This window comes from Schistocerca gregaria, chromosome 7, assembly GCF_023897955.1.
Source record: "Schistocerca gregaria isolate iqSchGreg1 chromosome 7, iqSchGreg1.2, whole genome shotgun sequence".
In the NCBI taxonomy this organism is placed as follows: Eukaryota; Metazoa; Arthropoda; class Insecta; order Orthoptera; family Acrididae; genus Schistocerca; species Schistocerca gregaria.
This window is the reverse complement of record NC_064926.1, coordinates 244078203-244222381: the sequence shown is the minus strand read 5'-3', so window position 1 is coordinate 244222381 and position 144179 is coordinate 244078203.

Sequence of the window (144179 nt, the reverse complement as noted above, 5' to 3'; positions counted from 1 at the left end):
GGCACTATCAGCAGCTGACTGGCCTCCACGGGTACACTTCTGCGAATGGTTCACCCAACAATGTGTCAATCCTCATTTCAGTGCAAATGTTCTCTTTACGGATGAGGCTTCATTCCAACGTGATCAAATTGTAAATTTTCACAATCAACATGTGTGCGCTGACGAGAATCCGCACGCAATTGTGCAATCACGCAATCAACACATATTTTCTGTGAACATCTGGGCAGGCATTGTTCTTGATGTCTTGACTGGGCCCCATGTTCTTCCACCTACGCTCAATGGGGCACGTTATCATGATTTCATACGGGTAACTCTACCTGTGCTGTTAGAACATGTGCCTTTACAAGTACGACACAACATGTGGTTCATTCACGTTGGAGCTCCTTCACATTTCAGTCGAAGTGTTCGTACGCTTCTCAACAACAGATTTGGTGACCGATGGATTTGTAGAGGCGGACTAATTTCATGGCCTCCATGCTCTCCTGACCTCAACCCTCTTGACTTTCATTTATTGGGGCATTTGAAAGCTCTTATCTACGCAACCCCGGTATCAAATGTAGATACTCTTCGTGCTCATATTGTGGACGGCTGTGACACAATACGCCATTCTCCAGGGCTGCATCAGCGCATCAGGGACTCCATGCGACGGAGGCTGGATGCATGTATCCTCGCTAACGGAGGACATTTTGAACATTTCCTGTAACAAAGTGTTTGAAGTCACGCTGGTACGTTCTGTTGCTGTGTGTTTCCATTCCATGATTAATGTGATTTGAAGAGAAGTAATAAAATGAGCTCTAACATGGAAAGTAAGCGTATCCGGAAACATGTCCACATAACATATTTTCTTTCTTTGTGTGTGAGGAATGTTTCCTGAAAGTTTGGCCGTACCTTTTTGTAACACTCTAAATATACTATAGCCTCTTATCACGCAAGATGGCGCTTCCGCGCGTAGAGACATAGCGTAAGGCAAGTACGGAGGGAATGAGATCTGCTCGTGCGCGACAGCAGTAAGAGGGCAAACAAACGACACGTTGCCGAAATATGCTGCAGTCAGGTTACTTTGCCCTAGGTATTATGCATTCAAATCTATGAGGGTAACAATAAATTTTAGAACTATTTCAGTCAATCGTCATGAGGGAAATATTACTTCATGTCTTTAAGACGTTGCGTCCACTGCTACACAGCCATAGTCAGAGTGACGTCAGAAGGCGTGTGCTGCTGACACAGCTTTGTGAAGATGTCAAGTACTATTTATCTCAAAATCACAATTTTCTAACGACAGGGTCATTGAAACTGCTTGCAGTAATGGTCATGTATTGATATTGGCACTGTATTATAAGTAAAAATTAATAAACAACAAAAACATCTTTAGGTGCAAACCGCGAACATTGCATTTGCTTAATGACTGCTTCCGCTCCATAGAGCTTTTAAAAATGAGTATAAGGCGTGTATTTTGGCAACGTTGCCTGTAGTTAAGTGTAGTTACTTTACTTAAAAAACAGTTACTGGTAGGAAAGGGTAATGCAAAAGACTATCGTAAAAATTGACAGTTTGTTATATTTTTCGCTGTCAAAGGACATTACGAGTGTCAACAAACTCGTTCCACAATACAGTCAGAGACCGCATTTACAATCCATTTAACAAGCAAACAATTAATCATCTGTTTGGAATAACTCGAGAGAGACCGCCGATATCTCAGCAGGTAATCGTCCCTGTCAAGGAATTTTCTAATTCCACACCTGAAAATAATGGGGTTTACAAGTGCAAAAATCGGAGTTTTTGAGGAATTTATCTGTCCGCATTCTCGAGAGTTATTAGTTCATGTAACACGCTGGGAAAAACTTAACTTCTCCTTGGGTAATATATTAGACGTAGGATACAAAATCCTAGTTAATCAATGTAGGCTAGGAAGTTCTCATGCAGTATGCATGCAATTGAAAGGTTGAAAAACGCATTTTTAAGCCACGAGTCCTTGAAACTGAGAAATATTATTACTCTACTTTGTTTCGAAATCTGAATTGTAATACAATCGTCACTGTTATCTAATTCTGTGTCCGATTCTAAATTTACGACGGAAGATTAAAGGCTTATATCCATCTTCACCTCCCTATCAAAGTCTTATTCCTACAGTTTATCAGCACGGCGCACGGACTGTGCCAATGCTGAAAAGGGGGGTGGGGGTGGGAGGGAGTGAGGGTGTTGTTTGTTTGTTACCTAATTAAGTGTGTGTTATCGTGAATGACTTTTTATTATTTTTTTCTTCACCTTTGGCCAAATAAATGCTATAGGATTGCACTGACAATGGTATGCGGGTAAAAGCAAAATGGTGTGACCACATTCACGTGCACGAAAGTCAACCTTGTATTTCTGTCACGAGACTTGTATAAATTAACAAGCTGCAGGATTTAGGCACGAGACTGGCTTATAATTGTGTGGAATATTTTTATTTTTAAGCCAGGGCAAAATACCCGCTTTCCTGGTGTTTATACTGAATGATAATTGGTATGGTAATTACAATGGGCTATTTCGAAGTAACGTATGGCAGGAATTGTTCAGTGAACCACGTCATGAAACTGACAACATTCTTCTCGCAATGGTGGTCGCCGCTGTTTCATTCACCTAAATACAACTTTACTCTAAGAATCAAAACCAGAATAACATACAGCATGCAGAATAATTATCAAGGAAACTATTCCTATAGGAACTTTAAACCCGCCAGTACCATAATTCATTTTCCGTCAGGCATTCCTGGAATAACTCCATTCACCCCTGTTTTATCAAGGTACCACACTCTTGAACTACACCCTTTCCTTGCCTCGTTCATCATTAAAATGAATGTGGTTCGTGCTGCAACTGTGTCACTTCTTTCAACTATAAACTCTTTTCTTAACATATCTGAAACGAATGTCTTTAAAAAGTCATTGCTTTGACGACGCCTGACCTGTGGAATCATGTGAAATTTATTAAGTTTTTCTGGTGTACTCACCATTCACACAAATCGCTTATCGTTGTCAAAACCATCCATTTATGTTCAGCTTGCTTTCGATTCCAGTGCTTTTCAGCTGATAAAAAATCAACTTTCCTAAGGTTCCTACAATTCTGATTCTTCCGCTTACAAATCTCTTTATATCTCTCTTGATGGCACCACGATTTTGCTGTGCGTTCGTGTGTCTTCAAATGTCAACAGTAGGAAAACAGCTTCAAAAATCACTTTCGGAAAAGCTACAAATGCGGTATACAACCCCTCCTCAACTGCTTGTGAAAGACTTCAACTGACATTTTTTAATCATGCCAAATGATTTACAAATGAGATACACATTCACAGCCAAATTCTTCTTCTTCTTTTGTTTCACCCTCTTTGGGGTGCGCTGGATCAATCGTTTCTATGTGCGTTGTTCTTTTCTTAGGGCCCAGTATTTCTTCATTCTTTCTGATCTTCTTTTACTCCCTTCTTCCGAGATGAAGGGTTTGGACTTTTGTGTAGATCTGTCTTGGAACATTACGTTTCCATCTTTAGTAATTACTTTAGGTGTTCGACGGATATGTGGGTTTTCTGAAATCTTTAATTCTACTAGGTCTTTCTCAGTTTTTATAAACCAGTTGGGTTTCGTTTTGAGATTACAGAAAAAGTCAATCTCTTGGAATTCATTCTGAGAATATGACCATAAATTTTATCCTCCTTTTTCGTACTGTATCTGAATTTTTTTTCGATTTTCTTGTATAGAGTTTCATTTTTGATGTAAATAATCTTATTGTCTCTGATTTTCCTTAAAATTTTCCTTTCCTTTAGCTTAAGTTTCTCCGTTTGGCCTTTGAAATTCATGTTTCTACTGCATTCAGTGATTATTGCTTAACCAGTTTCTGGTAATGTATAATTTTGGACCCCATGAAAGGGATTTTTTATTTTATGGATTTTTCGGTAGTTGGAAAGTCAATGCAAGTTTATTTTTTCTTGATTCCACTGCTTTGCTCTCCTCAGTATTCCAACCAATCCATTCTCCGAGATATTTGAATTCCTATACTATTTCAATCTTTTTTGTTCAAGTTTGAGGTATTTACATGAGTGCTTTGTGTTTGTCAATATCTTAGCTTATTCAAAGGAAATGTGAAGACCTATTTTGGCTGCTTGTTTCTTTCGTCCAATGATTTTCTCCCGTGCTTCTTCCATTGTTTCAACAGACAGGACCATATCATCTCCAAAAAACAATGCAGAGAACTTTAAGGTTCTTGTTTTTGTAACCCAGTCTTATACCACTCTTAATATGTATGTTCCATTTTCTGACTACTTTCTCAAGCGCACAATTAAAAAGCAAAGCTGAGAGCCCATCCCCCTGTCGCACTCCCATTTCTATTTCAAAGGGTTCCGATAACACCGCCGTAAATTTAACTTTCGAAAACGTATTTGCAAGGGTCGCTTTTATAATATTAGTTGTTTTCTTATCCAAACCCATTTATTCCAAGACTGATAGTAGAAATTTGCTATCAATCGAATAATATGCTTTTTGAAATCAATGAAGGAGATTACATATGTCTTTGACCTTGATTTTTGGCATGCCATGATGTTTTTGAGGTTCAATATTGGTTCCGATCATGATTTACCCTTTTTAAAACCTCCCTAGTAATCCCAGATTTGCGGGACCAAATGCGGTTCTGTCCTGTTGAAAAGGACCTTAGAAATAATCTTGTATATTATATCTAGCAGTGATATTCCTCTGTAATTGTTGGGGGTCTGTCTTCAAAACTTTCTTGTGGATAGGGTGGATGAGAGTTGTTCTCTTTTCCAGATTTTATCGAAAACACACTGAAGGGATATAATTGCATTTTTGTCAGCTTTTTTCCATAGTTCGACCACTATTTAGCTTTCTCCGAACCCTTTGTTGTTTGTAAGTTCTGAAATGACCTTCTGTAATTCTTCAGGTGTCGGTGGGTCTGAATCCGGCTACCAAGGTTATATCGAATGGAATGAAATTTTTCAAGCATGGGTATACAATTCAAGAGTTTCTCAAAGTAGCCTGCTAGTATTTTAAAGTTTTCCGCGTTATTGTGAGGATGGTCCCATTTACATCTCGAAATTGGAGGGTGGGTGTTTTGTATTTTGGTAACCCTTGCTTGAACGTTCTGTAAAAGATTTTTGTGTGGTTCTTAGTAAATGTTTCATCGATTTCGAGGAGAGTTTTGTTTTCATGTGTCTTCTTAACACTTTTCATATTTTTAACCACCAGTTTTCTAACTCTAATGAAATTCAGTCTGCTTTCTTCTGTTTTCTGTGATTGTCAGTTTTGCCATGCCTATTTTCTTGTTTCAATAAGGGCATTCCATTCCAGCGAACACCAGGCATGTGTTTTACTTTTTATGATAGGTGCTATCCGTTCGGCTGTAGTAATGAGGTTTTCCTTGATAGCGTCCCAGCTTTGTGTCTGAATTGTTTCTGTTGCTTTTGTGAACTCACCTGATTTAAGTATCTATTCCGTGCTGTACTTCCGACCGTTAATTTGTTTTATGCTGTGTTTCCTGTTTGGGACGACTTTGAACTTAATTTTAGAAAGCTAGTGGTCTGAAGCCAAGTTTGCACCCCTGAGTACCCTAACGTTGATGATTTCTTTGTGAGAAATCTTCTTGATTGCCACATGGTAAAGTTGAAATTTCCCAAGCCTAGGATTAGGGGACATCTATATCTTTTGTCTTCGTGGTAGTTTCTTGAAAGCTGAGGATTTAAGAATTACGCTGTTTGCTTGGTAAAGTTCTGTTAGCCTAACACCGTTTTTGTTTGTTCTCTTGTGTGCGGGATAGTCGCCAACTATATATATTAATACAAGGAAAAAAAAAAAAAAAAAACCACCCCAGGACATGGCGGGCTTGCTGCTGTCGCCTTTAGAATCCCTGGCGCCACTAGCTCGATCTGTCGTGTGACGAGCCTCTGGTTTGAGGCCATTAAGTTCTTTGCTCGAGGTTGTTGATGAGGACAGGATGTGTTGTGGCGTGGCGAGTTCGGAAGTTCGGGAGTAATAACAGAGGTAGGAGGATGGTATGAGAGGTCCGCCCCATGTGAAAGACGCATCCGCGCCAGCGTCCCGGTCACAGAGTAGGCCAAATGGTTGCTGGCATCATTTTTGGGTCGATTATTCATCCGTGGCTGACTTCCAGTGGATTTATCGTGCGTACACTGGCGTGCCGGGTCTGCGACGTGGCACACAGACGATACAGTTGGAACCAGTTGCGATGTGCTGGGTCCCTTCTGGAACCGGCAGGCTTCAGCTTCGATTCGGTAACTACAGTTAAGTGTTAGATTTTCAGGTCCTAACTGTTATTTCCTTATTGATACCTATTGGCGTGCTGCAATCAATGCAGTATCTGGTATTTGCTGAGCTCGAGCAATATCGTATTTCTTACATGCTTTGCCCTTCCTCCCGCCCTCGTCAACCCCCCCCCCCCCCCCCCCCGCCCCACTTCCAGCAGCCACGGTTGTCACGCAGTACCTATATAGTTGGGTTTTAGCCGACCACCCTGCCAAGCGTCTTCGAACACAACAGGACCATTCTGTTGTAATACGGTCGGATGCCGGTTTCGAGATACCTTCACGCACTGCACACGTCATCGCTGTGTTAATTGCATTGACTCAGTAGGTAGTTGAGTCTCAAAATTTGTAATTTTTGGCGCTTTGTAGTGGTGTTTGGCAGCCTAGTTTGCTTTTGGGCGCTTCGCCGTCGTTGTAAAGACGATATCTTGTAGTGACGCGGGTATATCGTTTGGCTAATTATTCTTGCTTTCACCTAACTAACCTTGCTGTGTTAATATTTCTTTCACTGGTGTCTACCCAACGAAAAGGGCCTTGGGAGGCCAGTCTTCCCGTTGTAACCTTTCTTGGACTTACCACGATTTGGTGCAGTCTTAGGCTACTTGCGTACAAGCCTTCTGGTGCGCCCCTCATAAGGAGGCAATTGAAACTCTTGTTTACTTAATTGAAGCTGTTATTACTGAAGGCCTGATCTTTCCTATTTGATAATTTTACTTAACTGAAGCTGTTATTAAAAAAAGTCAGCCTGTTTTGTATATTGTAATTTTACTGAAGTGAAGCTGTTATGAAAGAAAGACTGCCTGTTTTCCGTTTAGTAAATTTACTTAACTGTAGCTGTTATTTTTTAAGGCCTGCCTGTTGGCATTTGGTAATTTCGCTTAACAGAAGTTATTATCATTGCAGACCTGTCAGTTTTCTATATGGTAAATTTAGCCAAGTGAACCTGTTGTTAAAGAAACCTGCATGTTTCCTATTTGGTAATTTTACTTAACAGAAGCTGTCATTATTGAAGGCATGCCTGTTTTCTACTTGGTAATTTTACTTCACTGTACTGCAGCGAGGCGGGGTTGAAAATTATAATTCATCGTTTTTTTTTTTTCAACAGTTCTTCCTACCTCAGTACGGCGTCATCCGATTTCTCTGCAAACGTAGGTACGATTAGTACCTCGAAAAAGCAGCATTGATAATACGACACGTATACTTACGTTGCAAAGTCCGCGTCAGTGTAGTAGCCAGCTATTCTGTAAATATCTTCTAATAATTTTCGGGTGGAAGGAGGTTGATTCATTCCCTTAGTAACATATCCAGATTGTAATACAAGTCTTCTCTTTCCTTTACCTCAAATAAAAATAACCTGCCACCAAGTCCAAATGGACTTACCTAACAAGACCACTGTTCTCAGTTAACGGTTCACGCAATCTAGATCACACGCAGAACAGTCAGAAATATACGTAAGTCCAACCGGAATAATTACGCGATTTCACAGTTACAGTTCCGCTACTAATAGTGAGTTTCACCCTCGATCCTTTTCGGTTGATTTCTTAAACAGAAACTCTCACCAAATATGTCATATATGAATACGAAACATGCCACGTGGAATTTACACAAAGGCGGAAAGTTCACACGTGGCTAACTTTCCAACAAAACAATTTAAAAATTTTAACTTCCAAAACACTGTTAGAAAATGCAACTGCTCTCATGGCAATATAGTCTAGACGCGAGAAACCAATTACTTCTTCATTTTATACATAATGGAGACTGAAACGTTCAACATGACCTGCACGTCCAACAGCTCACTAGCGACTCCCTGGATGTTGCTTCTAACACAGCATATCTATCTAGCATTCGGCGGGAACTGCTTAATTCCGATTGGTCGATTATTTTGTCTCGCCAGTCAGAATGATCCTTCTAGATCATTCTCTCGCCAAAACAGGCCTTCGCCAATCATTATTCATAGACGACTTTATGTCACTGGAACACGCAAACACTAACATAAGAATAAATAAAACCAAATGACAAAAACATTAATCTTGGAATAAATTTAGGATATTATTCTACTTTCAACTGGCTGCCTCCTTACAAAAGTAAGTACACTTAGACATACTTCATCATCAAAGTGGGCTGAAACACCTTTCCCACGCCGTAATTACATAACGTATTACACAAATTTAATCCTGAAAATTAACGTATGTCCCACAAACACACTCTCACTCACTTTTGTCTACTCCCACAACAATATTAGAAAAAAATAATAATTTTGTCAGATTTTTATATTACGAAAATGTAAAGTAGTTAAAGCTTTTTAATTTAAATTCGCCCAATGAGAGTTCTGGTTATGTTTTCCTAATGATGCCAAAAGATAAACTGCCATAGATACTGACTGAATTTAATCTTAGAAGCGTCGGTTTTTGACTTTTTAAGTAAATGTCTGTAACTCTGAAACTTAAACAGGTAGAAAGCTGACGATTAATACAGTGTTCTCCAGATTAACAGAAACTAGTGTACCGATTTTGAGACTGATTGATTAATATTTAATATAGTTTATTCAGTTTCATAGGTGGCATGAATATAAGGTCCTGTTTAGTGACACGCTAGCGTGTACACATGCTGCAATAGCAACAGGTGCACTTGACTTATAGCTAGAACACAACTTGCTGTTTCCTTTAAAGCCTCCGCCTCCAATACAGCGTGCTGTACTGTGATGTAGCTTAGTGCAATAAGTGTCATCGCACATTAACTCGCTACATCACACACCCCACAAGAATCTAAAATTTCTCCAGAGCATATTTCATGGTTCTTATTGCAGATGAGTATTTTTAGTAATGATTTCGTTAACTACACCAACACTGTCAATTCTAAATTGTTCCTACTAAAATCTATTTTTAACTGAAGTCTTCCTGAATTAAACAAATATATAGAATTTTTATATATAATTTCATAAAATGTCAAACCGTAGGATTGGATGGCGTACATTCAAATTAATTTACTAAAAATTTCCATCTTTTTTAAAAATCACATTTATTTCACAAAATTATATTCTTGAATATTTTTCGCAAAACTGAATTACAAAAATATTTACATTGAACTCTTCTTGAAATTACAATTTTCTTAGCACAGAAACCTCTCTTCCTTTCACATTGACTTTAATCAAAAATTGTAATTTGATTACTTCGCTTTATCAGCGTCCAAAAAATTTATTAAAGTATAATTGAGGCACTATGTGTGGTGTCTCTTCCTGAAGCTTACACTGTTATGTAGAGGTCGTCTCTTAATTTAACACTTTTCTGCAACATGGGAATTTGGACAATTTTCACTGATGAAGCAATTGGGTACAGAGCCCTTCTATTTATCACTTACATGTGGGTCACGTCATGGCTCGTCATTGGGATACAGCATCCACCTCTGTCTCATCATTGGGTTCTCTCTCAGCACCGTGTCTGATTCTGTCATTTTTTTTTTGTACCTGCAATGTACAGTACATCTAAGTGTCCACCCTTAGGATTTTCATCCTAATCTAACATACATATACATATTAATGTTACAAATATCTCAGATTCAAAAGTAAAACATTACTACAAACATTTCTTTAACTTAATTGTAGTTACGTCTTCCTTCTAATCTTCTCAGTAAAAAGTGAATTAACTATATAAAAAAAAGGAAGTCAACATTACCCAAACTTAGTACTACGACTGAAGCCTTTTATCCAAAATTCATCTTTGATCTTAAGCAAGTTCCTGTTACAAATATTACTGATTAAAAAAAATTCACAAATATTTTTCTCTAGGGATTTTCTTTTAGGAAAATTATTTTCCTTTATGGTTGCTATTTCAGCTCCATAACTTAATAAAAAACAACTATTATTACTTAATAAAAACACAAGATCATTAATGCAATGATAATTATTTCTGCCACCATCTGCAAATCTGAGAAACATCATTATACATTACATAAAACATACAATATTATTGAACACATTGAAAATCATTCATGCCACCACCTACTACACTGCAACACCTCCTATATACATTATATAAAAAGAGAAAACAATTATATACAATTACCGTAAATTATTCGCATGAAATACACACTTTATAGAAAACATTGAAGTGACTCCTTCCAGCTCCTGGGGCTCTCCATTGCACATTAGATACACGCTTATAGACAGAGAATACCGAAAGTCTATATAGAAAATTACTGAACCTAACTCTAGCCAACTTCTGTGGCTCGGCAGATACACCTTCTGCACTAACCAACTACTGTGGCTCCTCATTATTTCATATACCAAAATTCAAAAAGAATACACATTATTGAATTTACCAGAACATACTTAAGCCAACCTCTGTGGCTTTCAAAACACATCAAATACAATTTCATTTACTTCCTTAGTTGGCAATTCTCTCTTGCCTTAAACACATTTCTTATAACCGCATCTTTACACGTTACAGAAAAACTTCATAAAACTCTTCACATTACTGTATTGCCTTTCATATCTCTTTCATACCACTCTCTTTATAGTTAGTATTCTAGTTTCTGATTGGAACCACTAGCTTTATAATGCCTCTGGAACTCTATTACTCTCCTGGAAATTCAAATAAGAACACCGTGAATTCATTGTCCCAGGAAGGGGAAACTTTATTGACACATTCCTGGGGTCAGATACATCACATGATCACACTGACAGAACCACAGGCACATAGACACAGGCAACAGAGCATGCACAATGTCGGCACTAGTACAGTGTATATCCACCTTTCGCAGCAATGCAGGCTGCTATTCTCCCATGGAGACGATCGTAGAGATGCTGGATGTAGTCCTGTGGAACGGCTTGCCATGCCATTTCCACCTGGCGCCTCAGTTGGACCAGCGTTCGTGCTGGATGTGCAGACCGCGTGAGAGGACGCTTCATCCAGTCCCAAACATGATCAATGGGGGACAGATCCGGTGATCTTGCTGGCCAGGGTAGTTGACTTACACCTTCTAGAGCACGTTGGGTGGCACGGGATACATGCGGACGTGCATTGTCCTGTTGGAACAGCAAGTTCCCTTGGCGGTCTAGGAATGGTAGAACGATGGGTTCGATGACGGTTTGGATGTACCGTTCACTATTCAGTGTATCCTCGACGATCACCAGAGGTGAACGGCCAGTGTAGGAGATCGCTCCCCACACCATGATGCCGGGTGTTGGCCCTGTGTGCCTCTGTCGTACGCAGTCCTGATTGTGGCGCTCACCTGCACGGCGCCAAACACGCATACGACCATCATTGGCACAAAGGCAGAAGCGACTCTCATCGCTGAAGACGACACGTCTCCATTCGTCCCTCCATTCACGCCTGTCGCGACACCACTGGAGGCGGGCTGCACGATGTTGGGGCGTGAGCGGAAGACGGCCTAACGGCGTCCGGGACCGTAGCCCAGCTTCATGGAGACGGTTGCGAATGGTCCTCGCCGATACCCCAGGAGCAACAGTGTCCCTAATTTGCTGGGAAGTGGCGGTGCGGTCCCCTACGGCACTGCGTAGGATCCTACGGTGTTGGCGTGCATCCGTGGGTCGCTGCCGTCCGGTCCCAGGTCGACGGGCACGTGCACCTTCCGCCCACCACTGGCGACAACATCGATGTACTGTGGAGACCTCACGCCCCACGTGTTGAGCAATTCGGCGGTACGTCCACCCGGCCTCCCGCATGCCCACTATACGCCCTCGCCCAAAGTCCGTCAACTGCACATACGGTTCACGTCCACGCTGTCGCGGCATGCTACCAGTGTTAAAGACTGCGATGGAGCTCCGTATGCCACGGCAAACTGGCTGACACTGACGGCGGCGGTGCACAAATGCTGCGCAGCTAGCGCCTTTCGACGGCCAACACCGCGGTTCCTGGTGTGTCCGCTGTGCCGTGCGTGTGATCATTGCTTGTACAGCCCTCTTGCAGTGTCTGGAGCAAGTATGGTGGGTCTGACACACCGGTGTCAATGTGTTCTTTTTTCCATTTCTAGGAGTGTATTTTACATCATTACATTTACAATAGGCAAGAAGTTCTGGACAATGAACAGTGAGGTTGCAATACAAAATGAAACAGAGGTAATATTGCCAACAGCTTGGGACGCCCGGTGTTCGTAAACCACCTAGCAACGCAAAGAATGCGTGTCCCCTGAGGTTTCCTAGTTACAGTTGTCTCCATTATCCATCAATATATTTTTCATTCTCAAATCATTGGCATTGCACCTTCCCCTTCTCTTAGAATGACATACTTCCTTACTTTTACTGTATTTATTATAGCCCTTTCTCAACTCTGTCGTCCTACAGTATCGAATTAGAATATCATTTTGTTCATTGTCTTCATAACGTCTTTTGCCAATGAAAAGCATACTTACCAGTTTTCCATTTATTCTAATAACTGCATCATTAGTTCCAAAATTAACTCACCATTATTATTAATCCAAGAAATCGGCCCCTGCTAACATTTCCACACTTAGTCCATTATTAATGAAAAAGTTTTGCTCTATTTGTACGCCACATAATGTGATTAGTAACATAATCTCTTGTCTAACAACCTTTTTTCTTTTCTCCATAACCACAATAACTTTTAATCCAGTCATCGGCATTCTTTACTTTCAGGTAGAGCATTTACAAAATTTTGTGACACAGCATACACCTCAGAACCACTATCTATTAAACAAGGGACCTTTTCTTTAAACACTATCCCTTCAACAATATGTTGGCCAACGCATTCATTTCTGACTACTGACTCAGGTTGATCTAGTAAATCCTGCACTACTTCACACCTATCAAAACGTACCCCTTCTCTGGGAAGTACACATACCTTAACCACTTTATTAGTAGTAGCAGCTTTAACTATCCTGTCCACTACTGATAAATCAAAACATTTCTCTACCTTCTTACCTCTTTAATAACCTCTAGTTTGACAGCCCAATCCAAGATGTCATCAGAATTTTCAAAATCATTAACTTCTTCCTCTTCTTCTGACGCAGCTTCCTCACTCCCAGAAATTACTCGATTCAGCCTACTCACCATTTCCTCTGCTCCACTATACTCTTCCTTGTGTACTTCCATAAATGTATCCTCAATAATAATGATACTTACTTCGTGTTTGGAAGGCCTCTCATCTGTTTTGCAGTGCTAATTCACTCCCACATCCTGATTTAAGTCTTCACTTTCTATGCCTTGTTCCTCACTACCATGTTTCCTACAATCTTAATTTTGATTTTCTTTCACTAGATGCTACATTATTTCGTAGATAAAGGAACTTTGTTACAGTGTCACTCTCCTCTGCCCTACTGTTTTTTATCATGCTACTCCCATGCTGTTTATTAGGTGCCTTCTTCACAAAGGGTGTTACTAACGGATTTAATTTTTACTGTTTCAGCCTGTAAACGTTAGCATCATTACGAAATGCTACTCATTTCCCTCCTAAATGCTGTCGTTGCATCTGGCATTCCTGTCAGCGAGCAGGCTGCACCTATGCGTTATGTCATCAGACTGCATCTGACGGCAGTCAAAGTACTTACTTCGATTGTTGAACCAGCTTAAAACAGCACCTCCTTCACTTCGACCTCTACCTCTACAATTATTCGCTCGCTGCACGCAGATCTTGTTTACATTACCTTCAGCTCTGATGTCATTGTGTCTAGTGAGTGGTCTTTAATCTTTCCTAACTCTCTCTCCCTCTTTCAAAAGATTCTCAGTTCTTTCCAAAGAGTGAAGAAACTGCCCAGTGTCATCCCTTGGTGATGAAATTATTTTGTTCCTCTAATACAGCGGCAATTTGTTTTTTAGATTCCCATAACTATTTGCTCCGTTTCCACTTTAGAATTCAAGTTTGACAAAGTCATAACACACTTTATTACAAATCTATTAACACTTTTCTTCTTAGTATCATACTTGTCTCCTAACCAGAATTTACACAAAATCTCCATTTGTTTTCTTTTTCTCCAATACTCATAGAAAAAAGCCTGTTTGAACTCCACTAATCGGTCTTGTTTATCTGAGGCCAAGTTTCCCTAAATTCCTGCCTATCGCATGTGTGTGTGTGTGTGTGTGTGTGTGTGTGTGTGTGTGTGTGTGTGTCTGTGTGTGTATATGTAATTGTATATGTGTGTGTGTCTGTATCTCTGTGTGTGTATATGTATTTGTATATGCATTTTGTTGATACTGATGAACACATATTACTGGTATTGCAAATCACTAATATTTATTGTTCTTATTTGTGGTGTTTTTGCAGGTTGAATGCTAAACTCATTTTCTTCAAGTAATGTAATATGTATATGAAATGAAATGTTCATGCAGCACTGCTGGCTGGGAGTCCTCTCCTTTAGAAGTTTAGCCACCAAATTGGAAGACGTTGCAGGTGATTGCACAGTAGGTGGTTTGCATGCTGATGATGATGAGGACAATACAACACCAGGTTCCCGAGCAGAGAAATAATATTACCTAACTGTGGTGAGGAATGTGGTGTCACCGCCAGACAACACACTTGCTAGGTGGTAGCCTTTAAATCGGCCGAGGTCCGGTAGTATACGTCGGACCCGCGTGTCGCCACTATCAGTGATTGCAGACCGAGCGCCGCCACACGGGAGGTCTAGAGAGACTTCGTAGCACTCGCCACAGCTGTACAGCCGACTTTGCTAGCGATGGTTCACTGACTTCTACGCTCTCATTTGCCGAGAAGATAGTTTAGCATAGCTTTCAGCTACGTTATTTGCTACGACCTAGCAAGGCGCCATTACCAGTTATTATTGATATTGTCAATCATGTACCGTCAATAGCGACGATCGTCATTAATGGATTAAAGTTAAGTATTCCACCAGCTACGTCCGTTGTTTCAAAATTCTAATTTCCTTGTCCTGTTCCAGACCTCACGCCAGCCTGCGTGAGCTAAATCGCGTGGCTTTCGGCCTCCTCTAGTAACACGGTGTTGGCTCTCCTGCCAACCACAACACTAACCCAGCTGGAAATCTAAACGGGCGACTTGCTTGGCAGTCAGACGTGTATTTAATATATATGTTACAAGGGTGATTTTACTACACCATGTACAACTGATCGATGAGAGGATTCGAAGCAAAACAGGACAAATGAACGTATGTTCCCAAATGCAAGTTTCCCATGCTAGAGACCATTTATTCAATCACACTTTCTTACAGGGACTGTAGTTCAAAACATGCTGTACAATGCAGCCACATTTACAGTATGCATGGTTTCCTCACACAGCTTACTGCTGTTCCACATACATCAGGCCATTTCGCCCCCCTCCCGCCCTGGATAGTAATTGGTAATGTTCTGTTCAATCCCGTTCTCTTGCTGACTTAGCATGTAGAGGATGTCATACAGCATTGTTTACAATGGTTCCAAATTCGAATAGAGACCTCACCGATTTCGCGTTTGGTTACAGAAAGGCAAATAGCAATGGGCAGCAGTCAGCAAGGAGACCTATTCGCACCGGCAACAACTACAGCATTCCTTGTCTCCAACGGTGTATCGACGTTTGTCTAAGACGGGGTCTTTTAAAGAATTAGGATATCATGAAGGGAGTATCCTAAATGTTCTGATACCGGACACTGTGATTAACACAGTGGCACCTAGGCATCAAAATAGCCAATGACATACAAAGCAAGGACAACATATATATAAGCAGACTAGCACTCGCAAAAAGGGCATACCTTTATCACACATAGGCCTTAATGTGATGAAAAAATTTCTGATAATGTACGTTTGGAGGATAGCATTGTATGGCAGTGAAACATGGAGTACAGGAAAACTGAAACAGAAGATAGTCGAAGCATTTGAGGAGTGGTGCTATAGGAAAGTGCTGATAATTAGGTAGACTGATAAGGTAAGGAGTGACGAGGTTCTGTGCAGGATCGGAGAGGAAATTAATGTGTGGAAACAATGACGAAGAGAAGGGACAGGTTAACAGAACATCTGTTAATACATAAGGGAATGACTTCCATACCTTGTGGGATTAGCTAAGCGGTCTCTGGCGCTGCAGTCATGGACTGTGCGGCTGATCCCGGTGGGGGTTCGAGTCCTCCCTCTGGCATGGGTGTGTGTGTTTGTCCTTAGGATAATTTAGGTTAAGAAGTGTGTAAGCTTATGATGACCTTAGCAGTTAAGTCCCATAAGATTTCACACATTTGAACATTTCTGAATGACTTCCATGGGACTAGAGGAAGTTATAGAGGGCTAAAAACGTAGAAGAAGACAGGTATACATAGTGTCTAATTTATGTTGCTCACAGAAAATACCGTTTTTCCTGATGCGTTAAATGAAAAATTGTTAAATTGTTTCAACCAATGTTTTTGAACATAATTAGGTAGTTCTTGTTGAGGGTATACGTTTTGTGTACCCCACAGATGTAGGAGAGAAAATGTGGAGGTAAACTCTTTTAAATGAAACCACGTACATTTTATTCGCGAATACACTCACAAGCTGCACATGCTATTAAAAAATTCATCTAACTGTATCCACGAAACTAGCAGCCATCGAAGTGATACATAATACATAACTCCTCTTACTTCAATATTACTTTAGAGAATTTCATTAATTAAGTTATTTAACATCTTCAAGATGATTTTGAACATTTTACAAATTACTAATAAACAATGAACGGAACAGTACTGCCCTGTAATGTAATTGGATCTTGATATTGTACAGTACTGTATTACAGCACGTATAACAAGGAGAAGTAACATGCTATATTAGTAGTAATTTGTGATACTACCGCTACATGAAAAACAGAACGTTTAAAATGCTCAGAATAGTAACCATTGGAATTCATACGTAGGATCACTCTGTGGACGAAGGGTCCCGTACATCGTGCTACTACTTCCTATGTGAAGGCAGTACAAGCACGAAAATGTGTTGCTGAATGTACGCTGGTGTCGCTAGAACATTTTGCTGACATTCTAGGTAACCGTTGTCCGCGGGTATCATCTTCGATTATTCATCAAAACATTCCCAGTCCCCAGTTCGAAATCCACCCATGTTTAAATTTTGATTAGCAATCAGCATTGCCGACCGAAGACTTCCGGCCTTGTCAATGAGGGTGGAGGAGCGGACAGGTTAACTGTTGTCCTTGGGGTGGGAATTTACCCTTAATGGCGGAAGAATCGGCACTCATCACGTCATGAAGGCACAGAAGGCAACGGAAACCACTGCATTAAAGACACCTAACATGTATCCACTGGACATGTCACCTGTGATTGGGAAAATGTCATGATGATCTCTCCGTTGGCAAACATTTCAGAACACTCAACCTTTCGTTTCTCTGGGAGGAGACTAGCAATGGTGAGATGACCATGAGAAAAAAACTGAATAACCAACAGAAACGATAATGTTGTACTAGTCGTGGCTTGGAATGTCAGAACCTTGAACGTGGTAGGAAAGCTCGAAAATCTGAAACTTAAAAGCAAAGGCCTAACCTAGATATAGTAGGGGTCAGTGAAGTGAAATGGAACCATGACAAGGATATCTGGTTAGAGGATTATAGAGTAATATCAACAGCGGCAGAAAGTGGTATAACAGGAATAGGACTTCTTTTCAGTAGGAAAATAGGACAAAGAGTGTGCCACTGTACGCGTTTCAGTGCTGGGGTTATTCTCATCAGAATCAACACGAAACCAACACCGACAGCGATAATTAAGGTATATATTCTGACGTCGGAAGCTGGAGATGAAGAGTTAGAGAAAGTATTTCAGGATACTGAAATGATGTTACAGTATGTAAAGGGAGATGACAATAGCATAGTCGTGGGGGACTGAAATGTGGTTGTAATGGAAGGAGTAGAAGAAAAAGTTACAGCAGAATATGGGTTTGAGACAAGAAATAAGAGGGGAGAAAGACTAATAGATTTCTATAAAAGATTACAGCTAGTAATTGTGAAAACTTCGTCATGAATCACCAGAGGAGGAGGTATATTTGGAAAAGGCCGGGTGATGCAGCAAGATTTCACTTAGATTACATCCTGGTCAGACAGAGATTCCGAAATCAGATTCGGTATTTTAAGACATACGGAGGAGCAGATATAAACTCAGATGACAATGGAATAGTGATGAAGAGTAGGGTGAAGTTTAAGAAATTACTCAAGAAGAATCAATACCCATAGAAGTAGGGTATGGAAGTACTAAGGATGACTACATACGCATGAATTTGTCTTAGGCTAGACATACAGCAATAAGGAGTATCTCAGTAGGCAGTACAATTGAGGAGGAATGTAAAAGTCTAAGAAGGGCAATCACGGAAATTGGAAAGAAAAACATAGCTTCATAGAAGGTAACTCCGAAGAAACTATGAGTAACAGAAGAAATACTTCAACTGATAGATGAAAGATAGTAGTACAAAAATGTTCAGCGAAACTCAAGAATACAGAAACAGAATTCGCTGAGAAATGAAATAAATAGGATGTGCAGGGAAGCTATGAAATACTCGCAGCGTGAAAAGTGCGAACAAATAAAAAAAAATGATTGTTGGGAGGAGTAACTCAGCATATACGAAAGTCAAAACAACTTTCCGTGAATCTAAAAACAAGGGTGGTAACATTAAGAGTGCAATGGGATTTCCACCGTTAAATGTTTAGCAGAGAGCGGATGGGTGGAAAGAGTCCACTGGACGCCCCTGTGAGAGAGATGTGACAGAGGACAGAAGAAGGAGCCGAAGTCGATTTAAAAGAGATAAGGATCCAATATTAGAAATTAAGAGATCTTCGATGGACTTATGATCAAATTAGGCAGAAGCGAGAGGTACCTTTCCACCAGAATCTCCAAAATTATTTGGGGACGTGGCAAAAAAAACGACTACTCACTTGTTGCGTAGAATGTGTGAGTATGGCGACAAACCATATGACTTTATGAAAAATATCATCCACACAATGCCAAGGACTGCAAGAGCTGATAATCGCGAGAATTATCGCACAACCAGTCCAACATCTCATGCATCCAAGTTGCTGACAAGAATAATATACAGAAGAATGGAAAAGAAAACTGACGATGTGTTAGATAATGCTGAGTTTGAATTTAGGAAAGGAAAGGCACCAGAGTGGAAATCATGATGTTGTTAACGATAGAAGCAATACTAAAGAAAAACGAAAACCCGTTCATAAAGTTTGTCGACCAGAAAAACCATTCTACAATGGAAAATGGAGCAAGATGTTCGAAATCCTGAGAAAAACAAGAGTAAGCAGTAGAGAAAGGTGTATAATATAAAACATGTTCACAACCCAAGTGGGAATAATAAGATCGTACGACCAAGAACGAAGTTCTCGGATGAAAAGTGTGGAAGACATGGATGTAGTCTTTCACCCCTACTATTAAATTTGTACTTCTAAGAAGCAATGACGGAAATAAAAGAAAGGATCTGGAGTGGAATTAAAATTTAAGGTGAAAGGATATCAGTGATATGATTCGTTGATGACACAGCTATACTGAGAGAAGATGATGAATAATTACGTGATCTGCTGAATGAAATGGACTGTCAAATAGTGGACAATACGGAATGAGTATAAATCGAGGAAAGACGAAAGTACTGAGGTTTAGCAGAAAAGAGAACAGCGGGAAGCATAATATCAGGATTGATGTTCACGAAATAGACGAAATTAAGCAATCATACTACCTAGGCAGCAAGATAACCAGTGAAGGACAAAGCAAGGACGACATCAAAAGCAGACTAGCACTCGTAATAAGAGAATTCCTGGCCAGGAGGAGCGTACTAGTATCAAACATGGGCTTTAATTTGAGGAAGAATTTTCTAACTGTATACGTTCCGAGCGCAGCATTGTACGGTAGTGAAACATGGACTGTGGGGAAATCGGAACAGAACTGAATCGAAGCATCTGAGAAGTGATGCTACAGGCAAGTGTTTAAACTTGGGTGGACTGGTAACGTGAGGAATGAGGAGCTTCTGCACAGGATCGGAGAGGAGAGTAATCTGTGGAAAACACTGACAAGGAAAAGGGACAGGATGCCAGGACATCTGTTATGACATGAGGGAGTTACTTCCATTGTTCTAGAGGAAACTGTAGAGGGAAAATACTGTAGAAGAAGACAGAGAGAGGATTACATCCAGCAAATAATTGAGGACGTACGTTGCAAGTGCTACAAGTGGTATTCTGAGTTGAAGTGGTTGACACAGCAGAGGAATGTGTGGTGGGCCACGTCAAGCTAATCAGAAAACTGATGAGTCGAAAGAAAGAACGAAAGAAAGAAAGAAAAGGTGTGGAATCTGGCAGACCAAATAAGTAGCCCACCATGTCGAGTCCACCTACCACGATATATACGTTCCAGAATTCGTCGTGCTAGTAAGGTGTCCTGTGAAGGGCATCCATCAGGCTGATACTACATGACCATCCTCTTATTTAACGGTATGTCGTCCAAGAGAATAGGCAGAGTGTGTCATAAAAATATTTTGGTTGCTATTTATAAACAGAGGTCCGATAACTGTATCTCCAATAATTCTACATCAAATATTAACGTTCTATGGAAGTTGATGCTCTACCTGTTCGAGCCATGATGGATTGTTGATAGAACGATAACTCATACCTCTCATGTTGACAGTTCGTCAGTGAAAAGAATATCTGAGAAGAAATTAGTATTAGTCAGAAGCTGTTGCTGGGATCACTTTCATAATTAAACGTTATTGTTGAAATGATTTCCATAAAGTTCTGGTTGTAAATAAGCATGGTGAGGATGGAATTTATGACGTTGCAGAATGCTGTGAGAACTTGTTTACGAGACACGAAGCTCATGTTGAATTCGTCAGGGAATCATCTGCTGTACAGTAATTGGCCCTGAAAAGAATTGCGCCCACCTACAGAAAATTACAGTACAGATATGTACAGTAGAATACAAGACAGACATAATAATGTAATAATCAGAAGACATAATAAAATAATAAACAGGAAACATAATAATTATAAAAATGCAAGATACTAAGTTATTTCCAGTCGACGGACTTTCTTCATAGATCAGTAGCATTTCAGCCTTATCGTTACTAAGTTATTCTGATGCGCGACTACACTGGTGAGCACCGCAATCTGCGCTAAAGCAACAACAAATTAGGTGAGTGGGGAGAGGGCGTTAATGGAGTACCTGTGTTTACACGAATCCGAAATCGTAAACAAAACCCACACTTATGGGTACGTAATGTGTGCAATCAAGACAGTGAACAGATCGCTTTCTTTACAACCTGTATACTGTTTATAATTTGCACATCTAAGTTTTATTTGGAAAAATGGTACAGTGTGATACAATTTTGAATAGCTCTAGGAGAGGGCAAGTGTATTCTTGAATAAAACGTACATGGTCAACCTCTAATCTGTATCTTCAGCATCTGTGGCAATACATACACTGACATGGAGAAAGGACAAAATAATAGGAAATCGGTTAAGACATCAGGGAATGACTCCATGGTAGTAGATGGAGCTGTAGAGGAGAAAAACCGTAGAGGAAGAACTACCCAATGATGTTATAAACCTTTGGTTGATATAATTTCATTTAATGCATCGGTAAAAGTTATTTTGGGTGAGAAAGATAAATAGGACAGTCTGTTTGTGCTGTTTCATAAAATTAAATTGTGACAGAAAGTTAGTATCCCATTCACAATTTCTCCGTAACATAGAGTTTAAAGAGATAATTGAATTTTCTCTACTGTTGGCAGAGTAACCTCTGCACTTTCCTTTCGTTTTGGCAAAGGATGATGACAAGTTCAATAAGAACTGCTTTCATTAATGTAGAGTGTAGCTTGTGCCTCAATTTGTTAATAGCGATTAGTGTACATATATTGTCTTTTTTTTTCCTTTCCCTTCTGGGAAAGTGGGGTGTACAAGCTTTTATTTTCTTGTGTGCCTTTTATATGCTTTGCTTAGCTTCTCATTTTTTCTTTAAATATATATGAGTTTGTGTGACTGGTAGCATGTTTGTGATTTGGAGCACGTTCCCCATGAAGTCACAAGTCATACAAGTGTAGGCTTGGTGTAGGCCTGTGGTACTAACTTCACATTCTACCCACAATGGACCAGAAACATAACACTGGGAAGTGGAAGCTATGCTCCAGAGTGCCAGTACAAGTTTACTAGGATTGCGAACCAGTCACCTCCCTTTCCCCCCCCCCCCCTTCCCACAGCATTTCTCTCCCTGTCCAAATATTCGCATGAATCAACGGTGCGCTGTAGGAACAAAGCTGTAGGCGTGTGTAGTGAGGTCTGATAAATTTCGCATGTGTTTGGCATGGTCTGCCCAAATGTCACAGACAAAGCATTCTTTTAAATTTGTTTTGATTATTCTACATAATTTACGAAAATTTACGTTTCTGACGAAACTTCGGGGACTCGCTTCGTTCTGGGAAACTACCACTAAACTTCTAGTTTTGTAATAATATTTGTACCATAAATATGAGCGATGTTACTAGTGTATTGTTTCCATGTTCCTTCTACTTGCGAAGTACATTCCATGTACTCGCTGTATCCAATTTTTAGAGCTGTTTTCTTTGAATTAACTGACTGATTTTGTAGGTATCAGCCAGCTTGTTTCTTCCAGTTGTAAACTAGCTCCCTGTAGCTATGCTGAAAAATCAGATCTTTTTCCCTTCACTAAATGAATTCCTGCTTGCCAAATTTTTTCTGAGTTATTTCGTGATTACTGAATTTTAAATAACTGTTTGATTTTGTGGCTATCAGCCAGAAAATGTCCAGTTGTTGGCTAGCTCCTGGCCACTATGATTAATGAGTTGGTGTTTTCTCTGTAAGTTAAATTAGTACCTAATCGCCAGCGTTTTTCCTGGGTTAGTTCGTGATTCTTGATTTTAAAGTGTGGCTGATTTTGTGACTATTAGCCCTGTAAGGTGGTGCGAATACCTACTCTTTCGGAGTCCTTATTAAGTAGCGTATCCAGTATTTCACGATAATGTAAATTGTGAAATATTGTTGTGGGAAGTTTCTACCAGTCAGTGATTTTTATATTTTTATGCTTCGTTATGTGCTGGTGATCAATTCGTGGGCCTTACTTAAGAGCACATCTTTAGTGCTCCCAGTGTTCTCTAGGCTCTAGCGAGCACCAGCCCAGTTGGTCAAGGAAGAAGAATTGATGCATGCTGCTATACGAAATTTTCGGGCTTGTGGCTGATTCCGATACCCAGTTCTGATTCATACGTCCACATGAAACAGGTTGCAGCTATGTAAATCTCACTAGTTGTAATTTAGTTTATTCGTTTGCGTTTATATGAAATAGTGGATCAATTTTCTAGCGTGAAAAGTTAGATTTTTTATTTTGTGCGATATGGTGGGTTGTCAGAATGTTTATTAGTTGTAATGTTACGTAATTGTAATCTGTTAACTTAGCACTCAGCATCTGATCAGGTCCCCTCTTCCCTCCACTCTTTCGGACCCGGAAAACAGAACAGTGTAAACATTAGTTCTTAAAACATCTAAGTAAGATTGTTGTTGTTGTGGTCTTCAGTCCAGAGATTGGTTTGATGCAGCTTTCCGTGCTACTCTATCCTGTACAAGCTTCTTACTCTCGCAGTACCTACTGCAACCTACATCCCTCTGAATCTGCTCAGTGTATTCATCTCTTGGTCTCCCTCTACGATTTTTACACTTCACGCTGCCCTCCAATACTGAATTGGTGATCCCTTGATGCCTCAGAACATGCCCTACCAACCGATCCCTTCTTCTAGTCAAGTTCTTCCACAAACTTATCTTATCCCCAATCCTATTCAATACTTCCGCATTAGTTATGTGATCTACCCATCTAATCTTCAGCATTCTTCTATAGCACCACATTTCGACAGCTTCCATTTTTTTCTTGTCCAAAGTATTTATCGTCCATGTTTCACTTCCGTACATGGCTACACTCCATACAAATACTTTCAGAAACGACTTCCGGACACTTAAATCTATACTCGATGTTAACAAATTTCTCTTCTTCAGAAATGCTTTCTTTTCCATTGCCAGTCTACATTTTATATCCCCTCTACTTCGACCATCATCAGTTATTTTGCTCCCCAAATAGCAAAACTCCTTTACTACTTCAAGTGTTTCATTTCCTATTCTAATTCCCTCAGCATCACCAGACTTAAAATTCGACTACATTACATTATCCTTCTTTTGCTTTTGTTGATGTTCATCTTATCTCGTCCTTTCAAGACACTATCCATTCCGTTCAACTGCTCTTCCTAGTCCTTTGCTGTCTCTGACGGAATTACAATGTCTCACTCCCTTCCCAACCACTGCTTCCCTTTCATACCCCTCAGATCTTATAACTGCCATCTGGTTTCTGTACAAATTGTAAATAGCTTTTCGCTCCCTGTATTTTACCCCTGCCACCTTCAGAATTTGAAAAAGAGTACTCCAGTCAAAATTGTCTAAAGCTTTCTAAGCTTTCTCTAAGTCTACAAAAGCTAGAAACGTTGGTTTCCCTTTGCTTAATCTAGCTTCTAAGATAAGTCGTAAGTTCAGTATTGCCTCATGTGTTCCAACATTTCTACGGAATCCAAACTGATCTTCCCTGAAGTTGGCTACTAGTAGTTCATCCATCCGTCTGTAAAGAATTCGCGTTAGTATTTTGCATCCGTGACTTATTAAATTGATTGTTCGGTAATTTTCACATCTGTCAAAACCTGCTTTCTTTTGGATTGGAATTATTATATTGTTCTAGAAGTCTGAGTGTATTTCGCCTGTTTCATACATCTTGCTCACCAGATGGTAGAGTTTTGTCAGGACTGTCTCTCCCAAGGCTGTCAGTAGTTCTGGTGGAATGTTGTCTACTCCCGGGGCCTTGTTCCGATTCAGGTCTTTCAGTGCTCTGTCAAACTCTTCATGCAGTATCGTATCTCCCCTTTCATCTTCGTCTAAATCCTCATCCATTTTCATAATATTGTCTTCAAGTACATCGCCCTTGTGTAGACCCTCTATATACTACTTCCACCTTTCTGCTTTCCCTTCTTTGCTTAGAACTGGGTTTACATCTGAGCTCTTGATATTCATACAAGTGGTTCTCTTTTCTCCAAAGGTCTCCTTAATTTTCCTGTAGGCCGTATCTATCTTACACCTAATGAGATAAGCCTCTACATCCTTACATTTGTCCTCTAGCCATCCCTGCTTAGCCATTTTGCACTTCCTGTCGATCTCATTTTTGAGACGTTTGTATTCCTTTTCGCCTGCATCATTTACTGCATTTTTATATTTTCTCCTTTTATCAATTAAATCCAATATTTCTTCTGTTACCCAAGGATTTCTACTAGCCCTCGTCTTTTACCTACTAGATCCTCTGCTGTCTTCACTACTTCATCCCTCAAAGCTACCCATTCTTCTTCTACTGTATTTCTTTCCCCCATTATTGTCAATTGTTCCCTTATGCTCTCTCTGAAACTCTGTAAAACCTCTGGTTTAGTCAGTGTATACAGGTCCCATCTCATTAACTCACACCTTTTTGCAGTTTCTTCAGTTTTAATCTACAGTTCATAACCAATAGATTGTGGTCAGAATCCACATCTGCCCCTGGAAATGTCTTACAGTTTAAAACCTGGTTCCTAAATCTCTGTGTTACCATTATATAATCTATCTGGAACCTGCCAGTATCTCCAGGCTTCTTCCATGTATACAATCTTCTTTTATAGTTCTTGAACAAAGTGTTAGCTATGATTAAGTTATGCTCTGTGCAAAATTCTACCAGGCGGCTTCCTCTTTCATTTCTTAGTCCTAACCCATATTCACCTACTACGTTTCCTTCTCTCCCTTTTCCTACTGACGGATTCCAGTCACCCATGACTATTAAATTTTCATCTCCCTTCACTATCTGGATAATTTCTTTTATTTCTCCATACGTTTCTTCAATTTCTTCGTAATCTTCAGAGCTAGTTGGCATATAATCTTTTACTATTGTGGTAGGCGTGGTATTCGTATGTATCTTGGCCACAATAATGCGTTCACTATGCTGATTCTAGTAGTTTACCCGCATTCCTATTTTCCTATTCATTATTAAACCTACTCCTGCATTGCCCCTATTTGATTTTGTGTTTATAACCCTGTAGTCACCTGACCAGAAGTCTTATTCCTCCTGCCACCGAACGTCACTAATTCCCACTATATCTAACTTTAACATATCCATTTCCCTTTTTACATTTTCTAACTTACCTGCCCGATTAAGGGATCTGATATTCCACGCTCTGATCCGTAGAACACCAGTTTTCTTTCTCCTGATAACGACATCATCTTGAGTACTCCCCGCCCGGAGATACGAATGGGGGACTATTTTACCTCCGGATTGCTTTACCCAAGAGGATACCATCATCATTTAACCATACAGTAAGCTTAGTTTACTCATATTCCAATCCACAATTAGAACTATCCTTGACCTCATTTTCCTCTTTTTCCGGAGTACGCAGTGGGTGTTCAACTGAGTCTTAAAGTCGTTTTCTGTAGTGCTGCAGAATTAAATCTATTCCTTTTATAAATTTTTTGGGCCATTTACGTCATTTGCTTAACTTAAAAGCCATACACTGTCGTGCAGAGGTAGTGAAAATTGTGCATGTGAGCTGGACGTAAGTGCTGACGCAGAGCACTGCGTGTCTGAATAAGTACCAAGAACCAATAAGATTAATCTAGAGTTGACGATCGGGCCCACAGCGAACGAGTGGGAGACGTTGACCTGGTGCATTCTAAGGGAGCAGCTAATTTACATGTAATTTGAGGACGTAAAACAAATGACAAAGAATAAAAGAAATCCCAATGAATGCATTCTCTAAGTCATACTACGATCTGGGACCTGGGAACAGAAATGTAAGGGAATCAGTAGCTAATAGTGAAGTTTTCATACTTTTATAGTGGCTGATTGTTCGTTAGGGTCTAGTTTCAGTTTACATCCGCGATATTTACTTGGTTTGTCTTTCGTGAGAAAACTGAAATGAATGTTCCTTGAGATATACCCCGTTTTACCCAACATTCGTGTTGTTATTTAGACTACACTGATGAGACAACATCTTAGGTAGCATGTTGCTCCACCTTTCGAGCGTAATACGGCACCGATTGTGAAAAGCTTGAAAGCTAAGAATCTGTGGTGCGTTTGCGGATGCACCAGAGGTGGTATACATAAGTCATGCAGCCCTTTTACCCCGTTCAGCACTAGTGGTTTCTACCGGAAACCAGCATTTTATTAACGTGTTTTGAAATACCGGTGCCTGTTGCATGGAACCACTGATGCTATTGTAAGACAAAGACATGTAATGGTAGATTGTCGTACTTCTGCGAATGTGATGCCTCCTAGCAATCACTTACAGCATTCAAAGTAACTATAGACACAGAGATTGCGGTACGTGATCGTAGGAAATCATAAGGAGTGTTTCTTATATAGTGTTCGTATTGAGGAAGTAACGGGCAGTGAAAGTAATAATATATAAAGTTGTAGGGCAAATTTGAGTATGTACTGCTGTTATTATGAGGGGTTCCGCAATCAAACCAGCGGAACTGTACAGACTTTTGATATAGGTATATTAAATTTCACATCCATTTTCGATTGTTAGTTGGGACTGTAAATTCTGTTAGTGATTATGAGTTCATGGAAGTTTCGAGATGTGGGATGGTGTTTAGGAGACATGGAAAACTGCTTTCAAGTGTAACTCCTGAAATGACAGGTATCTGTAAGCTTTGTGTTCCAGTGGTGCAAGAATGAAACCACAACATTGAATCAATTCACCGTTTACTTTGTACGAATTTATCCTTGTGTTGACAATTAATATAAATTTTGTGAAAAATTTTAAAAGTATAAAAAAAATGGTTCAAATGGCTCTGAGCACTATCGGACTTAATATCTGAGGTCATCAGTCGCGGTTCCAAACTGAAGCGCCTAGAACTGCACGGCCACTCCGGCCGGCTTAAAAGTATATTCCAGAGTGAAAGCACCTGCTTAAAATAATTGATTGTTTGCCTTTTGCCAATATCTTGTCGTATTCGTTGCAAATTATCATCGCAAATGTCAGTTTTGTAAAAATCTTTTTCTCATGTTCTTGAGATTCATAGGGTTAATTTACGGCCTTAAGTTTGTGAGAATGAAGCTGGCAGCCAGCAGTGCCACTGATGTGTCTCCATGCGATTCAGATAAGGTGTTTATTGCAGCCAAGATATTAACGTGACTGCATTATTACGCTTTTCAAGTCACTGGCCCGATTTTGGCCTTGTCACACATACATTTAATATCTACCTAGAAGATGCCATTACTTTTGCGGAAAACAATAATCATGAAACGATGTGGGTTGTCTATAACGATGGTAACGTATTGCTCAGCTGCTATGGTGCCTCGATTATTGCCACAAATAGCATGGAGACCTAGTTAAATATCACTCAAGATGCAACATGGCCCTCACCAGCCTGCATCCGTGGCGAGATGCAAGTTTCGAGGTGTAAATACTCCTGGATGATTCCGTAACCGGACGAGACCATCCACCTTGTGTAAAAAATTTCACGATTTATCTGACTAGGTTAAACATTTACATACACCCACTGCCCAATCCTGATGAAGCAGTGCCCGAGGGAATCTTAACTGACAGTGTGGTTGGGTAATCATGGGAACACGTATAAGATGTCTGTTGTGGGCCCCAAGTCCCACACTGTTGTCTGGATCGTGTGCTCCGAAACGTGTCTGTACCAGTAGAGAACTCTGTTGTCAGACTTTCAGGTGGTTGTTCCCAATGCTTCGGCAGCATTCCTCAGCCACTTTTCACTCCCACGACCGTAGCACGCCAACAGCCGAACAATTTCGCTGTTCCCGAGTTGGTCACTCCTCGAAGATAGTCGACAATAATCCGCCCTTGTCACACTCGGTAATGTCAATGCATTTCCTGAGTTGTGTGGTTAGAATGATTCCTCACTCGCCTCTGATCCACTTACATGCACTTATTACAGCGGCATGAAAATTTGCGGTTGTCAGCAGTCAAAGTGTTATCAGTCGACAGTGTATGTTAAAACTTTCGTAGCAATAAAATGGAATAATAACCAACAGCCCGACGGTTTTGTTTTCATTTTGGAAAGGAAAATTACTATTAACTAAATTATGTATATGGCCTACAACATACAGAGATTATATCACTTCATTTACGACTGTCCCAGACATAATGTATCAGGCTTCTTACCCCGTAAATGGTACGATATCAGTTAAAATGTATTTAACATTGATTTTACTCTCATGGCCTACATTCTTAAGGATGTTGGAGGAAGTTCCATCAAGATCTGAATTTCAAGTATGCTGGGACAGATTACCCGGCAGGAAATTCCTTGGGCCAGCAATAAATAACCAAGACATGTATTTTCATCTCTGGATTTGTTCCAGATGCTCCCGAATTTGGCATTCTACTACACCATCGTCAGACCGTCTGTGGTAACAAAGTCGCTGAGCTTGTATTGGCAGACAAAGTATTATACAACAGTGAATCAGTATCTTCACTAGCGTACGCAACATGGCTATAATCGCTATACACTTTGAATAATTGTTTACGAGTGCACATCCATTTCACATACGTTAGTGAAGATACTTACTCGCTGTTGCATGATTTTTTCTAGCAATATAAGCTCAGTCACTATGTTACCACAGAGTGGCTGATTATAGCGTAATGGAATGAAGAAACCGGTTGCCATTGCAGCAAATCAGAGATGGAAATAAAAGTATTAATATATTTATTCCTCGTTTATGCTCATATCTTCTGACGTCCTATCGATCCTCCTAGCAAGAATTACGTGAAATACCTTGGTGTCATTGAGATTATCGGTGTGTTTATAAAGCAACGAAAATGTTGTAATATATTCGAAACAATATGATGTGATTTCTATTATTTCCCTTGTTTGTTAGTCAGATAAATGACTATAAATCTTGCAATTAATTTTTCAGATAAAAGCAGTTCAGAACTCTATATAGGAGGGCTAACTGTGATTTATTTTCTGATATAAAATTGATAGAGTTCCCGCATTTTTCAGCACACATATGGCAGTGGGTGTTTCACTATTTGAATTGTGTATAATGGTTTACCTAATGTGCAATTTACGCAAAAAGGTGTAAGTGCTATGGCCAAATAAATCTTTTAAAGCGAGGCTTTTAATTTAAAAATCGGTCTGTGTGAGAGGCGACTGAGTTCTTTTGATTTCACGCTGTTATTTCGTTACCGAAGAAATTTAATTACACTCTTTTCTCACTCTACATTTTGATGAAAAATTTTTATTCAGCGTTCTGCTTTTCTTCCAATGTCTTAGCGTATTATGTATACCTCAAGCTTAGTCAAAATTAACAAAGTGACAAATCGTTATCGTAGGAATAAGGAAGGGGAAGTACAGTGATATTAACCTGTTGAAATGGTTCAAAAGGCTCTGAGCACTATGGATTTAACTGCTGAGGTCATCAGTCCCCTAGAACTTAGAACGATTTAAACCTAACTAACCTAATTACATCACACACATCCTTGCCAAAGGCAGGATTCGAACCTGCTATCGTAGCGGTCGCGCGGGTCCAAACTGAAGCGCATAGAACTGCTCGGCCACGCCGGCCGGCTTAATCTGTTCACCCTATCAGATTGTTACATATCTTAGTCCTGATACGGTGTTTCGTATTTACCAGATACTTTATGCATATGAATGTCCTTATTAATTGAAATATGAGCAAAATAACACTTTCATCCGGTGGTCGTCAGTGCTACTTCAGATATCAGCTACTTCCCTGCCTTCTGCCACTCTCTTCCTGTTACCTTCCTCCTTTCCACCCCACCCCCGTCATCCCCACCCCTACGCCCTTTCTCTCGGCGTTCTCTCCACAAGTGTGTGTGTGTGTTTGTGTGCGCGTGTATGTTTAAACTTGTGTCAATTAATTACAGCGAGTAAGACGTACCAATTCAATTATATCTGTCAAAGGACTTATAGGTGTAAGAGTTTCTTCAACCTGCTCATCCGTTTCCTCTCACTACATCTTAAAGGAAGTTGCGAACTGTCACGTAAATGTAGTTCACGTTTTTCGACATATTGACATATGTTTCTTCCAGACACAGATCGAATTACACTGATGTAGGACTCTACACTACAGACAAAGGAGGATAAATTCTCTGTCTTCTTTAATCAGATAACTGTGCCGTTGTTTGATTGACACAGATAAATGCAACTATTTCCTGTAGAGGAGATAGGTGGTAGCCTTAACGCGTTCTTAATTTTGACTTCTTGTGGACGGTCAGGATGAATTACGTCTGCAGTCTGCTACAACCATGTTTGCACAGTATATTCCACATATGTATACCGAAACTAAGACATTTCTTTAAGTACGTTAACACTGAACTGACTTTGTTTCTTACCAATTCTCTCGATGTAGACTCCGCATGTTTTGTACCCTGAAGTGATGATAATCGTTTAAGCGGGTGAAACTAGTAATCATTGGTATTCACATGGCGATATTGGCAAGTAAATGCATTACTGAAAAATCTACAGAACTCAAGTTATGACAATATTTGTGCAATACGTGTGGAAAATGAGTGACGACAAAAATCAAACACGGGGACTACTTCCTCAACAACGAGACAGAGTTTTCAGAAATTTAGTATATTCGTGGATTATCTTGAAAAATTTAAAACTGTAACTCAGGAATACAGTATCACATACAACTTCCGTTCTTAACACTATATATATATATATATATATATATATATATATATAGGGCGTCCCATTCATCTTGACCAGCCTAAATAACTGTTTGTCCGGATGCACACTACAAAATGTTTCAATCAAATGTTCTTCAGCCGTCAGGGGACATCAGTCAGCATGATTGCCTTCGTTGTAGCTTTGTTTTTTTCACAGATATCAACAGCGGTATGATTTTTTTAAATGTCACCATGTATTTCTTATTTGGTAACTGATTTCCTCTCATAAGACCTATCCAAAAATTTATCACTGTGTACCATTCACTGAAACACAACGTTATTAGTTACATAACACTGACGTTGACGCTTCCAGCGTGTAGTGTAGGTACTCGGGGTAATGGAACACTTCCACGTGCAGACGTTGACAGTGGACAGATGCAAACATAAGTAGAATGCACACCCATCATTCCGTCAACTATCGTCAGTTAAAGAGCTGCGTGAGTAGAATCAACACCAACGAAGAGAAGGTAGAAATGCTAGTCATCTACGGGAAATGTAAGTTAACAGAACAGTAATTACAATACTGTTTTCTTATGTCCGGGTACATTTAGTGTAGAAGTTTAGCCGTTTCAAATACTGTTATGTGGATTAGTAAAGGCTGTCGTTCCTACATACTGCGTCGACGTAACGTTCATTTTATTGATGTTGTTGAAGGTAGGCGGAATGCTACGCAGGCAGCGGAACTGTACAGAGAGCGATATCCTGGCAAGAACCGGCTTCCCGACGGATGTTTTCTTGTCTTGTTGCGACGCCTCAGGAAACGGGATATTTCTACCCACGACAACGCAATCGTCGTAGCACTCGCACAGACGAAGAAGCCGAAGTTACTGCTATCGCTTCCGTTGCTATGAATCCACATGTGACCACACGACAGCTTAAACACGAAATTGTCATTCATAAAATTTGTGTATAATGTATTCTTACATGTTGCCGGTTCCATCCTTACCCTGTTCACCTACATCAAGAATTGCATGGGAATAATTTCCAGACTCGTGTACAATTCTATCAGTGGGCGCAGCAGCAAATCCTCGACAAAACTAACTCATTCTCCAATGTTCTATTTACTGATGAATGTTCCTTCTCAAACGAAAGACAGGCAAATACAAGGAACATGAATTATTGGTCCAGGGAAAACTCACTATAGCTTACACACGTGGAACATCAGCGTGAGTGAAGATTTAACATCTGGTGTGGGATGCTTGGTACTACAATTATTGGCCCTCACTTCATCAATGGTAGTCCAAACGGCACAGCGTATGCCACCTCCCTCATACGAATGCTTCCTCCTATTCTGGATGAAGTGCTGCTAAGAACAAGCATGCTTATGTAGTATCAACACGATAGATATCCAGCACATAAAGCCTTGGGTGCACGTCGTGTTCTGACCCGAAGGTATCCTGCCAGGTGGATTGGTCGAGGACGAACAATTACTTGGCATGCTAAGTCTCCTGACTTAAATCCACTGGTGTTTTGCTTTGGGGATACATTAAAGACGTTGTCTATCGCAATATTCCAGCAACTCCAGAGGACATGCAGGGACGTATGGTGCTTTTTTGTAATTCTCTTCAGCAGGCACCACTGGAAGCAGTAAATAATACTTTCATTCAACGAGTTCACCAGTGTACCGGTGTCCAGGGTCACCACTTTGAACATCTTTGAATGTTCCACTCCTGGGAAATGGTACAGGAGAGCAAAGGTAATTTTGTGTTATGGTTTTACTTGGTTTGCATTTGTTTTCTGACAACTACACAACTACAGAAAGTGGGCGAGTTTATGGTCCCGGGCTCAAAGTAGTGTTGTCCTATGTAATTAATAACGTTGTGTTTCAGTGAATGCTACACTGTCATACATTTTTGAATAGGTCTTAAGCAGAGGAAATAAATTAGTGAATAAAAAATACAGTGTGCCATTCAAAAATGTCATACCGCTCTTCATATCTTTGTAAAAGAAAAAAAAAACAACGCTGCAACGAAGGCAATCCTGCTGATTGATGTCCCCATTACGGTTAAAGAAGATTTTCTTGAAACATTTTGTAATTGGCTTCTGGAAAAACAGTTATTTAGGATGGTCTAGAGAAATGGAACACCCTTATGTGATAAAAGATTGTTGCAGGGCCATGCCCATAACGCTCCTTACCCTCAATAGGGGAAAGATCCGGCGACCTTGCTGGCGAAGGTAGGGTTTGGCAAGCACGAAGGCTGGCAGTGGAAACTCTCGCCGTGTGAGTGCGCGTATTCTTTGCTGAAATATAATCACAGGCTGACATTCCGTGAGGCGCGAACAGAAGAGGGTTAGAATATCGTCGACGTACCGCTGTACTGTGTGTCTCGGATGACGACTAAAGGAGTCCTGCTAGGAAATGAAATGACACCCCAGACCATCATTCGTGGTTGTTGTGCCATATGGGGGGCAACAGGTTGGTCGACAGCTTCCTTCTTGACGTCCAGTAATCCAGCCGTCCTCTCTCTCACTGTCTTACATCTGCGTACATTGCTCACGCGCCTGCATACGAGGCAGAGTTACTGTCGAACTGAGTTCACGGAATGAAATTCGCAGAGAATTTAAGCCCTGGTGTCGTCTGCTGTTGAGTATCCCCTTACCAGCTTCTGTGTAAAATTGTGCTATAGCGTCACACATTCATCCACCGGCAGCCTAAGTTTACAGTTTTGAAGTCTCCATCGATACATGTGTGAATGTCAATTTCTACTGTATTTGCAAAGCTCCTTCCAGGTGTGTTGTTTTTCCAGTCTTAGAGTGTATCTATGGTCTGTGGGGCCTGAAAATGTACTTAAATATCTCATACACAGGATGCCGTTGCTGCCAATAATTTTAGAAATTCAGGAAGAAAATTTTCTTGCCATTCTCCTCCTCCTCCTCCTCCTCATCATCATCACCACCACCACCACCACCACCACCACTTCAAACATTAGGTCTTTAGGTCTTCCTTTTACCTGTTACATCTGCCAACGTTTCCTCGGTCTTCTTTGACTTCTGGTCGCAACTAGCTTAAATCTTATCTGGAGTGGTAATCTTTCTCATTCATTCCATCGATATTTTCATACCAGTGTCTCCTATTTTCTTGTATTTTATTGAGGATGTTAAATATACTCATGTTTTTCCTAATTTTCGAATTTCGAGATGTGTCGTCTCTTGTGCATCCCTATAATGCTCTTAGAGACCTCATCTTCGTTCACTCGTAACTCACGATTCACTTCGTAAACAAGCACTGGAACTGCCACTGTCATATAAAATTTTAAATGTGTTTCTTTTCTCGTTTTTCATTTTAAATGTCTGTTTGTTGTTCACATCTATTCTTAAACTTTGCTAATTTCTTCTCTATGTAGTATGTGACGACGCAGCCTAAATAGTTAGAATGTTTAATCGGTTATGTTGTTTTACTGTTGATCACTGTTTTCCTCCGTACGTAATATTTCCCTTTGAAAGTCATTAGTTGGTATTCTTTTGAAAACTTCAAATGGTCCTTTCTCAAACCTTAGCTAATAAATGTATCCCTCGTTGTATGTCATCGTTATTATTCGCCAGTAATGTGACGTAATCTGCATATAAAAGACAATTCGGGTGGGAATCATTGTTAATCTTAAATCCCGCTCTAAAGACCTCCTTCCATTTACGACGTACGCCATCTAATTAAATGTGAGAAAGTGTGGGAAAGTGTGGGTGAAATCCTGCACCCTCGTACAACTTCGTTTATGGCTACAGGCTGTGCTAGAATACGAACTATATCCAAAATTACAGTTTATGTTTGTATAGACTTTCTAAAACGTTTATTGGTTATTTACGTCATAATTCTCCAAAGTTTCCTTCTACACTGGCGAATACCTTACTAAAATCAATGAATGTTACAAAGTCTCTCCCGTTTTCGATTAATTGTTTATTATAAATACTGCATCTGTTGTCGTTTTGCTGCTCCGAAATCCCAGTTGTTCGTCGCCCAATAAACTCTCACGTATAACTTTTGACCTCTTGTTCACTATTCTTGCATCAACTTTGTATGCGGGATCCAGTAAGGTGATTCCTTTATTGTTTTCCCAAATGTGGCGATCTCCTTTCTTAAACAGTGATATTATTTTTTCCTTGTAAACAAGCTTCTGGAATAGCTCCTTATCTCCAGTAAATGTAGAAACCTGGCTTTTATACCATCCCTACCAGTCGTTTTTCTGTTTTTTTATTGTAGAAACCTTGTGATTATACCATCCATACCAGTCGTTTTCTTGTGGTTTTTTTTTTTTTTTTTTTTTTTTTTTTGTAGATTTGAGGGTTTCTCTTAATACTTGCATAAGTATGTCGTTAAAAAAATTTATTTCTATTTCAGCATTTATATTATCTGTTTATCATGTTTCTTCATAACACAAGCTCTTGTAATGTTCTATCCATTCTGCTTGTTTCATGTTATTTATTTAATCAACTTCTTTTTCTGTCTGATATAGTGTTTCCGTTACTTTACAAACTATCATTTCCCTTCCGTGAATGTCGGTATCTTTTACGCTTATAAACCTGTCCTAAGATTCTTGACGAGCTAGTTTCACTGCTCAATTTGTTGCATTCCTCCTTTGTATGTAAATTTGATGATTCTCCTCTGTTGGTTCATTTTATATTTAAGATAAACATTTCGTATTTTCCTCATAAGTTTATCCGATTCTCGTGTCGAAATTTTAACCTTTTCTTCCTTCTTATCTTTTCCTTTTTTCCCTATTGCTTCTTCAGCAGCTTTCTTGATTGCAGTTTCTGTATTTTTTCATTCGTTATCTATTTCTTCCGCTTCTCGTTTCTTCTCTAGTCACTGATTAAGTCTCTTCTATACATATCTCGTATGCTCATTTAGTAGAAAAACTATGTTTATTTCTTTCTTCAACTGTTGTTTTCTGAACTTATTGTTTCTTCTCCATTTCGTTTACGGGTCTATGTGAGATATCACACGGAAATGGTCAGAGTCTGTGTGATATCCTCTGTATATTATTGTGTTCCTTACTTAGCTTTTTGTGTTAATAACAATAAAATGAATGAAAATGCATCACATTCCTCATAGGTACACTTTCTACAAGTATATAAAGTGAGATGTCGGAATGTTTGCCTCAGTAAACGAGCACACTAATCCGGTGGGCACTCCCGCGACGAGAGGCGTCCACAGTCGGTGCGAGCCCGGCGAGGGAGGCGCCATCTTTTGTCCCCGGCCGTGATGAGGCAGCGGCGCAGTCTTCCAGAACACTGCCGCGCCCGCCGCGACACCCCGTCTGACAAAAGAGGTCCTGCCGCCTCCGTATCGCATTTCATTACGGCCGGCAGGGCCTTAATTAAATCTGCGACGCCCCCACCGTCCGCCCCCCGCCGCCCGGTGCCGTGGCCCGGCTGCACGCGCCGCCGCCTCCGGCCCGCGACTCTGGCGGCGCGTCAAGAACCCTGCTGCTTTACAAATGAAAAAGGTACCTATTTACAAACTGGAGCGGCGAAAATACAACATTGGCCGCGCGTACATAAAATCTCTCACCCAACGTAACAAACACATCTACGAAATGATCCTCTGCTGGTCGCGCAAAAAGGTGAGTGTACTCGGGAATCATTTGGCGTGGAACAGCACCTCGAATGGACGTGCCTGAGTACAGTGAGAAACTGTTTTATTCCTTGAAAAGAAACCTTCTTCACTGCAGGAACTCCATCTAATGTAATGAACCAGTGTGTTTTTTTTTTTTTTTTTTAATATTGTGTCGAACATATTCTTGTGAGTGGGGCTAACGATTCTTTAAGAAATACACAAGTATATCATAAGATACGTAGCTCAAAGGTATTCTCGGTGGTAATTGATGTTTGATACCGTGACTTGAAAGATTTAGAACACAATGTAAACAGTCTCCAGCAGACAACTCGATTCGATCTTCTGCTTTGTGCGAGAGCATAATCGGGACCGAAGAACCCCAATGTCTAGTGCAAACAATATGAATCTATGGTAATATTTCCGTGGAACCATATTGTATTAAGACGGGAACCATATGGCATTATAGGTTTATTAACCTACATACTGAATGTTCCTTTTGCTATTTTATTCTCCAGTACCCTGCTGATGGCTGCCGCTTTGCTTAATTTAGCAACTGATTATATGATTCGTCTATGTACTTGATGCAGACTGTATCTAGTAATCAAGAAGGAAAAACAAGAGTGAAAGCTGTGGAATTGTCCAGAGATCACGATGTAACATCAAAGAGAGCAATTCACGTCGACACTCTAGACGTTAGCGAGGTTTGCCGCAACCTGCAAAGACGAATGGGAGAGGCTAAACAAGAATGCCCTCACTCAACACGGCAGTGCACTCGCACAGAGGTCAAAAGTAGAACCGAGCGTGAAAGCACTGTCCGGCGATCGTGCCCTCAGCTGAAGGAATCAACATTATCGAGTAGGACTAAAGAGTTTTTCAATTCTCAGTTGGATGTGTACTTTTGCAAATATATGAGTGTTGTACTTAAAGAGGAGGGTTTGTTAATTCCAGTATCGAACGATGCTTTAATGGTCAATGGCAGTTTTAAGTTATCAAGCACATCTGATCAAAGTATTGTATCAAATTAATCTTTTTATTATTCATGGAATGAAGTGAACTTATATACCGTATGTTGTAACTGCGATGAAATATCTCGCACAGCAGTCAAAGAACCCATATTTTGACCAGACCACTGTAATTTCCCTGTGGTCACAACAACAAAAAGTGGCTCTGAGCACTATGCGACTTTACGTCTGAGGTCATAGGTCGCCATCACTTAGAACTAATTAAACCTCACTAACCTAAGGACATCACACACATCCATGTTCGAGGCAGGATTCGAACCTGCGACCGTAGCGGTCGCTCGGTCCAGACTGCAGCGCCTAGAACCGCACGGCTACTCCGGCCGGCTGTGGTCATAACAGAAGACAATGAACGAAAGGCTAGGGTTGAAAAAGTAATAAGACATTGTTGTTGTCTTTCGCCTTTACTGTTCAATCTATACGTTGTTGGAAGTTAAAGGAAGGCTCAGGGGTGGGATTAATACTCTGTGTGGAAGGTTCTCAGTGACGAACTATGTTGACGACATTGCTATCCACCATGAAAGTAAGGAAGCATTTTAGTACTTGATCAACCGCAGTAACAGTCTAATGACCACACATTATATACTGAAAGACGAAAGTAATGAAAAGTAGCACACCTGGAATTGAAGATACACTTAACATCTAAAGTGTGAACAACGTAGTAGACGAAGGAATTCTGCTTGCTTTGAACAGCAACAAAACATAACGGATGAAACGAGGAGGACATAACACGCGGACTAGTTAGTTAATGAGTTCATTTCTTGAAACACTCCGCTGCAGAGTGAAAATCTCATTCTGGAGTTCATTTCTTGTTAAAAGAAATCTGCTACATCAAACTCAGACTTCAGTTTATATGGTGAGTTAGACTGGTTAATGTTGTGTAACGTCCCGTCGACAACGACGTCATTAAGTACGATATGACATGTTTTAAGACGTTAAGCAATAACGTCAGTGGTACTACAGGGAGTGGCAGAGGGCAAAAACTGGAGTGCAAGACAGATATTAGACCATATCTAAAAATGATCGAGGACACGGTATGTGAGTGCTACACTAAGATGAAGAATTTGGTACAGGAGAGAAAGAAGCGATGGGCAGCGTCAGACCAACTAGGAAAATAATGACCAAATTATTTCCTTACATTCATATAAACTGTAGTAGTGAGCCAACCTCTTGCACACAATTAAAAATAACACATTAACTAGGTTTCGTTTGTTGTAAGATTATCTTCATCAGTATGCCGTTTAGTCTGATGCATCTTGCGCTATGTATGTGCCTGTTTTACCCTGACACAGCTGTTAACTTGTGCCGCCACTTGAAATGATGGTTTTATCATCCTATGATAACTGTCAGTATTTATTATGATTTTTATTCTTGAATCATGGAAAACAAATATGTCATTTGACGAAGAAGTTGCTGAAATTTTAAAGTTATTATCTATTTCATGTACCTTTACCCGTTCTGATGAAGATAGTCGTAGAACTATCGAATCCTGCTTAATATATTTTTAAAAGATTGTGTGCAAACAGTTGGCTGACTATTATTTTTGTATAATTGCAAATACGGTTATTTAGCTCACAGCTACAAAATGTTTAAAATATTCTTAGATTCAGTATTGTGGTTTTCAGACAATTCGGCAAACAAAATCAAGGCTGGTGTAGTGAACAATCGATACTTCATTGTTTACCCGGAAACAAACAACTAACATATAGCGTCGAGAATGTCACGATCAGATACATGTCCCTTCGAGTACCAGTGGTTTCTTTTTTTCAAACTAACAGTCGGGGCAGAGATTGGGCTACGTCATTGTAGAATAGTTTAAACTGTGATGCTGTTTTTAGAAGTGATTATGTTAGGAAAATTGCTCTGATGAGTGATTTCTAAAAGACGTCACTGGGACGATGTGTATTTTTGATATACACTCTTGGAAATGGAAAAAAGAACACATTGACACCGGTGTGTCAGACCCACCGTACTTGCTCCGGACACTGCGAGAGGGCTGTACAAGCAATGATCACACGCACGGCACAGCGGACACACCAGGAACCGCGGTGTTGGCCGTCGAATGGCGCTAGCTCCTCAGCATTTGTGCACAAACAGCCAGTTTGCCGTGGCAATTGGAGTTCCATCGCAGTCTTTAACACTGGTAGCATGCCGCGACAGCGTGGACGTGAACCGTATGTGCAGTTGACGGACTTTGAGCGAGGGCGTATAGTGGGCATGCGGGAGGCCGGGTGGACGTACCGCCGAATTGCTCAACACGTGGGGCGTGAGGTCTCCACAGTACATCGATGTTGTCGCCGGTGGTCGGCGGAAGGTGCACGTGCCCGTCGACCTGGGACCGGACCGCAGCGACGCACGGATGCACGCCAAGACCGTAGGATCTTACGCAGTGCCGTAGGGGACCGCACCGCCACTTGCCAGCAAATTAGGGACACTGTTGCTCCTGGGGTATCGACGAGGACCATTCGCAACCGTCTCCATGAAGCTGGGCTACGGTCCCGCACACCGTTAGGCCGTCTTCCGCTCACTCCCCAACATCGTGCAGCCCGCCTCCAGTGGTGTCGCGACAGGCGTGAATGGAGGGACGAATGGAGACGTGTCGTCTTCAGCGATGAGAGTCGCTTCTGCCTTGATTCCAATGATGGTCGTATGCGTGTTTGGCACCGTGCAGGTGAGTTCCACAATCAGGACTGCATACGACCGATTCAGACAGGGCCAACACCCGGCATCATGGTGTGGGGAGCGATCTCCTACACTGGCCGTACACCTCTGGTGATCGTCGAGGGGACACTGAATAGTGCACGGTACATCCAAACCGTCATCGAACCCATCGTTCTACCATTCCTAGACCGGCAAGGGAACTTGCTGTTCCAACAGGACAATGCACGTCCGCATGTATCCCGTGCGACCCAACGTGCTCTAGAAGGTGTAAGTCAACTACCCTGGCCAGCAAGATCTCCGGATCTGTCCCCCATTGAGCATGTTTGGGACTGGATGAAGCGTCGTCTCACGCGGTCTGCACGTCGAGGTTTATATACACTCTAAGAAAAAAAAAATTACGTACCATGAAGAAATTATCCGAATAAGGCGAAAATCTGTACATGTGACCTACGTAAACAGACAAACATATTATTACAGTTTCAGAAACATTGGATTATTGGTCTAAGGGAAGAGCTTCATGGATTCAGCAAGTCAATAAGTTGTTGCCGGCCGCGGTGTCTAGAGGTTCTAGGCGCTCAGTCCGGAACCGCGCGACTGCTACGGTCGCAGGTTCGAATCCTGCCTCGGGCATGGATGTGTATGATGTCCTTAGGTTAGTTAGGTTTAAGTAGTTCTAAGTTATAGGGGACTGATGACCACAGCAGTTGAGTCCGATAGTGATCAGAGCCTTTTGAACCATTTCTTGAATAACTTGTTGGTCCACTTGTGGCCACTATGCATGCAGTCATTCGGCATCGCATTGATTGAGAGTGTTGTTAGATGTCCTCCTGAGGGGTATCCTGCCAAATTGTCACCGGTTCGCGTGTTACACCGTCAACACTCCTAACTAGTTAGAGGACCCTGCCCATAATACTCCACAAGTTGTCAGTTGACGACAAATCAGGCTATCTTCCTGGCTAAGGTAGGGTTTGGCAAGCACGAATATGAACAGTAGCTAGTCTAGTGTTTGGACGGGCATTTTCGTGTTGAAATTTAAGAAGCCCAGGACTGCTTTCCGCGAAGGGCAATAAAACGGGGCGCAATACTGTATATCGTCGACGTACTGCTGTGCTGTGTGAGTGCAGCCTATGACTAAAGGGATCGTAACATTTCACATCATGTTACGGAGGCGGTTGTGTTCACTGCATAAGTTACTGGACTTTGACCTTGTAAGCGTCTCATCTCATGGGTATGCTTTTCTGGGCTACCCCGCTGAAGTGCTAACACGGGATCGTCGTTATGGACCAACCATCACGGGAGCATGTTATCGATACATCGTACTAAGGTTATGGGAGGTTGTCACCGAGCATCAGGGGATGCTCTCGAACAGTGTTCGTTTTCCCAACAACAACGACGTTGGTTAGTCTGCGTAGGACGAGTCACACATTCCGCTTCTTACGGCTGTCACATTTTGCTTCATCAGCCGTCTTCGAAGCAATAATCGAAGCGGTAAGTTTCCTGTTCTTCCACAACCAAGTTTTTGTATGTCCATCCATGTGATTGATGGTCCGTGGGACTTCGGAAGTACACTCAATGTATTGAAATGAAAGACATGCAGCTGTCCTTTAGATGTTATTATGTGGCAACTTCTTTCGGTGGCTCGTTATGCCACCTTCAGGCATTAACGCTGATGCTGAGGAATTGAACCCCCTATCGTATACTCGATCCCATCTGTGGCCTGCATCTGTTAACTGGCTTCCGTGGAATACTGTAACAGCGACGTTGTGTTTGCAACCATTGAGTACCAAGTAATTTGGTAGGCAAACATATCATTTATAAGGTTACTTTCCGAGCATATATATAGACGCGAGCCATTTGACTGGACTACATGTTGGGAAGAGTGGGCTACTGTGAACAGACCGGGATTGAATTTCTCTCATCAGATTCAGCATCAAACCAATGGTGGCAACGATATTTCAGGTATACACACTAATGTCGCAAGCACAAGATGAAAAGGAAAAAGTGTATTGGGTTACTAAATGGGTAATTCACTATGTAAAGGTAGCTAACACTAACAGTTGTGGAACTTATAATGCAGCTCTAGGGAAGAACTAGAAGAATGGGCTAGGGAGAGACATACCTTGGCACTGGGAACGCGGGTGAAGGAAGGTCAATACAGCTCTGCAAACATCGAGCTGATAATAGCGAACGCACTGTTCAAGAAACCTAAGACACTAAAATAAACTTTGAAAAGGGCAGAAAACACGGGAACATTCTAAATAGATCTCATAATGGCGTGACAGAAATTTCGAAGTCCGATACTGGCATGTAAGGGTACCCAGTTGCATACTCACATAATAATTTAGTGATAATGGAATGTAGACTCAGGACTGAGGAATCATCTAGAAGAATCAGTGAGGAAGGAAATGTGATACTGTAACGCTGAGGAATGATGAAACGTGTTTTAAGTTCACTAATGACGTGGATACTACGATAAGGATTAATAGTGGCGGAGAAATATGGTACATGGCTAGAGTCAGGGGTTGCTTGGGAAGTGGAAGGATTGGGCAATGGGAAATTGACCATCGTTCGTAGCACTGACGCAGTGCTGTGGTAAACTGACCACCAAGATAACTATGTTAACAAAGCAAAACGAACAACCGCTTCAACAGGGCACAGTTACCTTATTTGACAGTAACACGTCGAGAGACAGTATTCAAACCCCGACGTCACCACTAGCCTGGACACCCTGTGCCACGCCCTGGTCAGATCTAATATACAAACATATCACGAAACTCATAACAAATGTGAATACATGGACCGACTCACCCTGTTAACATAACAACCGATTTATAAAGGTAAATCAGTTGCCTGCAGATCAAATGGTACCCCTTTTAAATACCCAATATTAACATGACGACGGAGAATCAAACAGAAAACACCCACGTTGATGGAACCCTGTACAGCAAACTAAAATGATTAACGGGTGCCAAATTTGCAAGATAGTTCGCCACTCCAAATTTAAATGAATGGACCATATTGGTTCAGTGACGTTCTAGGCGGTTCCAAATATACAACTTCTTATGGCAGACACAATTTGCTAACCAATAATTTCATACCTGTTCACAGAAAGTAGCAGAGTAACCACAATTTAAATCAGTTCAGAATCAAGCGCACACAGTACAGACTTTTTCCAGAAGTCTTCCTGGGGCTAGCTGACTCAAATGTGTGTTGTGGCCATCCTCTTAAGGCTGACAGTTCCCACCATGAGCTGCTCCCTACATGACATTCTGTCTATGCTCGACTGATTTGAAACTATTGATGTGATGTATTCTTAGTATCTGTGTAAACAGCTGTGCTCAAATACCAACTCAGGCTGCTTGTCTATTCCCCAAGATGGGAAACCCCATTTCTCGGCTGCTAAAAGCGACCTCGTACTGCTCCATTCTGTCCACTACACTCTGCCCTTTCATTCCACACTCCCAATGTGCTCACACAATATGGATAGTGAATCAAAGACTCTGTCGGACAAAGTGGTATTGACGAGGCAGACCGCCCTCTTCAAGAGAGCTTGTCCTACCCAGGCTGCTCCCTTCCTCTTTCCCTCCCATGCTAAGAGACATCAGCGCGCGCCATGCTCAGTCTCGGTTGTAGAATCTGTAGAACCCAGGGGCATGCTGCGTCTTATCGATCAGTATGACACAGTTCAGCATTCTCTTCCTACCTCAAACCCACAGGGTGAGTTTCAGAAGTTACAATATAGGCCACTTCTAATTAGGACCACCGGACTTAAATTGATTCAGATAGCCTGTGAGATCAGGAAAGTAACTGGTGTCAGCACCTTGAGCACGTGGCATTACTCTGTAATGCGGGGCTACAATATCCTAGACACCTCCATATCGGGCTGAAAATGAACGCCTAAGTCCCTAATGAATACGATGTTCATAACTTTAAAATTCCCATGCACCCTGGCCTCGTACCATGCTGCTTTTTCACAGTGGGCACTCGTATTTTTAATTTGCTCCTTCACCATTGGTCCTGGGTAGTTTCTGGACTAGCCTTTTATGACAATAAATTATTTACCGACCACAGATCCGGCAGTGCCGATATTAATAAATAAGAAAACGTTAAGGGCACCTGGGGCTGTCTTATGAGCTTCGTGAGTAGCAGTGTAGAACGCTACATTCAACCAGGGCCAAGAGAGGTCCCGTTTCGTCTGGGTGTTGGTATGGAAAATGACCAGAGCTGTATCTGGGTTACGAGTAACCCTTTCAGTGGAGGACGATTGAGTATAATACTGTCACCGCGCGACTGCTACGATCGCAGGTTCGAATCCTGCCTGGGGCATGGATGTGTGTGATGTCCTTAGTTTAGTTAGGTTTAAGTAATTCTAAGTTCTAGGGGACTGATGACCACAGTTGTTAAGTCCCATAGTGCTTAGGGCCATTTGAACCACTTTTGTAATACTGTCTGGAGGTTGTATGAGCTACGCTGTGTTGGAAACATAATTTTCTGAACTCCCTTAACACAAGGGCTAAAGAATTATCAATCACTGCTACCTTGGCCGGCCGGAGTGGCCGAGCGGTTCTAGGCGCTACAGTCTGCAACCGCCCGACCGCTACGGTCGCAGGTTCGAATCCTGCCTCGAGCATGGATGTCCTTAGTGTAGTTAGGTTTAAGTAGCTCTAAGTTCTAGAGGACTGATGATCTCAAAAGTTAAGTCCCATAGTTCTCAGAGCCATTTGTACCATTTTTGAACTAACACCTTGCGAACAATAACTACTGCATTTATCTCACCACTGGGCATTAATCAGATACAACGCGAAAAGGTTCCCTGAGTATGTGGTAGTGGTCCGACATTATCAATGAATAGCATCTCTGTTAGATATTCAGCACAGGTGGACTTCAGAAGACTACTAGGATTGCGTTTGACGGGATTAGCCGAGCAGTCTAAGGTGCTGCAGTCATGGACTGTGTGGCTGGTCCCGGCGGAGGTTCGAGTACTCCCTCGAGCATGGGTTTGTGTGTTTGTCCTTAGGATAATTTAGGTTAAGTAGTGTGTAAGCTTTGGGACTGATAACGTTAGCAGTTAAGATCCATAAGATTTCACACACATTTGAACTTTTTGTTTTGTTTTTGTTTCTTTGATTGCATTTGAAAGCCTGACACTTGCCAAATAACCTCCAGACTTCCTTACATAAGCACGGGAACATAACAGCCTCTTTAATCTTATGCGAGGTTATATATGCCAGGTGTCCCCATACTACAATATCATGGTAGTATTTGAGCATCGTCGAAACAAACTGTAAGGGAAGACAAATGTTTTACAATACGCCCCTTCATGTACGATAACAGAGCAGACCCTTCTGCAACTTGTAGCTTGGTATTCCCTACTCTGCTAATACCCTCTGCATGATCGGACGCAAGTCAGTCTTCCTCCAGTCCTGCTTAAAAATCACGAATTTTCAGAATACGTGGGTTTTTCCCCTTCCTCTTCAAACGATCGACTAAAATATAGACAGTTACCTTTTTGTGATCCCAATGATTCCACCAGAAAAGCAGAACGCTGAGATTCACACTTCCCAGTGGACAATGTGTTTGGGTTAAAAGGACGCACTACTACCCAACTAAGAGCCTTCGTGTCCTTTCTGAGTGTAAACTTCCGGTATTCAAAATAGATTCTAATTTCTTTCCCACACAAGCGTTTTATGTAATTCAGCAAAGTTTCTTGGTCGTTGTTAGTGAAGTCAAAAAATCTTCTGTGTTGTTTGGGCGCATAAAATTTCCTCAAACAATCAACTGTAGATTGAGAATTTTGATAGACCAGTGTAGCCTTCTATTACGCTACTGGCTATTAAAATTGCTACACCAAGAAGAAATGAAGATGATAAACGGGTATTCGTTGGACAAATATATTATACTAGAACTAACATGTGATTACATTTTCACGCAATTGGTGTGCATAGATTCTGAGAAATCAGTACCCAGAACAATCACCTCTGGCCGTAATAACGGCCTTGATACGCATGGGCATTGAGTAAAACAGAGCTCGGATGCCGTGTACAGGTACAGCTGCCCATGCAGCTTCAACACGATACCACAGTTCATCAAGAGTAGTGACTGGCGTATTGTGACGAGCCAGTTGCTCGGCCACCATTGGCCAGAAGTTTCCAGTTGCTGAGAGATCGGTAGAATGTGCTGGCCAGGGTAGCAGTCGAACATTTTCTGTATCCAGAAAGACCCGTACAGGACCTGCAACATGCAGTCGTCCTTTATCCTGTTGAAATGTAGGGTTTCGCTAGGATAGAATGAAGGGTAGAGCCACGTGGTGTAACACCTCTGAAATGTAAAGTCCACTGTTCAAACTGCCGTCAGTGCGAACAAGAGGAGACCGAGACGTTTAACCAATGGTACCCCATACCATCACGCCGGGTGATACGCTAGTATGGCGATGACGAATACACGATTCCAATCAGCTTCCAATCAGCGATATCGCCAAACACGGATGCGACCATCATAATGCTGTAAACAGAACCTGGATTCATCCGAAATGATGACATTTTGCCATTCATGCACAAAGGTTCGTCGTTGAGTATACCATCGCAGGCACTCCAGTCTGTGATGCAGCGTCAAGGGTAACTGCAGCTATGGTCTCCGAGCTGATAGTCCATTCTTCTGTAAACGTCGTCGAACTGTTGGTGCAGAAGGTTGTCGTCTTGCAAACTTCCCCATCTGTTGACTCAGGGATCGAGACGTGGCTGCACCATCCATTACAGCCATGCGGATAAGATGCCTGTCATCTCGACTGCTAGTGATACGAGGCCATTGGGATCCAGCACGGCGTTCAATATTACCCTCTTGAACCTACCGAGTCCATATTCTGCTAACAGTCATTGGATCTCGACCAAAGCGTGCAGCATTTTCTCGATACGATAAACCGCAATGGCGATAGGCTACAATCCGATCTTTCTCAAAGTCGGAACCGTGATGGTAGGCATTTCTCCTCCTTACACGAGGCATCACAACAACGTTTCACCAAGCTACACCGGTCAACTGCTGTTTGTGTATGAGAAATCGGTTGGAAACTCTCCTCATGTCAGCACGTTGTAGGTGTCGCCACCGGCGCCAACCCTATGTGAAGGCTCTGAAAAGCTGATCATTAGCATATCACAGAATCGTCTTCCAGTCGGTTAAATTTCGCGTCTGTAGCACGTCATCTTCGTGGTGTAAGAATTTTAATGGCCAGTAGTGTATAAAAGGGATTTTCCACGCTTAAGCTGGAGAAGTGTGTTTATTGGGAAAAATCTTTGGCTACCATTGGACGGTCATCGTCATGAGATAGTAAGAGGTTTTCGTGTGCTAATACCGATAATGAGAGGTTAATGGCCACTTCCGAAGAAGGATGGATTATTGGCTACAACCGTAGCTACCACTGATCGTCAAACGACATTGGGTCGAGAGTGATTTATTCCCGCTCTTATGCTGGAGAATAATTATTGGTTACAATGTCCTCCTGCTAACACTGGTGGGGCCATATCATTGATTAGAAGCGAAACAGGCAGAACGTGAAAGGGAAGATGTTTATTCAAAATAGTCCGCAGAGGTGACTCCAGGAAATGAATACATGGCCGCAATACAAACCACTCCGTGGAAGCCACCTCTCCGATAGTAATACATATTTTGGATAAACATCCCTCCTCTTATGTTCTGCCCGTTCCTCTTCCAGGCAGAGGAATTTTTAAGATATAACTCCTCTCCAGCATAAGTGCGTGAAAAACACCTCCCCAATGACGTTGGCCCAGAGGAGCTTTAGCCGCTACTCCTGATTCTTCGGCATTATCACGGGGAAACCTCTTACTATCCAATGACGATGACGATGACACACCAGTGGTAGCACAAGATTTTTACTTAATAATCGTATATCTCGAGCAGAAGCGTGGAAGAATTCTCCTTTATAATAGAAGGCGACATTGGTCCTGGACAGTGCTCAATCATCAGTGGACACCAGACGATCCTGAACAGGGTTCCAGCAGAGGAGTCGGAACGTCTATTGACTGAAGAAATATGACGCTGCCAAACAACCCAGAAAATTTTTTCAGAATCTAAATACATAGAGCATAAAACGCACAGAGAGATTTCGACTCCTAGATCGAGGATGTAACTTCTGCTGGGGATAGAAACCCCAGTGAGTATGCTCCTACAGCAACATGGTTGCTACACTGTAAATCGAAGTGTGAATTTCAACAATTGTCCTCTCAAACTCTTGAAACCGCCAAGACTCGCTACTCAATTGTAACTTCGGAGTGTCAAAAGCACCTCTTTGGTTAATATAGATTGCTTGGCCTTCTTGCGCAACTGGATTAAGGGAGCAAAAAGGTCCACAAACATGAAGATGAACTTTCTAAAGAAATTAGTCTTACCAGCAAAGAGAGCTATGCCCTTTTCGGTGTTGGGTGGCTCGTGTGATTAATCGTAATACCAGCAGCAGAGATTAGGTGACAGGAGAAAGAATTCTACACTTGAGCCAAATTGGCTTTGAGACCTTGATCTTGAGTCAGATCTCATGTAACCTGCGTAATGTGTCCAAGCGCCCTGTTATAGATCACTACATCATCAAGATAGTTACAAACCGACTTAAACCTGACATTACCCAAAAAGAAACAACGAGCCTGGAGAAGTCAGTGGCTTTATATGATAATCCAAATGCCTCTCTGTTAAACTGGAACAAATTCGAGTCAGTAGAAAAAATCCGTCACTGCCTTTGAGTCCTCCGCAAGCAGGATCTGGTAATATACGTGACTCAAATGAGGTATAACGCTGTGTCTCCCTGAACAAGGTAGAACGTCGATTCAAATGAGGCAGGAAGGTTGAATTCAGAATGATTTTCAGTTTAAAGCACGGTATCAGGAGTAAGCTACAGGGAAAGACTGGTAATATTCAACCTATACAAAAACAGAGAAGAAACAACAAAACTGGAAGACCAAAACCGAAGAGCTCAGATTTTAAAGGACGTAAGGCAGAGATGTAGCCTTTCGTCCCTGATTTTCAGTCTATAAATCGAAGAAGCAATGACAGAAATAAAAGGGAGGTTCAAAAGGGTACTATATTCAAAGTGAAACGATGTCAATGATTAGAATCTCTGATGACATTGCTATATTACTATCCTCAGTGTAAGTGAAGGACAATTACAGGAGCTGTTGAATGGAATGGTCTAATGCTTAAAGGATTCGGACTGAAAATAAACCGGAAAAGACAAAAGTAATGAGAAGCAGCAGAAATCATAATACCGCGAAAGTAGATGAAGTTAACCAATTCTGATATCTAGGTAGCAGAATAACCAATGATGGATGGAACAAGGACATAAAAAGCATTCTAGCAATGGCGTTCCAAACCCAGCGAAATCTGCTTGTACTGAATATAGGCCTGAATTTGAGGAATAACTTTCTGAGGATGTTGTTTTTGGAGCACAGCATTGTATGATAGTGAAGATGGACCGTGAGAAAACTGGAACAGGAGATAACCGAAGCATTTAAGATGCGGTGGCACAAAACAGTGTCAAAAATTAGGTGGACTAATAAAATAAGGAATGACTGGGTTCTTTGCAGAATCGACGTGGAGAGGAATGTTTGGGAAACACTGAAAAAAGGAAGGACAGGATGATAGGACATTTACGAAGACATCAGTGAACAAAGTCAGTAGTATTAGAGGGAGCAGTAGAGAGTAAAAAATGCGCAGGAAGACAGAGATTAAATTACATCCATAAAATAATTGAGGCTGTCGGTTACAGTTGAAGCTCTGAGCTGAAAAGATCAGCAAAGTATATGTATTAGCGGGAGGCCGCAGCAAACATCTGACTGAAATAAAAAAAATAAAAAAAGGCCGTTCCTTCGCAGCCTGTAGCCTAACCTTTCATATTAGCCACTAAGATGACCGGAAAGGTGTGTGGTGAAGTGGATGGCTTCATCACTCCATTGCGTGTCATATTCTCTACACCCTGGTGTAGGATAGTCATTTTGGTGGGAGATAATCCGTAGCGTGACCGCCGAACGAGGATCTGTTCGGATAGACGAATGCAGTACTCACTCCGTTAGGAAATTCCTGAAAAATACGAAACAAACGTTGAGCCTCGCGGGCCGATAAATGGGTGTCATGCAAATATCGAGACTCACTAGCCACGCTACAGGCTACTGATAAATTACTTTGCGTGCACAAGCTAAATTCTTTCATCCGACGGAACTAAAAACGAAATTGCTAACCGGCGTAGTCTAAGACTAAGCCTTTACTGTGAACAAAATCACAGTAGATTACTGGTCAAAAATTTGGCTACAGTGAGATTCGGGGACCAAGAGAAATCACAGTTCTGCTATAGAACCTAATAAACCACCCATGGGTAACGGCCGACCACCAGCTGTCCTGCAAGCCTTAGTACCGGAACGCTAGACGGTGCCTTAAGTACCAGTCATAATGTAATAAACAGATACAGTCCACTGAATCTAGGAAAGCAGACACCAGTTCGTTGTTAACAGAAACGTGCACAAATGGAAGAGGTTATTTACTACCGCCCTCACTCTATTATATGTTCTGGGCGAGGAAAGAGAACAGTGCATGCAACCCTCTCATGGCGTCAGCTACTTAACAGTCTTAACACTGAGCACAGTGTCATCAGTCTACTGACTGGTTTGATGCGGCCCACCACGAATTCCTTTCCTGTGCTAACCTCTTCATCTCAGAGTAGCACTTGCAACCTACGTCCTCAATTATTTGCTTGACATATTCCAATTTCTGTCTTCCTCTACAGTTTTGGTCCTCTACAGCTCCCTCTAGTACCATGGAAGTCATTCCCTCATGTCTTAGCAGATGTCCTATCATCCTGTCCCTTCTCCTTATCAGTGTTTTCCACATATTCCTTTCCTCTCCGATTCTGCGTAGAACCTCCTCATTCCTTACCTTATCAGCCTACCTAAGTTTAAATATTCGTCTATAGCACCACATATCAAATGCTTCGATTCTCTTCTCTTCCGGTTTTCCCACAGTCCATGTTTCACTACCATACAATGCTGTACTCCAGACGTACATCCTCAGAAATTTCTTCCTCAAATTAAGGCCGGTATTTGATCTTAGTAGACTTCTCTTGGCCAGAAATGCCTTTTTTGCCATGGCGAGTCTGCTTTCGATGTCCTCCTTGCTCCGTCCGTCATTGGTTATTTTACTGCCTAGGTAGGAGAGTTCCTTAACTTCATTGACTTCGTGACCATCAATCCTGATGTTAAGTTTCTCGCTGTTCTCATTTCTACTACTTCTCATTACCTTCGTCTTTCTCTGATTTACTCTCTAACCATACTGTGTACTCATTAGACTGTTCAATCCGTTCAGCAGATCATTTAATTCTTCTTCACTTTCACTCAGGATAGCAATGTCATCAGCGAATCGTATCATTGATATCCTTTCACCTTGTATTTTAATTCCACTCCTGAACCTTTCTTTTATTTCCATTATTGCTTCCTCGATGTACAGATTGAAGAGTAGGGGCGAAATGCTACAGCCTTGTCTTACTCCCTTCTTAATACGAGCACTTCGTTGTTGATCGTCCACTCTTATTATTCCCTCTTGGTTGTTGTACATATTGTATATGACCCGTCTCTTCCTATAGCTTACCCCTACTTTTTTCAGAACCTTGAACAGCTTGCACCATTTTATATTGTCAAACGCTTTTTCCAGATCGACAAATCCTATGAACGTGTCTTGATTTTTCTTTAGCCTAGCTTCCATTATTAGCCGTAGCGTCAGAATTGCCTCTCTCGTGCCTTTACTTTTCCTAAAGCCAAACTGATCGTCACCTAGCGCATTCTCAATTTTCTTTTCCATTCTTCTGTATATTATTCTTGTAAGCAGCTTCGATGCTTGAGCTGTTAAGCTGATTGTGCGATAATACTCGCACTTGTCAGCTCTTGCCGTCTTCGGAATTGCGTGGATGATGCTTTTCCGAAAGTCAGATGGTGTGTCGCCAGACTCATATATTCTACACACCAACGTGAATAGTCGTTTTGTTGCCACTTCCCTAATGATTTTTGAAATTCTGATGGAATGTTATCCATCCCTTCTGCCTTATTTGACCGTAAGACCTCCAAAGCTCTTTTAAATTCCGATTCTAATACTGGATCCCTTATCTCTTCTAAATCGACTCCTGTTTCTTCTTCTATCACATCAGACAAATCTTCACCCTCATAGAGGCTTTCAATGTATTCTTTCCATATATCCGCTCTCTCCTCTGCATTTAACAGTGGAATTCTCGTTGCACTCTTATTGTTACCACCGTTGCTTTTAGTGTCACCAAAGGTTGGTTTGACTTTCCTGTATGCTGAGTCTGTCCTTCCGACAATCGTATCTTTTTCGATGTCTTCACATTTCTCCTGCAGCCATTTCGTCTTAGCTTCCCTGCACTTCCTATTTATTTCATTCCTCAGCGACTTGTATTTCTCTATTCCTGATTTTCCCGGAACATGCTTGTACTTCCTCCTTTCATCAATCAACTGAAGTATTTCTTCTGTTACCCATAGTTTCTTCGCAGCTACCTTCTTTGTACCAATGTTTTCCTTCCCAACTTCTGTGGTGGCCCTTTTTAGAGATGTCCATTCCTCTTCAACTGTGTTGCCCACTGCGCTATTCCTTATTTCTATAGCTATAGAGTTAGAGAACTTCAAACGTATCTCGTCATTCCTTAGAACTTCCGTATCCCACGTCTTAGCGTATTCATTCTTCCTGACTAATGTCTTGAACTTCAGCCTACTCTTCATCACTACTATATTGTGATCTGAGTCTATATCTGCTCCTGGGTACGCCTTACAATCCAGTATCTGATTTCGGAATCTCTGTCTGACCATGATGTAATCTAATTGAAATCTTCCCGTATCTCCCGGCCTTTTCCTAGTATACCTCCTCCTCTTGTGATTCTTGAAAAGTGTATTCGCTATTACTAGCTGAAACTTGTTACAGAACTCAATTAGTCGTTCTCCTCTTTCATTCCTTGTCCCAAGCCCATATTCTCCTGTAACCTTTTCTTCTATTCCTTCCCCTACAACTACATTCCAGTCGCCGATGACTATTAGATTTTCGTCCCCCTTTACATACTGCATTACACTTTCTATATCCTCATACACTTTCTCTATCTGTTCATCTTCATTTTGCGACGTCACCATGTATACCTGAACAATCGTTGTCGGTGTTGGTCTGCTGTCGATTCTGATTAGAACAACCCGGTCACTGAACTGTTCACAGTAACACACCCTCTGCCGTACCTTCCTATTCATAACGAATCCTACACCTATTATACCATTTTCTGCTGCTGTTGATATTACCCGAAACTCATCTGACCAGAAATCGTTGTCTTCCTTCCACTTCACTTCACGGACCCCTACTATATCTAGATTGAGCCTTTGCATTTCCCTTTACAGATTTTCTAGTTCCCCTACCATGTTCAAGCTTCTGACATTCCACGCCCCGACTCGTAGAACATTATCCTTTCGTTGATTATTTAATGTTTTTCTCATGGTAACCTCCCTCTTGGCAGTCCCCTTCCGGAGATCCGAATGGGGAACTATTCCGGAATCTTTTGCCAATGGAGAGATCATCATGACACTTCTTCAACTACAGGCCACATGTCCTGTGGATACACGTTACGTGTCTTTAATGCAGTGGTTTCCATTGCCCTCTGCATCCTCATGTCCTTGATCATTGCTGATTCTTCCGCCTTTAGGAGCAATTTCCCACCCCTAGGACAAGAGAGTGCCCTGAAACTCTATCCGCTCCTACGCCCTCTTTGACAAGGCCGTTGGCAGAATGAGGCTGACTTCTTATGCCAGAAGTCTTCGGCCGCTAATGCTGATTATTTATCAAAATTTAGGCAGTGACGGAGATCGAACCCGTCTAGGACTCTGGTAAGCAGGAATGAACGCACTATCACCTGGCTCAGTTGCGTACACATACTATTATCGTTCCCCTCTTCTCACTGGTCAAGTGCAAGGTGACAAGTAATGAACTCCATGAAAAGAAAAGTAAATTAGTTACAAAGAACGGCTTGGACGCACTTTATTCAACATGCAAACGTCACTGCATATATTCGGATTTAAGCACTCTGCAAGGCATTTTATTGTGAATATCAGAGTAATCACGTAGATGTAGGTTATGACATGTTCGATATGCCTGCAATCATTGGCGATAATGTAGCGCAGACAATAGCGAAATTCTGCATGACTCGCTAAAGTGTCGATACATCTGTTCTGTCGGTAACTTCCTGAATGACTGTCTTCAGCCCAGCAGTGGTTTTGGGGTTATTGCTGTACACCTTGTCTGTAACATAGCCCCACAAAAAGGAGTCGCACGTGTTCAGACCCGGAGAATATGGCGGCCAATCGAGGCCCACGCCAATGGTCTCTGGGTAACCCAAAGTTTGACTGTGATCTACAAAGTGCTCCCCCAGGACATTAAAAACACTCCTGCTTCGATGTGGTTGAGCACCTTCTTGCATGAACCACATCTTGTATAACGGGCATTAAATCATCTTCCAGGTTATCTTGCATAACGTGCATGAAATCATCTTCCAAAAATTTCACATATTGTTCGGTGGTCACCGTTTCATCAAGAAATATCGCACCGTTTACATCGTGACTGGACATTGCACACCACACAGTCAACCGTTGAGGGTGAAGACCCTTCTCGATCGCCAAACGCGGATTCTCCGTCCCCCAAAACGCGCCGATTTTGCTTATTGACGAACCCATCCAAATGAAGTGGTCTTCGTCCCTAAACCAAAGCACACTGCGCATACTAATTCCCATCATGCTCTACGGCCAACCGCGCAGTTTCAATGTCCTGACGCCAACCGTTCAGAAGTTATGCCGATTTTATTTCATGTAGTTCAATAATTGTCATCCTGTACCAACAAGGCAGTGATTTCAATTGCTTTCTGCGTCAACACGCCTTTGATCGATGTTCCAACACCGGGACAAGAGAGTATTCAGAAAATGTTAATACTGTAAGTCTTCTGCCACCTACATTATGATTTCCGTATTCATGTAAGTAGCGGTACTGTGTTAGTAACCAAAGTCACTATATTTTTAAGAAATGTATTTCAATTGTTACCCAAATAAGTCGTGAAAAAGTAGATGTCCGCTGTATTTTGGGTAACACTGACAAAAAAAATCACAACACCAATGAGTTGTGCGACATAAACGAAAGTACGGAGGCGTGTTTCTACATCTGGAAGATGATGTCTATTCGTATTTCGCGCCAGTCGCATAAGAGTGGCGCTAGTCGTGCCACTATGAAGATGCAAATCTGGTTTGATTTAAGTACACACTATCATTGTCATGAGTGACAGGTTCCTTAGAGACTGGACGTGGTGAGCTGACCTTAATGAAGAATGTCTGTAAAACAACAAAGACGCTATTACCAACACAACGTTGAGTTTGAACGAGAACGAGGTCGAGTTAAAGAGCTACAAGGGGCTGTATGTTCCTTTTGCGATACTGCAAAAGGCCTGGCACGAACATAGACACCGTACATGATTGCTGACAGCGGTTCTAACGCTCATGGTGGTGTCTGTTGGTTCTATATCGTGTCTCCCTACCACATTCGCGCAACGACGCTCTGAGCGTGTTTTTTTTTAGGGAATTGACTAGTTTGAACCTCGGACCTGTTGCTGGTAAGGAGACGCCAGACCACACACGACATGTAGATTTCAGAAGAGTTCAGAAGAGTTCAGTGACTAGCGATGATATAACCAAATACTTAACGATTTCAGCGTCAGCTCCACTGAACTCCCTGTAAAATAATCTTATTACTAACTAAAGTTAGTGGAAGGGGTTCAAGGCTTTCCTATTTTTAGTTAGCTGGTATAATAACGTCGAAAAAGCAGTTAAGTTTTTCCATTGGAAATTTTATTCTACTCACAAAACATTGTTTACAAATGGCACTATTGATAAAAGGAAATGTTTCAATACAGGATGGTAAAAACCAACTGCGTTCAACAAAAACGTGAACCAATATTCCCTGAGTGGGTTTCCAAGTTCTACAATGGATCTAAGGATGACCAATGCCATATCACATCTATAATCTAGGTTTAAATTAAGTTTCACAAAAGAGAAAAACTATCAAAAGGGTCTACAGTGACCCTCAATTATCTTTAATTACTTATCTAACTTGTCGTAAATTACAGTGGCTGATGTGGCTTCTCAAAAAGTATATAACAGAAAAATCATCACGTTTAAGATTTTTACTTCAAGTGGCAAATGTGAACACCACGAGCTTTAATTGACGATCGACACTAGTGTTACGCCAGAAAGGGGGTGTAACAGATGAGACCTCTGCAGTTCTGAGTGAAGCTGTTATGCGGCATCGTGTGCGTTCATTATCTTGTTGGTGTTCGTCAGGGGGCGGCGCGCAGCACAGCTCCGCTCACCTCGCCATCTCCGAAGTAACTGCCTCTCGTCACTTCTCCTTACTACCATTTCCCGAAGTTGGTTTTAAAAAAAACTATCTGGCTTTGTTTTCGTCTGACCAATCAGGGTCTCAATGTTAACCTTAAGCTCCACCTACAAAAATTCTGTCTATGCAATGAGAAACATTATAATTGTCGTGGTGGCGCAATGTTTTTAAAGTTTGCTACGTAGCAGAGACGCGAAAAAGTCTGTCGCTAAAACTTGCAGCTGGCGTGGTCCTTTTAGCGTTATCGTAAGATCTATACTGTTTTTCTGGAGGGCTCTAGCTTTTAACATGGGCTGGGGGATGGTCCTTGACGTAAGAGAGACGATAAAAAGTCTCACGCTAAAACTTGCGGGTGGTAGACTTAGAGGTAGGCTGCCGACGTGGGTGTCCGTTCCTTATCGTAGGGCTTTCTAGCTTAACACGGTTCTGCTCTCGGCTTCTGTCCTCGTTTCTCCCCTCGGAACTGCGTCTGCCTCACGGTGGGAAGGTACGACATGCATTTAGGCATTCTTGCGTTAGTCTGTGGTATTCCATTTGCTCACTTGTTACTCGTATTACTTTGGTTAATTTAATGTCACGATTTATTCAGAGCTATGTGACATACTACTTGATTTGCTTACCATGTCAGGGTTTTCATGGAAGGTGTTGGATTTGCCTGACACCTTACACGGTAGTCAAGAGAATGTGCGGTCAAAGGAGAATCAGGACCCGGACGAACAAGTGGCAGGACATAGAGGGAAGATTTGGTTGGGTTGATTTTGGGGGGAAGAGACCAGAAAGCGAGGTCATCGGACTTACTGGGTTAGGGAAAGGATGGGGAAGGGAGTCGGCGGTGCCCTATCAAAGGAACCATCCCGGCATTTGCCTGAAGTGATTTATGGAAGTCACGGAAAAGCTAAATCAGGATGGTCGGACGCGAGATTGAACCGTCGTTCTTCCGAATGCGAGTCCAGTGTGCTAACCACTGCGCCACCTCGCTCGGTAGAGACAGGAGACCATCGTGTTCGGCGTATGGCTCTTTCATATTGAACTACCCCTGTAGCATTATTTTGAGCAGCAGTTGGCACTACCGAGCTGTTGCAAATCGATTATTTCAAGGACTACTCTTAGCTGGATACCCTGCAGAGTCCGTTTCGCTGACCCCAAACCACCATCGTTTGTGACTAGGCAAGAAAGAGCTCACTGTAGGACGGAGAGATCCATAGTGTTTTCTCATGAAATCTGGTTCTGCCTCGATGTCAATGATGGCCAAGTGTTCGTTGGAAGGAGGTAGGATGAGGACCATCAGACAATCTGTCTGTGTGCTAGAGACACTGGACATTAACATTTATGATCTCGGATGCAATTTCGTACTACAGCATGGGCACTCCTGCGGTTATCCCAAGCACTCAGATTGCCAAATTGTACGTCATCCTGAAAATTCGATCCGTTCTACTGCAACTCCCGCATTCCAAGGGCTGTTTTCCAACAAGAAAGTACTCACCCACATACCAATGTTGGAACCCAGCATGCTCCACATTGTGTCGACATGTTGCCTTGGCCTCCTCGATCACCATATTTGTATGCAACTGAGTATGTATAGGGCAATATCGGATGACAACTCCACCATTGTCCATAGCTTTAACGGTTCCTATATTGAGCACCCAGGTGCAATAGAACTCCGTTTCAGAAACTGACATCCGTCATCTGTACAATGGATGCATGCTTACTTACTTCCATTCAACATTATAGCGCTTAAACAGCTTATTAATGTAGCAGCATTTCACATTTACAATAGCTTTCGTCCCGCTTGCAATAACCTGGAAACTTGAAATGTCACTCACTCAGTATCTTACCTAGACAAATGTTTTTTTCCGAATTTTCCATACTTTTCATTAATTACTTATTAGTGTTGCGACTTTTTTCCGTCACTGTATTTGTGCAAAAAATAGATTTACCCGCACTTGAGGTACTAGTGAAATGGCTTTAGACAGTGTTATCAAGATTATCCGTGTGGTTCTGGGCGCTACAGTCTGGGGCCGAGCGACTGCTACGGTCGCAGGTTCGAATCCTGCCTCGGGCATGGATGTGTGTGATGTCCTTAGGTTAGTTCAGTTTAATAAGGTCTAGGTGACTGATGACCTCAGAAGTTAAGTCGCATAGTGCTTAGAGCCATTTGAACCAGAACCATCACGATTATTTTTCATTGGATGTATTGCGAACTATATCACTCAGCTTAATATCCATTTACCTAAATTTGACCTCGCTTTTATACAAAAGAAAAACAACTTGACTCTATGAGTTTCACTGGGGTTGTACGAGAATATGACGTTAAACGAATCGTATAACAGCGACTGAACTGAAATGGGGTTCCCAGACGAAGAAATACGTCCTCAAATAAAGGCAATAAGTGCAATAACTGACGACATCAGTTGCATAATAATTTAAGAGAATTTAGGATGATTTAACACATTCGGAAAGAAGAAATTAATGACAAAAAATTTCTGAATGCACGTGTACGCGTGTAGCTCTTTTCAAGCTGTTCCAGTGCTAAATGTTGCAAAGATGGTGTTTGCTCATAAAATGATATTCACTTTTGAACTAAGAAGTATATTTGGAGAGAAAATCTTTGATAATATGTCGAGAATACGTGTTGTAAAACAGCATCAAACGACGACGCTTTTTTATGACCTGAGTAAGATTTTCTGGAAATAGTTTCAGTTTCATGAACGTATTGTCTAAAAAATGTTACCTTAGTAGAGGTTTCACAGGTCATTAGTGTAAGGAAATATGCAAATTAATTAATTTCGGTCCATAAGTCCCTTACAGATGTACACATGTATACACAAACTCAGCTAGGAAAATTCTATCAATATTCGATGGTAAGTTTTCCAGTTATGTCTGTGAACTGTCTCTAGTCCCAAATTCTGGTTGTTGTCTATTTCTTTTTCATCATTGGTCACAGTTTACCTACGTAACTTGTGATGTCGTATACGACGTCCTTAAGTGTACACAATCATTCTCGTCAAACTTCAGAAACATTCCCTCTGCTCTTAATCAAATGCTGATGTTTCCAAGTATTTTCTCAGATGCTTGCTTAGTACCTCGGTGCGACGCTATGAGCGCCATATATTCTCATCCTCTAAATTATATGCTATTCTCGGGCATTATTAGACTTATTTCTTTTAGCTGGATATTAAGTATTCACTACACTGCGTACAGAACTACTTTAACTGTATGTAGTAGTAAAAATAATCTTTTTCTGCTGACAGTTTTAGGGTTTGTTGTTGTTGATAATGTGCGTGTTGTGGGTGTAATGTTTGAATCAGAACAAATTGTCAACAGCAGTTATGAGCTGCAGACCCGCTGAATTGAACGTTTCGGGGTATCAGGAATGAACTGCATCCATCTCGTCTTTATGTTCAGTTTGACAACTGAATTAACGTTTACAATAAATCGGATGTTCAGTTGAAAAAAAAGTAATTCATTATGCATTTTTGCATAAGGAATTTTCTGACAGCACAGCTTGCTCTTTGGGAGAAAGAACAAATGCAAAATGACCGAAATGTTTTTTTATTCGTAATTAATTTTCTTGCAATCGTTCCATAATTATCTACTTAAAGAAGACGTAAGTCATTACCCTATTAAATCAATAAATTGTACGAATATTTAAGTTACAAACTAGCGTTTCGGGACAGATGTTAGAGAAACCACGGTTTCAGTTAGCTTTTACTTAAATTTGTTTCAGAGTTTGGAAGTATTATTAATCAGTGAACAATTCAGTTTTTGTACATAGTATTCTACTCTATTGTTACGACACGTAATTCATAATACATATTTTTTCCTCTGTTTTCATGAACATGGGGCTAGTGCAAGGATGAAATTTGGACAGTCGATGGATTTTGTTAGTACTGTGTATTTACCTAATGACAGCAAAAAGAGAAGTGCACTAATATGGTTGAGTGGAGAGGTAAATAATAGGTACATTTTCGATAAATGTGTATACTACTATTAACGAGGACAGTATTCTGACTAGTTGCCAAGTAGCAACAGGCATTACACTATGACCATCAAAGAATGAGTGCTTTGAATGTTTTAGATGAAGTACTACATTCTGAAAGTAATACGTTAAATGGCATTATAATTTTTTCGGATTGCGAGTGTATTTTAATTTCTATACAGCCGCCGTAGTTGTGCAAGCGGGCATTGGTCATTTTGTAAAATACCACGCGTCGTGAGTTTATATTAATTTGTACATTGCCAACAATATTTGTTTTCAGGGCTCGTGGTCATTATAAATATTTACGCGTTGTGAGTTTCACGGCTACACCAAGCACGTAATTTCTGTTGATTGTAAAAGATTGTAGTAATTTAGTACTTCTGCTGTATTCGTCGGTGTACTTTATGATAGAATAAATACATGGCACTATCTGAAGATTAACCTGATGTTCCGGGTTTCGTCGACATAGCGAATTAACAAAGTCGTTAAAACACTAGATTTGTATTCCGGGAAAGTGGGTTTCAGATGTGTGTTTGCTCGTCTTTTTTAGTTTCCGCGTGGTTTAATTTACAACTAGAGGCATTTACCTAACTGAGTTTTGCAAAAAACTGCAGTGCCTATTTTCTTTCCCACCATTGATAAACTCTATTTGCAACAAGTTGAAATTTCTTTCCACTTATTTCATGGACGTCACGTTTCAAAATGTTTCAGTTCTAATACCTACACGTGATACACATGTACATTTGTTTCAGAAATTTTACAAAAATATACCAATTGTCTTTCACTTAATGAGAGGTTTGTAGGCCACAGTAATTTTGTATGTTTCTTTTTTATACTTTCTCGTGTTCCCAGACAAAGAAACTATATGAAAGCTAATTTTGATTGCTTTCTGCACAAAATTTCTAGGACTCCGCAAAGTGCCATGAGCGTACAGAAGTCGCCGGAGAGCAATAAGGCTGATCCAGGCAGAAGTAGGCTTGCATCAAGTTCACAACACGGTTTGTTCAGAAATGGGGTACAGAAACGCTCACGTGGCGCTGTGATTATCGTTCAAGGCAGTCTCCAAACACTACTGCTAGGAATGAAGAATAAGAACATGTGACCACTTGGACCACCAAACAGCTGGCATATTGGTCCCACTTGAAACAGCTGAGACACTACTTCTCCGCTGAGATATGCCCGGAAATTTCAGTTACAAGCCATTGGCTCAAAAGTCTGCATTTTCACGATCACATGAACCATTGCATACCGGATATGAAAAATATGTTGATAGCTCTGAATATACGCTGTGTAGACATATTATTGTGAGCATTTGTGAAAGGCCTGAATATAGTCACTAAGGATAGCGGAATACTTATGTTGATCCATTGTGCCTTCCGAAATCGCGAGATCATCCCGTGTGCAGGGAAACAGTAGCACAAACAAAGAAAATATTTTTATTCATTCTTCAATACTAGAAAGTCTTGTGTTAGTAAAAAGGTGAATGGCCTCTGAGACTATGGTTATGTTGGCTCTGAGCACTATCGGACTTAACGTCGGAGGTCATGAGTACCCCAGAACTTAGAGCTACTTAAACCTAACTAACCTAACGACATAACACACATCCATGCGTGAGGCAGGATTCGAACCTGCAACAGTAGCAGTCGCGTGGTTCCGGACTGAAGCGCCTAGAACCGCTCGGCCACCGCGTCTGGCTCTCAGACTATGATCCACAAATTCTAACACTAAAAGGTTTTGGTATTCACACAAGTGTTATGTATAATTAAAAAATATGTAGAAAAGCTAATCCAACGGTGATATTCTTCTAAACCTGGTTGAGGAACAGGAGTGGAAAGATGTTTACAGCGCCGGTAACGTAGGTGACAAATATAACGCTTCCCTTAACACATTTCTCATGCTCTTTGAAAATTGCTTTCCATTAGAACGTTCTAGACATGGTACTAGCAGTAAAAGACAGTCTGCGTGTCAGACTAGTGGGATATGGAGATCATGTATAACAGACTGGGATTTATATCAAAATGTTAGAAGTAGTCACAATCACAGTCGAGCAACAGTATCCTATAGCAAATAGTATTGTGGTGGTGGTGGTGGTGGCTAGTGTTTAACGTCTCGTCGACAACGAGGCCATTAGAGACGGAGCGCAAGCTCGGGTTAGGGAAGGATTGGAAAGGAAATCGGCCGTGCCCTTTCATAGGAACCATCCCGGCATTTGCCTGAAACGATTTAGGGAAATCACGGAAAACCTAAATCAGGATGGCAGGAGACGAGATTGAACCGCCGTCCTCCCGAATGCGAGTCCAGTGTGCTAACCACTGCGCCACCTCGCTCGGCAGCAAATATTATGGTAAGGCGCTTAAAAATATTATAAAAGGAAAGAGTATGTGGCACGCAATTAGGATAGCTAATTCACAGGATAAAATTAAAACCATGTGGTGAGTTGTGAGGGAAGTGTCTGGACAGCAGCTCAAGGACGACGGTATAAAGTGAGTTGGTAGTAAAAATATTTCTATTACTGTTAAGTCATACACGTGTAAAGTATCTAATAGTCATTTTCTGAGCAATGCGGTTGAATTAAATAAAAACTAGTTTCTACAGGGAATCATATAACTATCTAGGACAATTCCTTTCCTAGACGTCTGAAACACTCCTCTGTGATACTGGAAATGAACAGATTGAGTCAATAGTGAAATCACTGAAGACTAAATACTCAGATCTATATGATGCAGTGCCTATCACAAAATTGAAGTACTGTGCTGCACGTGTTAGCCCTGTAATTAGCCACATTTGTAATTTTTCCTTAGTAAAACTACATTAAATACCAACCACGGTATTAGAACTGATGCAACTACACAGACACACTCTCTCAACGTGTAGCACAGTAGAAATGTATTGCACAGTGTTGGCTGACAATCAGCTAGTAGGCCTTGCGGTGTACAGTATAGAATGCTTACATGTGCTGGAGAATTAACACTAAGCGACACATTCAGGTTTGCCTTGACTGCTAGGTGTTGCAATAGTGGCGCAGAAGTCAACTGGAGCACTTGCAGAGGCGTCTCCCTGTGGGAAATGCAGTTATGAGGATGGCCATATGATTTGGCAGGACGTACGCACCACCGCAGAAGGGAGAGAAGCTATAGCACCCCATTCACAACTGGCTGAACCTTGGCCATGAGTCGAGCTTTTCCTAGGCTAAGCTATGTAGTGGTCCACCTGCGGATAGGCACAAAGTCCAGGAAGGTGGATTTGGTGCCACTAGACTGGACGATCGTGGCAGTTCACCAGGAAGATTGTTGCTCCTTGTTGACACATTGTGGTGTGGCGCCTGGCGCAACTCCCTTTTCCTGCGAGTTTTGTAGGTCTGTGAATAGTTCCGTCAAGAGTGATGACTTTTTAAGGGAGGATAGGCTCTCCCGCGCGACTACTACGGTCGCAGGTTCGAATCCTGCCTCGGGCATGGATGTGTGTGATGTCCTTAGGTTAGTTAGGTTTAAGCAGTTCTAAGTTCTAGGTGACTGATGACCACAGATGTTGAGTCCCATAGTGCTGAGAGCCATTTGAACCATTTTTCATAGGCTCTCCTGCAATGGTCTTAATGATTCTCTTCCAGTCATGCTCCAAGCAGCATTTGTCGAGTCCCTCGACAGGGAAATTACTCGCCCTGTTTTAAGGGCTCATCTGCACGCGAAAGGGATAATATAATTTTTCGCGCTGTCAGAGACGTAATATGAAGCGCCTTTGATAACAGAACGTAGTTGCGCTGAAAAAACTGCAAATGTTTTAATATTGTACTTCAGATTTTTCTCCTCTCGCCCTACTTAAGGGGGTGAGATAATCTGTTTCTCTACGGACGAATTTTGTCATTGCTTCGCAACAGATTTAAAAAGGTGCATTGGTGTACTCATTTATATTAATATATTGCCAAATAACAATTATTATTCATATGTAAGTGTCTATTCATAATTTATGTGCATATGTGAATAGATATTTTATTAATCTCTGTCTCTTTTTCATTTTATTAGTTTTAACAATGGTGTAAGCGGTTGCGACATGGCAGAGGTTTGTGTGCAGTCTCATGGAAAATGATGAAGTCCCAGCATAAAGGATCCATAAGTCAATCTTCACTGCAATTTTACTACAAGAAGTCCGATGTTCCACACGGTAGTGCCAAAATACTTAGCCACTAATGTCATTGTTCGCATGCCATAAATGTGTGAGGAAATAATATTGTTTAATCCTAATACTTTGAAATACTATTGATTATCTGATCTTTATCCTTATCTCCATACGCAGTTGCAAATTATGAATATTAGTATTTATACTATTTATACCGTCTGGGAAGAATCCAACGAACCTGCTGTACTGGCAGTAATGCAGTATTAGTTCTAGTCTGTCTCGCAACGCAAAAACAGTCCTTTTGCCATAAATGGCAGTCCTACAGACAACATTCTCCAGATAGCTTTCACTTCTGAGATGCACTGCAATGCTTCTAAAGTAACCCATGAAAAACAGCGGCTTCACTACACTCATAACAGTACTTTACAGCAAGTATCATGTCTAACTAGTCTTCTTGTGATTTAACGTAAACTTCTGCTTTTCGGCTGGTAAGATGCCCCTGAAATGAGGAAGAATCAGCAATAGTCAATTCATGAGGTTACGTAGGGCAGCGAAGATCGCTCTATCAAATATACCTAATGTTTATCCACCTAAGATGTGAGGCGTAAATGAAAAAGTGTCATGAACATCTCTCCATTGGGATAAGTTTTCGGATTATCACCCATTCGGATCTTTGAAAGGAGATCATGACGGAACGATTGTATATCCAACTGAATTATAATCTTCTGCAAATCAGACTGTGGAGCTACAGAAGTGGGAGTGTAATAAGGAAGCTTAATATCTGTAAACATAGTGAGGGTCAGTGAACAGAAATGGAAATAAGATTAGAATACTTGGTCATCGGCAGAAAATTATATAACGAGAGAACTACTTTATGAATAGGAAGGCATCGCAGAGAGTAAGTTACTGTAAAATGTTAAGTGTCACGGGACAGTTTTCCTCTAATCTCCTCCAAACCCCAATTAGTTCACTCAAATCCTTATTCATTGCACTCGTAATTACATGAGCTATAGTATGCATATCTCGTGTTCAATTGGGCCACCTGTGTTTATGATACTTACTAGTTTCCATTATAGGAATTTGTCATATTATATCACATGATCTTCTTGGGAGTGGTCTGTTCACTGTATAGGTCACTAGGCTCAGATCTGCTCGTCAAGACACGTGTATCTTAATTGCTCAACTGTAGTCTCACACAAGATCATTTTTAGGACAAGGTCCCTCCCTCTCAGCAGTTCTAAGACGAAGACATCTCTCTCTCTGTCTCTCCCTCTCTCTCTCTCTCTCTTATGGCCCAAGACGAAAATTTCATCCCACTGAAAATGTATGACAGTGATTGCATCTGTTCTTACTTAAAATCCTGCTGATTCAACCAGCATCGGATTCTCTTTAGTCAATCACTGTAGAACTTCCAAGTTGGTCATCAATTAAAAATTTTCAACGCTAGCAATAATATCCTTGCCCCTAAGGAATCTGCTGAGATTAATCAGTAAGATTCATTTCTCTCTTACAGTGGGGCAAAAAACAGTAGTTCTCTTCCACTATGAGACTATGAGAGTCTTTTCACGTTTCTGACAATGCTAACAAATACAATTATGCACTTGTGAAACTTCATTCTCGCTATGAAAATAAATTTGGTAAATCACTTGGGATGAGATCAGCGAAGAGGAGGCAATGGTTAGAAAAACGTTCAGAAGAAGCAAGGGTAGCCTACTGTGTAGTAAGGCGTAACACGTACAAACTCATGAGAAAGAAGAAACGGGAACACCATAACAGAATGTTGAAAGCAGTAGAAGAAACAAAGTCCTCACGCTCGTTTTTCCAAGGTTCAAGATTTGCCAGAGGTGTCTACCGTTAACGTACATTAGCTCTAACGAATGAGACGAGTAAAGAGGTATTATCAGAAGAGCAGGCAAAGCTATTTAAAAACATTTTGAGAGCCTATAGAATCTGGACTTCCCACTATCGGTGTAAAGTCAGACGGGAGCCCGTTTTGATAGAAGTCCCTGCACAATCAGAGGAAGAAATAAGTGTTTCGCTAAAACTACTTAAGAACAACAAGGCCCCAGGAGGTGGTGGTATCACAGCTGAGATGGTTCGCTTGGGAGGCAAACCACTGAGGATGCATTGAATCCATTAATACCTACCATCTGCGCAGCAGAAGCAATTCCTGAAGAATGGAAAGGAGCAATTATATGTCCCATCGTCAAGAAGGGTGATGATACCCAAGTATCCAACTGCCGAGCAATTTCACTTCTTGGAAAGTCTGTACAACTCTCCCGCTAAACCGAATGAAACCACTGGCTGAAGGAATTATAGGCACATATCAATGTGGGTTCGTCCCCGGACGGTCTACCAACGAACACAAATTCACTTTGACGCAGTTGATAGCAAAACTCTACGAGTTCAATCGGGAACTACATCTCACCGTCATCGATTTTCGGCAAGCTTATGAGAGCAGTGACCGCTTCAGATCATGGGAAACGTTAAGAGGAACTTGCATCGAAATATATCCGCCTAAGTGGAGCTTTCTACTCCCAGTCAACCTCTAAAGTACAGTGTGGCAAGCAACGATCACCACCTTTCACTATCCAAAATGGATTGAGGGAAGGAGATCCATTGGCGGAAATATTATTTAACTTGGCCTTGGAAAAAGTAAGCCGTGACACTTGTCGAACCAGAGAAATGGAAATGGTGGGAGCGGACATAATTCTGGTATTTGCTGACGATGTTGTGATCCTTGGCGGCACTCTCGAGCAAATGTCTGCTGATACTTTACGATGCCTCCAAAGTGCAAAGGAAATTGGGCTGGAGGTGAACGAGGACAAAACTAAATATGTTGGAGTATCACGTCCTCGAATTCTCCCTCCCTCCGTTGTTGTAGACGAGCATACCTTCGAACGACTTGAAGAATTCTAGTACCTGGGCTCAATATTAAAAAACAAAAGTGAAGTAACGAAAGAAGTACGTCAACGCATAGCTAGAGATAATCACGTGTTCCTTAGTGTGAACAATCTTTTCAAATCTCATCTGATATCTCAAAAGAACAAAGTTCAGCTGTATAAGACATTGGTGAGGCCAGGACTTTTATACGGCTGTGAAACGTAGGTGACATGAGCAACGACAGAAGATTCAATATGTGAGTCTGAAAAAAAGATACTTCAGAAGATCTATTGACCCGTCTACAATAAAATGGAAGGTAAATGGGAAAGAAGACAGAAAGAAGACCTCTACCAGATGTTTGGAAAGCCAAACATTGGACGAATATTGGGACAGAGGAAACTGCAATGGTTCAGCCACATCTTACGAGCGGGTGGATCCCTTCCTGAGAGAGTCCTCCACTCTCAACCCACAGTAAAACGCCCGAAAGGACGCCCAAGAAAGCGATGGAAGGATCGAGTGATGACGATCCTTCAAGAAGTGGAACCAGCGGCCGTGGAAGATGAGGCTAAAGACCGGAAAAGATGGATGCCATCTGCAGCAAATAACACCTCCATTTTGATTGACAGACATTCCTTTTATTTGGGTTTTTGTGTTTGTAATGTTTTTTTCCCTATTGTCCTGCTGCTGTAGGGCTCAACGGCACGTTAACGCAATAAATGATTATGATGATTCTCTGCCTCGTGATGACTGGGTGTTGTGTGATGTCCTTAGGTTAGTTAGGTTTAAGTAGTTCTAAGTTCTAGGGGACTGCTGACTATAGATGTTAAGTCCCATAGTGCTCAGAGCCATTGGAGCCATTTGATTATGATGATGATGATGTTGATGCCCAGCTTTGATTCCTACAGATTATTCTCGCTCAGAGTGTTCCATGCTTTCCAATGCCCGTGCAGGTCTCTGCATTATTTATGCTGCTTCTCACAATGGAAATTTACATTCTTGCCAACGATGTCTCCAGACCTCTACGAGGCTCATATCAATACAAGGGGCACTGCTTCTGATAGCGTCCACATATTCAGTATGCACGTGGCTCAGTACTCTGCCTTTTAGCGAGGAACAGATTTTACGTCCCAATTGCAGTTGTATCCCTTTGGTTCTCACTTTCCCACAGTGAGCCATCAGACCCAACATACAGAAAAACATCACATACACCTTTCATTCGACAGAAATGGAACTGAAACGTATCTGTTAGATTAGTAATAACTGGTGTTTGTTTAAAAAACGTCTGACTCACTAGTCACCTCAGTGTTTGAATTGATCTGATTGTAAATTAACTTGTACATCTGCCCTGTAAAGAAAAAGAATGTGCCGTAAGAAGTGACATGGTTGTTCTCAACAGAGTCGACCAAGACGAACAATACTGCTTCAGGTATAAATTCTAACGTTTGAAACAGAAGACATACAGGGAGATAAATTATATGGAGACACTTAAAAGGTAATTCAGATTATAATGAGAGATAAAAATCCAATGATCAAGGGGGATTGAAAAATATCGTGGTGGCATGAATTGAAGATAGTGTTACGGGAGAAAATTAGCTTGGTAATAGGAAAGAGCGATGGAAGATTAATTACATTTCAGCTAATTGTAGAAAATATAATTTGAAGAATATCAGACGAAGAGGTATACTTCGAAAAGGCCCGGTGAGCGGGAATATTCCTGCTATGTTATGGTGTAGTCGGGTTTCTTATGGATTATATGATCATGGATCATATGATAAAATTACACGTTCAATCAGGTGCTGGAAGGTTTCTTGTGGAAAGGCAGCCCATTCTTCACGGACTGTTGCACTGAGGAGAGCTACTGATATCGCTCAGTGAGGTCTGGCACGAAATCGCCGTTCCAAAAAATCCCAAAGGTGTTCTACAGAATTCAGGTCAGGACTCTGTGCAGCCCAATAGATTACAGGTTACTGTCGTGTAACCACACCCTCACAGGCCGTGGATTATGCACAGGTGCTCGATCGTGCCAAAGATGCAATCGCCATCCTCGGATTGTTCTTCAAAGGTGGGAAGCAAGAAGTTGCTTAAAACATCAATGTAGGCCTGTGTTGTGATATTTCCACGCAAAACAACAAGGGTGAAAGGGCCTCTCCATGAAAAACACGACCAGAACATAACACCACTACATATGCTGGCAGATGATGTTTAGCGGGCATCCTCCATACCCACACCCTACCATTGTATCGCCGCGTTGAATACCGTGATTCGTTACTCCACACAACGTTTTTCCACTGTTCAACAGTCATATGTTTACGCTCCTACACCAAGCGAGGCGTCGTTTGGCATTTGCCAGTGTGCTGTGTGGCTTATGAGCAACCGCTCGACCATAAAATGCAAGTTTTCTCACATCCCGCATAACTGTCAAAGTACTTTTAGTGGATTCTGATACAGTTTGGAGTATCTTTTCTGGATAGACGTCTGCCTATTACACATTACGACCCTCTTTAACGGTCGGAGGTTTCTGTCAGTCAACGTACGAGGTTGGCCCGTGCGCTTTTGCGCTATACATGTCCCGTCACGTTTCCACTTCGCTATCACATCGGAAACAGCGCGCCTAGGGATGTTTAGGAGTGTGGAAATGTTGCGTACAGACGTATCACATAAGTGACACCCAATCAACTGACCACGTTCGAAGTCCTCGTGTTCCGTGGAACGGTCCATTCTGCTCTCTCAGGATGTATAATGAGTACCGAGGTCGCTTATATGGAGTATCTGGCAGTGGGTGACCGCACAATGCCCCTAATATCAAAAACGTAGATTTGGGGGGGTTGTCCGGATACTTTTGATGACTGTGTATGAGTACTGCTTTGTAAGGCGTACTCAGGATATTATATGTGCACTCTGATAATAATTAAAAAAGATGAAGAGTAAGCAGAAGTTTAAAATTGTCGTCCAGAATGATGTGAAAAGAATTTGGGGCACTTTACTACTGAGAAATAATAAGACGTATTTGAAATTCTATGTACTGTGGATACTGCAATAGTGAATACCACAGTAAGCATTTAAACTGAGAAGGTATCAATCTATGGAAAATGGTGAGCTGCAAAAATTGACACTCAAAGAGACAAGGATGGAAACGGCAAGGAAGCGAAGTGTAACAGATGTAATACTTAGAAGCACTGGCGAAAGAAGGATGTACAGAAAATTTAATAGAAAATCAGAAATATAGTAATATAATCGACTTCGGAATGAAATAAATAGGAACTGCATGGAAGCCCAGTCCAAATTTCAGTAAGTAAAATCTATTCAAATCGAAAAAGGAACTGTCATCCGAAAGACCAGGCCAACATATATTAAATTTAAAACCAAAGTAAATGAAACTAAAAGCAGGAGCTGCAACAAAAGAGTGTAATGGCACACACGTAGAAGAAAGCTGATAACTGCAAAGAATACATTCACTGTCTCTGCGAGAGGGGGAGATGGGGGGGGGGGGCGGACTAGTGTGATGATGTGATACAAGGATAAAGCAGTTGGGATACACAGAATTCCTTCGAAATTTTTAAAATCATTCAGAGAAGTGGCAACCAAACAACTACTCAAGCTTTCTGTAGAAACTATGGGACTTGGAACACTTCAAAAGGTTTTCGGTGTTATGGACTGGAGTGCGGTTTCGTACGGCAGCGGGACCACTCTAGTGGTTATCCCATACAACCGGACTGCAAATTCATACGTAAGTTTGGTGATTCGCACTGATGCGCTGGCATTCATGAACAGCATTCCAGTGGATGTTTCTCAAGAAGACAACACTCGTCCAGATACCACTGTTGTAACTCAACAAGCTCTGCTGATTGTCACCAGGTTCTTTTGGCCTGCTCGATCACCACATCTGCATCCAGTCGAGCACTCATGGGACATAATGACAAGTCCAGCATAATCCACGGCCAGCAGTAACCGCCCTGTATTGGCTGACCAAGTGCAACAGGCATAGAACTCTATCCCAAAAACTGACCATCGGCATCTGTAAGACCAAATGCTCGCATGTTTACATTCCACATTCTGGCTATTATACCGGTTATTAATGCACCAGCGTTTGACATATGCAATGCCGTTTTACGTTCTTTCCTAACCTGTGAACATGCAACGTTAAACATGAGACCGGCCAAATTTATTCCGGAATTTAATTACTCTACACTAATTATTTCTTTGTGTTGGGAAGTATACATGAAATTTAATTTATTTACTGTTCAGCTATTTTTCTAATAAGCTGTGCTGTAATTTCATGTTTCAGGTTACAAATTTCAAAAACTGTAATCGGTGACGAAGAAAAGCTATGGTTTAATTTAATATTTCTATTATTCTATTCAGAAGGTGAGACATTGGTTTATCTCTGTCTCTGTCACAGACTTTAAAAATGGACGTGGATACTTGGAATAAAATCATGTTGGGCATTAGGTGACGTCTTTATGAAACACTAATGTAACTAAATCAAAGATGTTTTGACTGACTTTCCAGCTGTCTGCTTCAGGGCGACGAATATGTATTAGAGACAGAGATTACTCTACAGTGTTGCCCCTTAACTTAGCTTGCAGTTATCGCGAATCTCTCGCCCAGAACTAAGTACCAAGCGACTGATAAAAGACGCAGACGACGCATGTATGTAAGAAGGGTAAAATAGCGAACCTGCAAAATTACAAACCAATATCCTTAACATCGCATTGCTGCAGAATCCTTGAAGATAACGAGATCCGAATTAATATATTTCCTTCAGAGGGAAAACCTTCTGAGAACGAATCTGCTCAGCATTAGAAAGCATCGGTGGGCGTAACTCAGTTTGCTCTTTTCTCAGGTGATATCCTGTGAACTATGGATGAAGGGCAGAAAGGCGGATTCCATGTTCCTATATTTCAGTGAAGCATTTGAGGCGCTGCCACATTACCCATTGTTAAAGAAAAGACAAACATGCGTAATAGGTTCCCAGATATGACGCTGGATGACTTCTCAAGTGACGGAACCCGGTGTGTTGTCCTCGACGACGAGTTTTCATCAGAGACAAAAGTATTGTCAGGAGTGCTCCAAGAAAGTGTAATGGAACCTCTGTTATTTTCTATGTACACAAATGATCTGGCGGACCAGGTAAGCAGCAGTCTGCGTTCGTTTGTAGATGATGCTTTGGTGTATGGGAAGGAGCCGTCGTTCAGTGACAGCAGGATACAGGAAGAAACTGGCTGAATTTGTAGTTGGTGTGATGGGTGACAGCTAGTTCCATACATAGAAAATAGAAGTTTACGCAGATGCATAGGAAAAACAAACACATAATTATTGAGTATAGCATTTGCAGTGCGCTGTTTGACACAGTCTCCCAGTCAAGTATCTCGGAGGCCCGTTGTAAAGCTATATGAAATGAAGAGAGCACGTAAGGAGTATAATAGGTCAGTCGAACGATCGATTTCGGTTTATTGGGAGAATTTTAGGAAAGTGTGATCCGTCTATAAAGGATACTGCATACAGGATAGCTGTCCGATCCATTCTAGATTACTACTTTAGTGTTTGAGGTACACGAGGGTCACTCCAAAAGAAATGCACACTACTTTTTTAATCCTTTTTTATTCTACATGTTTGAACGTCTTACAGTCTGTAGATACATCCTTTAGGAATAATATTTTCATTTCTGCACATAATTTGCATCCCTCTCAACTGCCTTACCCAATATTGGAACAAGCGCCTGTATACCCGCACGTTAAAATGCTGGACCAACCTGTTGGAGCAACTGTTTGGCAGCGTGCACAAAGGAGTCATTATCATCAAACCTTGTTCCAGGAAGAGAGTCTTTCAGTTTCCCAACGAGTTGATAGTTACATGTAACCAGGTAAGGACTGTAAGACGGGTGTTCCAGTGTTGTCCATCCGAGTTTTGTGATCGCTCCATGGTTTTTTGACTGACATGCGGCCGTGGAATGTCGTGCAAGAGCAAAACATCCTGCTTTTGTCGATGTGGTCCAACAAGACTCAGTCGAACTTGAAATTTCTTCAGTGTCGTCACATACGCATCAGAATATATGGTGGTTCCAATTGGCATGATGTCCACAAGCAAGAGTCCTTCGGAATCGAAAAACACCGAAGCCATAACTTTTCCAGCACAAGGTGTGGTTTTGAATTCTTTTTTCTGAGGTGAATCTGCATGATGCCACTCCAATGATTGCCTCTTAGCCTCTAGTGAAAAATGATGGAGCCATGTTTCATCACTTGTCACAATTCTTCCAAGAAATTCACTCCACCATTCTAGTACTGTTCCAAAAGTTCTCTGCATACCGTTTTTCTTGTTTCTTTGTGAGCCACTGCCAACATCCTGGGAACCCACGTGGCACAAACCTTTTTTAACGCCAACATTTTCAGTATTCTGCAAGCACTTCCTGCCACTATCTCAACGTAGCGTGAAAATTCCTTCACTGTGATGTGTCTGTCAGCAGTCATCAATTCGTTACCTCTGCACCTTGTCTGGAGTGTGTGCAATACGAGGCCTGCCGTTGAGAGGACACTCCTCAATATTGCCGTTCCCGCTTTCATCGCGTAACCTGCTTGCCCACCGACTAACTGTACTGCGATCGACGGCAGCATCTCCATACACCTTTCTCAATCTCTTGTGGGTGTTTCCCACTGTGTCATTTTCACAGCAGAGGAATTCTATGACAGCGCGCTGCTTCTGACGAACGTCAGATGTAGCAACCATCTTGAAGACACGGTGTGGCGGCACCCCTTACGGGAACAGGTACAACTAAGTTTGAAAGAAGCGGGAAGGATGTATCTACACACCTTAAAACTTTCACACATGTAGAATGAAAACTGTATTTTTACAAAAATGATGTACATTTCTTTGGAGTGACTCTCGTATATCACGTCGAAGACAGAAGTGGTTCAAATGGCTCTGAGCACTATGCGACTTAACTTCTGAGGTGATCAGTCGCCTAGAACGTAGAACTAATTAAATCTAACTAACCTAAGGGCATCACAACATCCATGCCCGAGGCAGGATTCGAACCTGCGACCGTAGCGGTCGCTCAGTTCCAGACTGTAGCGCCTAGAACCGCACGGCCACTCCAGCCTGTTACGTCGAAGACATCGAAGCAATACAGAGGCAGGCTGCTAGATTCGAACAACAAGCAAGTATTACGCGAGGTGTCGGGAACTCAAATGGGAATAACTGGACAGAAGGCGACGTTCTTTCCGAGGAGCACTGAGCAAATTTGGAGAACCGGCGTTCGAGACTGACTGCAGAACGATTCCACTGATGGCAATACACATTTCGGGTAAAGACAACGACGATAAGATTAGTGGGATTAGAGCTCTTACGGAGGCTTATAGACTGACGTTTCACGCTCACTCTGTTTGCAAGGGAAGCAGGAAAGGAAGTGTAATGGTGAGGATACCCTCCATATGGTGGGCTTCGGAGCAGGAATATAGAAGTAGAATACAGTGAATGGTTCCTGATAAACAGCCTAGAAAGACGATGTAAATAATTGTCTCCCCCGCTTGTTTACTGACAGTATGACAATTAAGAAAAGACCCTTTCACAGGCTGCTCGGGCCCCTCGTGCGATCAATCTCCCAGGGCGGGTGTCACGTTGGCAACCCAGCCGAGGCAGACGCGGCGTCACGTGAGGCGTGGCACGGCGGCACGTGGAGGGACGCGTGCTGAGAAGGAGGCCGCGCTGCCGAGCCGTGCCCGGCTGCAGTCCATCACGTGCTCGGCGCGCCGGCAGCCAACAGCAGCACAGCTCGTTAGACCAGTCGTTAATTACCGACCCCGGCCGCCTACACGCTACAATGCACATCCGAGCAAGGAGACTCCATCACGTCAACACGTGCTGCGTCAGGCTGACGAGCTACCGCTCGCAGAGCAGGCGACTCGTGTCTGAGAAGCGAGCGGAACAGAGTTTCTCGGAAGAGCTGAATTTGTAGTGTGCTAGACTAAGCGCAATGTCTCATTGGCAAACAGGCACCGTCAGTGATTTTTTTATCACACTAGCCAACATACAACTTGTAACTGCGATGAATTATAAATGTTCTTTAACTACACTATTGACAATTAAAACTGCTACACCAAGAAGAAATGCAGATGATAAACGGGTATTAATTAAGCAAATATATTATACTAGCACTGATATTTGATTACACTTTCACGCAATTTGGGTGCATAGAACCTGAGAAATCAGTACCCAAAACAACCACCTATAGCCGTAATAACGGCCTTGATACGGCTGGGCATTGAGTAAAACAGAGGTCGGATGGCGTGTACATGTACAGTTGCCCATGCAGCTTCAACACGATACCACAGTTCATCAAGGGTAGTGACTGGCGTATTGTGACGAATCAGTTTCTGGGCCACCATTGACCAGAGGTTTTCAATTGGTGAGGGATCAGGAGAATGTTCTGGCCAGGGCAGCAGTCGAACGTATTCTGTATGCAGAAAGGCCCGTACAGGATCTGCAAAATGCGGTCGTGCATTATCATGCTGAAATGTAGGATTTCGCAGGGATCGAACGAAGTGCAGAGCCACAGTTCCTAAAACATCTTAAATGTAGCGTCCACTGTTCAAAGTGCCGTCAATGCGAACAAGAGGTGACCGAGACGTGTAACCAGTGGCACCACAAACCATCACGCCGGATGATACGCCAGTATGGCGATGACGAAAACACACTTCCAATGTGCGTTTACCGCTATGTCGCCAAACACGGATGCGATCATCATGATGTAGTAAACTGATCCTGGAATCATCCGAAAAAATGACGTTTTGCTACTCGTGCACCCAGATTCGTCGTTGAGTACACCATCGCAGGCGCTCCTGTCTGTGATGCAGCGTCAAGGGTAACCGCTGTCATGGTCTCCGAGTTGATGGTGCATGCTGCTGCATACGTCGTCCAACTGTTTCCGTGCAGATGGTTGTTGTCTTGCATACGTCCCCATCTGTTGACTCAGGGATCGAGACGTGGCTGCACCATCCCTTACAGTCATGCGGATAAGGCGCCTGTCATCTCGACTGCTAGTGATACGAGGCCGTTGGGATCCAGAACGGCGTTCCTATTACCCTCCTGAACCCACCAATTCCGTATTCTCCTAACAGTCATTGGATCTCGACCACCGAGAGCAGCATTGTCGCGATACGATAAACCGCAAACGCGATAGGCTACAATCCGACCTTTATCAAAGTCGGAAACGTGATGGTAAGCATTTCTCCTCCTTACACGAGGCATCGCAACAACGTTTCACCAGGCAACGCCGGTCAACTGCTGTTTGTGTACGAAGAATCGGTTGGAAACTTTCCTCATGTGAGCACATTGTAGGTGTCGCCATCGGTGCCAGCCTTGTGTTAATGCTTTGAAAAGCTAGTCATTTGCATATCACAGCATCTTCTCCCTGTCGGTTAAATTTCGCGTCTCTAGCACGTCATCTTCGTGTTGTAGCAATTTTAATGGCCAGTAGTGTAAATCGACCACGCTGATAACGGAAACAATAATTAAAAGTAGCATTATCTATCGTTTCCAAGTTAAAGGTGGGTGTATTTAATTATAATTACATTTTACTAGCATTCATTGTCAACCCCTTTCCAATCAATCTCGAATCCTGCTGATGGTAGACGGAATGATGAATTTTCATGCAACAATAGCTGTGTGTATTTTGTCTCTATTTTTAGCCCCGGCCATTGCAAAAAGGGAAGAGGAAGAGAGGAGTGGAGCACGTTTTATTTAAGCCTAGTTTCAGTCTGTTACATGCTGTGTTCTGTTCGTGCGCTGGAACAATGTGTTACTGAAGTGTATTTAGTGTGTGTGGTCGTTGCAATTCCTGTGATTCAATACGCCTCGCAGATGTGTAAACAGTGCTGACAATTTCTCTGCATTTGCGGACAGGCTACGCTGAAATCCCAAAGGAAGCCAAAAATGTCGTATATTAGAAAGACGTACAGACTGTACTTTGGCAGTGAGATTGGCAGGACAAGGCGTGGGCTCCTCGTGTATGTTGCATATCCTGTGTCTGGAGTCTTCATTCGTGACTGAATCGTTAAAGATTTTCCGTGGGTTTTGCTATACCCATGACCTGGGGAAAACCATCAAAACACGTGAATGATTGTTACTTTTGCGGGACATCTCCATTAACACTTGGTATTTCCAAGAATTAAAAGCTTTCCTTAATATATATTAACGCACCTGCGGCCACGTGACCAGTGACTCACGGCGACGAACTGCCTGTTCCTGTCCCACCTGATTGCGTCAGAGACGAGGGCGGTAATGAAACTAGCGCTGCACCATCACGTTCGAAACATTCTTCTTTGAAAGATCCACATTTTGTGTGTACAGAGATTTTCAAAGTAATACAGTGTGAACGTAATGACCTAGTGAGAAACCTGGAATCGCTGAAAGGAAAAGCTGAAATATAGGCGTCATGACTACAACAGCAGAACTGTCTTGATAAGACGGTAATTCTGACTGCATTCCGTAACTTTAAAATGTCAGTCGTTTTCTTTTATGTCCACTTGACGTTTACGTTATTGTTTCACTTTGATTTAAAGGGATTCTAATTTAAAATTAATTTCTATTCTGCAGAGTTGCATTTATTCCTTCATCAGAGGTTGGTTTCATTTGATCACAGATTTTTATTGTTTTATGTTGTTGTTTTAATTAGTAATGTCCAGATGCAATAGTTAATTTTGCTGAGCTTGCAGACGAGAATATAGTCTAAATATCCTAGAAAATCACTGAAGAATCCAAGGGATATCCTCTATTTGTAGAATATTCATTGAGTTGTAACTGATGTTGTTGTCGGTTAGATATTGGATCCAGCCACAATTTCAATGGGTATTTGTAGGTGTCAGGGCCACTCTTCATATAGCGTTAGTTATATCCGCCGGAATACTTTACACAGTTGTAGGGATCGTTGGTTTGTCTGCCTCCGTACTCCGAGAGTTAAGAGGTATGTGGTGTGTAGCACACACACACTCAAACCACCTACTGGGAGGGGGGTTAGAAATCATCATGACAAACCTGTTACTCACGTAACTAGTCCACTTCGAAGCCAGTAAAATGTCCTGACGGGGCATTCTGCTCCTCTTCTGACAGTACAGTACTACCCGCCTTCTTTTATACTGGCGAGTTCGCCCCTCGTGACATCCAGTGATCAATTGTGCATTCTACAGGCGTGCAGCGATACGTTTGGTCAGGTAGTGTAAATGGAACACAAATGAAGAGCACAAATGAAGAGCTCGTATTAATAAGGTTGTAAGACAGGCAGTCTGTAACCAACTTTGTTTAACCTATACATCACACCATCCAAGACGGAAACAATAGAAAGCTTCAAGAGATGATTCAAATTCAGGGTGAAATGATATTAATGATTAGTTTCACTGATGACGTTACTGTTCTGCGCGAAAGGGAGAAAGAACTGCAGAATATGCTGAATGGAATAAGCAGTCTAGCCAGCACACACTACGGGCTAAGGAAGATTCGAAGAATAACGAAATTATTGAGGTGTAGCAGAAGTGAGCTGTAAAGCGATTGACGGATGAGGCGAGGAGGACATTTAAATGAAAGCCATCACAGGTAAAGAGTGCATTCGTGACCGTAATACGTCTTTTTTCAATATGATACAAAGTCATATTTGAGTTTTGTGACCATATAGATTTTATGAAACTTACATCAAATGCTAATAGGTCGCATAATAATTCTGTTAATATTAAACATCGGCTTTCATCTGAAGAAGAGATTTCTAAGAAAATACCTTTGGAGCGTGACAGTGTGTGTAAGGGAATCCTGATCAATGGTACTAGAGAAAAAGAGAATCGAATAGTTAGAGTTGTGCTCTAAAATGATGTAAATTATGTGGCCTGCTAGGAAACGTGGAGGTTCACTGCATAGCAGGAGTGGAGAGGAATACGTCGAAAACACTGCGAAGGCAGAGAGGTTATTCCATTAAGAATGGGATTCTTTGGTTTCATACTAGCTACAACGGCAACGGCGAGTTGTGTCTTCTCAAGGAATTGGTTCCTGCCGTATTCCACTACTTTCATAAGTCCTTGTGTAAGGATCATTTGGTGTTCATAGGACTATCATGAATATAAACGTACACCTAACATGGTCTACCTTAAATAGATACGTCCAGAAGTTAGTAGGCCAGTACTAAGAATATTGTAATGCTAAACACTCCCATTCACAACACTAGTAAAGAGGAAATTTGGAAATTTGTGGAAAGGACTATGGGACCAAATTACTGATGTCATCGGTCCCTAGGTTTACGCACTACTTTATCTAAATTAAACTAACGTACGCTAAATACCACCCATGCCCGAGGGAGGAATCAAACCTCTGACGGGGGGAGACGCGCGAACCGTGACTAGACGCCCGAGACCACACGGCTACGCCGCGCGGCCTAGTAAAAAGGAACTCGCTTCCATTCGTGAGGATAACACTGTCGATTTAGTTTTTCTTGATTATCGTGGCCCTCTGCCACGCACGAGGCATGGAAATAAGTATGTCTTCACGAAAATTGATGCTTTTTCTAGGCTTGTTTGGCTAATGCCGAACAAGTCAGGGACTTCAGGAACTACGGTTAAGCTTTGGTTCGGATTTTCGCTGTATTAGTACGTGATAATGCCTCGGTGTTTAGTCTAAGGAATTTAAGAGATTCTGTTTAGGTAGTGGGATATATCACGTAACCACTACCCCATATTTTCCTCAGCCATATCTTACTGAACAGGTGAGCCGCAATTTGAAGTCAGCGCTTACCATCTTTTACTCAAAGTCACAGCACAAGTGGGATCACTCAATCATTTGGTTAAATTTTGCATTGAAAAAAACACTGCTGTGCATGGGGCCCACATGACGTCTCCTGCCAGATAGATGTTTACTTACGTAGTACATTCTCTCCTCTCTTGCTTGTAGGGGATCAGTGATTTACTCCGGAGGACAGTTATCCCGAGATCATGAACAAAAATTGAAGAACTGCATTCAGCTGGCGGATGGAAAGGAGACTGCTCGCTGTAATCAGGGGAGGTGTCTGGTTTCGTAACTAGTATGTAGCACAGTATTTCTGAAAAAATTCTGGGCACAAAGAAAAGGTTCTCAGAAGGTGACCGTTACGATGTTTCCATGGTTCGTAGGGCTGTCTCTCCCGGTAGTCTCCTAATTCAGGATTCATCTTTGCATAAGCTTATTAGGACCTGTAGAACTGCACTTAAAGTGGCCATGAGTGACCGGGATCCTCGAGCGGAGTCAAACCTTCACTCACCCCACCAACACCTGTTCAAGCTTAACAAGGGGGGGGGGGGGGAGAGTTATTGGTGCCATGCCGGCAAGTTTTGATATCGATAGTTCTCGCCTCTCTGCCTACAATAGCGTCTCGAGCGGTTTGTCGCCTGCAGAGAGCGGGTCTGTGGGCCACAACTGAAGAGATGTCGTGGCCAGGAGGCGCTCTCAAAGTGACCGGCGTTTGGGCGGTGTGTTTGACAGCAGCTGAAGAAAACGCCGAGACTTCGAGGCCGACAGTATCCTTGGCCCGCTGCTGAAAGTTTAGTTTTTGGTCACTGTGTATTTGGTGGGAATGTGTCGGCTCGTGCCATGAAGATTTCTCGTTGAAGAAGCTGCCTCTACCCGACGCAAGGAACCCAACTTCTTCTCAGCAACTGAATTTGCAAGAAGCCTGAGTCCACTGAGGTGCCGGGTGGACTTCTTATCTCTCAGTTTCAAGAACCGGTCGCAGGGGCACCTGCTGAACAGCATCTGTTTGTTCCTAATTCTTAGTAAGCTCGTCATAACACTTAGTTCATGGCAGCCTTTGGTCGAACGGTTCTCAAATTAACCTTCGGTCTGCAAGAAATTATGGTGAGTGTTGTTTTTATCGCGTTCATGATTACTTTGTGTCACGCAGTGGCAGTTCTAACTCTCTATCTGGATTTCCATAGTAACATGTAAACCTCTGTAGTCTCGATTACTTTAAATAATGTCACTCAAGTTACCTTTCTAAGATTATCTGTAACTAAAGTAGTGGTGCTCGAGCTGTTTCACTGGGTGATGTTGTTTAGTTTGTAATCTAGTGCTTCATGCCCAACGTTCGCCTTTACCAAGTACATTTACAGTGTCTGTTTGTTTTGTATTGGTAAATGATGATGCCATTCCCTTGGGTAAAATAGTCCGGAGGAAAAATAGTCCCTTATTCGGACCTCCGGGTGGAGGACTACTCAGGAGGACGTAGTTATCAGAAGAAAAGGAACTGGCTTTCTACGGATCGGAGCATGGAGTGTCAGATCCCTTAATAGGGCAGGAACGTTAGGTAATTTAAAAAGGGAAATGGATAGGTTAAAGTTAGATATGGCGGGAATTAGTGAAGTTCGGTGGCAGGAGGAATAGGACTTCTGGTCCGGTCAAAACACTGTTATAAACACAAACTCAAATAGGGGTAACGCAGGAGTAGATTTAATAATGAATAAAAAAGTAAGAACTCAGGTAAGCTACTATGAACAGCATACTGCACCCATTAATGTAGCCAAGATAGACACGACGTTCACACCCACCATACTAGTACAAGATTATATGCCAACTAACTCTTCATATGGGGAGGAGATTGAGGAAATGTAAGATGATATAAAAGAAATTATTCCAGCAGTTAAGGAAGACGAAAATTTAATAGTCACAGGGGACTAGGATTCGGTAACAGGAAAATGAAGAGAAGGAAAATCAGTAGGGGAATATGGACAGAGGGAAAGTAATGAAACAGGATGCCGCCTTGTAGAATTTCCTGGAGAGCATATTTTAATCATAGCTAACAGTTCGTTCAAGAATCATGAAAGCAGGTTGTATACGTGGAACAGATGTGAAGATGCCTCAAGGTTTCAGATTGATTATCTAATGATAAGACAGAGATTTCGGAACCGAGTTTAAAATTGTAAGACATTTCGAAGGACACAATTCAGTCGTTATGAACAGCAGATTAAAACTGAAAGAACTGCAAAAATACAGGATTTTAAAGAAACAGGACCTGGATAAACTGAAAGAACCAGAGGTAGCAAGGAGTTGTAGACAGAGCTTTAGGGAATGATTGACAAGAACAGAGGAAAGGAATACAGTAGGCAAAGACTGGGTAGCTTTTAAAGTTGAAGTAATGAACGCAGCAGAGAATCAAGTAGGTAAAAAGATAAATATAAAAATGCAATAAATGAAGCAGGCGAAAGGGAATATAAATGTCTAGAAAACGAGATCGACAGGAAGTGCAAAATGGCTTAGCAGGATTGGCTGGAGGATACATGTAAGGATGTACAAGCATGTATCTCTAGGGGTAAGATAGATGCAGCCGACAGGAAACATAAACAGACCTATGGAGAAAAGAGAACAACCTGTATAAATATCAAGAGATCAGATGAAAAATTAGTCATAAACAAAGAAGGGAAAACTTGATGGTGGAAGGAGTAAGTAGAGTGCTTGTACAAGGGAAATGTACTTCAGGACGTAGATGAATATGAGTAAGAAGATAATGCGTGAAGAATTTGACAATGCATTGAATGTCTTAAGTCGAAGCAAGGACCGGGGAGTAGACATCACTCCGTTACATTTACTAATAGTCTTCGGAAAGCCAGCCATGGCAAAACTCTTGCATCTGGTGAACAAGAAGTATGCGACAGGCCAAATATCCTCACACTTTAAGAAGAATATAATTATTCCAGTTCCTAAGAGGGGTGAAAATTACCGAACTATCAGTTTTCTAAGTCCCTGTTGCAAAATGCTAACACGAACCCTTTACAGAAGAATGGAAAAACTAGTAGAGGCCAACCTCGGGGAAGATCAGTTTGGATTCAGGAGAAATGGAGGATCACGCCATGCAATATTGACCCTACGACTACGATCTTAGAAGGTAGGATAAGGAAAGGCAAACCTACGTTTCCAGCATTTGGTGACTTAAAGAAAACTTTTCCAGATGTTGACTGGAATACTCTCTTTCAATTTCTAAAGGTGGCAGGGGTAACAAACGGGGAGCGAAAGGCTCTTTACAATTTGCATAGAAACCAGATGGCGGTTATAAGAGACGAGGGGCACGAAAGGGAGGAACTGGTTGAGAAGGGAGGAAGAAAGGGTTGTAGCCTGTCCGCGATGTTATTCAATCTGTATACTGAGTAAGGAGTAAAGGAAACAAAAGAAAAATTTTGAGTAGGAATTGAAGTCAAGGAAAAAGAAAAAACTTTGAAGTTTGCAGATGACTTTGTAATTCTGTCAGAAGTAGCATAGAACTTGGAAGAACAGTTGAACGGAATGGAGAGTGTCCTGAAAGGAGTATGTAAGATGAACATCAAGAAAATCAAAACGAGGATAATGGAATGTAGTCAAATGAAATCAGGTGATGCAGAGGGAATTAGTTTAGGAAATGAGACACTTCATGTAGTTGATGAGTTTTCCTACATAACTCATGATGCTTGAGACAGGAAGAATATAAAATGTAGACTTGCAATGGCAAGAAAAGCTTTTCTGAAGAAGAGAAATTTGTTAACATCAAGTATAGATTTAAGTGTGAAGAAGTCTTTTCTGGAAGTAATTATATTGAATGTAGCCATGTATGGAAGTGAACGTGGACGACAAACAGTAAGAGAGTAAAAGCTTTTGAAATTTGGTGCTAGAGGAGAATGTTCAAGGTTAGAAAGATAGATCATGTAACTAATGAGGAGATACTGAACAGAATTGGGGAGAAAAGAAGTTTGTGGCACATACTCACTAGAAGAAGTGATCGGTTGATACGACCCATTCTGAGGCATCAAGGGATCGCCAGTTTGGGTTGGAGGGTAGTGCGGGGAGTAAAACTCGTAGAGGGACACCAAGAGATGAATCACTAAGCAGATTCAGGTGGATGTAGATTGCCTCAGTTGCTCACAGATGAAGAAGCTTACGATGGATAGAGTAGTATGGAGAGCTGCATGAAACCAGTCTTAGGACCGAAGACCATAACAACAACACATTTGTGTTGTAAATGCAAATTCTCAATTAGTGATTCGCATGTTATACGATGTATGTGTCGTTTATATTGTGGGTCCATGTAAAGAGGCCTGGGTAAGTTAAATGCCTTCACTGAGAGTGTATCCCTCTACTGGCGATCGCCATCCGTATTTAAGAGAATAAAAAGAGATGTTGCTTGTCTCCGCAACTCGCACTTGTATCATACTTGAATTTAACGTAGTCATATTATTGCACTTGCTTGGAACCAGTATATTTTCTTCTAATTAGTTGCAAACAGTCACGTGGTAGTGGAAGGGTGTTGTTATGACTTGCTCGCTAGTTTCAATACATTTTTCAAACTTGTAATGTGGAATATGTAGGCTCATTTTATAGACTTGTGATCTTATTAGACCTCTGTGCATTTTTACTGTATCCCATTTACGTTAATTCGCTTACGATGCAGCATTTCGGTAAGATTTCCGTTAAATGTTTTAATTACATGACTCTACTCCCTGCATCAATAACATTCATTTCAAATTTGACGGCATTTTGAGAAATGGTTCTAAAATGTAACTTCTTTGGACTATTTAATTCATTGAGAATGTTTTGTGTACTAACAGCATTTATTTTAGCAAACAAGACAAAGATTATACTGAACAAGTTATAGATTGAAGTCTCTATATAACTAACTGGCGATTTAATGCTCCACTGGGTGCACCCTGGTTGGCAAAGATAGTTTAACGAGGTGATCAGTGGGTCAAGTACTCTGGCACTAAACATGTGGATAATGCAAGCTGAATTGATCTGACACTGAGCAGACTTTGATTTATCAAGTCACCTGAAGCTTCACATAGGTGCAGGTGAGACCAAGTGGAAATTGAGATCCGTACGCCCCGACAATGCCAGAGGGGTAGTGCGGTGACTTGAGTTGCAGCTGGCGAGATGTGTGCAGCAGAGGATGTGAAACGGGTAGGCGGCACCTCTAAATCGATTGTGGCCACGAAAGAAATGCAAAAATCTTATGGTCTAGTGATCCGACAGACAGATAGAAATTTACCCTCTACCAGAGCCCTGAAATCGTGGTAGGTATCAGTGTGTGACACACCTGTTCACTGGTCATGCCAAGAACCAATTTTGCTCACTTATACGACACAGCACAAAGGGATACCACACATCGAGGCTGGAAAACCAGAAACGAATACGTGTGCTTTTGGGAAAGAAGTAGTCTGAGACATTTGAAGTCACACTGTGGGTACAGTAAGGACTTCACCACAGGTCCCCAGTCTAAACAACTTGCAAGTGAAGTCAGTCTCAGGACAGCTCCCAAGTACCAACCAAACAAGCCAGAGCTTCTACCAGAAATCACTTACAAGACCGAAGTCCCATAACCCCGTGCTTCACACCTCTCCAGAAACGAATTCCGTTTCCCTGCACACTTTATCAATGATATCCCATCTTGAGCCAATCACATGGTTCTAGAGGCGCTAAATTTCTCCTCCCACACAACATCACAATGTCACACCATACCAGGTCAATAGTTAAGGAACCCGTGTCACTAAAAAGAAAAAAAGAAATCGCCAAATCGCCAATCGCTGGCTTCTTTAAGTTTTCACAGAAGGGGGGGGGGGGGGGGGGAGAGATGATTTTCTCCAAAGTCATGTCACTTCCCACGGCAGCAAGCAAACAGATACAGTCTCAAAGCTCTTTATGTGAATCGACGGTGCCTTTTAGCTTGTTAGTCCTAGCTATGAGATGTAATAAAGATTCTATCTCTAAACGTTTCTCAAATGTTGGAGTATCCATATACAACAGGGGCAGCTGAGTAGGAAGTACTCACTGGCCTACCTGCAGTGTCAGTGACAATGTAAATATGTAAATTTTTATTATGCGTGGCTCTGCACACAATGCCTTGTTTACGACGCCACTGGATAGATGCATTCCTTTAGACTGTTGCCCCTGCCCGAGCTTCTGCTGGCGCTGCGGCAGGTATCGCGACATTGTCTTGCTGGAGTGCTGTCTCAATGAGCGGCTGCTCTTTCTGTCCTGTATGGCTGTGGGCCTGCCTGCTAAGATTTATTAAGGGATGGGATCGCCGCCAGTTGTTTTCAGTTCTCCACAAGCCGTTTCTATGAGCTAAGCATCATAAAAATACCTCCTAATTTTAGGGCCTTACCAGGCTACATCAACGTCTGCTCAGGCCGTAAATTCATGTAGGGCAATTTCCCGATACAGTACACAAACGATGTGTATGTCGATATGCTTGTGTTGCTGGTTGCATCCGATAACCAAGCTGCTGATGCTTCCCGATAAGAGCTTTTTTCGTCGCCCGGAGCAAGACCTTTGCGAAACCGGTAATCTTCATCCACAAGTAACGGACAGAGGTCACTGAAGGACCAGACATACTACACAAACAGAGGACTCGACTCTGAAAAGCGTTCAAAAATCACCTCTTGGTTTTCAGTCATGCTTCGGCATAAAACTGTTTGCTGGAATCGTGGGAGGACTGCTTTTGCGCCTTAGGCACACTGTCCAGCGAGTGCAGCAGTGTGGAAGTTTTCAGCTTATTTGGGGTGGCAATATGTGGGGCCGACGTTCGCCGCTGGTGGTCTATAGGATACGTGAATGCCATGCTCCAACCGATAGTGCAACTATAGTGGCAGCATATTGATGAGGCATTCTTCTTGGTGGAAGACAATTCGCGCTCCCATCGTGCACATCTTGTGAATGACTTCTTTCAGTATAACGACAAAAATGGTTCAAATGGCTCTGACCCCTATGGGACTTAACATCTGAGGTCATCAGTCACCTAGAACGTAGAACTAATTGAACCTAACTAACCTAAGAACATCACACGCATCCATGCACGAGGCAGGATTCGAACCTGCGCCGTAGCGGTCGCTCGATTCCAGACTGAAGCGCCTAGAACCGCATGGCCACTCTGGCCGGCGAACGGCATTCAAATGCATCCATACGAGCCCTGATTTCTCTTGTCTCCGCGAATATTACATCATTGTACCTTGGTACAGGACAATCGTTTTACAGTCAGCCACAAATGCTGGTTCTCTAAAATTTCTCAATAGTGTTTTGCGAAAATATCGACTTCTTTCCTCCAGACTTCCACATTTGAGTTCGCGTAGTATTTCCGTAATACTCACTTGCTGATGAAGTCTGCCAATAATAAATGTAGCAGCGCTCCTCAGAACTGTTCTGACGTCGTCCTTCACTGTGACGTAGTGGCGACCACATACTCGTGCAGTACTCAAGAATGGTTGCCCTCAACCGACCGCATAAGTGCGTTTCAGTGTAAGTCGCATTGCAGCGATGAATTTTAATATCTAATCGACCTCACTGTGTGACGTGGTAAACCAGAAATATAACATTGGAAAACTGTTGGATTGTTCCTTCTTAATTGGATTAGTTAACATGTTTCTATCTTCAGACGAAACTCTTATTGGTCACGCCAAAAAAGGAATCCTACAACTTTATTCTGCATATTCCTACACTCACTTAAAGACGACAGTGCCTAGAATATTAGTGTGTGACCAGCTAACAGAACGTTTATGTTTAACTGTATAAAGAACAAGATCGGTCTTGTCACACTTACCTACAGCTCTCCTGACGGAATATTTGTTACATTTTGATCAACACCCGTCTTCCAGCAGACCGTACTCTCTTCCATTAATTAGCTATTTTCCCAGGGGCTCACATATATGACTTGGTGTACCGAAAGATCGGACCTTTGTTGACAGTATGTAGAATGGTACTGCGAAGAACAATTTCAGGGTATCTGCAAATATGCAGGGTGTTCCATTGATAGTGACCGAGCCAAATATCTCACGAAATAAGCAACAAACAAAACGCTACAAAGAACGAAGCTCGTTTATCTTGAAGGGGGAAACCAGATGACGCTATGGTTGGCCAGCTAGTTGGCACTGCCATAGGTCAAGCGGATATCAACTGCATTTTTTTAAAAAATTGGAACCCCCATTTTTTATTAAATATTCGTGTAGTACGTAAAGAAGTATGGATGTTTAATTGGACCACTTTTTTTCACTTTGTGATAGATTGCTCTGTAATAGTCACAAAGGTATAAGTACGTCGTATAACGTACCATGCCGCCCGTGCGGACGGTATTTGCTTCGTGATACATTCCCCGTGTTAAAATGGACCATTTACCAATTGCGGAAAAGGTCGATAACGTGTTGATGTATGGCTGTTGTAATCAAAATGCCCAACGGGTGTGTGTTATGTATGCTGCTCGGTATCCTGCACGACATCATAAAAGTGTCCGGACCGTTTGCCGTATAGTTACGTTACTTAAGGAAACAGAAAGTGTTCAGCCACATGTGAAACGTCAACCACGATCAGCAACAAAAGACGATGCCCAAGTAGGTGTTTTAACTGCTGTCGCGGCTAATCGCACATCAGTAGTAGACGAATTGCTCGAGAATCGGGAATCTCAAAATCGTCGGTGTTTTGAATGCTACATCAACATCGATTCCATCCGTACCAAATTTCTGTGCACCAGGAATTGCTAGGCGACGCATTTGAACGTCGTGTACACTTCTGCCACTGGGTACAAGAGAAATTACGGGACGATGGGAGGTTTTTTGCGCGCGTTCTATTAGGGAAGAAGCGTCATTCACCAACAGCGGTAACGTAAACCGGCATAATATGCACTATTAGACAACGGATAATCGACGATGGCTGCCACAAGTGGAACATCAGCGAACTTTGTGGGTTAATGTATGATGCGGCATTATGGGAGGAAGGTTAAATGGTTCCAATGGCTCTGAGCACTATGCGAATTAACTTCTGAGGTCATCAGTCGCCTAGAACTTAGAACTAATCAAACCTAACTAACCTAAGGACATCACACACATCCATGCCCGAGGCAGGATTCGAACCTGCGACTGTAAAAGCCGCTCGGCTCCAGACTGTAGCGCCTAGAACCGCACGGCCACTCGGGCCGGCGGAGGAAGGTTAATTAGTCCCCATTTTATAGATGGCCAACTAAATGGTGCAATGTTGCTTATTTCCTATGTAATGTTGTACCGAAGTTACTACAAGATGTTTCACTGTAAGACAGAAAGGCGATGTACTTCCAACATGATGGATGTCCGGCACATAGCTCGCGTGCATATGAAGCGGTACTGAATGATCTGACGTCCGCGGAATTCTTTCAGTGGGGAAAACTGAAGGATATTTGCTATCTGATCTACCGACAACGCCTAACAACATGCGTCAGCGCATTTTCAATGCATGTGCGAACATTACGAAAGGTGACTTACCCGCTGTTGAGAGGAATGCCGTTACAGGTATTGCCAAATGCATTGAGGTTGACGGACATCATTTTGAGCATTTATTACGTTAATGTGGTATTTACAGGTAATCACGCTGTAACAGCATGCGTTCTCAGAAATGATAAATTCACAAAAGGTACATGTATCACATTGGAATAACTGAAATAAAATGTTCAAACGTACCTACGTTATGTATTTTAATTTGAAGAAACTGCCTGTTACCAACTGTTCGTCTAAAATAGTGAGCCATATGTTTGTGACCGTTACAGCACCATCTATCACAAATCGAAAAAAGTAGCCCAACTAAAACATTCATATTTCCTTACGTACTACACGAATATGTAATAAAAACGGGGTTTCCTATTTTGGATAACTCAGTTGATAGCCTTTTGACCTGTGGCAGCGCCCTCTAGCGGGGCAACCATAGCGCTGTCTGGTTTCCCCCTTCAAGGTGGACTAGCTTCGTTCTTCGTAGTTTTCTCGTTTGACGCTTATTTCGTGAGATATTTGGCACAGTCGCGATCAATGGACCGCTCTGTGTAATCTACCTGTTGCCCTTTATCCATGGTTTTCAATACATCGTGAGACAATTGGAGAAGATGAATCCCATCCGAGTGACGCTTTCAAAATCCTTGTTGATTTATAGATACAATCTTTCGTCTGTCACGAATATTTATTATCATATTGCACTGCTATTATTGTTAAGATGTACGATGCAATGTTTCTTCCGACATGTAGCCATGTACCAAAAATTGGTTAACAATTGGATTAATATTAGAACTACACCCTGTACTTAACAAGTAGTTGAAACAACGCATTTAATCACATAGAAGTGAGAACACAGACTGATTGCGTGATAAGGAATAAATAAAATTCCTGAGAGAAAAATAATTTATTTTAGCTGTAGCTGATTTGTTCCTCTACATTATGGGCAAAAATGTGGGAAATGTTTCAGGTAATGTTTAGTAATTTCACAAACAGTTTTTCTACATATATACTCCGCAATCCACCATACGATTCGTGGCGAAGAGTACCTCGTACCACAACTAGCATCTTCTCTCCCTGTGCCACTCCCAAACAGAACGAGGGAAAAATTGCAGCCTATATTCCTCTGTACGAGCCCTAATCTCTCTTATCTTATCTTTGTGGTCTTTCAGCGAAGTATAAGTAGGCGGCAGTAAAATTGTACTGCGGTCAGCCTCAAATGGTGGTTCTCTAAATTTCCTCAGTAGTGATTCACGAAAAGAACGCCTCCTTTCCTCCAGAGACTCCCACCCGAGTTCCTGAAGCATTTCCGTAACACTCGCGTGATGATCAAATCTACCAGTAACAAATCTAGCAGCCCGCCTCTGAATTGCTTCTACGTCCTCCCTCAATACGACCTGATAGGGATCCCAAAAGCTCGAGCAGTACTCAAGAATAGGCGGTATTAGTGTTATATAAGCGGTCTCCTTTATAGATGAACCACATCTGCCCAAAATTCTACCCATGAACCGAAGACGACTATCTGCCTTCCCCACGACTGACATTACATGCTTGTCCCACTTCATATCGCTCTGCAGTGTTCCGCCCTAATATTTAATCGACGTGACTGTGTCAAGCGTTACACGATTAATGGAGTATTCAAACATTACGGGATTCTTTTTCCTATTCATCTGCATTAATTTACATTTTTCTATATTTAGAGTTAGCTGCCATTCTTTACATCAATCACAAATCCCGTCTAAGTCATCTTGTATCCTCCTACAGTCACTCAACGACGACACCTCCCCGTAAACCACAGCATCATCAGCAAACAGCCGCACATTGCTATCCACGCTATCCAAAAGATCATTTATGTAGAAAGAAAACAACAGCGGACCTACCACATTTCCCTGGGGCACACCAGATGATACACTCGCCACCGATGAACACTCACCATTGAGGAAAACGTACTGGGTTTTATTACTTTAGAAGTCTTCGAGCCACTCACATATTTGGGAACCAATCCCATATGCTCGTACCTTAGTTAGGAGTCTTCAGAGGGACACCGAGTCAAACGCTTTCCGGAAGTCAAGGAGAATGGCATCCGTCTGATACCCTTCATCCATGCTTCGCAAGATATCATGTGAGAAAAGGGCGAGTTGCGTTTCGCAGGAGCGAAGCTTTCTAAAGCCGTGCTGATGCATGGACAGCGGCTTCCCTGTCTCAAGGAAATTCATTACATTCGAATATGTTCCAGAAGCCTGCAACAAACCGATGTTAAAGATATTGGTCTGTAATTTTCAGGATCCGTCCTTCTACCCTTCTTATACAGGGTGTTACAAAAAGGTACGGCCAGACTTTCAGGAAACATACCTCACACACAAATAAAGAAAAGATGTTATGTGTACATGTGTCCGGAAACACTTAATTTCCATGTTAGAGCACATTTTAGTTTGTTCTTCCACCTACGCTGAATGGAGCACGTTAACATGATTTCATACGGGATACTCTACCTGTGCTGCTAGAACACGTGTCTTTACAAGTACGACACAACATGTGGTTCATTCGCGATGGAGCTCTTGCACATTTCAGTCGAAGTGTTCGTACGCTTCTCAACAACAGTTTCGGTGACCGATAGATTGGTAGAGGCGGACCAATTCCATGGCCTCCACGCTCTCCTGACCTCAATCCTCTTAACTTTCATTTATGGGGGCATTTAAAAGCTCTTGTCTACGAAACCCTGGTACCAAACGTAGAGACTCTTCGTGATCGTATTGTGGACGGCTGTGATACAATACGCTATTCTCCAGGGGTGCATCAGCGCATCAGGGATTCCATGCGACGGAGGGTGGATACGTGTATCCTCGCTAACGGAGGACATTTTGAACATCTCCTGTAACAAAGAGTTTGAAGTCACGCTGGTACGTTCTGTTGCTGTGTGTTTCTATTCCATGATTTGAGCTCTAACATGGAAAGTAAGCATTTCCGGACACATGTCCACATAACATATTTTCTTTCTTTGTGTGTGAGGAATGTTTCCTGAAAGTTTGGCCGTACCTTTTTGTAATACCCTGTATACAGGCGTCACCTGCGCTTTTTTCCAGTCGCCCGGGGCTTGACGTTGCGCAAGAGATTCGCCATAAATGCAAGCTAAGTAAGGAGCCAGAATTGGAATCCCATCAGGACCTGGAGATTTATTTATTTTCAACCCATTGAGCTGCTTCACAGCCCCAGGGATGTCTATCACTATGTCCTCCATACGGGAATCTGTACGAGACTAAAGGCGTGTATGTGCGTACAAACATTGTATCTTACTTCTTAACAACAAAGGCAGTGCAATACAGTTTTCATCCGCCGATATGAGAATTAAAATGTCCTGCCCCTGTACGGGAATTGCTGAATGTGCACGATTACAGCTTGTGATACCTGAACGTGACATACGGACGTTAATATATGGCAATGCGTCGTGCACAGGTAGTCAAACAGAAAAGGCCACCAGCCACATAAAGTGGGAAATCCGGGATTGCGTCCCGCTCCGGCCAAACTTCAAATGTCGTCATTAAGCTATACAGTTGACGATTGTCCATATTCGCAACTGCGAAAACATTTCATGTATAAAATTTGTTATATTCGAGGTTAAATTGCAAGAATGAATTTTTCGGCTAGAAGACAAAGTATACTGGTCCGGAATTAGGTTTGTCCGTTCCTTTACGCTTCTTTTATGCAGTCGCTTGGTGCATTCCGATAGGCGAGAGATTCGCAATAAACACAGTTAATTATGAGGTCTATGCCATCGTCTACTGTTCGCAGAATCTCAGCGGGATTCCAACTGAACCCACCGATTTATTTGTTTTCAACACTTTCAGCTGCTTTCCGCCCAAGTATCAATCCGGATTCCTGACAACTATGTGTTTGAAGAATAAATTTTATATAGAATAGGATGATAAACTCACTAAATTGACGTTAGTTGCCGGCTGGAGTGGCCAGGCGGTTGTAGGCGCTACAGTCTGTAACCGCGCGACCGATACCGTCGCAGGTTCGAATTCTGCCTCTGGCTTGGATGTTTGTGCTGTCCTTAGGGGAGTTAGGTTTAAGTAGTTCTAAGTTCTAGGGGACTGATGGCCTCAGATGCTAAGCCCCATAGTCCTCAGAGCCAATTAACGTTAGTTATTTTGAAACAGTAAAGAGTGTAAATCTGAGAGTAGGACAATACGGTACTTGCAAGCGACGGTGGGGTAGGGAAAAATTCCCTAGGCAACGTAACCGAAGAAGGCGCCGCGCCACCCGACCGGATCAGTTTACCGAAGCACTCTTCGCTGAAAGCATTTCGAAGCGGAAGAGGGCGGAATCATGGTGAGTCATCAGAGGCTCCTAATGGGAGCCCCCATCAGGCGGGCGGGTCCAGCTAATGACCGGCGAGCGGCAGCCGCTAATGCCGGAGCACGCACTAATTGCGTTACGCCGGTAGTGACCGGGCGCGGCCGGCCGGGCGACTTCATTATAACGGGATTAGGGGGTGGCCGGGAGCGGCCGGGGGGCGGGAGGCGCCGCCCCGCGATCTGCCGGGCAATTTGCGGCCGACCGCCCCCGCAAACTTGCCCCCACCTCCGGGACGCGTGTTTGTCGCGCGGCCGCAGCCGCCGGCGCCGTGCTGACGCCGTCGCCAAATAACGCTTTCGTGTGCACGGCCGGAGGTTCCGCAGCGCTGCGGTTGTGACGTAGCTGCGATGCGGCGAACAGCAGCTCCTAGAGGATACCACGTTCGCACGTGAAGGTACGGGTATTAGATGTCGATGGTAGCATTTCCCGCGTTAATCTGCCTTCGAAATTAATTTCTGTAGAGGCCTATATCATGATCGGACAACATATTAGTTTAGTACCTTAGTGTCTCGGGTTCGATCCCCGACCAGTTTAGGACTTTCCCCCTATCAGTTATATCTCCTTACATCTTAGGAAATACCCTTTAAATGCAGTCCTGCAACTACAAATTGTATACAGAGGACAGTAATGATAGTTACGGGTTATGCTTTTTTATGATGTTTTTATTTACTGCTACAGGTTTCGAGCTCACTTTAGAGTATTAATAATAAAGAGCGTGTGGCATTGGTGGCCGAGAGACCCCTCGCGGGCGGTTCGGCAGCCACTCCCCAAGTTCTTTAACGCCACTTGTGGGTGAATGAGGATGAAATGATGATGAAAGACACACAACACCCAGTCATCTCGAGGCAGAGAATATCCACGATCCCGCCGGGAATCGAATGCGGGACTCCATGCTCGGGATACGAAAACGTTACTGCGAGACCACGAGCCGCGGACACTTTTGAGTAATACTAAACAAAATCATGCCATTATTAGTACGTATACATATAAAACTGCAGTATTTAAAGGTACATACTTTTTTACTTACGCAATAACATCTTAAATGTTATTTTCAAAACAGCTTGACCTTTCTCTTTCTTACATTTGTACACTCTACAGTTTATATGAACACTAATCATTCTAATCTTCTTAGAGCCATGAGTGTATCAACATGGGCATCTTGGAGGAAATAGAAATTTACACACATTGAGGAAAAACAACAAGGAGATCTCAGAGGGTGCGCGGGATTAGCCTAGCGGTCTCAGACGCTGCAGTCATGGACTGTGTGGCTGCTCCCGGCGGAAGTTCGAGTCCTCCCTCGGGCAAGGGTGTGTGTGTTTGTCCTTAGGATAATTTATGTTTGTACTGTGTAAGCTTAGGACTGATGACCTTAGCAGTTAAGTCCCATAAGAATTCGCACACTTTTCTAGAAAACAAGGACTCACAGATAATTCAGAACAAAAGGCAATTCTAAATTTTACAATTGATTTACATAAATTGATTTTCATGAAGGATAATAAATCAAAAACAACATATATCTGTGACGCATAGATCGATATTAGGACAACCAAGTACAAATATATCGAAACAAAGATACGAGCTGTTTGAAAAGTGGTATTTACTGTGTTACTGCATAACTATAAAATTATCTCACAAGTAAACATTACACATTTACGTTTACAAATGTAATAATATCTTCTGTAAATGCTTCATCATGTTCAGGTACAGCTTGAAATTGCCCATCAAAATGGGCAACAAAAAAAGGATATAAAAGAAGCAGCTCCCGTAGAATATCTCTGGCAGTGTTTATTAATGTGAAAAATTCTGGGTTGCTCCATATTTCAGAGAGCATATTCTACAGTAAGTTCCCATGTAAGTGGCTGTACAAAAATCGGAGGGAGTCTATGGCAAGGTAAAAAACGACCACGAATAGATAAAATCACTGAACTGTTCGAACAAACTTTCGGGTTGATGATTTAGCTGGTTCATCAGTGTTCTGAATGGTTTGATGCTGCCCATCATTTCTATTCCTGCGCCAGCATCTTCACCTCATAGTACTATATGTACCCAACGTCCTAAATTATTTATTGGATATGTTGCAGTCTCTGCTTTAACTCACAGTTTTTGCTCTTAACAGATACCTCCAGAAACGGACCGTTATTCCCTAGTGTAATAAATAAACAAATACCGTCTCGATCATAACTATTTATTTATTGACTACTGGATTTCAGATCTTGAATCCCAAAGTGCAGTTTGCAAATGCTATGTAAAGCTAGTGTAAACAACTTTTGAGAAACTGCACTTGGTACTAAATCTGAAGATGATCTGCAGTGCCAATAGAAACCAGTAGCTGGTACATAAAACGTTGTGATCCAGACGGATTTTATGTATTTATTATAAATAAAAATGACTCAGCTTCCTAAGAGATTTCTCTAGTGCGTTCAGACATGTTATATCATCCTTTCCTTTCTCATTATGTGTTCTCCGTACCTTCGTTTCCTCACTGATTCCTACGATAACCTTCCTTACATCATCAGTCCATGTGATTTTCAGCACCCCTATGTAGCACAACATCTCAAGTTCTTCTAGTCTTTTTTGCCGATTTCCTCACAGTCCATAACTCATTCCTTTCAGAACTGTTTTCTAATCGTCTATTTTCAGAAATGTCTTCCTCGAATTGAGGCCGATGTTTCGTACTGGTAGACTTGTTATGACTAGTAATGGGCTATTTGCCGGTTATGAAAGTTTTTTACGTTCTCCTTGATCCGCCCTCCTGTAGTATCGCGATCCAAGGTAGCTGAATTCCCTCAATTCAGCCACTCTGCGATCACCAATTTTGTTAAGTTTATCACTAATCTCAATTTTGCTACTCATCATTACTTTACTATTGCTTCGGTATGCTCACCATTGTTATTCTACACACAGTAGACTGTTCATCCCACTGAACAGGTATGCAATTATTCTTTACTTGTGTTGCGAATAAGAAATTTCCAGATATATTTGAATTCTAAGGGGAATGTTTCCGCAAGCTGGCATGCGCAGCGCTACGAAAAGGTTAGCTATGACCATCCAGCTCAACAATGGACAGTCTGGCTATTAAAAAGGAATTGGTCGCATCAAAAGAATATGGTAGCCAGCGCCTGCAGGCCAAGGTTTGCGGAAAGCAAGTTGTCCGTGTGGTGTTGGGTGCCACTCATAGAATTCCAGCTGAGGTTTTGTATCAGCGAAGTTGGCAGGGTGAACGTGGATCCACGTATACAGACGACGGTTAAACGTTAATGCCATCAGTTACAAGGAGGCACGGTGGAGCAAAGCTATTGTAATCAGCCAGGAAAAGCGGAAACAGACAGAAAGCTGGAGATCGAGATTCGGCACCTAGGGTGGAAGGTATGGGGTGGAAAGTATAGCAGAGTAGGATACCAGTTGGCCTGATGGAAGAGCAAGTTTGGATTTGGCTTGCTAACAACACGAGGCACTGTCTTGTGGACGATGTTTTCCTGTCTTCTGTTACGCCACAAACAGAGAAAGAAATTAAAAAGTGGCCAATTTTCACATTAGCACAGTCACTGTTGACGCGATGCAGTACTGGTGCCATAACTATGCAACGGAAAGAGCAATCAACGCTTTAAGTCGGTCTCGTTGGTGAACCCACGTTGCTGCATCACCAAAAATCGCTAGACACAAGGTATACATTCAGGGAAATGCCCACTGAGGGAAAGAGGCAGGCATACAATTGTTTGCTCTTGTTATGTGGATCAACAAGTGAACAACAAGCTTCACCTCAGAACCAGTAGCAGCTTTCAGAGACATGACACTGAAATTAAGAGCCTGTATCAAATTCATAATCAGATACCGGAACGAGGACTGCTGACCACTAGTAAAGAAGCATGTTACCTTCAGCCATAACAAATAGAACCTACCCCTCACCCGTCTCTAAGGACATCACAGTTTTCCATCTCTGAGTTCAGCTGGTCAAGAAGATCAATGGAATTCAAATGGAAATACTCAGTCTAATGATTGTTACAATATTGTGACGTCCATGCATTAGATGTTCCTGCAATTCTCGAGAGTGTGTTGCCTCCTTAGCCTGGAATCACAGCATCCAAGTAACGATGTCATGCCTACCATATCGCTGATGGGTACAATGATGGGTTTCCAGCTGAGGCATAATTAGCGAATGAAAGATTTTAATACAGAACAAACAATGTATTTACCTTAAGAGTCATAATATATATGTATCAGTTCATGATATCCAGTCTTACAAATTTTAAAACTCCGCCATCTCTCTCCCCACATCCACCACTGCTGGCGGCTCACCTCCAACAGCGTAACGCTACGTGCTGTTAGCATCCAGCTGCCGCTGCCCAACACTACAATGGCGAGTATTACAACAATGCCACCCAGCCACAGACTGCGCACGGCACAGCCAGTGGTTTTCATACAGAGCGCTACGTGGCGTTGCTGTTACCAAAAAAAAAAAAAAAAACAAAAAAAAAACCCACTAAAAATCCTACTTACACAGCAGCAGTACATCTTGCAGTCTTTATTGCACTAACATCATCGTCACTGCTGGGTGAGAGGGCCGTCCGGTGTCTCTGTTGCTGGTCATCGCTGCAGGCACTTCTGATTGTCAGAGCCTACCTGTTTGGTGGGGATCAGCGTATTACACTACTGGTGACAGTACGTCTTGTTGGGTCATTGTGGGCTTTCGTGAGCATCCTGAGTGTGTTAGGGGACGCTCTAACACAGTATGGAGACATGATTATACGCTATGGCGTCGCCTGCAGACTGCCAGAGGTCAGTCTGCAAGGTTTCAGTCGAATTGCTGGAGCCGCAGTTTTGCCAGCCAGCTGACCTGACAAAATGTCAGTGTGATTTCCCTGTGTCATTGGCACAACGTGTCAGCTGAGGATGATGGGAACCCAGAGAGATCTGAACAAATTAGTGTAAATTTGCTAATCGTGTTTTATTAGCACTGAAAGAAGCACGACAGGGTCCCCAATACCATCCTGACAGTGTAGAGTCGTCTCCACTCAGCATCCTGCACGAGGTCAAGAGGACATGGCACTACTGGGAGAGAGGATGGGCTTACTGAAGTAAGTGTCCATTGACACAGGTGGAAGGCAATCGGTAGTGGTGAATTGTGCTACCTTCTCGTGCAAACCATTGCGCCTGTGTAGGCATACTTGAGTAACCAAGATTTAACACTGGTGGAGCAGAGTGACGCTGCTATTAGGCATAGAGTGGTAGTGGTGAATTGTGCTACCTTGTCGTGCAAACCATTGCACCTGTGTATGCATATTTGAGCCATGTCTGAAAATATTGTTAGTGAGCAAATTGACAATGAAAGTGTTCTTAAGACATATACAATACTGCAACTACTTGTTATATAATTAATGTATGGAGACAGAAAACCTGATGAATAACTTGTAACTACTGCAGAAATGAATCATCCGCAGAGATTGCTGTGTTAAGAATAAGAATAATCTTTATTGATCCTCAAGGAAGAGGCTAAAATGGCTACATTTTTCCTAAAAATACTGAAGATATGCAAATGTCCTACTCACTCACAGGTTCAAGCTGAATATTTTATGTTTCCGACATACAGTTCTTGCGTGGCTTGGAATAATAATGTCGACATTATTAATAATTTTCGAATGTTTCTTAAAGGGTTCAAATGAGGAAGGCATCTCAGAGTAGTCATCGCAAACATTTTTTTTTTTATGAAGGGACTTACCGCCATGTCTCACAGTGGGATAAGTGTATTAAGACTTACGTCGATTACTATTGAAGTGCTAAACATTTTGCTTATTTTTTTAATCTGTCTTGCTTTCATTTCACTTTCCCTTATAGACATGTAGAGCTTTCTTTTCTAATTGATTTTTAATGTAAATGCTCCCTAGAAACCAACCATTGCGTTAAATAATTTTGGACAGACCGTTCATATTTCTTCTGAAGGTGGCTAATAAATTTCCCAAACTAACTAATTATTTCAAGTTTAACATTATTTATGATTTATCTTGACAAACCTTCAACAATCGATGAATCTTTGATGATTTAGCCAGAGAATAGCAGTTGATCTAAACAGCTACCGTGTTTACGATATACAAATGAATCTACATTTTATAGTAAAGAAGCTAAAGAGAAGGAACGCAAAAGGCAGGAGGGTTTTAGGGAGGGGTAAAGGAGGCGAAAGAAGTTGTTGTCAGCTCTGGCAGGCTAAGGAGGAAAGATAATGAGGCTTTCAGTGCAACGCTTAACAAGATGGAGAACAAATTAATAATCAAGTTTGTGATTCACAAATTGGTTTATTGAATGTTAATTTGATTGTCAGTAAGAAAATTATGAAAACAGAGAAAATTCAAATAGCTGCTAGCAAACTAAGGGCAGGCCATTATCAGATCTCTGAAGGATGTACAGATGCTATAGAAAATGTTAATTCGTTAGCAGTATTTAACCTACATGACTGTCATGTAAGTACTGACACCGTTATAGTAAAGAGCTTAGATGAGCGTGACCCATGACCCATGTCATGGCAAACAGCCGCCATACGAAACCATAAGAAAAAAAAAGCTAGTTGCTAGTAGTTTGAAAATAAATGACGAATTTCCTAACCAGAAGCAAGTAATAATATAGGGGAAAACAAATATAAGGCCGACTAATTACAAATTGAGAGGCAATTCTGGGACGATTTCCGCTTTTAAGTAAGTAAAGAGGGCGACGGACGTCCATAAGTTTCATTCTCGAGGCAAAATTTCTAAAATCTTATGAAAAAGCATTACCCCGTTCTTGGACTGAAGAAGTCAACAGGTGATTTGTAGTAACCCATACAAACATCTCTTCACGTCATCGGCGACTCCTTGGAACGAACCGCTGTCTATCATTCATGCAGTTTTAAAAGTGCTCTAAAGGTAAATTTTGATCTACAGTAGCATCGAAAGGACTTACATAAAACTGTTAGAACCATGATCATACAAAAATAATTGCGATTTTCTTGAGTAACAGCCTCACCAGTCCAAACTTCTGTATGACCCTATACAAAAGGAACACCTTGTTGAAGGGTTAATACACCAGATCCTGAAGTATGGAAATGAGCGTTTGGCGTTATTGGCCGGGAGGCCCCTTGCGTGGCAGGTCCGGCCGCCATGGTACAGGTCTTATTACATGCCACGCCACATTGTGCCACCTGGGCGCCGGAAGGAGATGAAATGATGATGAAGACAAGACAGCACAATACCCAGGCCCTGAGCGGGGAAAATCCTCGACCCAACCGGGAGTCGAATCCGGGCCCGGAGGACGGCAATCCATCACTCTAACCATTCAGCTGTCGGGGCGGACAGCTGCCGAAGTCAGTGCAGGAAAGTATAGTACTACATTTATAGGAACAAATCTCGAACTCCATTTAATTTATTAGGTAGGCTAGAATATTTGAAGATTCTTCATGACAACAGAGTAGACAGAAGTGTGGATATCAGCCACCATGTCTCAGTGACGGGTAGGGCCAGGCACAGAAATAAATGTATAATGGTCAGTAAGGACAAATTCTGTCGACAGAGAAAAAATAATAATCGGTATATGGAATGCAGGAAATCTCATGGTAGAAATCGCTACGAAAACTAGTCATGCGTTACGAGTAATAACACATTTAGTTTTCAGCAGATCAATGCTAACATGACTACTGAGTCTTTTCGAAATGAAAATCTGAAACAACGGTATCTATGCCACAAAGTTCTAGCACATGCTCGGTAGATGCCCAACTAAACTCGTAATCAATCCCAAGAAAATTATATCTCAATCTTTGCCAATTTTATATATGAAGAAAAAGTATGGTACAATTTGCTTAAGGAATAGAAAGAAGGAAAAGAAATGGCACAACCAACACTAAAAGATAATGTTGATGGGAGAGAAGTGACCATGTTGGTCAACACAGGCATATCATGATAGTTTAATAAACAAAGATTTGTGGGAGGAATACTGATAAAAATTCTTTCTACCACACGCATATTTTGTGCCGTGTATTAGAAGCTGTCATACAATTTTGGACTGTTTGCAAACAATAAGTGTATGAACTGATGTCGATAAGTATATCCATGAGAGATATTGGCAGTCTGACAGGAAAAATGTGTAGAGCTTCCTAGAAAAATGTACACATATCAAGAAGAGTTTTGCATCACCTCGGTTCCGAGAGTTCCGGAACCAGTACAGAAAATTTGAATACAGATAAACATAAACATGATTTCCGCCATTTTTATTGCTCATAAAAACCACACATTGCCTGTTCTACCACTAAACACCGATATCTTCAGAGATGGTGGTCCATTTTGCTGTACACATCGGTACCTCTAATACCCAGTAGTGCATTCTCTTGCATTGATGCATGCCTGTAATCGTCGTGACAAACTACCCACAAGCTCATCAACGCATTGTTGGTCCTAATTGTACCACTCCTCAACGACGAGGAGTAGATCTCGCGGTGTGGTTGGTGGGCCACGTCGTCCGTAAACAGCCCTTTCAATCCATGCTAGGCATGTTCGACTGGGTTCATGTCTGGAGAACATGCTAGACACTTTAGTCGAGCGATGTCGTTACCCTGAAGAAGGCCATTCGCAAGATGTGCACGATGGGGGCGCGAATTGACGTCCATGAAGACGAGTGCTTCGCCAATATGCTGCCGATATGTTTGCACTATCACTTGGAGAAAGGCATTCACGTATCTTACAGCCGTTACCACCAGTGTCATACGTCGGCCCCACATAATGCCACCCCAAAACAGCAGGGAACCTCCACCTTACACTGGACTCGCATTCGGGAGGACGAAAGGGGTTCAATCCCGCGTCCGGCCACCCTGATTAAGGTTTTCCGTGATTTCCCTAAATCACTCCAGACAAATGCCGGGATGGTTCCTCTGAAACGGCAAGGCCGACGTCTTTCACCATCCTTCCGTAATCCGATGAGACCGATGACCACGATGTCTGGTCTCCTTCCCCAAACAACCAATGTCCACCTTGCTGCACTCGCTGGACAGTGTCTCTAACGCTAACGAACTAGGCAGCCAATAAAACAATGACAATTGATTGCAGGCCGCGCTCTAGACAGCCAGGACGATGTGGAATCGGCAGCCAACAGAACACGGGCGGCTGCGCGCAGCCAATGGCGAGCTGCGGGTCCCGGAAAGAGCGTGTGTGGCTGCCTCAGTCTCTGTGCACTTGTCTGAGCAGCCACACCTTGTCTGCATCTCGACCCAAAAGTCGCGATGGCTTGCGACACCGATAAATTTATTGAAGAAACTGGAAGACGGTGAGCAATCTGAGACCTATCTTGTGAGGAGTACTGTGACCGTGACGTGAAGAGAAGAAGATAAATAACAAATATAATGTGTGAGGAGAATATGACGGAAAATGAAAAGAATAAATTCGGTAAGTCATTCATTATTTATTTCCTAACAAAAATGGTTATAGGTAAGACAATCAAGAAGAGGGTATCACTGTACATTTAACAGTAAGACACAACAATTCGCATAAAAGTATTAATAATTACATCCACAATCCAGTTAACACATATAATTATTACCCCAATACAATTCTGCTTTGCCATTCCAGCGGATTTCCATTTGTAAAATAATCCGCTAATAAAACTCTGTATGCTGATCCTGATGAATGGTACCCTGCTCTTGTAGAAGCTGGGGAAATTTCCGGTTCTGGAGGGATGTACAGTGTGTCTTCAAATTTGTAGCCATCACTTTCCCGCACATAATTATGTAAAACCCAGCATGCTTTTATTATGGCAATTGCAAATTCTTCCCTAAAATCGATAGCGCGATAAAAATTATCCATTTATTTGAAAGAATGCGAAACGTCCATTCTATAAATCGCCTAGCCCGTGACAGTGGGTAGTTAAAGATTTTTTTTTGTTTTGTCTGTTAAACTCCATCCTCCATAAGGACGCATTAAATTTTCATTTAAACAACACATTCCGTCAAAACCTGGCAGATACGCAATAAGGTTCTGAGCTATTTGTGACAGTGCGACAAGCTACTACTAGAGGATGAAAGTGTATTGGGGAAGGAGGAAGAAGCCAGAGTTGTTCGACGTGGAGAGAATGTTGCGAAAGCCCTCGTGCTTGAACTTGAAAAGTCTGGACGTAATATGATCTGGGATGATTTTTTTTTTACATTTCTCGATTTAACTCATTATTTCTTGTCAAAGATCTGACACTAGTCGGTACTGTCCGGAAAAAAACACGTGAAATGTCAGCCGATTTTCTTACACCTAAAGCAGGTGAAGTATAATCTACATGATTTCGTTTTTAACCAGATTTGATAATAGCCTCTTTTGTACCTAAGAGAAATTAGTCTATTCCCATTCTTACCTGTCTTCGTAACCTACCAACGATGTCATCATAACAAGCAAAGAAGCCTGAAGTTACAACGACATACAGAGCCACAAAGGGCGGTCTTCATGCCATGGACCAGAAGACGCGACGCTACAATGTGAAGAGAGAAACAAGGCGCTGGCCACTGTTGGTTTCCTTCAACATGATCGACGTAAGTGTGATGAATGTATACATGATTTAGATGATTCTGGCATTCATTTTTTTAAAAAAATGAGACTTTGGACTTCTATCATCAATTTGGGAAAGCAACTAGCAGGGATAACGAAGTCAATGGATTCATTAGTAGCACTGGATAAAGGGAAAGTCGGCCGGTGTGGCAGAGCGGTTCTAGGCGCTTCAGTCTGGACCGCGCGACCGCTACGGTCACAGGTTCGAATCCTGCCTCCGGCATGGTTGTGTGTAATGTCCTTAGGTTAGTTAGGTTTAAGTAGTTTTAAGTTCTAGGGGACTGATGACCTCAGAAGTTAAGTCCCATAGTGCTCAGCGCCATTTGAACCAGTTGGATGAAGGGCGGGCAGTGAAACTACCAACTAAGAAAAGGAGAACTTGTGCATAATGTGTAGACAAGAAAGACAGAAAAAGTTGAATTACGTGTTACAAGTGCACCAAATATGCTTCGATCATTCTGCAATACCCTGTGCAAATTTGCTATAACAATGAAAGCGACCTGTAAAAGCGTAATAATTGTGTATTTTAAAATGTAAACTTTAAATAAATAAAATTAATTTAAAAGTATTTACACCTCAAAAGTCGTTCACATCACAAGTAGTCAAAACAGCGCCAATTTATGTCAATTTAGAAAACACGGGCCTGAGAGAACTGACGGGTAGGCAACGCTATGCAGATTTGGTGGTAAGCAGAGGGCTAAGAAAGTATTAACCCCATCTTAGGATATACAGAGTACATGATGAGGATGGTGGTCTCATCAACATTGATTGCAGTGCTATGGCGGCATTATTTGAATATCAATAATCTCCTCGTACTTTTGTTTGGATACCGTGTTCGTGTCATTTACATAAGACAACTAGGAATCTGCTTTCTCTGTAACGCAAGCCACCACTTCCGATCAGATGGCTCGCGTTGTGTTTTTATTTTAAAATACACGTATGAACAAAGTCGCAAGTTGACGTTAGCAGACCTTGCTACATAACATATGCACACTATGTCTTCCCAAGATACCGAGGGACAACAGAAGCTACTGCGTAACAACTCGCGAGATTTTCCACCGTTACATTCGTGTCATGGTATTTCAAATGTAGTCGCCACACCTCCCGCTCTTGTAAATGAACACAAACGTAGAAGGACCTTCATTCTTTCCCCGCCCTCTTTCCCACTTCCTGGAACGATTTACCTAGAGACGCTCCTCATTATACCATATCGAATCTCAGTCTTCCGAAAGAATTCGTGATACTGCTCGGGATCGGATTGAGTCCGGTATTTCCCCTCCCCCCCACCCCCTCCCCCCACCCCTCCACCCTTATGTCTGCTTGAATCGAGAACTTTCCTTCGCTACCGCCTGACGTTGGGGTCTTGACGGAATTGCCAGTCATATCTGAGGTTACACATTGTCTACATGCATCTTCTCCCTGCCTTCTTGAAGGAACGTTGCAATAGGTTCCCAATGATAGTAATTAACGAGTGACGCTGAAGTGCCGGAACAACCGGCTGATAGCTCACCTCTGATATTCCTTGCGTCCTCTTTGGTCGGTCAACAGGATTCACAACGTCCACATTCAGTGGGGTGAGGGGTGGGGGCGGGGGTTGGAGATTCTCTGACCCACTTTACGCCTGTATGTTGCATATAATCCCCCCACTTCACACATGAAGCGACTGTGTTGCTTCGTCCCTGGCGTAAACAATGTTTTCAGCCGCAGAGTGCTGTGACACCCAAAAGCAAGAAGCTCATAGAAACTGAAGAACTTGCAGTTAAGGGCACAAGTCCTTTACCCTCCTATTCGTCCATGGACTCAGCTGTGGATTATGATAAACATCACTGTTGTGGCCTGTTATTCGTGAATTCTACATAACTCTTCTACGTAACAGAATCAAGAATATACTTTTCTTACTCTCAATGTAAACACAATCAGTTCTGAAATTCTCATTGCAGTGTTGAAGCAGCTTGTATACGATTCAAATGCCGATATCGTGTTGTTTGGTCAGTTTCCTCTTCCTGCATTTTCCACCTTTTTTAATGTGGTATCAAAACATTCTACAGAAACTGCATTGTTATATATGGAGGATATCCCGATAACTAATATAGAGATACTTGAAGGTCGAGGCATAGGATTTACGCTTTACCATCTTACTTTAATGCTTCTTTATGCTCCTTCATATGTGGCCATTCTTCGGATCGTTCATGTTTCTACGAAGAAAAAAGGTATATTTCTTTCGTAAAAATCCACAGAGAGATTTGCTAACCTAAGTTTTAACTATGTGTTGCATACTGTTGATAAGAGCCCCCAATAACAATTATAATCAAGTACTTATCTATTTAGAGACCTCATTAGGCTTACACGATACGTGGATCCATAAATCTCCTGCCCTTGTCAAGTATACATACTTTACCGCTACTCCCAGCAGCAGGTTTGGCCGTTTTTCCTCTTGTGGTTCACTATGTGGGAGAATATTGGCTATAGAAGTAACTTCCAGCTGTACTGACCTCTGTTCCATAGCTGTGGCCTTTAATCATGTGCGGAAAACGATGCATCCCTTAGGTTCCTCTTGGATACTAAGCATATCACACTTATATGATCAATCTCCTGACGATGTTATTAGCAACGTATGCGATCGTAGTCTTCATTCCAAGCGACAATATCCCTCACTTACGGATTCGTGGATAGAGACTGCAACAGTGCGGCTTCGGACGGCTGTAATGCGATTCAGCACTGCAAGGGCGAGATACAACTCTGTTTGAAAAGAATAGCTGAATGGATTCATAGGGTCAAGCCAACCATGTCTGCTTTCATGCTCCACTCCTAATTCACTGTAAATAACAACCTGTAGCTGTGAGGGTGCAGTCAAACCGTCTGTGCACCGGCTAGAATTGCGAGTTAATAAAATACATAGAAACACAAAATAAAAGTTAAATTAATAATATGTCAACAATTTTCTACTGTAATGCCTGTAATTGATGTACCAGATAGAGAATTATGTTGAATAATGTTTATTCAAGGAAGGACATCGAAAATAAGTGGTATGTGGTCCTACTGTATTCAGTTGAAATACAGACAGAAAATATCTTTATCAAATGCAGTGACGTTGAGAGCGTTGTGTGAATGATAGGAATTTCTCGAAATTAAATTGTAATCAAGCTTCTGGAAAACTAAGTCTCTGTCATTATCGCAATATACGAAATACTCACCAGCGGAAAACAGTTCAAAGTTCAGCATAAAGATTCACAAATTAACACATGCGATACAAAGAGTAGTAACTCATACTCTATTCTCAGTTCCGTAATACAAGTGGGGAAAGCTAAATTCCTGATCTGGCGCACATTCAGACGTCTCAAAATATAAACACCTTCAAAGGTTTGGGTATGTGGCACACATTCACCACCCAGTGTATTTAATCTCCATGCTCGAATACGACTCATTAGAACAGGCAGTTATGCCTCCTTCTACAACTCGCTTAAAATCCCAGACTCGCTGCCTTGACATCTTCACTCAGAAAGTCGTTAATGTAATACACGGTATATTTCAAACTAAAATTGATGGAAATGAATTCCTTTATAAAATATTTTAGTTTTGATGTTATAGTACGTTCTGAATTTACGTTGAAATTATTTTTTTTAGAAACATTTGGAATTACGAATTATGTGCCCTCTTAAAATTTCTATTGTTATTTACGCAATCATGTACTATTTACTATGTTTATTTCTGCATTCATTTATGAAATAATAATCGAAATTGATAATGTAACGGAAACTAGCAGGAATTCATTTGTTACGAAAAATTGTATATCCTTTGTAATATTATTATTTCTGCAGAGTGTGAGAGTCGTAAACTTGCCTCTGATGTGGTCGGACGTATTTTTGTACAATAGGTGCGAACAATGTAATTTCAGCTTTGTTAATTTGAAAAGTCAAAATATGTTATGAAACACTAAAACACTAGATAAATCTGTGGAATACACATTTACGGAAAAAAATTCTGCAGTTTGTTTAGTTCAAACCAACCGTGAGGACGTGATGTTAGAGTGCAGCATCAAGAATGAGACCCCTAGATGAGAAGGACTGGAACCATCTCAACATGACAAGCTAAGTAAACTTGATAGTTTATTGTAATCTTCGATCCTCTCAAATCTTCATAACAGACTTTGCTTATTAATTACTTGAATTGGTTATTGATTAATGTGGACAATACAAGTAGAAGGAAGAGGGACGGAAGGGGGAGATTATAAGTGCGACGTCTTTCATTTTATCGCCCTGGTCGAATATCTGCGGGTGTCATACAACAAAGCCACTTAACATATACTGCCGAGGCATTGTCTCGGTAGAGCTGTGCCTTTACATACCGCCGTAGTTAACGACCAGCTGTGTGATTAAAAAGTTGCCCACAGTGATAGCGTCTGCAAGGGACGTCTGTTCGCTAGTCTGCGTCACTGCACAGCTTTCCATAAACCCGTTACTGGTTGCGTATTGTAAATCTAACAATTTAGAGAGGCAACGTTTTATGTTCAATATTTCGTCTAATTATTCGCCTAAGGTATACATCCAGTGATTTGTTATGGATACGTATGTTTACAACTCCTTTACTATTTTACTGGTATTTTGACATTCTTGTCGAGTGGTACCAGCTACAGCAGGTCGTATTGTCCAGTTTGTGCTTTGATAAGATGAATAATTCCATCGTACGTTAGTGAACTGCGCACCGTAACGAGATGTTAAACCCGTATCTTGTACTGTAGAACAATATGTACCTCGGTTTCGAATCGCTATAGGTAAGGAAATTTCACATTTACCATCAGTCAGAGAAGTGTAGCCCAGGGAGAGAAAGTTTCTGTAAGCCGCGTTCTGCGCACCGAATAACGACGAAATCAGCGTCGCGTAAATTCAGGAATTGTCGTGAATATTTATGACAGCTGAGTTGGTTTGTTGTTTTAACTTGTTTAATTCTCTCCGTTCGACGATGAAAACTGTAATTACTTCCCGACTGTTTGAAAGTCAAATATTATCGTTGGGACGTGAAATCCGAATGATAATTGCGACGACTGGGTGAGCCGGAACGAAAGGGAATTCCTGGGAGGTGAGGAAGTATTTCCTTTGCATTTTTTCCCTCGCTCAGAAATCTTTCCGGCGTTGGCAGACGTTTCCGCAATTCTACTGCCTTAGACGGGCAAGTATCGATTCCTCTGCGCATTATGGAATGAAGCGTAAATAAAGAGAGGCACTTGAACATGCCATTAGCATAACGCTAATTTCGTTAGTGTGGTCTCTTGCACTGAATCAGGATCTAGTAACATTCAAGTTTGCATTTTTAAGTTGCAGTAGCGATGCCTGGGTTATGGTAAAGAGATACTTCCTTTAGCTGAAAGCAAATTTGTGAGAGCTAATATCTTTTGCTAATTCGTTACTGAATTTGATCAAGATATGAAAGAAGGGTGGAAAATGACATAGGTGTGCGTGTGCTCTGTTATAAGACGGACTGGTGAAAAAGGCTTCATGATACGACCTTCGGATCAAGAGTTATTGAAATTTTGATGAAGCGCTAGGAAAAAGATTTCATTGTAACATGCGACGGCAGAAGGAGGTCATTATGACGCAGAGGGCAGCTGAATACCCGGTAACGTACCAGCATTGTAAAATTACCTCATGAAGTGTTCTGAAAGAGTCTGCCAATGGAGAAGTCATTGTAGAAAGCCGTTTTATCGCAAGCGTAAATGTTAGCAATGTGGCTTAACTGACGTCACAGAAGGCCGTGTATTTATAAACAGGAGTGACACACCACTGTGTGCTAGAGAACGCATCAGATATTGGCGAAGGCAAGACTAGTGTCAAACGGTAGTTCCATATCTGTTGCACAGTAAGGCTGGTAATTGTTCATTTTATCCTGACAATGTCTGAATACGTATACTGGCATAGGTTTGCTGTTTTATAAGTATATTTTGATGGGACAGTATTTCAAGTATTAGGTATTGGTAGAGCATACGAACAAAATTTGTCACGGTATAATGTCACGTTTCAACCCATTGTCAGTAATCCGTACCATAGTTATTACCCAGTCATGGACTTCTCAGTGTTGCAATTGCATCATCGCTGATGACCTTTCGTTCGAAACCGTGCCGGTACATTATCCTCTTGGATATTATAGGGCGACTTAACGGCAAACACATATCCATATCTTGAATACGAAAAAACTGTGGCTATTTTATTAAGAGGTACGACGGAATATTCCTTAAGCAGGTCCGAAGGAATAGGCCTACAGCAACTATAGCCGTTAAGAAAAACAGGAAATTTACTCGCAGTTGCGAATATTAACCACTTTCGACTATATCTTGGGATGACGACAACGAAAATTTGTGCCGCATAAGGACTCGAACTAAAATTTCCTGCTTTACGCGAGTGATCGCTTTAACAACTTTGGCCATTCAAGCACGAATCACGGCCACACCCACACTTCTATAATACGTGAATTGCATTCGCAATTGCGAATATCCACAACTATCAGCTGTCTAATGCATCGACGACAGTGAAAAGTTGTGTAGGACTGGGACTAGAACCCTGATTTTCCGCTTATGGCGAGTGATCGCCTCAACATTTGGCTATCCGACACGACTCACGGCCAGATCCTAACTTCCATATATCGTCAACCATGTATCTATATCCTGTACTCCTACATCTATTACATCTACATCTACATCCATACTCCGCAAGCCACCTGACGGTGTGTGGCGGAGGGTACCCTGAGTACCTCTATCGGTTCTCCCTTCTATTCCAGTCTCGTATTGTACGTGGAAAGAAGGATTGTCGGTATGCTTCTATGTGGGCTCTAATCTCTCTGATTTTATCCTCATGGTCTCTTCGCGAGATATACGTAGGAGGGAGCAATATACTGCTTGACTCTTCGGTGAAGGTATGTTCTCGAAACTTTAACAAAAGCCCGTACCGAGCTACTGAGCGTCTCTCCTGCAGAGTCTTCCACTGGAGTTTATCTATCATCTCCGTAACGCCTTCGCAATTACTAAATGATCCTGTAACGAAGCGCGCTGTTCTCCCTTGGATCTTCTCTACCTCTTCTATCAACCCTACCTGGTGCGGATCCCACACTGCTGAGCAGTATTCAAGCATTGGGCGAACAAGCGTACTGTAACCTACTTCCTTTGTAGTCGGATTGCATTTCCTTAGGATTCTTCCAATGAATCTCAGTCTGGCATCTGCTTTACCGACGATCATCTTTATTTGATCATTCCATTTTAAATCACTCCTAATGAGTACTCCCAGATAATTTATGGAATTAACTGCTTCCAGTTGCTGACCTGCTATTTTGTAGCTAAATGATAAGGGACCTATCTTTCTATGTATTCGCATCACATTACCTGTATTCCCATACCGGGGAGATACTTTACTTGAATATAACTTGCTCGTTGTCGGTGGATAAATGCAATATTGGAGTGCCTGTGTTATTCCGAATTATGATGCAATGTTCACTCGGGCATTCATCCATGGCCGAAGGAACACTGCATCAAAATATGGAATAACACGGAGACTGCAATATCATACAAAATTCCTCATGTCATCTTCCATGTGTTAGAACCGGTACTCATAAGTTATGTGTATTCCCGTCGAGGAGGAACATATTTATTTAGAACTGTGCCGGTGTTATTAAGAGGTACGCTGAAGTATCGTATTTATCCGCCGATACTAGGCAGCGACTTCCAATTAAAATGATCTCCCCTATACACAACGTGTACGAGGTCAGGTTGTGACGCATGAATCACGAAGTATGGAAGTTTGGGTCTGGCTGTGTGTCGCGCACGTATAGCCAAAGACGTTAAGGCGACGCTCGCTTGAAACGGGAAATGCTGGTTCGAGCCCTGGTGCTGCAGGAATTTTCACTGTCGTCATTCCCTTATACAGCTAACACAAACGCATCTGATTTATTTCATGACGTCTCTAGTCGCTGCAGTGATTGTTCCTTCGGACATGCACGCGTGTCCGAAGAAACGATGTATTGGACTTCTTAAAGCACTGTCACTGCAACATCGTATTTATTCCCCCTTACGAGGCAGCGACTTTCAGTTAAAATGTCGTTATGTTTTACGGGAATTACATAATGTGTGCGAGTGCAGATTGTGACACATGAACGACTGCATATGCATGCTTCGGTTTGCCAATGAGTTGCGCACGGACAGCCTAAGAGTTTAAGAGAGCCGCTCGCGTAAAGCGGGAAATCTGGGTTCTATTTCCGGTCCGGCTCAAATTTTCATTCTCTTCATTTCATTATAGAGCTGTTCGTTGTCCGTAATGGCTACTGAGAATGCATTTCATGTATTTGTCACGTATTTCTAATTCTGGCCGAAGGGCGCAAATGTTTCTTCCATTACCTACGATTTCATTATCTCGACTACACAATCTACAACCGCATCGGAGTCTCATCTATCACTCTACTGGTTTTTCCGCGTCTATCTCCCTAGTGAAACATGAACCTACGGTCCTGAGATGTTTCTCCGGTACTGACTAAGTTACGGTGTCGACCACATTTGTGACACATGACGCTGCTTTTGCAATAAACCAAGAAACGTGAAATTGCATGTTTCAGTGAGTTGTACAGCTAATTGAACTTCGCAGCTGTCTACGCGGAAGCCGAGCGTAAAAACCCAGCAGTGTAAATGACACTCAGATATTCCCTGAATGTAATATCTGAAGCAAAGATGATATACAACGAATTATCACCAAAAGTAAACGATGTTTTTAACAACAGTATTAAACAGTAACTATACGGAAATTATGACATGCATTGCAGTGCTTTTCACAACCGCTGATGTTGATGCCATGGAGCTTGAAGAGTGTAGCCTTCCGCTCACGACTACCAAATGCTGGATGCGTATATGATACGTCCGCAAACGAAAGCTTTGGGATTTAATCCACGACCATGCTGATAGATATAATTGATTACGGTATGTACGTTCCCTCCTCATCTCTGTGGGCAAATGCAGACGATCCAATGCGGCCATCAACAGGTAGAGTGATACCACATTAGTTAGCGATACAATTCTTCCACAAAGAAGTTATCATGCTCTGTTTACTTTTTGGGGGAGTTAGGTGGACTGACGAGGAATGACAAGGTTGTCAAGAGAATCGTTATGAATCCAACGTACGGAAAACACTGTCAAGAAGAAGGAACAAGACGATAATACATGTCTTAGCTACCAGGCCCTAATATCAGTGGTTGTAGAGGGAACTGAAGACAGTAAAAGCTCTAGGGAAAGGTAAAGATTCGAATAATTCCCACAAATAACCTACAACACAGATTGGTACTGCTACTCTGAGATGAGTTGATCGCTGAATTCGTGGCGGGCCACATCCTACCAACCAAAAGGCTGATGACGCATCTCCACACCAAAAGAAAAAGAAAAATGAAGAAAGGAAATTACAAATTAAAGTAATAAAACTTGACTGCCGATTTTCTGTGAATCCCGAGACCAAAGTAAGCTGTAAACTATGGGCTAAACTCTAACTATTGGTGGTTAGAGAAAGAGGTGGTGACCGATGTAGAGGCTCTTCGGTTTGAAGTATGAATGAAGCCACGAGAACAAGAATACCTCCCCAAGAGGCCATGACTAGGCAGTTAAAACCAAACTTAGTGATCTGGAAAGTTCTCTCACAGCTCGCTTGTAAGATGACCATAACTTTCAGCAGCAACGTAAGTTTGGAATGACAATAGAAAATAGTACCCACAGTGTCAGTATGGTTGTGTCTGACTGGGATCCAGATTTTAAAAAGTACTCAACAGCTTCACTTTGTTTCCTGGAGCAGTGAACAAGTAGTGTCCGCTTAGTCAGTGTCTACGACAGAGATCCTTGTGGTATGCATTATGTCTGGCTGCAAGGCCTCGTGCACGTGTTGGAGCCTTTCAGAATCGACTATGACGTTTTCTATTTGCGAAACGTAAATGGGCCACGTGGTTCACGGCCAGAAGACAACCTCCGACGGTCGTCTGCATAACAGTAGGCTACGGTCGTCGTGCGTATCTATCACTTTCTCGTCTCAACTCCTTAATTACATTTTGTAGCTACTCATTTTAATCGATGCTTAATTACACGAGAGGCCTGATCTTTAATACTAAAGTCCTCTTTTTCCGAATTAGACCTTTATAGTCGTTTTGCGTTTTCTTCTTCTATTTTTAATAGGAAATGTGTGATGCACTTTAATTAATGAGTTAAATGTGGGTTCCTCCCATTGTTATGATTTTCATAAAGCTCTCCCGGCTGACTTACATCCCCATGACAAACTTTGATTGATCTATGTTCTGCCTGCTGGATCCACGCATTTCAGTAGGACCAATACGGATGCTTCCAAGTTCACTTGGTACGGGGTCACTATCTTTGGGTCACACTTGTTAGAGAAAGTGGAGTGCAGGCAAGGTGTAGCACCATAAAGTGAAAGATCACAGTGATGCGGTATAAAAGTGCAAACAATAAACAGAATGATTTAATGTTGAAGAAAATTACAACACTCTGTAACTCGTTCTTGCATTGTTCAGTCATCTTGTTTTCAACAAGGAATACAGAGAAAATTGTACTGTAACAGGCGATAGCGTGCTTTACGGTTAGTCCTCGTGGAAGAATTACCCTCAATTACTACGTGGGCATTACAGATGTCTAAATACACATGTTGGAGTAAGTCTCGTGAAATAGGAATAAATGAATTGAAAGTGGTTGTTGCTTCAAGGCAAATGCCGGTGTACAGCGCGTTTTCATTCGAACCAAGGGCTGTCTCCAAGGCACCGAAAAGCGCTTAGCTAGGACCTCATCACAGCATAATACTCTGGCCCGTTGCCCCGTTTACGAATGGCGTATAGCTTCCCACCACCGTCGTCGTCGTCATCATCATCAGAAACAAAGGGAAATACCTTTATGACATAGTCATCCTTTACTGTTCCTCGTCTTCTGTGCCGTTTGGTTGTAGCTGCTGCAGTTCATTCCGCTGATTATATGTTGTAACATGGGCGTTTCGGGCGAGCCCGTTGATAACTTTCTTCGAAAATATTTTCAAGTAAATGATACGTCGAACTATGCCTACAGTTGTTGTAATAATTTTTTTCTCGGTATTATTTTAATCAATGTCTTTTTGTTTCTTAATTTCTTTTATCATTTGTTCATTAGATTCCTGTCATTCCGAGATGTTTTCAGGATCCTTATCGGTATCCCCATCTACATAATTACTTGCTTTCTCGTTTTTCCGGAGTGCACAATTATTCCGATGAGTTTCTTTCTTTTTGCCACTAGTATATTAAAATGGTTGCTTGGTAATAAATGATTCTTACTTGTGGATGTTTGTTCTGTTCAGAAGTATAGCTTCATTGAGTAGGAGCTGATGGAATTCACTGCTTTCTCCGTTTATTATCCACGTGTTACACCGGACGAGTTGGGAGACTCTTTGAAAGCAAGTGGGAGTTTATGCTGACAGAACAACTCCATACTTTGCAATCGTATTCAGCCACTACCTCGTCGAATGGCACGTATCTAAAGACAGGAAAGTTACACAGGTCACACTGGTACTCAAGGAAACAGGGATAGTCCCATATCACTAATGTCAATTGCAGTAGTATTTTGGACTGTATAGTGTGTTTGAAATTTATGATTTATCCCGAAGAAAACGATTTGTGGACAAATACCCAACACGAATTCAGAAAACTTCGTTCTTTTGAAACAAAAGTAGATCTTTATTCTCGCGAAGTAATGAGTGCTACCGAAGGGGATATCAAATTGATTCAATATTTTTAAATCTCAAGAATGCTTTTACACCGTTCCTCACAAGTGACTTCTGATCGCATTGCCTGCCCACGGAGTATCTTCTCAGTTGTTCGATTGGATTCTAAACTTATTGTCATGAAGGTCACAGTGTGTATTAATTAACAGAATGTCATCAAGAAAACAGAATATCTGGCGTTCCTCAAGGAAGTGTCATAGTCCCTAGCGTATCATGTCATTTCTGGAAACCCAGAATCTATTCTGTAGGAATCAACATGGATTCCGGAAACAGTGATAGTGTGAGACCCAACTCACTTTATTTGTTCATGAGACCAAGGAAATATTATATACAGGTTCACAGGTAGATGCCATTTTCCTTGGCTTCCGGAAGACGTTCGATACAGTTCTGCACTGTCGCCTGTCAACAAAGTAACAGCCTACGAAATATCAGACCAGCTGTGTGGATGGATTGAAGAGTTTTTAGCAAACAGAACACAGCATGTTTTTCTCAATGGAGAAACGTCTACAGACGTTAAAGTAACCTCTGGCGTGCCACAGGGAAGTGGTATGGGAACATTTCTGATTAGATAGTGTCGGAAGTTCCATGCGGCTTTTCGCGGATGATGGTGTAGTATACAGAGAAGTTGCAGCATTAGAAAATTGCGTCGAAATGAAGGATGATCTGCAGCGGATAGGCACTTGGTGCAGGGAGTGGCAACTGACCCTTAACATAGACAAATGTAATGTATTGCGAATACATAGAAAAAAGGGTTATTTGATAGCGGAACAAACACTGGCAGCAGTTACTTCTGTAAAATATCTGGGAGTATGCATGCGGAACGATTTGAAGTGGAATGATCATATAAAATTAATTGTTGTTAAGGAGGTTGTGATTCATTGGGAGAGTCCTTAGAAAATGTAGTCCATAAACAAAGGAGGTGGCTTACAAAACACTAGTTCGACCTGTACTTAAGTATTGCTCATTAGTGTGGGATCCGTACCAGGTCGGGTTGACAGAGGAGATAGAGAAGATCCAAAGAAGAGCGGCTCGTTTCGTCACAGGGTTATTTGGTAAGCGTGATAGCGTTACGAAGATGTTTAGCAAACTCAAGTGGCAGACTCTGCAACAGAGGCGCTCTGCATCGCAGTGTAGCTTGCTGTCCAGGTTTCGAGAGGGTGCGTTTCTGGATGAGGTATCGAATATATTGCTTCCCCCTACTTATACCTCCCGAAGAGATCACGAATGTAAAATTAGAGAGATTCGAGCGCGCACGGAGGCTTTCCGACAGTCGTTCTTCCCGCGAACCATACGCGACTGGAACAGGAAAGGGAGGTATTGACAGTGGCACGTAAGGTGCCCTCCGCCACATACCGTTGGGTGGCTTGCGGAGTATGAAAGTAGATGTAGATGTAGACGTACTGCTCCGGATCTCTCTAAACGCTTTAGTATACAATCAGAGCAACACTCTAGACTGTTTGCTGATGATGTTGTCATTTACCGTCATGTAAAGTTGTCAGATGATTAAAACGAAATGTAAAATGATTTACACAATTGTACGGTGTGAAAAGTGGCAATGGACTCTAAACAACGAAAAGCGTGAAGTCATCCATAGGATTACCAGAAGGATTCTGCTAATTACTATTCCATGATAATCACAAATCCGAATGCTTATGGATTCGAATCACGAATAACTTAGATTGGAACAATCGCATACGTAACGTTGTGGGGAAAACAGACCAAATACCACGATTTATTATTGGCGTAACACTTAGGAAATGCGATAGTTCTGCTGAAGAGACTGCTTACTCTCCGCCTATTTGCGCTGTTCTGAATTACTGTTACACGGCGTGGGATCCTTATCATACAGGATCGATGGAGGACATCGAAAAACCTATATATGGAACCTAGTGCAGCCACAAATGAGGTACGTGAATCGGAGTGATAGGGAAACATGTGTGATGTCCGTTGCGGCCGGAATTTCTCATGAAATTTCAAACAGTTACTTTCTCATTCGATTTCGAAAATATATTGTTAGCGTCCATCTACAAAAGGGGAAAGCCTATCATAACAAAATAAGAAAAAATCAGAGCTTGCACGGAAGATTTAAATTTTCGTTTTTTCCGCACAGTGTTGAAGAGTAGGATAGTAAAGAAACAGCTTGAAGACGGTTGGGCGAACCCTGTGCCTGCCACCTGATTGAAAACTACAACGTAATAGTTAAAATAGATCTACTGAATTCCTTTACGGCGTTTATTTCTCGAGACTGATGTGTTAGCAATATTTGCTCATGGAGTCGTGCACAAACTATAACTGAATCATTACAAGATAACGGTTGTGGATGCTTTCATTCAAAAAACCTCATATTATTGCTACAGACGTATTGGTTGTGCGTGCTCTCTTGTTGTGCAGTAGGAATTAACCATACGTGTTATCGTAAGTTGTTTGTTCTCAGAAGAAAAGTTTGTGTATGTCGATAATGTAGGTGTCGGAAGTTATTTTTGGTGAAAAAAGATAGGTCGTTGTAGAAATAACTGCTAAATAGAGTCCTGAGGGCGCCATTGACGTGTCTCATGAAGATATTTAAAAGCCCAATCTGGGTTAGCGAATTCACCCTCCCAACACCCGCACCCATTATGTGCCTGGGAAAAGAGCTTTTCAGGCTCAGTAAAGCAATCATTCACAATCTGAAGTAGCCAGTTGCAATAATGACGTCTAACAACAATATCGACTAGTAACCAGTCACTCAGTGGAAAACAGCTACTTAAAATTAATGTTACAGCTTGTGCAAAACTCTGTGAGCAGGGGTTACTGACGCACAAGCCGGAAATTGTAAATGGCGCAATGATTTTCTCGGATCTCTTTGCATGGACGATTCGTACTGGGATGAGACCGATACTCAGTCTGGCACACCATGCGGTGGTGGGAGCCTGTCGATGGGAGTACTGGCCACCCTCAGCATTGAAGACAGCGCTTGCTTCGTGAGTCAAACGCCTTGTTAGTACACTGCGGGGAAAAAAAAATTCTTCACCCATAAGGAAGTTTTCAGTTCTCTCAAGATTTATTGTTGCAACGGTGCATACCGAGTACATGAAAAGATTAAATTTACAGATCAATAACTCAAGCAGTTCTGAGGTACTTCACGGACGGCAACGCAGGCGTCAACTCTGGCCTCCAGTCGATTGTAGAGTTGGCGACTACTGTCCTAGCGATACATTATGTACTGCCTGCTCAAACTGTTCATTTCTATAAGAGTTTGTTGACGAGTATTGTTATGTTCCACACGTGCTCGATTGGAGCTATGTCCAGAGATTGTGCTAGCCAGGAAAGTTGCGGCACCTCTTGCCGAGTACGTTGAGTGTCACAGTCAGTGTGTGGGTGAGCAATATCCTGTTGGAAAAAGATGTTGCGTGAAAGGAAACAGAAAGGGTCTAACAGCATTCAGCATGTACCGAGCGCTGGTTATCGCCCCTCCCCCAGGAAGACTAAAGGTGAAAAGCTCATTGCACAGTGGAGGTGCACTGTACGAGACAACGCTCACCAGGTCTACGTCGTACGCGCTAATGATCATTATTTTCGTGCAGACAGGATCTGCTTTCATAGCTGAAGACCACGGCGCGTCTTTCCATCTTCCAAGTGATCCTCAGACGGCGCCAGTCGAACCGTGCAGGTCGATACTGAGGCCTGAGGGGAAGACAGGCTAGAGGTGTGTGTGTGCCCCGGCTAATACCAGTTCGTAACAGTTCGTGTTGACACATCTGGACTCAGAAGCCTCTTATCTGTCTGTGTTAGCTGTGCGATCTGCCACTGCTGCTATGTGCCGTGTGCAATTCCAGAACCTCGTCTCAGGTGTGAGAATTTTCACGTGACCACTGACACCAGCATCGTTGCAGAACTGACGCAGCACGTCCAACTTATCTGGCAGTTTTCTGAAACGAGCATCCCGCCACTTGGATGGCCACAGCTTCACCCCTTTCGAACTCTCTCAGTTGGCCGTAGGAAGCACAAGAGAGTCTCTGTGGCTTGGTTTCCTGCTTGCTTCACGATTGCACCTCACTGTTCCTTCTGGCTGTGAGCATTCCCTATTGAAGCGTAGACATAGATGGTGATTTGGTTACTACGCCACGACGCTGTGAGTTGGCGGAGGACGATGACAAGACTATCAATACATCTACTATTTCACGTGGCATATGTCCTCATCAGATCCAAATCGACGTTGTCTACCAGGATTACTCTATTTCTGGAAGAGCATTACTTAACGTAAGAAAAAGTCTGGCTTGTTGAACAACTGACGTCGGCGTAAGTGACGTCTGGTAGCATTTATAGGACAGGTGGTTTGAGCCAGAGCTCTTCCACCAAAATTTCAATCAAAATACGGGTTTCCTTCTGCAAGACCAATGAGAAAAAATTTACCAAAAACCGTTTGGAAATGACTATCAGATGATATTCCCTCAGAAGGACTGAGATACTAAGGAGAAACAGCTATGATAAAACTTCACCAGGTGCCCAAGATACGAGACAAGCAAAATAAGCTAAGACATCAAGAAGGAAGTAATAATGCGTTCCAAAATAGTGTGCATCATACCAAGCATCATTTTTATCTTATGGTTAAAAAATAATAACACGAATCGAAAAACTGGTGAGAGCTGACCTTGAATAAGAACGTTTTAAGTGTAACACTGCAGACCTACGGCTTACCAAAGGAAGCAAATCCACCTACGTTTATACTACTTGAACCGTAGAGAAATCTTTGTTCAATGTTTACTAGAATACATTTTTTGATTTCTCAACATAGCAAATTTAACATAAAAGGAGCCATAGGAAAATATTCGATATGAAGGCGTTCTGCTGCATATATGAACAGAGAGCGAATCTGAAGCAGGTATATAAGCACTCACATGTAGGCAACGAGTTAGTGTGGCCTTCGAACGGAAATATGGTGTTTATACATCAAGCACACACTTATACTTGTAGAGAAACCAGATGGGAGTTGTAAGATCGAGGAAGATGAAAGGTAAACAGCGTTTGAGACTGCAGTAAGATTGCAGCCTTTCCCAAACGTTATACAATTTGTATACTGAGCAAATATTTAATGAATCCTTTGGAATATTTAGAGAGGGGATTAGCGTTCATGGAACATAAATGATGCCATTGAGGTTCCAGACGACATTCTGATCTTGTCAGAGACGGCAAAGAACTAGAAAGAGCGCTTTAACGGAATAGTGTCTCAATAAGAGATTATCAGATGATCACCAAACAAAGTGAAACAATGGTACTGTCATGTAGTCGACTAAAAGCAGGCGATCCTAAATGTGTGTTATAGGAATGTGCTTTCTGGCGCGTTGGCAGTCCTGAGGTTATTTTAAAATAGTCAGTGAAAGTACGGTAGGACATACAGGGTCCTTCAGCTTTAATTTTACGATATACTAATTAGGGTAAAACTATTAATGCGCTTTTCATAAGTTTTGCAACTTGAGCAGCAAAATAACTGACAATGGCTCATGCAGAGGGGGTACGAAATGGGTACCGGCAACAACGAGAAAGTAATTTCTGAGAATGATGTGTGTGTGTGTGTGTGGGGGGGGGTTTGAATTCCTAAGGGACCAAACTGTTGAAGTCATCGGTCCCTAGACTTAGGCACTCCTTAAACTAACTCATGCTCAGAACAACACATACACCCATGCCTGAGGGAGGACTCGAATCTCCGGCCGGAGGGGCCGCGAAATCCTTGACAGGGCGCCCCAATCCGCGCGGCCACTAAGCGCGGCTCTGAAAAGGAAGAATTAGTCAATACAAAATACAAATTTGTGTTAGGCAGTCATTTCTGAATTTATTTGCAATGCAGTATTGTATGGAAGTTAAACTTGGACTGTTAGCAGTTCAGACTAGAAGGAACTAAAAGCTTCTGATATTAGATTCTACAAAAGCATGCTGGAGAATATATGGGTAGATAGAATAAATAATGAGGAGGAACTGTATCGAATTAGGATAACAGTTAGGGACAACTCAATAGTATTCAGTGACTACTGCGAAAATTTAGAGAAACGGCATTTGGAGTTGCCTGCAGAATGATTCTCCTGCCATCAACGCCCATTTCGCACAGTAACTAACCACAACCTTAAAGAAACTACGGGTCGAACTGAGGCATGCACTGAGTAGCTTTTCTCTCGGTGCCTTGCGAGTACAATAAGAAAGAAAATGATTGGTAGTGGAACAAGATACACTCCGCCATGCAGCATATGGTTGATTGCGGAATATGTAAGCACATGTAGATGTAAAACGAAAGATCAGTTGAAGGATCCGTTCTCAGGCATTATCAGTTTGGCGTTAGAAGTGTGTGTGTGGGGGGCGGGGGAGGGGGGAAGGAGAATCATTGAGTGAGGTCACTGCTTCAATAAAGGTAGCAAGTTCATATGAGTTATGCCGCAGCTGCTATAGTTTTTGTGCACAGATGAAAAATCACAGAATAGGCTAGTGTGAAGAACCGAACCGAATCACTGAGGTAAAAGAGTCAAGTTTACCTGCTTTGGACTGCCTCAGCATATTGACAACTTTATGGTCTAAGGACTTTTAGCACTGAACTTTGTAGTAGCATAAGAGCCGAAATCTAGATAGTGCAGAGCATAAATACAGTAATATACTGTCAAATGGTGATTTACTCAGTCTCAAAAAAATATTGCGTGACGGTGGCTAAAGCCCCATTGAAAACTTTTTTGCCTGTATTTTTGTGTCATTTAATTCGTGTCAGTTTTCGCTATTAACTGTGAGACAAGCTGTAGAATCTCCACACTGAGTGGCCAAAATCATGGGAGATCTCCCAATATCGTGTCGGACCTCCCTTTGTACGGAGTAGTGAAGCAAGTTAACGTGACATGCATTCAACAAGTTGATGTTAGTCTCTTGCGGAAATATAGCGAAAATGTTGCTGGTGCAGGAACTTTTGCACGAACTGACCTATCTATTACGTCCCAAAACTGTTCGAAGGGATTCATGTAGGTTGGCTTGGGTGGCCAAATCATTCGCTCGAACTGTACAGAATATTCTTCAAACCAATCACAAATAACTGTGGCGAGGTGAAAGAATGGCTGCAGATGGTTTCCAGGTTGCCTAACATAACCTTTTCCACTCAGTTATTGCTTCAGTTGGACCAGAGCATCCAGTCCGTTCCACGTCAACACAGACCACACCACAATGGAGCAACTACCAGCACGTACAATGTCTTGTGGCCAACTTGGGCTCATTGCTTCGTGGGGTTAGCGCCGCACTCGAACCCTACTATCAGCTCTTGCCAACTGCAACTGAGACTCATCTGACCGAGCCACGGTTTCCGGTCGTATTGAGCAAATCTAGATGGTCACAACTCCCGGTGAGGCGGTGCTTTCAGCAAAGGCAGTCGTATCGGTCGTCTGCTGCCATAGAGGTTTAGCTCTATATTTAGCCGTCCTACTGTTACGGATACATTTGTCGCGGTTATTCCGCGCAGCGTTGCTTATCTCTAGCACCTACAACGCCACAGAAAATCCGCTGTTCTTGATCTTTAAGTGGAGGCGTCAGCCGTTACGTTGTCCTTCGTGAGAGGTAATGCCGAGAGATTTGTTGTTGTTGGCACACTCATCACCTGATTTAATGTCAGAAAGGTAACAGTTCGTAGTAATAGACGGAAAGTCATCGAGTAAAACAGAAGGAATATCCACCGTTCCCCAAGGAAGTGTTATAGGCGCTCTATTGTCCCTGATCTATATTAACGACATAGGAGACAATCTGAGTAGCCGTCTCAGATGGTTTGCAGATGATGCTGTCGTTTACCGTCTTGTAAACTCATCAGACGACCAAAATGACTTGCAAAATGATTTAGATAAGATATCTGTATGGTGTGAAAAAAGTGGCTGTTGACCCCGAATGAAGAAAAGTGTGAAGTTATTCAAATGAGTACTAAAAGAAACCAGCTAAGTTTCGATTATGCGGTAAGTCACACAAATCTTTAGGCTGTAAATTCAACTAAATACTTAGGGATCACAACTACAAAAAACCTAAATTGGAACGATCAAATACATAATATTGTGGTCAGAGGAAACCAAAGACTGCCTTTTCTTGGCAAAATACTTGGAAGATGTAACAGGTCTACCAAAGAGACTGCTTACACTACGCTTGTCCGCCCTGTTCTGGAGTATTACTCTGCGGTGTGGGATCCACATCAGGTGGGACTGACGGATGACATCGAAAAAGTACAAAGAAGAGCAGCTCGTTTTGTATTATCGCGAAATAGGAAAGATAGTGTCAAAGACATGGTACGTGAATTGGAGTGGCAATCATTAAAACAAAGGCGTTTTTCGTTGCGACGGGATCTTCTCATGAAATATCAATCACCAGTTTTCTCCTCCGATTGCGGAAACATTCTGTTGGCTCCCACCTACATAGCGAGAAATAATCATCACGATAAAATAAGAGATATCAGGGCTCGCACAGAAAAATGTAAGTGCTCGTTTTTCCCGCGTGCAGTTCTAGAGTGGAACGGTAGAGAGACAGCATGAAGGTGGCTCACTGAACCCTCTGGCAGGCACGTTATCGTGAATAGCAGAGTAATCACGTAGATGTAGATGTAGATCACACTGCACATCCGGGAACGTTATATTACCTAACTATCTCCGAAATGGGATATCCCATGCGTCCAGCTCCAACTACGATTCGGCGTTGGACGTCAGGAAGTACCCGAGTACAAATGACAGCTCGAAAATGCAGTGTCCTTTTATGTCGTGTACACGATACTACCGCCATCTGTAAACGTGCGTATCGCCATCCCATGGATTCTGTCACCTCAGAGTAATAATCGGGATAAACGTCACAACAACATCGACACCTTACCTGCAAGCTCTACTAAGACTTGCCTAACTTGCATTAATTTCCATTAATGAGCTAGTGCTCTGGCTAATGATGACCAGTAAATCAAGAACTTACGAAAGTAATCTAGAAAACAGTACGCCCCACCTGCGTCCAATTTGCTCGGTTTGTCCATGTAGCGACGTCCTGATATTTGGCGTGTTCGCCTCCGGCAGTCCTGAAGCAAGGCGACCCACCCGTCGCAGAGCACACTGCCGCCGCTTCGGTCATTGGCGCTAAACGAGGCGGGCGAGGCGCCGGTGGCGTGCGACCTGTGGCTGCGGCTGCAGGCGGCAGACGGCAGGTTGATGGCCCGTCGTTACGTGTTCTGCGCGCGCCGCCCACCGCCACCGCCCACGCGCTTCTCCTGCTCATTACGGCGCCCATCATGCCCCTAACTGCCGCCCCTATAGCGGGCGCCGCTCTCCCGGAAAGCACTTCACTTTGCGCAGAAGAGTGCTCAAATTCAACGCCGGCACTAGCTCATCCTTAAGCACGCCGGTGTGGCACAGTCTTCCACTATGTTACATGTAGCAGGTGCCCATAGCATGCAATGTAAGTACAGTTGCACACAGTCCTGTACCTAGACGAGTGTTCAAGGTTCCAAGAAGTAATTTTTCACTCTGCAGCGGAGTGTGAGCTGATATGAAACATCCTGGTAAACTGAAACTTTGCCCCAGACCGAGACTCAAACTCGGCTTTCACAGACTAGTGCTCTACCAACTTGTCTACGCAAGCACGACTTGCGACCCGTAGGAGATGAACTGGTACAAGTAAGGCTATGAGCACTGGTTATAAGTAGTGCTTTGGTGGCTAAGTCGGTTGAGAACTTTCCCGCGAAATGCTAAGTTATAGAGTTGGAACACCAGTCTAGCAACCGCTACGCTCCCAGGTTCGAATCCTGCCGCGGGTAGGTTAGTTAGGTTTAAGTAGTTCTAAGTTCTAGGGGACAGATTACCTCAGATGGTAAGTCCCATAGTGCTCAGAGCCATTTTTGAACCAGTCTAGCACACAGGTTGGATCTTACAGGAAGTTTCAGTTCAGCGCACAGTCAGTTGCAGAACGGAAGAATCATTCTGAGAACAACCCCCAGGGTTTGGTGTGGTTTGGTTTTGTTTTGAATATCGGTCTAGCACACGTTGTATCCAAAAGGAAGTTTCATTTCACTGGAAAAAAATTATGATGAAGAACGTGAGACTCTAAATCGACACATAACGGGAGAGCTGATATATCTCACATTTAGGCCAATGTTTGACAAAACTTTCTTTACGGCACTTATAAATCACCATTCATTAAACAAATGTAAGTGATCTTGCGTCATAAGTTTGAGTGAAGATACAGGTCTAGGCCTAACACAAAACATTCGTGTTAATTAAATTCTAACCAGCCTACTGGCTTCATTTAAAGCAGTCTCTGCGTTACTTTCAGTTTTAAAAGGTGAATAAATATTCCAGCACTCATGCAAGCACTGAAACTCCTGCAGAGTGTTCAGAAACAGGTATTTCTCTTGGAAGTGAATTTGAGTTACGAGTTCATATCCGACAAAAGAAAAATAAAGGAGTAAGATAAAATTGCTATAAGGAAAAAGCCGATATTTACAAAACAAAGTAGCTTCATTGTCATCTGAAGCTAAAGGCAGTCTGAAGCTAAGGATAGTGACAAATCACACCTTGCAAACGCGAACAGTAATTAATTTAAAACGTCCTGTGATGAGTTTTTAACTAAAGATTTATCACAGCTTATTTCACTAACGTTTCGTTTCGTAAATCTTCTCATTGAGTTGGTCAGATTAGTTCTTTTTTTGTGAGAATGTCCATTTCGGGAAGTAGTAGTAGGCAGCTGTCGTTTCATGTTCACTCGGTCTCAATATGGCGTCTAGCGCAACGGTTGGTTTCATGCAAGTCAAAGGTGCCGCCCAGTGTTTTTCTTTCACTATACTTGCTGTTCTTTTGTGTCACATGCTGCTTAGACCTGCTCGATCACCAGATGTGTCTCCAATCGAGCACATATGGGAGGTCTTCAGACGACAACTACAGCTTCATATACAAACGGTATTAACTGTTCCTGTATTGACTATCCAAGTGCAACAGGAGTGGAATTCCATCGCACTCACTGACTTCGGTCACTTTTACAAAAAATTCAAGCACGTTTACATGCTTGCATTCAACATTCTACATTACTGTAACTGTATTTAACATTTGCAAATGACTTATTTCACACTTACATTAACCTGTAATCTTGCGATGTTAATCGCCTTTGCCGGCCGCGGTGCTCTCGCGGCTAAGGCGCTCAGTCCGAAACCGCGTGACTGCTACGGTCACAGGTTCAAATCCTGCCTCGGGGCATGGATGTGTCTGATGTCCTTTGGTTACTTAGGTTTAAATAGTTCTAAGTTCTAGAGGACTGATGACCACAGATCTTAAGTCCCACAGTGCTCAGAGCCATTTGAACCATTTTTTTTGTTAATCGCTTAAATATGTTACGTAGACAAACGTATTCCGAAAATTTCATTATTCAACATAAATAATTTTTTTGGTGCAGCTATTTTTTTCCCACATTTTAAATTCGAAAATTTTTTGGGCACAGATAGGCGGTTGTGGCGAATTTGTAACGGCTCTGTTAACGTTAAAGTGCAGCTGTTACATTCTCCTGATGTGTTCATAGTCCATTTGTGGACTGTAACATTCCTCCGCCAAACCTGCGAGATATGGGATGGTCGTAAAATAAATAGTATTGTAGTTCATTATTTGGACCAGAATATCATTTCTACCTCACGGTACAGTTCCTACTGTGTTGATCATTGTTTATATTACATTCTGGATGACATCAGCTTGCGTAATATGAAAAGCAGTTCGTCTGTTTTTGTTACACTACCCATACCCGCTGCAATACTTTCCGGATGTCATCATTTACCTTTATAATTGTAGAGCAAACTGTTTAACTGTTTTGATAAACGCTTTCACTGTCAGGTACGCGAAACAATATTAGCTTACTAATAAAAACCACAAAACTCCTCAGTTCTTGCCACTCGCGTCACACCACCGAATACATTCCAGCCAACGGAAAAATCATTCTGAGAACATCCCCCAGGCTGTGATTTGGTTCTGTTTTGTTTTGCTTTAGGGCACAAAAAGCAATTGGCGTCATAAGTGTTCATGTCGAAACTATAGAACAAGAAGACAGAGAGAAGTTAATAAACGACTATAGGTCAGTCCCAATTGACATAATAACAGACAGCTAAAAACAGGCACGTGGAAAAAGGGCTAAAAAGAGACACCATACAAAAACGGAGGTTCAAAACCAAAAATTAAATGTCCTTCGGTATACTGCTTTGGCGTAAGAAAATACAACGTGGTCGACAGCCCGCGCGTCATATGCTAAAACGGCCGATAACTCAGACGGCAAACCCTATCGTGAACGTAAACTGTTGAAAACTGGTCAATCCGACAGGAAGAGGTGGACAGTTGAAACTTGGGCACAATGTGTGCAAAGTGGTGGGGTAGCGCCACTTATTAGATGACGAGGGCTAAAAAGACAGTGCCCAATACGCATCCTACTTGAAATGACCTCCTCCCGACGGGAGGGCCAAGAGCAGGTCATTCAAGCCACTGGGAGATTCTTCATATCCCTGAGCTTATTCCCGTGCAGCTAGGATCACTGGCATTGCCAAAAGGCCATCACCTTCTGACACGGCAACACAGACATCGTCGGAGGGAATATAGGAACTCTCGGTCTAAGGTACGAGGACTGCAGCCTTGGCAGCAGAGTCAGCAGACTCGTTTCCTGGCAGACAGGAACCCACAGAAACATCACACTGGGTCCTCCAAGAGTGAACTGTGGCAAACAAGGGGCCCTTCAGGTCTTGGAAACTGAGTTCAGGATGAGACTTTGCAGGATGGTAGTGTACCCCAATGGTTTCCATTCAATGAAGTCTGAAAGCACATTATCCACAAAATACCGAGAAAAAGGGCTCTAAAGTCTTAAGTGTAGCTCACACGTAGTTCGTATATGGTCAGAAGTAGCGTTTTAGCACACAGGTGAAATAGCTCAGTCTTGAGCGTGCTCGAATATCATATGAGCGATTCCAGTACGATTGTCCCAGTGTATCTATTTTGTTTTCTTAAGTGTTTTAAAATTGTAACAAGTGTTAAATAAATTTAATTATCTAAAGTATTATGTATTACATGATAAGTAATTTTAGTTTGTGTATGAAATGGCTTCCACACTAAACTTAACTCTGGATTGCACTCGCCAGTACTTTAAAAACAAAAAAGTTGAATAATTTCAAATATATTTTTAATGGAGGTAAATTAACGAGTTAATTACTGTCATTACAATGTTGTGGAAAAATTCAGCGATATTATAAGCTCTGGAAAGATTATAAATAATCGTTGTAAATTTGAAAACCGGGTATCCTCGTCGAATAGCAGAATATAGCTGTTTCCCTGTTTTATACACGTACTGGCAGACTGTCAGGAAGTGTCAAGTCCTGCACGAAACTAATAAGGCAATGGGCCTTACCTGTTACAGTGCCAGTTACTTCCTGATTTTCGCAGAGATTGGAGCATTCTTTATTGGGAATTACTATCTGAATTTTTACAATATTGTTAACTAAAAATGTCTGCCAATGAAGTCATCGCAAAAGTGTCACAAGCTACAGACCCACCATACAGTGAAGTGGCGAAGACCATGTTAAAAGATATGGTTGTTTTTTACGAAAGCTTGCCTGCTGCAAGTGATTTGATTGCATCGGAATATTTAACGTCAACTTCTCGGTAAACAATGTTGATTGGTGAAGAAATTTACAGACATACTCTAGAAAGGTTGCCTGATTGGTTGATTGATTAATTTGGGAGAGGGGACCAAACAGCGAGGTCAACGGTCCCATCAGATTAGGGAAGGATAGAAAAGGAAGTATATCGTGCCCTTTCAATGGAACCATCCCGGCATTTGCCAGAAGATAATTTAGGAAAATCACGGAAAACCTACATCAGAATAGCAGGATGCGGGTTTGAATCGTTGTCCTCCCGAATGCCAGTCCAGTGGGCTAACCACTGCGCCCACCTAGCTCGGCATCCTGGCTGAAAAAATACTCGTGACTGATGATGAAGTAGCTCACGAAAGTGAAAACTGTGACCAAAGTACGAAGAATACAGCACTTCGAATGAATAGGAAACAGAAGTAAAGAAGGGAGGTGAAGTAGACCGTCTTTCTTTGGATTACAAAATTAATGATGTTAATATCGCAAAGGCTAATCCCACGTGGAAACTACAAACATTACAAAGAAAGCATTCTGCTGGTTGCGAAAGATCGAATATTATTCCCAATGGGAAGAAGAAATAAAAAAGACGGCAATCTTTATAATACTCACGCAGCAATCAGTTCCCGGAAATACGATCGTTTAGTTGAAACCCGAGACAATTTACAACAGTGGGTTTTAGTAGCAGCGCAAAAGTTTACAGATTTTTTAATTTATTGCTTTGGATAGCTGAATTCATAGATTCAAAAATAAGGACGGAATTCGCCAGCGGGAAGTGAAAACATTTATTACAAGGAAAGAAACAGCGACGATGGAAGGAACCTTGGCTACTGCAGGCACTTCTGGAACCCAGATGTTAAAACTGTTACCTAATTTGACCAAAGATTATGTTATCAACACCGACCAGACAAGCAATTATTAGAGGGTATTTAAACATTCATTTTGCTGACTATTTTTACGATTCTCTGACAAAATGCTTCAATTTCGGCTGTTTCTCCTTTCCAAGGTATCAATGTCAATCGGTGCACAACCGGACTCCGGTCGTCAAAGGAAGCAGAACTATTTTCGACAAACTAAAAGACATGAACAAAGTGACTCATACGTATGTCACTCAGTGTGCTCTGACTTTGTCAGGAAACATTATACCTCAAGCGTTTGCTTGTTTGCAAGAGGCGGTAACTTTGGTCCTCGAGTTCGAAAAACGGTAAAAAGAATGTGAATCAAATTATAAAGACATTTTATTAACGTCTTCCAGATCTGAGAATCTAATGACAGAACTGTGTTACTAACTTTATTAATCGGTGTTTGAAGTCTTACATGGTTTAAGAACGGTTTCTTAATTATTGACGCTTGGTGTAGACAAGCAATGCCTGAATTATACGACGAAATCATTCAGGATGACGAAAAATCACCAAAATGTCCACTTAAAGAGATTCCTCCGAAATGTATTCCACTTCTTCAGCCTTGTGACGTCTACTTTTATAGACAAGTAAAAATCTGATAAAGCGTGTACAGAACTGCCCTTAACGTATTGAAAATAATGGAGAAATAAATTCTCGTGGAGACTGTATAAAAATTCAATCAACAGTCCGTCATCAGTTATCCCTATGGTGCTTGCACATAAAAAACAAAAATCACAAATGAATATGACATTTAAAAAATTTTTATGTCATTAAAACTCCACCTATAATTTTGTGACAGTGGTAATTAATTAACATTCATTAAAAACGCATCTGAAATTATTCAACTTTTGTTAATTCTTATTTTAAGTAGCTCTGACAGCCATTTCATAAACAAGATAAAATTATTTATGATTTAATTGATAATATTTTGGGTGATTAGCTTTATTAAACTGTTGTCACAATTTTTAAAACAATTAAAGAAAAGCAAAATAAAACCATACCGGTAAGTAGGTAGGATGGAACTACAGTTCGGCCACAGGACAGTGTAGCGCACTACTGGCCGAGCTGTTTCCGTTATCTGAACGTTGCTACTTTTGACCCGTATATAAGGCATGTATGAGCTACGCCTAAAATCTTTATCTTCGAATTTTCTGGACAGTGCGCTTTAAGACTTCTATGACTGGATACCCTTGTGGTATACTGATACATGAGAAGACTAACCCCGAACTAAATCCCTTGTAGTCAGGTCCCAGCAACATATTTCCTTTAAACAATGTTTCGCAGGAGGACTTACTGGAAGTTTGAAGGTAAGGGATGGGATACTGACGAAATTAGAATTGTGAGATTGACTTGTGATTCATGCTTGGGTAGATTAGTTGGCAGAGAACTTTCGCTTAAGTGGAAAAGGTCTTTGTCCCGTTCTCGATCCTGTACACAGATTCAATCAGCCAGGTCGTTTCAATATTCAATTGTACTACTACAAGGAGAGTCCCAAACTGGATTATAACTTGCTATTTTACTTTGCTTTAAACTGGCACAATGTCACAGAGAGATGATCCATTTCAGAACTTCGGTAGTAATCATATCAAAAGGATACAGCTGCAAACGAAATCAATAAGTGAACCACCAGTACGTGTCTTTATCTGTGAAATTTTCTAAGAAAAGTACTCCCTAGTTTTAATATGTCCTAGAATATGTGCAAAGTGACATACACTTTTCTAGTTTGTGGTGTTTGATTAATCAACTGTTCAAGTTTGGCTCTCCTGCAGTTGACAGATCTGCTTCAACTTGAGACGGCACCAGTGCAGTTTCTTTCCTCTGTTCCCTCAGCTCAGTCCAGGCGTGCAAGCAGAGCAGTGCATAGCAGCTCAGCAACAATGTGTACTCCGCAAGAGAAAGCGCAGTGTGGTATTTGACTTCTGGAAACTAAGTGAGTTATAACAGTGTAATGTAATTTTAGGGGTCAGTATGGCGGTGAAAGGAATATAGCAAAAACAATCCGTCACTGGCAAAAGTCTTTCAAGGAAACCGGTAGTGTTTTAAAAGCAAAATCACCAAGTAGACCGAGAACTTCAGAAGATGTTGTTGAACTGATCCGTGGTTCGCGTGTTTGAAGTCCGTAGAAGTTATTGGTCAGATCTAGTCTACAATGATGTGTGCCTACTGTGTACGATTTGTACGTAAAAAAACTTAACTTGGGCGCCAACAAATTGCAGCTGTTCCATAGGTAGGGCTGGTCCAGTACCTTGTCCACCACGAAGCCCAGATGTAACCCCACTGGATTTTTTTTTTTTTTTTGGTTCACAAAAATAATGTTTTGTACAGTAAAAAGATCCGAGACGTCAATCATTTACGGAAAAGAATCGTCGGGGTGGTTGGGACACCTACACCTGAAATGTTGAATCCGTGGCGATAATATGGAATATCGTCTCGACATGTGCAGGGGAACAAATGGCTCCCACTTTGAAGTCTACTAACATTAAACAAAATTAAAGGAATCCTCTTTCGCGATATATACTCAATGATGTTATTTATAATTAATTTCTCCATCAAATTTATACTTAAAACTAGAGAGTTCGTTTTCCAACACCCTCTATACCCTAGCCATGTTGCAGATTAGCATTCATGTTTCCCTGTCTCACACTATTTGGGAGATGAAAATTGGTAGCTCATAATCATTGAGCGCGGTTGTAACTACGTTTCTCAGTTTGACAATAAGTGAATAGTTGAGATGGTTTTAGTGTTACATAGACTTTGATGAAAAATAAGGTAAATGATTACGCAGAACAGAATGACATAAAAGAGAAGTTAAATAAATAGATATTTATCTTCCTTTTACAGCATACTGTTCTGTGAATTTCTTTTTATCCCTGTATCAGCTGGTAAAAGGCCACTTTCAAACTTATATAAGCACTAATATTATGATCTCTCGGCAGTGTGAAAAATTTAAATTTCTAAGTGTAAGGTGTCAGAAGATATGAAAATGTGTGTGAAATCTTATGGGACTTAACTGCAAAGATCATCAGTCCCTAAGCTTACACACTACTTAACATAAATTATCCTAAGGACAAACACACACACCCATGCCCGATGGAGGTTCGAACTTCCACCGGGACCAGCCGCACCGTCCATGACTGCAGCGCCTCAGACCACTCGGCTAATCCCGCGCGGCTTGTTTGTGTCACGTATGTTGATACAACATCACTCACGAGAACTCATAGACTATTTCCTTTTGTTTTTCTTGTGTGAAAATGGCGCGTAGGAATGACATTTTACTAGTGAATGAAGCTGTACGGGAATCATTGTTACAGAAACTAAATGGTGGAAGTGACGTCAGTCAATTTCAGGATGAAAGTTCTTCTGAAGGTGATGCTCCTGAAGCAGTTACGGACGATGGCGAAACTGGTTAGTCTGCCGGATGTTCTGATAGCTGGTGTGCCCCGAATAAGTACAGGCTTGGATTTGAAGAATTGCTTTAAATCTCGCACAGCTATGGCTAGAAAGCAGTAGTTAATGTATCGACTGGCGCATCAGATGGCAGGCGCGGGAACTGTTAATACTTTGCAAACGATTCTGCTAGGCAGGTGACGACACCGCTCACAGGCAAGAAGGCACGGCCAGGCGGGCACTGTATACATATGTGAAGTAATCTGGGCAGCCAAGGGCACCGACGAACCGTTAAGGACCTACCCCTAGTGACCTGCTGTAGCTGCCGAAGAGGGCTGAGGAAAGCTGACATTGTAATTATCAAAGAGCGTTCCACTTGTCCCCTCCAGAGAAACTACGTCATAGGCGTAGGGAAAAAAGACGTATAAAGAAGTGAGCCCAAAAAGTTCAGAGGGAGCAGTGGTGTCACCATTTTCTTCGCGTCTAGAACCGGAGGGAATGGCGATTGTTTAATTCTACACTCCTGGAAATTGAAATTAGAACACCGTGAATTCATTGTCCCAGGAAGGGGAAACTTTATTGACACATTCCTGGGGTCAGATACATCACATGATCACACTGACAGAACCACAGGCACATAGACACAGGCAACAGAGCATGCACAATGTCGGCACTAGTACAGTGTATATCCACCTTTCGCAGCAATGCAGGCTGCTATTCTCCCATGGAGACGATCGTAGAGATACTGGATGTAGTCCTGTGGAACGGCTTGCCATGCCATTTCCACCTGGCGCCTCAGTTGGACCAGCGTTCGTGCTGGACATGCAGACCGCGTGAGACGACGCTTCATCCAGTCCCAAACATGCTCAATGGGGGACAGATCCGGAGATCTTGCTGGCCAGGGTAGTTGACTTACACCTTCTAGAGCACGTTGGGTGGCACGGGATACATGCGGACGTGCATTGTCCTGTTGGAACAGCAAGTTCCCTTGCCGGTCTCGGAATGTTAGAACGATGGGTTCGATGACGGTTTGGATGTACCGTGCACTATTCAGTGTCCCCTCGACGATCACCAGAGGTGTACGGCCAGTGTAGGAGATCGCTCCCCACACCATGATGCCGGGTGTTGGCCCTGTGTGCCTCGGTCGTATGCAGTCATGATTGTGACCCTCACCTGCACTGCGCCAAACACGCACACGACCATCATTGGCACCAAGGCAGAAGCGACTCTCATCGCTGAAGACGACACGTCTCCATTCGTCCCTCCATTCACGCCTGTCGCGACACCACTGGAGGCGGGCTGCTCGATGTTGGGGCGTGAGCGGAAGATGGCCTAACGGTGTGCGGGACCGTAGCCCAGCTTCATGGAGACGGTTGCGAATGGTCCTCGCCGATACCCCAGGAGCAACAGTGTCCCTAATTTGCTGGGAAGTGGCGGTGCGGTCCCCTACGGCACTGCGTAGGATCCTACGGTCTTGGCGTGCATTCGTGCGTCGCTGCGGTCCGGTCCCAGGTCGACGGGCACGTGCACCTTCCGCCGACCACTGGCCATAACATCGATGTCCTGTGGAGACCTCACGTCCCACGTGTTGAGCAATTCGGCGGTACGTCCACCCGGCCTCCCGCATGCCCACTATACGCCCTCGCTCAAAGTCCGTCAACTGCACATACTGTTCACGTCCACGCTGTCGCGGCATGCTACCAGTGTTAAAGACTGCGATGGAGCTCCGTATGCCACGGCAAACTGGCTGACACTGACGGTGGCGGTGCACAAATGCTGCGCAGCTAGCGCCATTCGACGGCCAACACCGCGGTTCCTCGTGTGTCCGCTGTGCTTTGCGTGTGATCATTGCTTGTACAGCCCTCTCGCAGTGTCCGGAGCAAGTATGGTGGGTCTGACACACTGGTGTCAATGTGTTCTTTTTTCCATTTCCAGGAGTGTATATTCTGACATAATTGTAGGTAGTGTGACGAAAATATAACTTAAATGATTATTTGACACTACAATAGTGAAGCCATTGTTATAGCACATACTTTTTCTCTTTTCTTTCTTGAAAAAAGAAAAAAAAATTACTGTGACTATAACGTCACTATTGTAGTGTCAAATAAACATTTACGATAGTTTAAGTTGCAGGGCAACCAAGACGAATTTTTGATGATGGTAATCGATGGCCAACCGACCCGCTGAAGCTACCTCCTTATCTCCGACCGCTGCAAGGGCATGTCATTGCTGTGCAGGGACACGTCGCAGTCGCATCTTGGTGCTACACAGGCGCGATGAGCGAAATGAGTGGTTGTCTCCGCTCTCTAGGGGGCATCGTCTGGCGGAGTGCAATTTGGGTCCGCAGAAGCAGGGGCGGGAAGCGAACTCGCGGCCTTCCGGGTGCACAGCTGTCTGCGAACACTGAACGGATTGCCTGGGCGGAAGGCGAGAGCTGCTAAGGTTCACTACAACAACGGCGCTCTACATGGTGTCCACGAATCGCGCTTGAAGGAGCAATCAGCCATGTTCTGGGCTACGGGCTGAGTTAACTACGCGGTGACCACAGAGTCGCGGCGCGAGTGGATGACTATGTCCGCAAGGCTGGACGACCGGACGCTGAGGCTGCAGATTCCAGCATTGGCACGGTGTACGGTGCCATCACTGAAGGGTCGCTTTGTACCTTCGACGTTATGACGTTATGAAGTCAATTACACATTCGCCTGTGTTTTTCTGCACGCTTCGGCGTGAGTCATCCCTCTCTCTCAAATCATACACCTCGGTCGTTCTGACGTGTTACAAAGCATTGAAGGAAATACGGTCGCCCATGCTAAAAGTGTTCACTGACTGATCACAGCTGTCCTTAATAAAAACAGGTGTGCCAACTGTCCGTAACACTGTCGTCCATGTTCTTAGAGTGTGGAAATTATGAATAATCGAGAACACCTCAAAATATTCTTGTAATATGTGTATGTCATTAAATGAACAACATCTTCGTCTAATTAAATTAGAAAGGAAGTACTTAGAACCAGATTGAAAAGTTTTTACTGAGTTTCGAAATTTCCGTAATTGATACTAATATACAAGGTGTTACAAAAAGGTACGGCCAAAATTTCAGGAAACATTCCGCACACACTAATAAAGAAAAAAACGTTATGTGGACATGTGTCCTGAAACGCTTAATTTCCATATTAGAGCTTATTTTAATTTCGTCAGTATGTACTGTACTTCCTCGATTCATTGCGTTGGCCCAATTGAAGGAAGGTAATGTTGACGTCGGTGCTTGTGTTGACATGCGACTCATTGCTAGCATCAAGCACATCAGTACGTAGCATCAAAAGGTTAGTGTTCATCACGAATGTGGTTTTGCAGTCAGTGCAATGTTTGTAAATGCGGAATTGGCAGATGCTCATTCGATGTATGGAATAGCACGGGGCAATAGCCGTGGCGTGGTACGTTTGTATCGAGACAGATTTACAGAAAGAAAGTGTCCCGACAGGAAGACGTTCGAAACAATTAATCGGCGTCTTAGGGAGCACGGAACATTCCAGCCTATGACTCGCGACTGGGGAGGACCTAGAACGACCCCTGCAATGGACGAGGCAATTCTTCGTGCAGTTGACGATAACCCTAATGTCAGCGTCAGAGAAGTTGCTGCTGTACAAGGTAATGTTGACAACGTCACTGTATGGAGCGTGCTACGGGAGAACCAGTTGCTTCCGTACCATGTACAGTGTGTGCAGGCAAATCATTCAACATTGTGTCAATCCTCATTTCAGTGCAAATGTTCTCTTTATGGATGAGGCTTTATCCCAAGGTGATCAAATTGCAAATTTTCACAATACACAATGTCTGGGTTTACGAGAATCCGCACGCAATTGTGCAATCACGTCATCAACACAGATTTTCTGTGAACGTTTGGGCAGGCATTGTTGGTGATGTCTTGATTGGGCCCCATGTTCTTCCACCTACGCTCGATGGAGCACGTTATCATGATTTCATACGGGATACTCTACCTGGCTGCTAGAACATGTTCCTTTACAAGCACGACACAACATGTGGTTCATTCACGATGGAGCTCCTGCACATTTCAGTCGAAGTGTTCGTACGCTTCTCAACAACAGATTCGGTGACCGATCGATTGGTAGAGGCGGACTAATTTCTTGGCCTCCACGCTCTCCTGACCTCAACCCTCTTGACTTTCATTTATGGGGGCATTTTAAAGCTCTTGTCCATGCAACCCTAGTACCAAATGTTGAGACTCTTCGTGTTCGTATTGTGGACGGCTGTGATACAATACGCCATTCTCCAGGGCTGCATCAGCGTATCAGGGATTCCATGTGATGGAGGGTGGATGCGCGTATCTTCGCTAGCGGAGGACATTTTGAACATTTCCTGTAACAAAGTGTTTGAAGTCACGCTGGTACGTTCTGTTGCTGCGTGTTTCCATTCCATGATTAATGTGATTGGAACAGAAGTAATAAAATGAGCTCTAACACGGAAAGTAAGCGTTTCCGGACGCATGTCCACATAACATATTTTCTTACTTTGTGAGTGAGGAGTGTTTCCTGAAAGTTTGGCCGTACCTTTTTGTAACACCATGTATACTGAAAAAGCACATGAGAGTGATGAAACAAAATGAGTTAAGTACATGAAAACCAATTTAACTATAACATATTCTATTTTCAAGCTATTTATCGAGAAAATTATTGGGGTCATGAGGGCTTTGGTGCACACTTGGCTAGATAATTTCAAAAGTGTGTTCTATTAGGACTAAGTGTGTTCCAGTGTGGCAGGCGCATCTTTTATGGACTCAATAGTCAACAACTCAAGAGGACTTGTATTGATCTTGAGTGACCCAATGCGTCTTGTAACCAGGAGGAGGAGGAGGAGATTAGTGTTTAAAGTCCCGTCGACAACGAGGTCATTAGAGACGGAGCGAAAGCTCGGGTGAGAGAAGGATGGGGAAGGAAATCGGCCGTGCCCTTTCAAAGGAACCATCCCGGCACTTGCCGGAAGCGATTTAGGGAAATCACGGAAAACCTAAATCAGGATGGCCGGAGACGGGATTGAACTGTCGTCATCCCGAATGCGAGTCCAGTGTGCTACGTCTTGGAACCACCCTGTTAAATTGTTAGAAGCTTAGTCAGCCGGGGTCGTAATTTTGTAATGAGAGTTCTTATGGATGTCATGTAGTAAGTATTATGCGTGAAGTTACGTTGCGACGCAGGCAAACGTCAATTGTGGAAACTAAGCCACTCAATATTATAAGTAACGTTGTTAAAGAATACACCCGACTGACTACACAGAATGAGGGGGTAGGTACATTCGAGAGTGAGTGGTTCAGAATAAGAATACCGTAAAGAAATGGATCATAAGTTTTGTTACGTCGGTACATACTCAAATTTTCACCAATTGCGACATATTCGCGTATACAAACAGCGATCGAATACTGTAAAATCCTTTCTTATTCCAATCTCTGATCACAATATGAATTCCTTAGACGATGACCGGTTTCAGTCTGTAACGACCATCCTCGGATCGTTTTTACACCATGTCCTAAAGTGATACGGCCGTAATGGCATGCTCAAAACATGTAAATATAATCAGCGCAGCTTCGTCAAATACATCTAAAATAAGGTGTAGAATAGGCCACATCGTCCACATAGTGAATATTTCAACTACTATTCTTGAGCTAATTGCAATAATCACTATGTGGACGACGTGGCCTATTCCATACCTTATATTAGATCTGTGTGACGATGGTATGCTGATTATATTTATATGTTTTGACGATGCCATTATAGCCGTATCACTTTAGAACATGGTGTATAAAAGATACGAGGATGGTCATTACAGACTATAACAGGTCTTCGTCTAAATAATTTATATTGTGATCAGAGACTGGAATAAAAAAGCATTTTACATACTCAAACGTTTGCGAACGTACGATCGGGGATAGAGGCACGTACATTCTAAGTACTATCTTTCCCCGTGGTCTGGATAAAAATAATTGTGGTTAAAATACGTTTATTCATCTGAGAAATAAAATAATTGGTCTTCTAATTAAATGGAAAGAAAGATTTCAGGTTCTGAACGTCATGGAAAATACAGTAGAGCGCCGATTATGCTGACGTCGGTCAACCGAACGGCCGCTTAACCGAACTGTGTACTCGCTCGCACTTGTTACTCTCCCACCCTAGCGTCCATCATCCCCCTCACTCCCAAACCAAGACCCCACAGTAGTCGCCGCACTGGGCCACATTGCTTCTAATGAGGCCTTCAAAAGGCGACGCTGACCGGCCAAGCTGCCAGTCGCTGTGTTTCAACAATCAACACACTTCTGTCGGCTTGACTCTGGCAGTAGAAGTAGCCGCAGTATCAAAGCTGATCATAGCAACAGCTGCGCCAGCTTATAGTTGAGGCGTGGCGCTCCGCGCAGTTTGAAGGATTGCGCGCCCCCAAGAAGAGAGTCACCTTCTGTTCACTGTTACGACCACTTTACTGCACAGTACTTCTTTTTGGCAAATAAGCATCTACAATTCGATTATCCGAACAAACCAGTTTTCCGAACATCCATGTCCCCCAATTACTTCGGATAATGGACGCTCTAATGTATATTTTATAAGACATCAGCCGCGCGTGGTAGCAGCGCGGTCTTAGGCGCCTTGTACAGTCCGCACGGCTCCCCTCGTCGGAGGTTCGAGTCCTCCCTTGGGCATGGGTGTGCGTGTGTTGTTCTTCACGTAAATTAGTTTAAGTTAGATTCAGTAGTGAGTAAGCTGAGGGACCGATGGTCTCAGCAGTTTGGTCCCCTAAGACCTTACCACCAATTTCCTAGGAAAGGAACAAGTGACATTGGCGGCCACGAAGGGAAATAGATGAACACATTCACGTACCTCTATTCTTGAGCAGCACCATCGTGATATCGTCGCCTCCACCTAAGTTTCCATACAAAATTAAAATAATAATAATGTTCCAGAATTACAGGAGTTGGGAACCATGGTATCGTAAGTGCGAATGTTGTTCTGTTTCATAAGCATCTTTCATTATTCAACACAATTTCACTAGAAATCACACAGCACGTCTTATCACCAGGGCATGACAACAACGAAAGGTAACTGTTGTGTACATAGTTCCGCGTAGTCAGCGAGTACACAACTTTCCCACTAGAGCGCGCCCCGCTAAGCACAACAGCAAAGGCGCAGCACTCGTCCGTCTCCGCACTACGAGATGGCGCTGCCTTAGAGACAGATCAAATTCTGCTTCCGCCGATCCGCGTATTAATATGTAACGCAGCCAATGAGATTTGCTGCTAAGGTAGAAGCTTCTCTCTTCGCAGATCACACTCGCGCAGTGATACCTTAATGCACGAAATTAAACGATTGTACAGACCTCCGATTGGTCAGTCTGCATTTGTCTGCGCCAGTCTGCATTAGTGTACATTAGTCTGTACCAGTATATAGTCAAATATCAGTCTGCGCCTAAAAAGAGTATCATAATCCTGTACATAGCCATGAAGAGAAATGTATAGACACTTTGTCAAGTATTAGAGATATGTGAGAATAACATTAATGTACCAAGACCAAAGGAACTTCAGATTATCAATTGTAAATAGCGTCCAGAATCAAGTTCGTAATGTTTATGCTTGTTATTATTTTAATAAATGTGTGTGAAAATTAATCAAGTTCTGTTTAAAGTTGGTCACCGTCAATCTGCTACTCTAAGCGTGCAAGTGGGATTTCTATCGTCTGACCTAACGGCAGAAGATAAACACGCCACGATAAGACCACTAGACTTATTGCTGACACTCGATTTCTTCGTTAGAGTGAGAAGTCAAATAATCTGATGGTGTGCGTACCGAAGGTGTTACAGTACGCTCACCACAGTAACTAATACTAAAACTAATAAACGGACAGCGTAAATCTTCTTTTGTCCATCAGTGTTAAATATTTTACACATTAAGCTTTGATATGAGAGACGAATAATCACCTATACATTTATCACCGACAAAAAAGTTATTAAGTTCATTTATAGTATCTCTTCATGGTAGAAGAGATGTACGAGTCTATGGGTATAAAAGCTTAGAGAGTCCATAGACAATGATCAAAGAAAATAAAACGTTAGAAAAAAGATAGCCTTAGCGTAGGTAGACCGTTGTAGGACGTTCTTAAGAGCCATAGCATCCGGTTAAACAAGTGGAGTCGCACTGTGATTGCCACTCGGAACCCGCTGAGGGCCTCGCCGGCCTCGCGCGTCCCCGCGGCGCCCGGGCCGCTGTTACGTGCACATTGCCCCCGGGATGATCCCCGTAACTGCCGACAGCGGCTTAAGCGGCCCCCCCGGGCCTCGACCCGCCGTCCGCCCGTAACGGCGGCCCTATGCAGATTTTACTGCCGGCCCGCTTAGCTGCCGGCATCCGGCCCGGCCCGTCGCGCTTAATCTCAATGCAGGACCCATAAAAGGCGCGCCGAAGATCGCATCGCTCTTCGTTACTGGAGAGGCTCCCAACAGCTGCAGTTAATCTACATCCGCCCACGGTGTCTGCACGTTGCTTCACATCCGAGACGATAGCGTATGCTTTGAACGCGGAGGAAGCTTCACCTGAAAGGCAGCACAAAATGAAAGCCCTGCAGTGAGCATCCGACCATAGATCTGACGACAGAAAAACTGCCGAAAGTGTACGTTAAAACCCCTGATTCAAAAGTTGTGCTTCCTTCCTTCCTTCCTTTCTTTCTTTCTTTCTGCCTTACTCCCACGATAGTGCGGTGTCC